Source organism: Ornithorhynchus anatinus, chromosome 15, assembly GCF_004115215.2.
Source record: "Ornithorhynchus anatinus isolate Pmale09 chromosome 15, mOrnAna1.pri.v4, whole genome shotgun sequence".
Taxonomy (NCBI): domain Eukaryota; kingdom Metazoa; phylum Chordata; class Mammalia; order Monotremata; family Ornithorhynchidae; genus Ornithorhynchus; species Ornithorhynchus anatinus.
This window is the reverse complement of record NC_041742.1, coordinates 868,645-1,000,319: the sequence shown is the minus strand read 5'-3', so window position 1 is coordinate 1,000,319 and position 131,675 is coordinate 868,645. Positions and strand designations below refer to the sequence as shown.

The window sequence follows — 131,675 nt, the reverse complement described above, 5'->3', positions numbered from 1 at the left end:
GCACTGGATCCACACTGCAGTTCCGTCCTCCCCCATTTCTCCTGCCCTTCCCTCCGCCCCCCCAGCCTGCATGGGCATGGTCTCTCAGCCATCGGGCACCCGCCCACCCCCTGCTCCTGGCAGAGGGGGGTGGGGAAATCGCTCATTTATTTATTGAGCGCCTGCTGAGAAACAGAGCACTTGACAGATTGCTTGAAAGAGTACATTAGAATGGGTAGACACAATCCCTGCCCTCAAGGATTATACCGACTAGTGGATTGAAGACACATCTCCTCCAAGAGGCCTTCCCTGACTAAGGCCTCTTTTCCTTTCTTCCACTCCCTTCCTTGTCCCCCGTCTCCCTCCCTTTATTCATTCATTCAGTCACATTTATTGAACCCTTACTGTGGGCAGAGCACTGTACTAAGCCCTCGGGAGAGTACGACAGAACCGTCAACAGATACATTCCCTGCCCAGTGAGCTCACAGTCTAGAGGAGCTTGTTTGTTTTATGGTACTTGTTAAGCGCTTTCTATGTGTCAAACACTGTTCTAAGCACTGGGGTAGGAACAAGTCAATTAGGTCAGACACAGCCCCTGACCCTCAGGGGGCTTGATACAAATTCTAAGCGCTCAGTACAGTGCCCTGCCCATTGAATGAATGAATAGTGTTTATTCAGTGCTTTACAGATGATTCCCGCCACCCCCTTTCCCCCCGCAGCCCCACAACACTTTGTCCATATCTGTAATTTTTTTATTTATGTTAATGTCTGCCTCCCCCTCTCGACTGTAAGTCCACTGTGGGCAGGGAATGTGTCCACCGACTCTATTCTGTCATGCTCTCCCAACCGCGTGGTACGGTGCTCTGCACACAGTAAGAGCTAAATAAATATGACTGAATGATTGATTGGATCACAAGGATGAAGCCTTGGTTCCATGCCCCAGGCCAAATGCCCCAGGGTTCTGGTGCTTGACCATATCTGAAGGCCCCGAGTCACCTCCCAGGACAGGGAAGCGTCACGGCCAGGTGAAAAGAACGTGGGTCTGGGAGTGAGAGGGCCTGGGTGTGAATCCCAGCTCCGTCACTGACTCCGCTGTGTGACTTTGGGTAGGTCACTTCACTTCTCTGTGCCTCGGGGACCTCATCTGTCAAATAGGGCTTAAGACTGTTAGCCCCATGTGGATCGGGGATTGTGCCTGACCCCATCATCTTGTATCTACCCCAGCCCTTCGTACAGTGCCCGGCACACAGTAAGGGCTTACCAGATGCCTTAAAAAATAAAAAGTGGGGAAGCTTGGGGCGGGGAAGCTGGCATCGGTGAGGCAGGGGGACTGCCGGGTGCCTTTGAGCTTTCAGGGATCCTGGGGGATAGTTGGGTTTGCTGCGGCTGTTAAAAACTTTGCCCCCCTTGGGAGAGGGGCGGGGGAGGCAGGGATGGGGCTGGGGGCTGAGCATAGTGCAGTCAGCCCCCACCCCCCGCCTCCAGGTCCAGTTCAGTGGAGCTGCGGGAAAACAGGCAGCCCACGGGGGGTTGAGGGAAGGGGTGAGGGATGGGAAAAGAGCTTCCGAAGACCTGCGGGACCACAGCCCCCCCGCATCTCCTACACCCTGGGGCGGAGGAGGAGCGAGTCCTGCCTCCGGCAGGGGCAGGGGGTGCCCAGCAGGAGTCAGGAGGCTCTGCCTGTCCGGCCCCTGACGGCGGAAGCGTTCTCGGGGTGGGGGCCCAGAGCAGGGGCCGGGAGCCTGGCTGGCACCAGGCCCGGGCGCAACAAAGGGGCCAGGCTGGGGGTCTTAGTCACAGAGACGCTGTGCCATCTGGAGCACACGGGGAGGTGGAACAGGGAGCCGGTAGCTGCGAGGGAAAGGCAAGGCAACCATCAGGCGGGAGAGCCGGGTCCCGCCCCCTGCCCCTGCTTCTGCATGGAGACTGGGTGACCCCATCCAGGATCCTCACCTCTCTGGTCCTCGGGTTCCCGAAGGCCCAGGAAATGTGGGGAATAGCTCTCTTGGTCGGCAGGCCGACCGGGAGGGCTGGAGGTTCGGCACAAGGGAGGAGGCAGAAACCGCAACGTTGACCCGAGGCTCAGAGCTGGGAGAGGGGCTGGGAGCCTAACCGTGCTTGCCAAATATACAGTCGATCAGTGGTATTGATTGTGCGCCTGGTGTGCGGAGCACTACACACTGGGGTCGATAGGGTGGGTAGACACAATCCCTACCTTCGAGGAGCTTCCGGTCTAAACGTTAAGATAAATTACAATTAAATGAAGATAAATTAAAGTATAGTGGATAGAGCCCGGGCCTGAGAGTCAGAAGGTCATGGGTTCCAATCCCAGCTCTGCCGCTTGTCTGCTCTGTGACCTTCGGCAAGTCGCTTGACTTTTCTGGGCCTCGGTTCCCCTCATCAGTAAAATGGGGATTAAGGCCGTGAGCCGCACGTGGGACGGGGACTGCGTCCAACCCGATTTGCTTTAATCCATCCCGGTGCTTAATACATTGCCTGGAAGATGGCGCTTAACAAATGCCATAAATATTATTATTGTTAGGAGGAAGCAGTGGCTGCACTAAATAATAATAATGTTGGTATTTGTTAAGCGTTTACTATGTGCAGAGCACTGTTCTAAGCGCTGGGGTAGACACAGGGGAACCAGGTCGTCCCACGTGGGGCGCACAGTCTTCATCCCCATTTTCCAGATGAGGTAACTGAGGCCCAGAGAAGTGAAGTGACTCGCCCACAGTCACCCAGCTGACAAGTGGCAGAGCCGGGATTCGAACCCATGACCCCTGACTCCCAAGCCCGTGCTCTTTCCACTGAGCCACGCTGCTTCTCTAAAGAAGCGGAAGTTGCTTCACTAAAGCTATGGCCAGAAGTGCTACAGGGGAAGAGGACATGAGTACACAGGTGCTTAGGAGACAGAGGTGCTGGAATGGCAGTAGGAGGACAATTTAGGGTCGGGGGTGATGAGATTAATCAGGGAAGGCTTCCTGAAGGCATTGTGATTTCAGGAGGGTTTTGAGGAAGCAGTCTGCAGGAGGTGAAGGGGGAGGGGATTTCAAATATGAGCCCCCCCACCCCCGGCAAATTTCTCTGAGGAATCAGTCCCTCATATTTATTGGGTGCTCACTGTGTGCAGGGCTCACTATATCGGAGTTGGTAGACGCATTCCCCACCCACATCAAGTTTACAGTCCTAGAGGGGGAGGCGGACATTGATGTAAATAAATAAATCATGGGTATGCACAGAAGTGCTGTGAGAGAGGTGACTCACGTGTGCAAATCCAAATTCCTGTCCCCAAATCCCCAGCACCTAGTACAGAGCACTGCTCCAAGTGGGTGCTTATTAAATATTATTACTACTAATATTGCTAATGCTAGTCCTATTTGGCGGCAACGGTATTTATTAAGCAACTACTGAGTACAACAGAGGCTGGGTTCTGCAGCCAGCAGAGGGTGAAGTTAGGGGCTCAGTTAGTCTCTCTCTTGCTGGCCGTGTGCTGCCCTGCCCTGCCCTGTCCAGCTCTGCTCGCTCTGCTCTTCCCTACCCTGCCCTCCCTGTCCAACTTGCTCTGCCCCTCTCTGTCCACTCTGCCCTGCCCTCCTCTGCCCCCTCTGCCCGCCCTGCCCTGCTCCCTCTGTCTGCCCAACCCTGCCCTGCCCGGAGGCTGCAGTGCACCGGTGCCCACCAACCGCCCTTGAAGCTGGTTCTCCGATAACAGCCCCCTGCGTCTGTCATGGCCTTGAGTCCAGAGAAACTCTTTCCTCGCGTCCCTCCCCCCCGTCCCTAGGCGGCGGGCTCGGAGAGGTGTGTGCATGTGCTTCGCGGTCGCCGCCTGGTAGTGCCTGCTGCCCTGCCCACCTCTAGGTGGGCACCCAGCTAACGCTTGATAAATCCAGAGAACTGGGTGACAGTCCCCCTCTTGATGTCTGTAGGAACCTGGATGGGGAAGGTAGGGGAGCCCCCGGGCGTCTAGGAGTTGTGGAGGGACCAGGCCCGGGGCCCTCGGGTCTCCTGGGCACTGGGAGGGAAGGGCGAGCAGCAGCGCGGTGGGATTTGGGGGAGACGGAACGGGGGAGTTCTCCCCCGCCACAGAAGACGATATTGGAGTGGGCGGTGGCAGCAGGAACCGCTAGCCAAATAGCCCTTGCCCCCAGCTCGTGCTCTGACCCCCGGGGAGGACTGGTGTGCCTGGGGTGCCCGGCAAAGGGCGGCCATCTGGGGACGCTCTGGGGGAGGGGTCAGCTCCCTCACTCTCGGCCGGCCCCCGGGGGTCAAGCTCTTTCCATTTCCCCTTTCAGATTTTCCGCCGGGCAGACAAGGACGGTGAGTATACCCAAGACCCCCGCCCCTCCCGCCGCGGGGACCGGTTTCTCCCTTTCCCGGGTGGGCGCCCCAATCCCCAGCCCACCCCTGCCCCCTCAAAGCCGCAGCCGAGTGGGATGGCCGGGCTGGGCACCCACAGGCCAGAGCTGGGTCCTGGGCGGGGGCTGCGGCTCTCCTCACTCAGTCAGTCCTATTGACTGAGCCCTTACTGGATGCAGAGCGCCGCCTTAAGCGCTGGGGAGAGTACACTATAACGTACACATTCCCTGCCCACGACGAGCTTACAGTCTAGAGGGGGAAGCAGACATTCACATAAAGAAATAAACTGCGGATATATACATAAGCGCTGTGGGGCTGGGAGCGGGGGATGAAGAAAGGGAGCAAGTCAGGGCGATGCAGAAGGGAGTGGGAGAAGAGAACAGGAGGGCTTAGGGAAGGTCTCTTGCAGGAAATGTGCCTCGCATACTGGACTGTATTCTCCCCTAAACGCTTAGTGTAATTCTCTGCGCAAAGTAAGCGCTCGATAAGTAACGCCCATCGATGGATTCCACCCAGTAGCTTCTGCCCAGCAGCCGGCCACCCCCGGATGGGGTCCTCCCCAAAAGAAAGCCCTGCCCCCCTTCCCCCGGGCCCTCTCCCCATCCCCCTCACCCCGCAGATGATGGGAAGCTGTCCTTCGCCGAGTTCCAGAACTATTTCGCGGATGGGATTCTCAGCTCCGAGGAGCTGCGGGAGCTGTTCAGCGGAGTCGGCCAGCAGAGCCCAGAGTAAGGAGGGGGTGGCCGGGACCGGCGGGGAGGAGAGGGGTCAGGCGAGGGCCTCAGGGCTAACAGAAACACCCCCTAGCCCTGCGGGTCCCCACCGTGGAAGCCTGCGGGGGTCCTCGGGGCCCTTTACATCTAACTGGGCTCCTTAATGGCTACCGACCTGGCAGCTGAACTCTGTCACTGCGCCTCACCGGCCGCCGCGCGCGCCCCAGGGGAGCTGCGGGGAGGGAGGGAAAGGCCCTGGCGAGATGGACAACACCCTGCCCTTCTCTCAGTCTGCTAGCAGGGTAGTGTCAAATCATCTCCCTCCTCCCCAGCGTGGGGCTGATGAGGTTCGTTAATGCTCAAGAACAGAGGCACAGCTGGGGAAGTGTGAGCAGGGAGCTTCCTGGGGGCCACAGATTCGCCTCTCTCTCCCTTCCCGGACCCTGCGAAGCCATGGGGCCATAATGTTCAGGCTCCTCTCATCCCTCCCTCTCTCCCCCGCCACCTCCGCCACTGCCTGTTCAGTGATCTCGGATGGGTCACTTAAGCTCTCTAGGCCTCAGCTTGCTCATCTGTAAAAAGGGGATAGGACTCTGCTGGGGCTCCTTCCTTCCCGGGGATGTTGCGAAAGTAAACCGTGCAAGCGCTTAGTACAGTGCCGTGCACACAGTAAGCGCTCGATAAATACCATTGATTGATGGATCAAAGTGAGATCGGCCACGTGGGCTCTCTGGGGGAAATGGAAATGCCGGACGGATTCCAGGGTCAGAAACCCCCGATGGTGGTTGTCTGGGCCCCTCGTTTTGCGCCAGTGGTGGCTGATGGAGGCGAAGGCGCTTGCGGCTAAAGACCCGGAGAGAGAGAAGCCCGTGGGGGTGGAGACGCTTGGAGGGAAGGAGGGAAACCGCCACTCGGCAGGCTCCCTGCTAGTTCCGCAGCCGTGGTTTTCCGGGTGCAGTCCAGCCCTCCCCGCAGCTCCCCTAATGGTCTCTTCCCCTCCCTTTCTCCTCCCCAGCAGTCTGGAAACAGAGAAGCTCTGTGGTAAGTTGCTGCCCAGATTGGGATTTGAACCCGGCTCTCCAGGAGGGTCGTGGCGGGAGGTGGGAGCTCCGGGCCCCAGCAGGCCCTCAGCGCCTCGCCGTCGCCCCGGCTTTGGAGACGGGGAGAGGCCTGGGCTCTGCCCTCGGACCCCGCCTGAGCCTGACTCCTCCATAAGCCAACCCCGAGAGGGGGCTCGACTGTCAGGGGAGAGATGGACCCGGGGGTCTCACTTGGGGCCTGGTCCCAGCAGAAGAACAGCTCTTGGGGCAGATTCTCAGGGCGGGAACTGCGGGGATGGGGGCTGGCCGGCAGCCGAGGAGGCCTGGGTTGCCGGGTCCCAGCCCTCCGTGCCAGTTTGGGTGTCCGCCTGGGGGTCTCTCCAGCTCTGGGGGCATCGGTCGATCGCATTGCAGCTGATGACGTGGGGACTGTGGGGGTGGACGTGGGCCTCGGTCCGGTGGGAGGGATCTAGGCCAGGGCTGGGACGGCTGGGGGAGGTGGACAGAGGGGTGCAGCTGCCTCCTCCCCGCTCTCTCCTCTGCAGATTATTTCTCTCGGCACCTGGGGGAGTTCAGATCCGTCCTCTCGGCCCTGGAGGCGTTGAACACGGCGGTCCTCACCGCCATGGACGCCACCAAACTGGTAAGGAGAGCGGGGCTGGGAGTCCCTGCTGGCTGGGGGGCACACTCCAACCCCTCCTCGAACACTGGGACCCTCCACCTCAAGTAGAAACTCCCAGCCGCCTACCCTGGTCTTCCAGGCTCCCGCCCCGCTCTCTCCGTTTGACTTAGTCACTTGCTTTTCCCTTCTCCCTAAGCGACCCCCGACTTGTCTCTTGCCGTAGACTACCCCGGCTTCAACTCCTCGTGCCCACCCTTCTGCCTACTTGAGCCTCCCTCCCCTGGGCCCCGGACACCCCTCGTCCGGCAGGCCGCTACCGGAGACTCCTAAAGCCTCTCCTCCCCACGGACACCCTTGATTCCCATCTCCCCGGTCACGTCCTGTCTTCGTCCACCAGTAACACTCACGTGGATATCATTTATTCATTTCTGCTAATACTCTTTGCACCCCCGACCCCATTCTCCTGTAAAATGGGGTTTGCGTGGAAGAAAACCTGGGCTGAAATACTCATCTAATCATTCAGTGGTATTATTATGTGCAGAACATTGTGATAAGCCCTTGGAAGAGTCCAACAGAATTGGCAGACATGTTCCCGCCCACAAAGGGCTGTCTAGAGGTCAAGTCAAACATTATTATAAAGAAATATTTATATTATAATGATGTAGTGGTAAATGCTTGACCCATACCACTCTACTGAGCCTTGAGGTTGATACAAGATCATCGTGTCGGATACAGCCCCTGTCCCAGGAAGGGCTTGTAATCTAATTGGGAGGGAGAAAAGGGCTTGAATCTCTATCTTAAAGGTGGGGAAAGTGACGCAGAGAAGTGAGGTGACTTGCCCAGAGTCACGCAGTAGACAAGTGGTAGAGCTAAGATTAGAAGACGGCTTCGCTGACTCCCCCGGTCTGTGCTCTTTTAGGCCTCTCCGCAGTGCTTTGTGTGCAGGAAGTGCCTGGCTGGCTCTTCACTGAGAAGCAGCCTGGCTTAGTGGGTAGATCAAGGGCCTGGAAATCACAGGGCCCTGGGTTCTAATTCTGACTCCGCCACTTGTCCGCAGTGTGACCTTGGCCAAGTCACTTCGCTTTAGAGAAGCAGCTTGGCTCAGTGGAAAGAGCCCGGGCTTGGGAGTCGGGGGTCATGGGTTCGAATCCCGGCTCCGCCGCTTGTCAGCTGGGTGACCTTGGGCAAGTCACTTCGCTTCCCTGTGCCTCAGTTCCTTCATCTGTAAAATGAGGATGAAGACTGAGGCCTACGTGGGACAACCTGATTACCTTGTATCTATCCCAACTTGGCACATAGTAAGCGCTTTAACAAATACCAACATTATTATTCTCCGTGCCTCAGTTGCCTCGTCTGGAAATTGGGGATTAAGACTGGGAGCCCTGTGTCGTACAGGGAGACTGTGTCCAATCCAGCCGCCTTGTAGCAACCCCAGCCCTTAGTAAAGTGGCTGGAACTCGTAAGCACGTAACAAATAGCCACAGTTGTTATTACCTGAGGGGGACGATGCCTTGCTCAGTCAGGTGGGTGGTGCTGTGCTGACCGCCCTCCCTCAGGGCCGGGCAGTGTTGAGTTACGGGGCAGAGCGTGGGACTGTGGCGTTCTCTGAGGTCCCATCAGGTTGAGAGGTCTGGACGCCCCCAAGGACATCCCGCTTGGCTCCTCACCAAGCTCTGCCAGGGCAGCGTGATCCCAAGCAGCCTGGGCTTGGGGCTGAACCCGCTTGCCGCCATCAGAGCGGAACTCGTCCCAACATCTCTTCCTCTGTGGGCCTAGTTACAACAGGGACAGTTAGGGGCCTCTTCCCATTGGAAACCCCAGAGGATGCTGAGAAAAGTAGTTCATTCATTCAGTCATATTTATTGAGCGCTTACTATGTGCAGAACACTATACTAAGCGCTTGGAACGTACAGTTGGGCAAAGATAGAGACGATCCCTGCCCAACAACGGGCTCACAGTCTAAACGGGGGAGACAGACAACACAACAAAACAGGTAGTCTGGCGTCAATATCATCAAGATGAATAGCGTCATAGATATATACACATCATTAACTAAATAGAGTAATAAATAATATATACAAATATGCACAAGTGCTGTGGGGAGCGGAAGAGGAGCAGAGGGAATGGGAGGGCTCAGTCTGGGAAGGCCTCCTGGAGGAGGTGAGCTGTCAGAAGGGATTTGAAGAGGGGAAGAGAATTAGTTTGGGAGATGCGAGCTGTGGGGGAGGGCATTCCAGGTCAGCAGTAGGACGGGGGCCAGGGGTCGACAGCGGGACAGTGGGCGGGAATGGGGGACCGTGAAGAGGTGAGCGGCGGAGGAGCGGAGTGTGCGGGCTGGGATGGAGGAGGAGAGAAGGGAGGAGAGGTAGGAGGGGACGAGGTGATGGAGAGCTTTGAAGCCAAGAGTGAGGAGTTTTTGTTTTATGTAAAGGTTGATAGGCAACCACCGGAGGTTTTCGAGGAGAGGTGTGACAAGCCCAGAGCGTTTCTGTAGAAAGATAATCCGAGCAGCAGAGTGAAGAATAGACTGGAGCGAGGAGAGACAGGAGGATGGGAGATCAGAGGGGAGGCTGACGCAATAATCCAGTGGGCTTGGAAGGCAGATCGATTAATTTGCCTGTAGGAAAGGGACGCAGTGGCTCTGGAGTTAGCAGAGGGTGGAGGAAGGTCTCCCTGAAACATAATAATAATAAGAGTAGTAAGCATTTACCATGCGCCAAGCAATGTACTAAGCGTTGGAGTGTATGCTAGCAAATTGGGTTGGATACAGTCCCTGTCCCAAGTGGGGCTCACAGTCTCGAGCCCCATTTTACAGTTGAAGTAACTGAGGAACAGAAAAGCAAAGTGACTTCTAAAAGCTGTGAATGTCGAATCTCTTTGGGTTGTGTTGCCCGTGGAGCCACGGGGTCCGTGTTGGGGCTCAGACTTTATGTAGTGAAGACCCTCAGTTCCCTCTGAGGGTACAGTGAAACTCCGCATGCGGGAGATCCACCCTGTCCTTCCGGTTAATCGCAGGGGACCCGTCCCTCCCGTCTGATCCATCAGTCGTATTTACCGAGCACTTACTTTGTGCAAAGCACCGTACTAAGGGCTGGGGGCTCGGTCCGGGGGGAGAAGACGATATAACGGAGTTGGTAGACGTGTTCCTTTCCCACAAGAAGTCAGTCACTGAGATTCCACTTGCAGGGGACCTCTGCCTCAACCTTCGGGTCAATCAGTGAAACGCCACGTGGGGGGAGACCGACCCTTCCCTCCCTCTCTCCCAGCCAATCAGCCCAGCGCCATTTGCAGGAGATCCTGCCTTCTTGCCCAGTCACTGACACTCCAGTGTGCCCAGCCCTCCACGGGGTCGAGGAGGAGGTGGCTCGGGGCCGTGTCTGTCACGCGTGGCGAGGTAGGCGGACGGAGGACAGCAGGGCCCGGCTTTGGCCTTCCTGGCCCGCGCTCCCTGGCCGGAGGAGCGAAGGGTGACAGCAGCCTCTTGTCCACCCCCCGGAGGGCCGGGGTGCCGCTGATCTCGTCGGTGGCAGGGTAGGTCGCGGTGTCTCTCACGAGCACGGGCCGGTCCGCGGAAGTTGAACTGACTCCACGTCTCTGGCCCTACTTCCTCCTCCCTTGTCTAGGGGTTTTTTCCTTCTTCTTCTTTTCCATCCAGTGGATTTCTCCCTCTCTGGCCCAGCGTTCTCCACGGAGTCACCGGGCAATCTTGGGGAAGACTTAACAGTGATGACTGTGGCATCCGTTAAGCGCCTACTACGTGCCAGGCACCGTACTAAGCCCCGGGATGGATACGAGCGAATGGGGTCGGCCACGGTCCCGGCCCTACGTGGGGCTCGCGGTCTCAATCCCCGTTTTACGGATGGGGTAACTGAGACCCGGAGAGGCGAAGTGATTTGTCCAAGGTCACCCGGCGAACGAGTGGTGGGGCCAGGATTTAAATCCACGTTTAGAAGCCACGACTGGTTTGTGGCCTCCTGCCGGGCAGCTGCCTCGCCCCTTCCCACCCAGCCCTGCCCTCCTCCGCCCCTCCAGGAGTACGAGTGGGCTCCCAAGGTGAACCAGTTCGTGACCCGGTTCTTGCTGCGGGAGACGGCGAGCCAGCTTCAGTCCTTGCACCTGTCTCTGGAGTGCGCCTCCGATTGCGTGGAGAGCCAGGCTGGCCGCGGGAGGTAGGGGGAGCGCGGGGCTGGGGGCGGGTCGCCACAGCCCCCACGGGGGGGGTTAGGGGATGGGAGGGATGGGAAGGGGAGGGACCCGGCTGTTCCCCTGCAGGACGGACGTGGGGACACCGGTGGCCCCGAGCAGCCCGAGGCCCGGCAGGAGGAGTGGGCGCCGAGCCCAGAAGACCGCCCGCCCGGACCCCACGGCCCCTTCTTCCGAGACCTCGCTGGCAGGTGTCGGGGGAGTTGGGGACACCTGGGTCCCTTCCCCGGGTTTCTCCTGAGGGAGGGAGGGCGGGAACAGGGTAGATCCCTTGGACGCCGGGGAAGACCACTGGGTCGCCACCCAACCGGGCCGTTCCGGCGCCTCTGCCTCATCCCTTTCCTTGGCGAGGGGCAGCGTAGAGGGGTCGCAGCGAGGAGCGCTCGCTCCCGGAACCCAGGGATCGACAACCTCCTCGCTGCCTCTCTCTGGGCTGCAGTGGCCTCGGTGGACGGCGGATGCCAGTGGACATCTCAGATCCTCCGTCTGCAGCGGCTGATCGACCAGCTGGAGTGGAAGGTGGGGCCGCGGGCTCGTGGGCCACCGGCGGGAAGGGATGAGGGATCCGTCCTTATTTTAATATAGTATTATTAAGCGCTCAGCGTGTGCCAGGCACTGTACCGGGTTCTAGGGTAGATGCAAGTTAACCAAGTCGGACACAGCCCACGTTCTCCACGGGGTTCGGTCGTAATCCCGTTTTATAGATGAGGGAACCGAGACACTGAAAAGTGAAGTGACTTGCCTAAGGACACGCACCAGGAAAATGGAGGAACCGGGATTAGAACTCAGGTCCTTCCGATTCTCGGGTCCGCTCTTCTCTTTAAAGGGAATGTCGGTAGGACCCCAAAGCCACACGCGCCGGTACCGTTATTATGGTGGTGGTGATGGTGGGGATCAGGGGGAGGGTGATGAAAAACCACCACGATGGAGCACCGTGATGATGACTTTTTGTTGGGCCCCGTGCTGGTGTGCTTGGGGACTGACAATTCTGGCACTTTTTCTGTCCAATTGGGGGTTCACAGTCTGAGTGATGGAGGCCACACTCCCAGAAACAGGATGCCTTGAAAAAAAACTTCAAGAGAAATTAAGAAATTAATCCCACTTAAGAACATTAAACCAAGCAACTCAAACGGAGCTGGTGGGTCAGGTCATTGTGTCCGGATCCCGTCCGAGACACTGTCCTCGATTCTGAACGGCTGGAACCTGAAGTTTTGAAGGCTGTCACAGATGCTGCTCCCGGGCACTGAGTGTGTGTGTCTGAGAGGTCGTGGGTTCTAATTCCGGCCCCACCTCTTGTCCGCTGTGTGACCCTGGGCAAGTCACCTGACTTCTCCGGGCCTCAGTTACCTCATCTGTCAAATGGGGCTGCCCCATAGCCCCCAGAGCTCAAGGAGGGTTCGACTTCACCCACAAAGGCTGCAGTTCGCTCTAAGATACTTGGCGGTCAGTAGCCCGGACATCTCTCTGCACGCGAGGCACCCAACGCAGTACACTGAACAGAGGAAGTACCCGGTACAGCCCTTGCACCCAGAACCTTAGGCTAGGCACCTAATACAGTACTTTGCGTACAGTAGAAGCTCAGCAGATATTGTTGATGATGATGGCATCAGGCCGGGAGTGGGGAGAGCCAACTGGGTGAGGTTGGAGGAGAAGAGCTAAACCTCTAGACTGTAAGCTCGTTCTTGGGGGAGGGAATGTGTCTGTTTATTGTTGTACTGTATTTTCGCAAGTGCTCGGTACAGTCCTCTGCCCGCAGTAAGTGCTCAATAAATTTGAACGGATGAATGACCGAATAAGAAACTGGGGCCCAGCTCGAGGACCGGCTTGTGTTTTCGAGGGTTGGAAATAAGCTTCATCTGTGGCCGAATGGAACCCCCTTGCATAACTGGCCATTGTTTTGGCTTTCGATTCCAGAGCCGGAGGTTGGAGCTGCCGAAAGGGGAAGCTGTTTGCAAAGAGGCAAATCTGGTAAATTGTTTCCCAACCCCATCCTTTCCCTGAGGTCTCTGGGGAAGAGGAAGAGCCGAGTGAGATGGAGAAGGCTCCACCCCCAACCCGCCTCCGTCATCCCGCCTCTGCCACTTGTCGGCTGTGTGACTGTGGGCAAGTCACTTCATTTCTCTGTGCCTCGGTTACCTCATCTGTAAAATGGGGATTAACTGTGAGCCTCACCTGGGACAACCTGATGACCCCGTATCTCTCCCAGCGCTTAGAACGGTGCTTGGCACATAGTAAGCGCTTAACAAACGCCAACATTATTATTCCCCGGTGGCCGGCAGGCTCGTCTATACCCAAGGGCCTAGTCTAGGGCAGCGAGAGGCTCCAGTGACCCAGAGCCTGGGTCCACGTGAGGACAGGGATGTTCTTCCCCTGGGCAAACCGGCCACCGTCCGGGCCCCCGCACCTTCTCGCGGAAGCCCGGCCGTGGCCGTCAGAGGACCCGCCCGGGGTTGGTAAGGGCCGATGCTTTAGGGTCCTGTCGGGTCAGCGAGCGAGGACTCCAAATCCCTCTAGTACAGAATGGCAATGGGTGGGGGGCCGGGGGCACCGCTTCAGGCGATTCTCAGCCCATCTCATGGAAACCCACCTTTGCTGACTGGTTTCTCCAGACTGGGGCCCGGGCAGCGGGCGCAGGGGGTGCCGGGGTCCTGAGGGGTTGGGCAGCACCACCTCGGCCCTGGACATCCTTCTCTTGGAGCCCACGCCGGACTGGGCCCACGAGTCAGCGTCTCTTTGCCTCTCTCCCAAGCTCATCCTGGTCGTCCAGAGGAGGATCTCGGTGGCCCCAGCGGGTTTGAAGCAGTTTCATCAGGCCCTGCGTTGCTACACCGACGTCACCGCGGCCCAGAGCCGCTGCCTGCGGTGAGTCCCCCGGCTGGGCCCGGCCGGAGCGTGGCTGGAGGCGTGGCGACCTCCGCTCGGAGGCAGGGTTGGGCAGGTTGCGGGTGGGAGGGGGGAGCGACCGGTCGCCCGGCTTGTACCTCGATGGCAGTCTGTGATGGTCCAGTCGGTCCGGGCCAGACATGGCACTGGCTGCCTTTCTGTCCAGTCGGCTTATTTCCAGAGCCCAGCTTTCTACCAACCTGGCTCCCACCACGGGGTCCCGTGGCTCAGAAGTGGCGTGCGTGTTCACAGGGATCCAGGAGGGGACACGATGGATCAGGAGTGAGAGGGCTGAGACCCTCCTCCTCCTCCTCCTCCTCCTCCTCCTCCTCCTCCTCCTCCAAGCTCCTGGCCTGGACCCACAAGCCCTTTGTTTTTCTCCCTCCAGAGTGTCAACCCAGAGGCTGGCGGATGAGTCCAGCTTCCTCCTCTACGAGTTCTGGCAGGACGCATCCTCCTGGAGCAGGTGGGGCCTTGGCCTTGGCGCTCCCAGGGCAGGGGAGCCGGGGGTAAGGGCGGGTCGGGGGCTTGGGCACAGAGGCCGCTTCCTGGGTCTGCCTGCTGGGAGGAGGCGACTTTCCTTCTCCGCGGATGCTCCGGCCCCGCACTCCTCGAGATGAGGCCCGTCCCCCCACCTCCCTGTCACCCGTTCATCCAGTCACTCGCGGACCAGCTGCAGCAAGGCGTTCCAGAGGGTCCTCGTTGACCTCCTGCGGACTCCGGAGATCCTGACCACCATGCTCTTCCCAGGTGGGTCGGTTCAGGCTTAAGAGAAGCAGCGTGGCATAGCGGATGGAGCACGGGACTAGGAGTCAGAAGGCCATGGGTTCTAACCCCGGCTCCTCCACTCATCTGCCTGACCTCTCTGTGCCTCAGTTACCTCATCTGTAAAATGAGGATCGAGACTGTGAGCTCCCTGTGGGACGGGGACCGTGTCCAACCCAATTTACTTGTATCCACCCCAGCGCTTAATTCAGTGCCTGGCACACTGTAAGCGCGTAATAAATACCTCAATTATTATTATTATTAAGACACCAGCTCTCTGTCTCCGGGCTCCCTGACTCGTGCCCCACTTCCAACTCTCTGCCCGCCCCATCCGCACTCCTTTCTCTCCATCGGCCCGAGTTGCCCTGGACACCCCACTTGTGCTGCTTCCCCTCCTCTTTATACAACCTTCGGCTTCCCCTTCGGGGATTCCATCGGGACCCAGCCCACCCAGGACGGCTCTCCCTCTCTTTACCGTGCCTTCTCGCCTCCTCGCTAGCTGTCATTCCACCTCCCTACCTGCCCTTCCACCGGTCTCCTGTAGCTCCCAGCCCCGGTGGGTGATACTTGATCCGACCAGAGTGGGAAAAGCTTCCGAGCGGGGCCCAGCCAGCGGGCAGGGAATGTGAGAAGATCCTGGAGGTTGGGGGGGGTGGGTGGCAGGGAGCAAGGTGCCAGGGACAACGGGCGTTGGAGCCGGCGCAAGTCTCGAGGCCCGCCATCCCCGTCCTCTCCTCTGTTTCAGCCTCCTGGTGGATCATGAACAACTGAAGCTTCCTACAAGTAGGCCTGCCGCCCGGGGGAGGACAGGTCTCTCCCTCCGGACCCCGCGACCCCTACTGCCCTGTCCCTGCCACCAAGGCCACCCCCCTCTCCCCGGCCCAGGTCACGCCTGCCCTTCTCGGAGCCTGCGGAAGAGGAATAAGAGCTGGGGTCCAGGGTGGGGAGGGGGCCGGGGAGGAGGTGGTCAGGGTTCCTTCCGTGTCACCTGTGTGGTTTTTATTACCCGTTCTTAGTGCCAGCCTTCTTTCCCTCCTCCTCTTCGTCCCTCTCGCCTTTCCCTCCCTCCTCTTCCCCCACTCATCCCTCCCCACCCATACCAGAGGGAATCAAACCGACTGGCTCTGGGAGTAGTCGGTCGTGGCCAACCACCCAAATCCCTTCCCACGTGTGATCGCGGCGAAGGAGCCGTTGACGTAACGCACAGCCTTTACTCCTCTTCTGCATTTCCGAGTCCCTGCGTTACCTGCTGTATGCGGAACACTGTATTAAGCGTTTGGGAACGTGCAATAAAGTTAGTAGGCAAAATCCCTGCCCTCAAGGAGTTTGCAGTCTGGGGGTTGGTGTGGGGGAGTGGCTGGCCGCCGACCCTGAAAGTCCCTCCGAGTCAGGGAGTTGAAAGAGACTGCAGAAGATTCGGGGAGACGTCGGGGGATCGTCTGTCGCGATTTTAGCCTCAACGCTATCGATCTCGGCGTGCTGGGGTCTGTCGAGGCTCAGAGCTGGGGTGGAGAGCTCAGAGCGTCCTTGCAGTGGAAAGATTCTGGATGAGTCCCCGGGGGTGGGGGGGGTGGAATGGGGCTTGCATTCCTCCCCGGTTCTGGTATAGCTGAAAGACTATTTGTAGTGGGGGAGGAAGTGTTTGCTACAGGAAGAACCTTTGTTCCCGGGGTCTCTGAGAAGCAGGAACAGGGGCCGAGGACCGGGACGTTTGCAATTGTTCTGTGGGGGGGGCAAGAGCCCAGACGTGTACTGGGCCAAAGGGTGAGGGCGTGACACCCTCCCTCCCCCCCGCCACGTGTGTTCTCTGATGGGGGAGGGGCCGGAGGGGAGGTCGCTGGACCCTGGCACCCCCCAGTCCATCCCCCACTCCCCTCCCTTTGGCCCACCACGCGTCCAGGGGAGGGAGGGGAAGGAAAGGGCAGCCTCCGGTCCACCGGAGGCTGCAGGAGGAACTAGGCCAGTTCCATCTTGACCTCATCTTCCGGACCCTCCGGCTGCGCCAGAGTGGTCTCCGTCAGGGCCGGGTTGCTGGGGGGGAGGCGTGGGAGGTGGAGCAAACTATGCGGTTTGCCGGGGGCCTCGGCAAGAGCGCGACTTTCCGCCCGCTCCGCCTCCCCAGCAGCGGAGGAGGGCACGGAGGCCGGAGCTCTCCGCAGATTGAACTGGATTGAGGTCGGGAGAGGAGAGGCTGAGCAGATAGAGCCAAGTCGCCGTGTAATTGAATGCCCAGATAATCTATCTAGAGATAGATAATTATAAAAACGTTGTAGATAAAATATCATTCGATTGTAAAGATATCTATAATGCACCTGGATAAGAGCGCTGAGATTCCCACAGCCGGTTCGGCCAACCTTCAGCCTCCTGTCGAGGTTCGCTCTGTTGTGGGATTTCCCGTTGGGAGTCCACGTTAATTTCTCCCAGATGGGAGTCACGTGGACTTCCTTCCACGTCCATCACAGCTATTCCACCACTGCCGTTTTCCTCTGTAAGTATTTACCGAGTCTTTACTCTATGCTGAGCCCTGAAGTGGGCACCTACGGTGTGAAGAGCGCTGAGCTGGGGAACAAGGAAAAAAAGGTAGAGAGTGTCGCCCCTGCCCTCCCACACTCTAGCGGACGAGATAGTCCAGACGGCCCATCCCCTCGGGCCAGCTTTTCCACGAGCCCCCCCCGCCCACTCGAAGCTGCTCACTGCAGGCCCTCTGCTCTCGCAGACCCCCTTAGGAATTTACTCCGCTTGCGCCGCGTCCTGGTCCAGCCCCTTTGCATCCCTCGGGTCCAGCTCCCGGGCCCAGCCCCTAGGTGACCCGTTTCCTGGTCTCTGAGGGACGTCGTGTCTGTGGATCTCCCCCGAGGTCCAGAAGCAGCGTGAGGGCAGGGACAGTGTCCGCACTGACCGCCGGTAGCGTCCCTGCCCCTTCCCGCTCCTCGCAGAGGCTGCACGAGGGCGAAGCGGCGCCGGGACCCGAGCCAGAGACACGTCCCCTACCCTTCCTCAGGCTCCCCCTCCCCTCTGGGCCCGGAGGAAGGGTCGCTGCCGGGTGGAGGGCTTCCCCAGCCAGCCCCCCGACCCCCACTACGGACGGCCGGGACACCGGACCGACGCTCCTCAGTCTAGCTCTGCTCGCGAGCGTCATGGGGAGCACCGGGACAGTGAGGCTCCTCTTTTGGACCTCCATCCTTTTCCCAGGTGAGCCGGGAATCGCTACCGGGAGACCCCCCCCCCCCCCTTCCAGCCTTCCACCCCTTACTCTTTCCACTTCCCTGACTTCCCCAACCCCCAATCACGACACCACCTCTACCCTCTCTTGCCCCTATAACCCCCATCCCTGTCGCCCCCGGGCCTAGGACTCCCTCCACCCCCGGGATGTTCGGAGACCCTCAAGGGGGAGACTGGTGACCTGGCAAAGTTTCTCTAGGGGAGGGGAGGGAGAGGAGAGAGAGGAGGAGGACAGCGAAGGAAGATTTCCTTCCCCATTCCTGGCTGCCTGAAGACCCCGAGGCGTTAACGGGAAGTCCAGATTCATTCATTCATTCAATCTTATTTATTGAGCGCTTACTGCCTGCAGAGCACTGTACTATGTGCTTGGAAATACAATTCAGCAATCCCTACCCACACCGGGCTCACGGTATGGGGGGCGGGGGGAAGACAGACATCAAAACAAGTAAACAGGCATCAATATAAATCAACAGAGTAATATATACATATATACCTAAGTGCTGGGGGGTGGAGAGAGGAGAAGAAGAGCCAAGGGAGAGGGAGCAGAGGAAAAGGGGGATGAGGAAAAGGGGAGGAGGTGCGCCTTCAGTGGGGTTTCGAAAGGGGGGAGAGTGATGATTTGGGAGAGATCCTATACCTCTGCTTCCTTTTTCCACCCCTGGTCCCGGGGCCGACCTCTCTTCTTCCCCCTTCCCCCACTTGCCCTTGGTCCCCCCACTGCGGGAGACTCGCATCTCGGGTCTCGCAACTTTCCTGTGCGCCCCCCGGCCCCCTCCCTGGGGGGGGGGGTCTCACCCCCAACCCATCCCAAGAGCCCTCGATCCCCTCTCCAGTCCCCCGACCCCATCAGAAACCTGTGAAATTCCGGAGGGGATGCGCTTCCCGGGCGAAAGGGAGGGGGAGGCCAGCGGAGATGGACTGCGACCCCCAACTCTGGCAGAGGTTAGGCGAGGAGGCTCGATGGGCAATGTGGGTCCCCGCTGACCTCCTCCCCCACCGGGACTGTTGCAGGCGTCCAGGCCTTGTCCGGCCCCGAGGAGGCCGAGGGTCCGGAAGGGGGGTCCCTGACCCTGCGCTGCGTGTACAAAGACGGGATGCAGAGCGCCCCTAAATACTGGTGCCGGGCGGGCGGGCTCTTCCTGACCCGCTGCTCCCAGTCGGTGAAGACCTCGGGGTCGGAGGTGGAGGCGACCAACGGCCCGATGTCCATCAGAGACAGCCACCGAGACCGCGCCTTCACCGTCACCATGAAGGAGCTCACCACGCAGGACGCCGGCCATTATCTCTGCGGGGTGGAAAGGTTTGGATTCGATGACACGCTGCGTGTAACCGTGACAGTTTCTTCAGGTGAGGCTGGGGGCCGGGAGCCGGGACGGGACCCCCCCCCGGGAGCCTGTCTCGACCTTCCCCTTTCGGGGAGAGTCGTGATCTCCGGCGAGACCCGGAGAGATTCCCTGGGCTCCGCCAGGCGGATCGGATGAGGACAGGCCGCTCCCTCCTCCGCCAGAATTGTGCCCTGCGGTCCCCCTGCGCCAGGCCGCACGCGTTCCGATTGTTGGCCTGAAAATACACACCCAGAGGGGGTTCAGGGCGCTGGAATGAGTGCCTACCGTGGGCGTTTGGGAACATAAAATACAAGTAGACGACACGGTGTTACGCCCCCCTGAAATTTAAAGAGGGTTAGGCGGGGGACTGAGAGGCAGGGAAACTACCAGGCTCAATAATAATAACAATAATGTCGGTATTTGTTAAGCGCCTACTCTGTGCCGAGCGCCGTTCTAAGCGCCGGGGTTATCAGGTTGTCCCGCGTGAGTCTCACAGTCTTAATCCCCATTTTCCAGTTGAGGTAACTGAGGCACCGAGAAGTTAAGTGACTCGCCCAAAGTCACACAGCTGACAGGTGGCGGAGCCGGGATTAGAACCCGTGACCTCTGACTCCTCAAGCAGTGCTCTTTCCACTGGGCCACGCTGCTTCTCAATCAATCAGTCGCCTTGAATGAGCGCTTCCTGGGTACAGAACACCGTACCGAGCTTGGGAAAGTACAATACAACAGTCAACGGTGGCATTCCCTGCCCACAACGAACTCACAGTCTAATAATAATAATAATGTCGGTCTTTGTTAAGCGCTTACTATGTGCAGAGCACTGTTCTAAGCCCTGGGGGAGATACAGGGTCATCAGGTTGTCCCACGTGAAGGTCACAGTCATAATTCCCATTTTCCAGAGGAGGTAACTGAGGCACAGAGAATTAAGTGACTTGCTCACAGTCACGCAGCTAAGTGGCAGAGCAGGAATTCGAACCCATGACCTCTGACTCCCAAGCCCAGGCGCTTTCCACTGAGACACGCTGCTTCTCTAGTCTAGCGTGGTGGTAACGGACATCAATACAAGTAAAGATAAGTACAGATGGGAGAGGGGAAGAGCAAAGGGATAAATAAAATTACAAATATGAACAGAAGTGCTTTGGGGTTGGGAGGGGGAAGAGCAAAAGGAGGAGAAGGGCAGAAGGGAGGGGGAGATGAGGTAAAGTGGGGATTAGTCTGGGAAGGCCTCTTGGAGGAGACGTGCCTTGGATGAGGCTTCGAAGCAGGGGAGAGTGATTGTCGGATTAGAGGGGGGAGGGCCTTCCAGGACAGAGGCGGGACGTGGTTTAGGGGGTCGGTGGCGAGGCAGGCGACATCGAGGCACGGTGAGAATTCAGTATTCATAGAGCGCCTACTGTGTGCAGAGCACTGTTCCAAATGTTTGACTCAAGGTGACCCAAACAAGCCAGGAGATTCCTGAGCAACTTGGCCCGCTAGAGAAGCAGGGGAACTAAGCTGAAATGGACTCTTCGCTCCCTAGCCTTTCCCCCCTCCCAACCCGGAGACCCCGCTCCCAGCCAGGGCAGGACGCATCACGCCACGCCCGCCCACAGAGGGACCAAAACCGAGTTCACCGCGCCCACCCGAGACCACCCAACTGCACACTCTACCGCGTCCCGGGGGGTCACTTCAAAGGAAGAACCCCGAGTTCCTCTCGGATCCAGCGACCCCGAACCCAGGTGCCTACCAGACCTCCTTCCCCTTTCCTTCCCCTTTCCTCCTTCCCCTCCCCTTCCCCTTTTTGGGACGCCCCCCCCCCCCCTTGCCCTTATGCCCACCCTCCCTCCCTGGTACCCCCACCCCTCACCTTATTTCTTAACTCCTCTCCCGAGCAGCCTTGCCATCTCCCCTCTCCCCTGCAATAATAATAACAAATATGGCATTTGTTAAACGCTTAACTGTGTGCCAGTCACTGTCCTAAGCGCTGGGGTGGAGGCAAGCAGATCGGGTTGGACACAGTCCCTGTCCCACGGGGGGCTCAGAGTCTCCAGCCCCATTTCACAGAGGAGGTAACTGAGGCCCAGAGAAGTGAAGTGACTTGCCCAAAGTCACCCAGCTGGCGGAGGTGGGATTCGAACCCATGACCTCTGACTCCCAAGCCCTGGCTCTTTCCACTGAGCCACGCTGCTTCTCATATCCACCCTCACCTTTATTTATTTCCCCTCTCCCTTCCCGGGGGTCGGAGCAGTCGCCCCCCGACTCTGCATCCTCTCCTTGGGCGGACACCATCCCGGACGCCGAAATTGACCAATTCCGGCCGAGGCCTGACTCTGGCCGTTCGCCCCGTGACACCGGTGCTGATCAGCGGGTCCCTCCGGGTGGATTCTCTCTCTGCTCCCAGGTCTCAGGGCCCAACCCTCCGAATCCTGGCCCCCTGCTTCGTGGGGCTTTTTCTGCTGGCGGGTGTGGCGGTGACTGTGCTGGTCACCCTCGCCCAGAACCGGAAGAAAGGTGAGACTGAGACGACTCTGTGGGGCCTGCGGGCCGGGGACCGGGGCGGGGGTCTTGGGGGCCGAGACTGGGGACAAGGCCTAGGGGCTGATGGGGGCGATGCTTTCTCCGGTACTATTACTGGACTGAAAAAACAAAAACAAAAGTGCAATGGATTCCATTTTCCTTTACCACCGCGGAAGGGAAGGCAGGCCTTTTTTTCCACGACTGATGACCCAAGGAGTCAGGGACGGGGTTGGGGCCCCAAATCCTCTCACGATCTAAACCCACTCGTCACGCCTTGTGGGCGGACGATGGGGGTTGAGAGATTCTGTATCGGAAAACGCCCCCCACCCTCATTCCCTTCACTTCTCAGACCACCCCCCTTCCTGTTTTAGATTCCCACCCGGCATCCCATGGGCCTCCCTCTTCCTTTTGGGCTCCTCCCTCCTTTCGGGGCGCCTCGGAGATCCCCACCCGCCTCTTGCCAGTCTCCTTGCCGAATCCGGGCTCTGACTGCCTCCTTTCTTGCTTTCTCTCAGCCAGCCTAGGAGCGAAGGCCGCCGAGCCTTCAGGTAACCCGTGGAGTCGCTTCACGCATTCCGTAAGTGCGACGCCCCAGAGCTTTCCTGCGCGGGGAGGTTTCTGGGGTGCTCTGGCGGGGGGGGGGGGCGGGTTGGGTGGCTCCGCTTCTCTGGGCCTCATTTTCCGCACTAAGATGGAGCGGCGCTCCCCTCCTGTAGCACCTCACATCCCTCCCGGACACTGAGGTGAAGATGGGCGGGGGTTCTGAGCTCCCTGGGAGAAAGGAACCTGCCAAATCCGAAACCCTGGGGTGGGGTGGGTCTGAGAGGGGCGCCCCCCGGGACTCTCCGTGCCACTTGGTTCAGGGAGAAAGATCAGGGAACCAAGGCACACAATAATAATAGTAATTAATAATACTAATAGTGGTATTTGTTAAGCGCTTACTACGTACCCATCACCGTTCTAAGCGCTGGGGTAGATACAAGGTAATCAGGTTGTCCCAGGTGGGGCTCACAGTCTTCATCCCCATTTTTGCAGATGAGGTGACTGAGGCCCAGAGAAGTGAAGTGGCTCGCCCACATGATTAGCGAACCCCCGCCTCAGGCGGGGTCAGAGGGTGGCATCCGGCAGACCCAGAACCGAGGACTTTTGAGGGGGTTGGGAGCCGTGGGGAGGGGGCTTCGAGGCCCAGGGTTCAGGGTGGTGGTCTGCTCTCGGCCTCGGGTCCCAGCGTGGGAAAGGGCGACCTTTCAGGGGCACACACACCCCAGGGCCGTCTGGAGATCTCCGGAGGCGGGACGAGGCGGGAGAGTGGAGCCTCTAGGGACTTTCCTCCTCCGACCGTTTCCCTCCTCTCCCTTCCCCCTCCAATCTCTCCCATTCCCTTCCTTTTCCCTCCTGTCCTGATGCCAGAAGAGGAAAAAGGGTGCGGCCCCGCGACAGCTGGCGGGCGGCTCGGAGGCGCTAGGAAGCAGCTGATGTTCTCTCAGGAAGTACCCGAGGCCGAAGAGCTCGTCCAGATTGGGGGAGAGGTCGGGTCGACCCCAGCCAAGGGAGACCGTCTCCCGGCGGGCCGGCCGGCCACCAGCCCACCCAGCCAGGGAAACCCAGGGCCGGAGACCGCACTCTGGCCCCCTCCTCTCTCCCTCTACCCTTTAGGAGGAGGAGGAAGCAGGGTCGAAGGGAAGGAGAAAGAGGAGGGAGGGGAAGGAGAAGACGAGGACCGCCTGCCCGGGGCAGAACCGTGAACTAGGCATGTAGGATCAGTGATCTGCGGGCACTGGCGAGGCTGATCGTTGCCCCGAGGGCACCTGTGGACTACCTAGCCTACCCTCCGGGTGCCTGTGGGCCGTCTGGACTGTCCAGTGCCCTCTGGGCACCTGTGGACTGGCTAGACTGACCAGTCCCCTGCTGGAGCCTGTGGCCGTCTGGACTGGTTAGTGCCCCGTGGCTACCTGTGGGCTGGCCGGGGCAGCAAAGTCACTGGCAACCTGCCACTCCCAGGATGAGTGTTGCAGGCTGGAATACAGCATAAGGGACTCCTCCGAAGGGGCCAGTGAGAGGTGGGGGGTGGGAGAGCTGTACCCTCCCGTGGCGCCCCCTCCCCTGGGCGCCTGTCTCCAGGCCGTCAGCCACCGGCCCCGCCAACCGTTGCCCTCCCCGTCTGCCGCTCTGAACGTCCCACTCTCTTCCAGACCCCGCCGGGCGGCGTGGGGGCCGAGCTCACCGTGACCAGCCACTCCGAGGTCCCCGGACCGGTCAGTACCGTGGCCGGTGCCGAGAGCCCCGGTATCTGCTACACCGAGATCCGGCACTGGAGCCGGACGGACAGCCTGCCAGACCCCACGGCCGCCGGAGTGTCCGGCTCCTCCACCCTGCCGTAACTCCCTCCTTGGCTTCCTCTCTCATTCGCACGGCCTCCAGCCTCCCCGGCCTGGGAGTCCGACGGCACCGGGCCTAAGCCGCCCCTCCCCTCAAGCGGTTTTCGATAGGCCCCGGGGGACACCGGCCTCCCCTTCTTGCCCCTGCCAGGTCGCCCAGCGGCCCCTGCTGCCCCAGAGATAGCACCCAGAGGCAGGACTGAGCCCTCGCTCGGTCCCCCGGCCCCGTTCCCTAACGTCCCACCCCCTCACCCCCTTCCCGTTCCAGTTTTCCTCCTCCCACTCCCCAACACGGCTCCGTCCCCCCATCCCCCGGCCCGTTTCCCCTTCCCTCACAGACAGCCAAATACACTGCTTGCTGCTTGGACTGGCTGACCGACTCTTTTCTGCTCTTCTGGGGTGTGATGGGGTTGTTCTCCCCTTCCCCAAGGTACCGGGGCCCAGGAGGCCGGCACCAGGCAGCTCTTGGGGTACCCTTAGGCCGCCCCCTCCCTTGATCTCTCCACTTCCACCCCCGAGACAGAGCAGAATCATGGGCCCAGCCCCGGGGGGTCACTCCAACCCAGAAAGGGAGTTTGTCCTCTGGACCGTGAAGGGGTTGGGTAATGGGAGTCAGAAGTCCTTCCGTCTCAATCTGGATACGGTCCTGCCACCCCCATCTGTGGGGCAGGGAGGAGAGGGAAGAGAGTGAGAGGACCCGCTGCCTCCCTCATTTTGTCTTGGACCGAAGTCCGAGTCGAGGCCGTTTCACCCCTGCCAGCTCAACTTGAGCCTCCAGAGGTGCTGACCCATAAAGAAGGTCCGGTCTCCCCCAGCTCTCCAACGGGCTCGGGAGCAGCTTCCTTACGAGAAGCCTGCTGCACCTTGGTTGGGTTTGGGCTTGAATCCTTATCCAGATGGATTCTGCAATTTGGAAGAAGAGGAGGAGCGGCAGCAGGGTCTAGTGGAAAGAGCTCGGACCTGGGAGCCAGCGAACCTGGGTTCTATTCCCAGCTCCACCCCTTGTCTGCTGCGTGACCTTAGGCAAATCACTTAACTTCTCTGTGCCTCAGTTACCTCATCTGTAAAATGGGGATTAAGACTGTGAGCCCCAACTGGGACAGGGACTGTATGCAACCTGATGTGCCCCAGCGTTTAGACAGTGCCCGACACAATAAGCACCTCATAAGTACCATTAAAAAAAAAAAAGAATGGGGATGGAGGAGGATGGCAAGTTGTGGAGTTTGGCTTTTTGGCTTCTCTCCTCCTAATTCAGCGACTTGAACAGAACATTCTACTGGTGCGGAACACTGTTCTGGGCACCTAGGGTGTGTAAATCACTGCACTGGAGGCCTGCTGTTTGCAGAACACTGTGCTGGGCTCCCGCTGTCCTGAACGCTTGGGAACATTTAGCGGAAGTAACAGAAACAGTCTTTTGGCCTTGAGCGATCTCTAAACTCCCGTCTTGTGGTTCCTTGGCTTTTATCCACCTTATCGCTCTCTCCCCGGCCCCTCCACCCCACTCTGCTTCCTCCTTCTCAAGGGGAATGGTAGACAAACGTTTTTGTTCTTATGACATCTCTTAGGCTGCCTTCAGACAGACAGGCCACTCTGCTTTGCGGCTGGCTCTGTGCTAGGCAGCTGACTTACGGTCGGTCAGTCGGTCGTATTTATTGAGCGCTCTGTGCAGAGCACCTTATTGAGCGCTTGGGGGGGGGGTACAATATAATTTAACAGACACGTTCCCTGCCTATAAGGAGCTTAAGGTCTGGAGGGGGAGATAGACATTCATATAAATAAGTGAATTACAAATATGCACCTAAGTGCTGTGGGGCTGGGAGGGGGAATGAGAAAAGGGAGCAAGCCAGGACAATGCAGAAGACAGTTGAAGAAAAGGAAAAGAGGACCCCTTGGAGGAGATGTACCTTCAAAAAAGCTTTGAAAGTGGGGAGAGTCATTATCTGATGTGAGGAGGGATGGAGTTCCAGGCCAGAGGCGGGATGTGGGAGAGAGATCAGCAGCGAGATAGATGAGATCGAAGGATAGCGAGGTTAGCGTTAATTTAGATATCAGGCTGACTCTGTCCATTTCACGTTTATCCTTGCATGCTTTAACGCCGCCCTCTCTTCTGCCCGGCAAAATTATTTCTCCCTTCTTACCGACACCCATGCCCATCACCCCACGCCAGTTGTTCTAAATGTTTAACTTCCTCCTCAAACCCGCTGTCTCCCCTGTCTCCCCCATCCCTTGCCTCCTGTGACCTAGCCACCTACTTTATTAAGAAAATTGACACTATCAGCAGTGATGTCCCTAAAAGCTCTCCTGCCCCATCCCAGTTTCTCCCCCCCGCCCCCGGCTTCTTCAACTCTCCCATCTTTCCCAGAAATTTTTCTAGAGTTCTCCTTCCTTCTCTTAAAATCCTCCCTCTACACCTGGGCATCCAACCCCATTCTTTTGCAACTTATCAAAGCACTTGCCCCCTCCCTTCTTCCCTCCCTAACTGCCATCTTCCACTGTTTGCTCTCCAGTGGCTTTTCCCCACTGCTTTCCAACATGCCCTATCTCCCCTATCCTAAATAAACCCTCCCTAGACCACACAGCTCCCTCAAGTTGTCACCCCATCTCCCTCCTACCATTCCTCTTCAAACTCTTCCAGCGAATTGTCTACACCCCCTGTCTCAAATTCCTGACCTCCGGTTCCTTCCTTGACCCCTCCAATCTGGCTTCGGTCCCTTGCACGCCACAGAAACTGACCTCTCATAGGTCACCAGTGATCTTCTTGCTCAATCCGAAGGCCTCATACTCCACCCAAATCCTCCTCAATGTCGACCACCCCCTTCCCCTGGAAACATTACCCAACCTTGGCTTCGCCCACACTGTCCGCTCCTGGTTCTCCTCCTCTAACAGTGCTTTGCACGTAGTAAGCGCTAAACAAATACCATAATTATTACTATCCCTCTGGCTGCTCATTCTCAGTCTCTTTGATGGCATCGTCCTCCACCTCCCCATCCCTAACTGTGGGGACCCTTCAAGGTTCAGTTGTGAGTCTCCTTCTATTCTCCATCCACACCCACTTCCCTGGAGAACTCATCGGCTCCCGTGGCCCCGCACACAGTAAAGCGCTCAATAAATACGATTGAATGAGTGGCTAAAACTATCCCCTCTATGTGCAAGATCCCGAAATTTCTATCTCCAGCCCCGATCAGTCTCCCTCTCGGCAGTCTCGCGTTTCCTTCTGCCTCCAAGACATCTCTACTTGGATGTCCTCCCGGCACCTCGAACCTCCGACGCTAACCTTCTCGTTCTATCTCCACTTGGGCTATCGAGCCGCCGATCTCTCACCCACGTCCTGCCTCTGGCCTGGAAGGCCCTCCCTCCTTATAACTGACAGACAATTACTCTCCCCCACTTCAAAGCCTTATTGAAGACACATCTCCTCCAAGAGGCCTTCCCTGACTGAGCCCTCCTAGCCTTTTCTCCCACTCTCTTCTGAGTCGCCCTGACTTGCTCCCTTTCTTCATCTCCCACTCCCAACCCCACAGCACTTATGCGCTTATCTGTAAATGTATTTATTCATTCCTTTATTCATTCATTTATTCATTCATAGTAATGTGCGTGGCGCAGTGGAAAGAGCATGGGCTTTGGAGTCAGGGCTCATGAGTTCGAATCCCAGCTCGGCCACCTGTCGGCTGTGTGACTGTGGGCGAGTCACTTCACTTCTCTGGGCCTCAGTTCCCTCATCTGCAAAATGGGGATTAAGACTGTGAGCCCCACGTGGGACAACCTGATTCCCCTGTGTTTACCCCAGCGCTTAGAACAGTGCTCGGCACATAGTAAGCGCTTAACAAATACCAACATTATTATTATTATTATTAACAAATACCAACATTATTATTATTATTAATGTCTGTCTCCCCCTCAAGACTGTAAGCTCGTTGTAGGCGGGGAATGCATCTGTTCACTGTTATATTGTTCTCTCCTAAGTGTTTAGTACAGTGCTTTGAACACAGTAAGCGCCCAGAAATACGATTGAATGAATGACCGAATAATCCCCATTTTACAAATAAGGTAACGGAGGTCTACAGGAGTGAAATCAGTCAGTCAAATGTACTTAATCTGTGTTTATCGTGTGTAGAACAACTTTACCAAGCGCTTGGGAGAGTACGACGGAACAATATAACGGACCTATTCCCTGGCCACGACGAGCTCACAGACTAGAGGGAAGTGAAAAGATTTGCCCAAGGTCACTCAGCAGACACGTGGCGGAGCCAGGATTGGAACCCAGGTCCTCTGCCTTCCAGGCCCCCGCTCCTTCCACTCTAATAATAAATAACGATGATGATGATGATGAGGGTATTTAAGCGCTTACTCTGTGCCAAACACCCTTCTAAGCGGTGGGGTAACTCCAGGGTCATCAGGTGGTCCCACGTGAGGCTCCCAGTCTTCAACCCCATTCTCCAGATGAGGTCACTGAGGCCCAGAGAAGCGACGTGCCTCGCCCACAGTCACCCCAGCTGCCAAGTGGCTTAGGGAAGCAGCGTGGCTCAGTGGACAGAGCCCGGGCTTGGGAGTCAGAGGTCATGAGTTCGAATCCCGCCCCTGCCACTTGTCAGCTTCTCTGGGCCTCAGTGACCTCATCTGGAAAATGGGGATTAACCGTGAGCCCCCCCCCCCCATGGGACAACCTGATGACCCCGTATCTCCCCCAGCGCTTAGAACAGTGCTCGGCACATAGGAAGCGCTTAACAAATACCAACATGATTAGAGCCGGGATCCGAACCCCTGACCTCTGCCTCCCAAGCCCGGCCTCCTTCGACTGAATGGTATCGGTTAAGCGCTTCCTGTGGGCAGAGCACTGTTCTGAGCGCTGGGGGGAGATTCATTCAGTCAATCGTATTTATTGAGCGCTTCCCATGTGCAGAGCACTGGACTGAGCGCTTGGAACGAACCAGTCGGCACCAGAGACCGTCCCAGGTGGTCCCACGTGAGGCTCCAGGGGAATCCCCATTTTCCCGATGAGGGAACTGAGGCCCCGAGGCAAGTGGAGGGGGCGGGATTCGAACCCGCGGCCCGCGCCTCCCCCGGCCCGCGCTCTTGCCGCTGAGCCACGCCGGGCTTGACGGGGGTTCCCGCCCTCGGGGGCCGGCTCGGCTTCTCATTGGTTCCCGCTCCGAAGGGGGCGTGGCCTGGTCGGGGCCACGCGCCTTCCCTGTGCGTGCGCCCCCCCCCCCCCCCCCTCCGCCGGCGCGCCCCCGCGCCGCGCGCCGCCGGGACCGGCCGGGCGGCGAAGATGGTGGCGAGCGCGCGGGTGCAGAAGCTGGTCCGGCGCTACAAGCTGGCCATCGCCACGGCCCTGGCCATCCTCCTCCTGCAGGGCCTGGTGGTCTGGAGCTTCAGCAGCCTGGAGGACGACGAGGAGGAGGAGCCGGGGGAGGTGAAGCCCGGGGGCGCGCGCGCGGGGGGCGCGCCCGGGAGAAGGGGGTCGCGGCGGGGGGCGCGGAGGGGCCGGGGGCCGAGGGCCGGCCTGGCCTTAGGGAGCGAGCCCGGGGGGGCCCGGACCCTCTTGCCCGGGCCCGAGCGGGAGGGGGCGGGGGGGAGGCAGGACCAGTGTCCGGACCCCCGGCCGAGGGTCCAGGAAGGATGCTGGGGGGGCTTGAATTGCAAGAGGGAGAGGCGAGGAAGGGGGCAGCCGGGCAGACCCGGGAAGGTCAGGGAAGGCAGCGGGTTACAGGTGGGAAGCCTCGCTGCAGAGGGGTGGGGGGCGGGTAAAAGAGGACCCAGGGGCAGGGGGACCCGCGGCTTGTGGAAGTTTGGGGGCAAGCCCGGCCGCCCCCGGGGGACGGCGCACCCAGGGTGGGAGATGCCCGCACGCCTGGCACGGCCTCCCTCCCGTCCTTCCCCCTCCCGGGAAGGCCGGCGGGGCAGGCCCGCTCGCTCGAGGGCGAGCGTCCACTTCTCTAGGAGGGCCATTCCGGCCGGTCCCCCGCCACGGTGATGGGGGGGGGGCGGTGGGAGGAGGCAGCTCCCGGGAGAGGGAGTGGACTCCCGACCGGGAGATGGGGGACCGATGGGAGGCCACCGGACAGAGGGGCCACGCCCGGTGGGGGAGAGCCGGTCTCCGCCCCCCGCGACTGGCGAAGGACGAAGGCCGGGTTGCCCCTCCATTCCCTCCGTAGGTTGAGGGACCGGGGCGGGACTAGAGGGCGGGGGCCGAGGACCTTCTGGTCCCCGACCTCCCTTCTCCGACCGGGCCAAACCCGGTCCTTCGGACCCCAGCCCGGGCCGCGTGCCGAGGCCCGCGGGCGCGAGGGCGTGGCGCCTGCCGTACGGGTGCCGGAGGGTCACCGAAGCTTGCGCCCCGTCCATCGGAGGCCTCCGGCTTTCCGTCCGTTCCGAGCGGCCGGGCCGGTCGTCTCCGAGGGTGTTGGCTCCTCGGTCTCTTAGGCCGGGGCGTCCCGTACCCTCCCATCCCGGCCCTCCGAGGAGGGGGCTAAGGTCCGAAAGCGGGAGGGCCGGGGTTTTCGAAGAGGCCGAGCCAGGGGCCGGTAGCCGTCGGGGGGGCCCAGGCCGGGGCGGGGATTGGGCCACGGGCCTGGCCGAGGCTCCCTCCCTTGGCTCCGAGGGCCGCGCCGGGAGGCCGACTGGGCTAGCGGGAATGAGGGGCGAAGGCGGAGACGCGGGACTCCTGGGCAGGGGGTGAGCGGCCCCGTCCCGGTGGTCTCGGGGGAGGATCGGACCGGCGCCCGCCTTCCTTTGCAGAAGGGGCGCCAGTGGAAGCCGCGTCTGCCGGACCCCGGCCCGGGCCCCAAGGACCCGGACAGCTCGGCCGGGCGCGGCGGCGGGGCGGGCCGCAAGCACGGCCGCTGGCGGGGCCGGACCGAACGCCCCGGCGTCCACGCGGCCAGGCCGGCCAGGCCGGTGACCGGCCAGCGCCGGGTCGGGCGGCGGCCCCCCGCGCCCGCGGCGGAGCCGTCCGCCCGCCGGAACCCCGGCGCCGGGGCCGCGCAGCCGGCCGGCGGCTTCCAGCACGGGGACACGGGGAGCGTGGAGGGGGCCCCGCTGCCCACCGAGAGCGGCTTCGCCCCCAAGTGCGAGATCGTGGGCAAAGACGCCCTCTCGGCCCTGGCCCGGGCCAGCACCAAGCGCTGCCGGCAGGAGATCGCCAATGTGGTGTGTCTGCACCAGGCGGGGGGCCTCATGCCCCGGGCCGTGCCCCGACACTGTCAGCTCTCCGGTGAGTGTGCGGGCGGGATCCCTGCCGCCTGGCGCTTCCGCCAGAGGCAGCGGCTGCTGGCCCGTGGGGTTGGTGGCGGGTGGGTGGGCCTAGGTGGGGCGGGGAAGGGACCCCCTCCCCCCCCCAGGTCAGGGCTTGGCGGGGGAAGGGTTCGAGATGCCGGCAGCGAGAGGGGTTTCCCCCGGCCGTGTCGCGCCCCTGCCCCGGCCTGGGGGGGAAGTGAACCGCGGAGGGCACACGTGGATCTGGATTAGGTTTCCGGGTTCCGCCCGGGAGGCCGGGGAGCGGATGAGACTCGGAGACTGTCGGTTTGGGGGATTCGGGCTGTAGTCCTGGGCGTCTGGGTTACCGGGTAAATTCTCAGCCCCAAGGTAGCCCTGCTCGTCCCCTCTGGTGTCGTCCCTCGGGGCATACGGGTCCCCCGTACGCGGCGGCAAACGTTGTCGCGTGCCCGCGCACACACCTTCACACCCACGCGTTGGACTTGAGGTCCCTCGGGGCGGATCGGCCGCCTCTCTGCGACCCGGGGCCACTATCTGGCTGAGAGCCGTCCTCTGCCCGCAGGGAAGACGGGCCCGGTCGTCCAGTGGGACGAGAGCCGGGCCCAGGGGCCGCCGTCTCCCAAGGGGCCACCGGTGCGCATCGCCTACATGCTGGTGGTGCACGGTCGGGCCGTGCGCCAGCTCAAACGCCTCCTCAAGGCCGTCTACCACCGGCAGCACTATTTCTACATCCACGTGGACCAGGTGCCTCGGGTGGGCAAGGGTGGGGGCAGTACTGGCGGGGGCAAGGGTGGGGAGGGGGAGGAGAGATGGACCGCTTGCGTCGTCGTCTTCAGCCGGCCGTGTAGGAGCCCCCCGCTGCGTGCTAGGCGCTGCCCTGCCCGTTTGGGAGAGCCCACCGTTAGCGAGCCACGCGGACCCTGCCCTTAAAGAATTTAAGCTTTGCACGTAGTAAGCGCTTAACAAACACCATCATTATTATTAAGGCGCATTAATTTAGGCAGTATGGGGGAAAAAATTCAGGGCTGATATTTAGACGGGGTCCCTGCCCCCCCCCCCCCAAACCCCCTCACAGTTTAAGAATAAGGAGGTGGCGATGGAAAGATGAAACAATTGGAAATAAATAAGCAAACACAACCCGGAGGGTGAGGTCAGTGGGAAATAGAGCCAGAGCCAAGGGCCCCGTGGCTTCGGGAGTGGTTTCAGGTGCCTCGGGTCTCAGGCCGAGCTGTTGGGAGTCCCCCGGTCTCGGCCGCGGCCACAGCCACCCCAACGATTTACGGTCCGGCGGGGACACCCGGGGCCGACCTCCCGACGGCCCAAGCCGGGGCGGCCGGGAGTGCCGGGGGGTCGGGGCGGGGGGGTGGCCGATAGGTAAATGCCGGGGGGGGCGTGGGACCGGGGCCCGGGGCGTCGGGGGCGGCGCCGCCGGGGGGGGGTGTAGTTGGACACGGCCCCCTGCGTCCCTGTCCCCCTGCAGCGCTCCGACTACCTGCACCGGGAGGTGGTGGAGCTGGCCCAGGCCTACCCCAACGTGCGGGTGACCCCCTGGCGCATGGTCACCATCTGGGGTGGGGCCAGCCTCCTGAAGATGTACCTGCGCAGCATGAGAGACCTGCTGGAGGCCCCTGGCTGGGCCTGGGACTATTACATCAACCTCAGCGCTACCGACTACCCCACCAGGTGTGGGGCCTCGGTGGGGAGCAGACCGCTCTGAGCTCCGGGGGACCGTCCCCACCCCCCGATTCCCACGGCCGTCTCTCCTTCCCCAGGACCAATGATGAGCTGGTGACATTCCTGACCGGGCACCGAGACAAGAACTTCCTCAAGTCACACGGTCGGGACAACAGCAGGTGAAGCGGGCCGCGTGAGGATGCGAAAGCCCTCCCTCCCTCTCCCCACCGGACCCCCTCCCCAGGGGAGACGGGCTCGTCGGCACCCCGTCCGCCGTCGTTCCCCCCGCCCGCCGTCGCTCTCTCCGAACAGCAGCCGGGGGGGGTGGGGGGGGAGGGCGTCGAATCCGGCGGCGTCCGGGGCGGGGGGCGGCCCCGGCCCCCCGGCCGGGCGGACCCCCCGCCCCCGGTCCGAGCCCCGCTCCCGCGCCCCTCAGGTTCATCAAGAAACAGGGCCTGGACCGGCTGTTCCACGAATGTGACTCTCACATGTGGCGGCTGGGGGAGCGGCAGATCCCCGAAGGCATCGTGGTGGACGGGGGCTCCGACTGGTTCTCCCTGACGCGCAGCTTCGTGGAGTACGTGGTCTACACCCGCGACCCCCTCGTGGCCCAGCTACGCCAGTTCTACACCTACACCCTCCTCCCGGCGGAGGTGGGGCCCCCCGGGGGGGGGGGGGGCGGGACGGGGACGGGAGAGGGTCGGGGGGCAGGGGAGGACGGAGCTGGGGGCGGTCCGGGCTCAGTGGCTCACTCTTCCTCCCTCTTGCACGCTCCTCCCGCCCCAGTCCTTCTTCCACACGGTCCTGGAGAACAGCCACGCCTGCGACACGCTGGTGGACAACAACCTGCGTGTGACCAACTGGAACCGCAAGCTGGGCTGCAAGTGCCAGTACAAGCACATCGTGGACTGGTGCGGCTGCTCCCCCAACGACTTCAAGCCGCAGGATTTCCTGCGGCTGCAGGTGAGCGGCCCCCTCCCTCCGTCCCTTCGGCCCCTTGCTCCCCCCCCCGGCCCCCGCCGGCTCCGCCCACGGCGGATGCCCGGTACGGTGCTCTGCGCGCTTAGCGGATGCCCCCCCGGAGCACCCATTTCGGTCCCCTCCCCACGGTACCCGCCTGGTGCGGTGCTCAGCCCTCAACAGGCATCCGGTACGGTGCCCTGGACGCAGTGGACACCGGGCACTGTGCCCGCCGAGAGAGCCCGGTACAGTGCTCTGCACACCTTAGGCACCCAGTACGGGGCTCTGCACACAGAAGGCACCTAGTACGGTGCTCTGCTCTCTCCGTGCTCTGGATCCATCCCTTGCCTCCAGCAACTGTCCAGACCCACCTTCTTTGCCCGGAAGTTCGAGTCTACGGTGAACCAGGAGGTGCTGGAGATTCTGGACTCTCACCTGTACGGCAGTTACCCCCCCGGCACGCCGGCCCTCAAGGCGTACTGGGAGAACGTCTATGACCGGGCGGAGGGGCTGGGGGGCCTCAGCGATGTCGCCCTCACTGCCTATACTTCCTTCGTCCGCCTCGGCCTGCGCCACCTCGGCGGCCCCGGCCCCCAGCCTGCCGATCGACTCTGCAGGTGGGACTCCGGCCCTCCCCTCCCGGCCCGGTGATCTCTTTGCCCCCGCTCGTCCCTCTTTTGGCTCTTCCTCGCTCTTCCCCCTCGCTTCCCTTGCCCTGACCTCTCCCCAGTCCCCCGCCCCGTCTTGACGGCCTCTCGTCTCCCCCGACTCCCCCAGGTTTGAGCCTCGGGACTTGCCGTCCAGAGTGCACCTGTATTTCTATGACGACCGTTTCCAGGGTTACCTGGTGACCCAGGAGGTGCGACACCCCGGGTCGGGACGGGCCGAATCCCTGGAGATGTGGCTGATGCCCCAGGGAGCCCTGAAGCTAACGGGGCACGGCGGCCAGGCCAACCGGCTGCAGGGCTTGGAGGTGGGTGGAGCGGGCGAGGTCCCTCGCCGGGCACAGCCGGCGCCAGCTCGGTCCAGCGGCCGGGGGGCGATCCACCTGGTCCGGGGGGAATCGACGGCCGCGGGGGCCACGTCCCTCCGGCTCTGGCTATCGCCCCGGGTCAGTTCTGGGCGGCGGGGGCGGATCCCGGGAGAGGACTCCCCTCCGCGGGAGAGGACGCCGAGCCATCACATAGAGGCGGCCCCGGTTTCTCTTGGGGTCTCTGATCGGCCTTTTGCGTCCTCTCTCTCCCCGCCCCGCGAGACCTCAGGCCTTGCGAGTTCGAGGAACGTTCACGTGGTTCGGGGATGGGGGGGGGCGTCCCAGGATGTGTGCTGGGGGTCAGGGTGGATGTTCGCAAGTCCCCGTGGCGTCGCGGGTGGGAGGGCCCGGCGGGGTCACCGCCCACCTCTGCCGACACCTCCCTCCCGGCAGGTGGGCACCGAGTGGGACCCCAAGGAGCGGATATTCCGGAACTTCGGGGGGCTTCTGGGACCCCTGGACGAGCCGACGGCCATGCAGCACTGGGCCCGGGGCCCCAACCTGACCGTCACGCTGGTCTGGATCGACCCGGCCTACGTCGTCGCCACCTCCTACGACATCACGGTGGACGCGGAGGCCGAGTTCACGCAGTACAAGCCGCCCCTGCGCCGGCCCCTGCGGCCCGGGACCTGGACCGTCCGCCTGCTGCAGTTCTGGGTGCCCCTGGGCGAGACGCGGTTCCTGGTGCTGCCTCTCACTTTCAACCACAGACTACCTCTCAGGAAAGGTAACCGGGCCCGCTCTCGCCCCACCCGCCCCCGGCCGTCACGGACCCGAGCGGGCTCCGGGTCTTTTGCCCGTTCCTTGGCTTCTCCGGTTCCGGGGGGCTGCCGTCAGCCCCCGGCCCCTTCATGGAAACGGTCGTGGCTCAAGGCCCACCCCGAAACCCGACTCGCGGGGACGGGATGGGAGACGACCAAGATCTCCGTCGCCGGGGGTGGAGTGGGGCTCCCTCCCCGACTTCTGGGGGAGAAGGGGCTGCGATGGAGGTGCAGTTGGAGAGACTCCCCCAGCCTGAGCTCAGGCAGGAGTCTGGCGGGGGCGAGCCTTGGGGGGCGGGCGCCGGGGAGGGGAGGGATCCCCAGCCGGCGTGGGAACTGACGGAAGACCCTCCCCGCCAGATGACGGGAGCTGGTTGCACGCCGGCCCCCCTAACGGCGAGTACATGGAGCAGAGCTTCCAGGGCCTGAACGGCGTCCTGAACCTGCCCCGGCCCGGCCCGGCGGAGGAAGCGGCCCGGCGGCGGGCGGAGCTGGCCGGTCCCGCTCTGGAGGACTGGACGGACAGCAGCCTGGGCGGCTTCTGGTCGGTGGCCGGCGTCTGCGGCCCGGACGTCTCCGGCTGCCCCGCCCTGGAGCCCTGCAGCCGGACCCGCTGGAGCTCCCTGTCCCCCGACCCCAAGTCCGAACTGGGTCCGGTCAAAGCCGACGGCCGGCTCAGGTAGCGGGGGGCGGGGCCCGGAGCCCCGAGGCGTAGCACCTTACGGACGGATGGCGCGGGGACGGACGGGCGACGGGGGCTTCCCGCCTCCGGAGCCGATTAGGCTCCGCCGCGTTGTGGCGGGCCGAAGCCTGGGCTCGCGAGTGGGCGGCGGGAGGCCGCAGCTCTTCGGGGCTGAAGGCCGACTCCCCGGGCCCCGGCGGGCGCCGGGGCTGGGCCTGCAGAGTCGGCCACTCTCCCTTGGAGTCGGGCTCACCGGGGACCGCGCTGGGGCTCCGGCCCCCGCCCCCCCCCCCCCCCCCGGGAACCGCCACCGCCGGACCCCCCCCCCCCCCCACCAGTCGTCCCTGGGTTGGGGTTTTCGAATTTTAAACCAGAGGATGGGGAGGTTAGAGAAGAAGGGCGAGATCCAGGCGGAGCAGCCCACGGGAACCCTGGGCCCGGCCCGGGAGTTGGGGCAGGAGGTGCAGAACGGACAGTGGAATCTGGGGGACCGCGGGCTCCGGTCGCGACCCCTGCCCCCGGAGCCGTCCCGGCTGCTCGAGAAGGGAGGGCTTGGGGAGGTGCCCAGGGGCTCCTCGCGTCCCCCTCCCACGACACCACCCCCTCATCAGAGTAGGGGACGGGAGCCAGGATGGGATCGCGCCCCTCCTCCGCGGCCATCTCATCCCCACACGGCCCTTCGGGATCGGGTGAGTGCCCTTGAGGATCTCTGGGGGGGCGGGGGCCGGGGGGGCTCGGCCCCAAGAGCCCCCTCAGCCCCATCAGTGGTCCGGGGCGGTAGGCGAAAATGCGGGTGCCGTCCTCGGGCCGACGCCCGGGACGTGCCGGTCCCTGGGAGGCGGAGCGGGGGGGGCAGGGGCCCGAGCCCCCCAGATGGCCCGTTCGTCATTAAAAGGGGCCACGACAGCGGCGAGAGACCGGGACACGACCCCCGTGCGCTGGAACGGGGGGTTTAGTTCAATAAGCAACCGCAGAAATATATCTATATCTCTAGAGCCGAGAATCCGTGTCCTCCCTGATGTCAGCGGCCGGGAGGGCCGGGAGGGCAGAGTCCTCGGTTTCCCGTCCCCAGCCCCACCCCTACGTCCCCGTCCCGCCGGGGCCGTTGAAACCGCCCCGCTCGGTCGGAGGCGGCGGAAGCCGATGAGCGCCTGTATCGCTCTCTCCTCCCTCGGGCCCCTGCTCCTCGCGGACCCCGGCCCGAGCCGAGACCCCGGGGCCGGGCCGGAGGGCGTCGGGCCCACGGGGCTGACGGGCCCCTGGGCTTCCTCGCCCTCCCCCTCCCTCGAGGGGGGCACCCCGGCCGCCGGACTCCGCCTCCTCCGCTCCCGCTGGACTTGGGACCCGGAGCCAGGGCTCCGTGCCCGGCGTAGGGCCGGGGGCCGGGAGGAGTGAAACCCCTGGCGGGCGGGGACCGCGGAAGGCGACCCCGAGGTCCCTCTCCGGGCCCCCGACGTGACGGGGGTGACCGCGGCGGGGGGGGGGCGGCGCAGGCTTTTGCGGCGGCCGCACCGGGCGGTGCGATTATCCCGTTGGAAAAAGAAGTATAGGCGGCGGGAGCTCGGGCCCGCGGCTTTTGTATTGGCACCGCGTGCTCCGTCTCCCTGGCGACGGCGGGCCCCGCGCTCCGTGGGGGGAGCCGGCCACCGGTCCAGTAGGGGCCGGGACGCCGGCCGGTGGGCGGGGAGGGACCGTGGACGCCGTGGGGGGTGGAGGAGGGGGAAGCCGGGGGCAAAGATCCAGTCCCGCGAAGGCTGCCGAGCCGCCACCTCGGCCGGGTCCGGCGAGGCCCGGGCGGGCAGAGGAGGCCCTCGGGCGGAGGTTCCGTCCGCGGGGGGCCGCGCGCCGCGGGATCCGCGGCGCTTCCCTCGGGGGGTCGGGGCCGTGGCCGGCGGAGGGTCCGAGAGCGTCGAACCCGGCTTCTGCGGCCCCCCCCCGGGTCTCCTCCGAGGCGACGCCTCGAGGGCGGCGGGAGGAGGGGGCCCCGGGTAGCCCCGCGCCCGGCCACCGAAGCCCAGGGTGGCCGGGGCCACCTGCCGTGGTGGACGCTGTGGCCTCCGGGCTGGGAACGGCACCTGCGGGCCCGGCCCCGCCCCCTCTTCCACCCAGCGTGCTGGCGAGTGCGAGGAACGGCCCATGCCCCCTCCCAGCTATCCCCCCTCCGAGGCCAGCCCCGGGGCCTTCGTGGACGGCAGCATCCTGGCCGTCGTCATCGCCTCGGGTGAGTGTCCGCCTCTCTCTTCGGCGGGCCGCTCGGCGCGGCTGCGGGGATCGTCGTCCCGGGACCCCGGGTCGCCTCCCTTCCCCGCCCGCTCCGAGGTTCTGGGTCTCTGCTGCCTTTTCCCCGGGGCGGGGGGGGGGAGGCTGATGGGGCGACAGGTTGGGGGTGGTTTGTCGGGGCGGACAAGTCAGACGCGGCTGTTGCGTTCAGGGTCCGGTAAGGGGGTGCCCGTCACCTTGGCTCCCCGCGCTGACCCCCAGGCCTCTCCTTCCTTATTTTCCCTTCCCTTTCCCCCCGCTGCCTACCAGACCGTGTCCACGGGCGGAACTCTGGGCCCAGCTCTGGCCTGGAAATCGGATGGCCACATCGCGGCCCGCTGCCGGATGGGGCCGGTCTGGGCCAGACAGACTCGGGGCAGCGGCCGGGGGGGAGAGAGGAGGGAGGGAGGCGGGTCCGGCCAAGGCCGTCGTCCGGGGATCCCAGTTGCAAGCGGATCTGGAGCCGGAGGGTGTTGCCGGAGGAAGGGGAGAGGGGCAACCCCGGCGAAGTAGCTTGGCTCAGGTCGGGACCGCGGTCCTGGGGGCCCGAGCGGGTCCTGGGGGCCCGAGCGGGTCCTCGGGGCCCGAGCGGGTCCTCGGGGCCCGAGCGGGCCCTCGGGGCTGCTGACTGTTCCTTGCTCTCCGTTAGTTTCCTCATTTGTGTTCATTGTGGCCATCCTGCTGCTCCTTCTGCTCCTGTACCAGCGCGACCCCCAGTGCTGCCAACTCCTACGCTCCTGCCGCTTCTTCCAGAACCCCAGCCAGTATGTGAGTACCGTCTACCCCACCCACCTCACCGAGCCCAGCGGGCTGGAAGGGAGATGGGGCCGAGCAGGAGGAGTGTAGGAATGATGGCGGGGAGGGGACCGCCCCAGCTGGAGACGTTCCTTGCCCCTAGCTAGATTTTAAGCTTGCTGTGGGCGGGGAACTGGTCTGCTAACTCTGTCCCTTCATTCGATAGTATTTATTGCGCGCTTCCTAGGTGCAGAGCACTGTACTAAGCGCTTGGAATGGACAAGTCGGCAACAGAGACAATCCCTGCCCGATGACGGGCCCTGTCGCACTCACCCAGTCGCTTAGTACACTTCTCTGCACGTGATGATAATGTTGGTATTTGGTAAGTGCTTACTACGGGCCAAGCACGTAGTAAGCGCTCAGTAAATACCGCTGATGATGATGCCTATTGTGGAGTTCCCCTGGCTCAAAGTGGGAGGGAGAGCCTGGGGAGAGTTTGCCTTCGGCCCATTTCCTCCCTGCTCCCTACCTCAGCTGTCAGGGACACTAGGAGTCCCGACCTGTAGTCCCTGAACGCCCCTTACGTGATGGTACTTACTGAGTGCCTATTGAGTGTGAAGTACTGTGCTACTCAGTTGGGAGAGCACAGTAGGAGCTTGAGAAGCAGCGTGGCTCAGTGGAAAGAGCACGGGCTTTGGCGTCAGAGGTCACGGGTTCGAATCCCCGCTCGGCCACTTGTCAGCTGTGTGACTTGGGGCGAGTCACTTCACTTCTCGGTGCCTCAGTTACCTCATCTGTAAAATGGGCATGAAGATTGTGAGCCCCACGTGGGACAACCCGATTCCCCTGTGTCTACCCCAGCGCTTAGAACGGCGCTCGGCACATAGTGAGCGCTTAACAAATACCAACATTATTATTATTATAATCAAGCAGAGGAGACAGATACAAAAAATCTTTAAGAGAGGAGGAAAAGAAAGAGTGGGTATCTATGTAAATTACTACTTAAGTAGCAGATCGGCTAAGTCATATATATAGAAATGCCTCGGTTGGGAGTACACGATTTATGTCGACGGCGAAGAGGTTCCTGAGGTGGTATTGTGGGAGGGATGTGGGGGAAGACGAAGGATTAATCGGGGAAGGCCTCCCGGAGGATACGTGCCTTAAGAAAGCTTTGAACGTGGAGAGAGCGGTGGTCCGGCGAATGCGAAGGGGGACCCAAGCGGAAGGGAGCGAGGCCCAGTGCGTAATAATAATAATGATAACGTTGGTATCTGTTAAGCGCTCACTATGTGCCCCACACTGTTCTAAGCGCTGGGGTAGACACGGGGGAATCAGGTTGCCCCACGTGGGGCTCACGGTCTTAATCCCCATTTTCCAGATGAGGTCACCGAGGCACCGAGCAGTTAAGTGACTCGCCCAAAGTCACACAGCTGACGGGCGGCCGAGCGGGGATTCGAACCCGTGACCTCCGACTCCAAAGCCCGTGCTCTTTCCACTGAGCCACGCTGCTTCTCTTAGGTTAACTCGAAGTCCGCTCCAGGGCTCCTCTATCACCACATCCTCCGCTTCCCGGATCTCGCTACTTGTCTCCGGGGTTGTCCGCCTGGCCCAGCTCCGCCCCAGAAGTTTCCGCCTCCCTCCAGGCAGGAGCGGGGAGACCAGCTGGGGGAGCCCAGAGCTGGGCCGGGGGACGGGAGCGAGCCCCACTGGGGAAATCAGCCTCCGTCACGGGGGGGGGATTTGAGGGAGAAGTCGAACGGCCAGTGCCCCAAGCCACCCCAGACATTCAACCTGCAACTAGCCCAGTCCCAACCCCCTCCTGGCCTGGGGTAAAGGATCTGGCAGTGAGTGGGGAGGGGGAGGAGGGTGCACGGTTGGGGCTCTTGCTGTTGGAAGGGGCCGTAGTCGAGTCGGGGGTCAGATCTGGGTGCGCCGGGAGGTCCCCATCTGGGGACTTCTCCAGCTGGGGACAATTGCAGACTCACCCGTTTGGGCCCCCGGGCTAACCGGGAAGGAAGCCACCCCCACGCTCCGGGCGCCCAGATGGGCGGGAGCGGCCTGGACCCTTGGGGTCCCAAGTCCAGACTGTAGCTTAGGGAGGGCTCTGGTTTCTGTTGTCGGGGCAGGGACCTCCGAAGGATCAGAGCCCAGACTTCTGGAGTTCCGCAGCTCAGCCGCGGCCCCCTCCTCTACCCCTTATTCCCTTCCCCTCGGCGGGGGGCTTCTTTTCAACCACAGGACTGGCCGGGGAAGGACGGGGGTCAGGGTGCAATCCGTCGGGTGAGGATGGGAGTTGAGACTGGACTCTGACCTGTGGAAACCAGTCAACTGTCCACCGACCGTGCTCTCACCCTGGGTATTGTCCCTCTCCCCACAGGACTGTCCCCCTCCCTACCTCAGCCACCGCCAGAGTCTGGGGGGGTCTCACGCCGGGGCCCAGCCTGCGGACAGAACCGCAGAGACCTCCAGAACGCAGGCGAGTGCGCCGGGTCGGGGCCCCGGGTGAAGGGGTGGCAGAATAAGGGTCCCGGGGGCAGGAGGGGAGGGAGGACAGAGGGTCCCGAGCCGCCGGGGGAAAGAGTCGGGGGAGCCCAGGCAGGGCAGGTTCCCTCAGGTGACCGGGAGGCCGTTGGTCTCGGGGTCGTCGGCAGGGCAGCGAGCCGTTCTGCGTGGGGCCGCCTCACGGCTACCAGCTCCGCCCGTGGCAGCCCCCTCGCCTGCCCAGCTACGAGAGCATTCGCAAGAAGGACCGCCAGCGGCACGTCCACCAACTGATTGCCCGGCGCTTCGGGCTGTGGGCCCGCGGAGAGGTGACACCTCCTACCCCTCTGCTCCCCGCACCCGGGGCCCTCTCCTCCCCAGATCGGTCCCTCAGCCCCGGGTCTCACTCCGGATGGATCCGGGCCAGGCGGGTCCCCTCCCTCCTGCCCCTCGCGTGCCGTACGCACACGACGTACCCCCCCCCCCCACGTTTCCTGCTCTGTTCAGTGAGGGCAGAGGACCCTTCCCTGCGCCCCTGTGAGAAGGCACATGGGGCCACCCCATGCCCGCAGGGAGCGGGAGGCCCAGAGGGGCAAAAACTCCGACCCAAACTCTTCGAGGCTGGGGGAAGCGGAGGGAGCGGGGCGGGTGGCCGAGGGTCTCGGTGCCGCTGGGGACGAATCCTCACCCGGCTCTCTCTCGCCTCTAGATGCCCCCCACCTACGAAGAGTCCCTGAGAGCCGAAGTCGGGGGCCAGGGTGCGGTCGCCTTCGCGGGGCCCAGGAACACGGCGGTGTAGGGGCCCCGGCCTCCGTCTCGCCCGGCTCTTCCCCGCGGGGTGGGACGTCGGGCATCGCAAGACCGGCTCCCGCCGCCTGCTCGCCGCTGTCGCCGCCCTCCGCCTCAAGCCCACGCCGTTCCTGGGAGCTGGCCCGTTGCCTCTGCTCCCCCAGCCCCGAGGGGAAACGCTAGGTCAGCCAGCAACGGGGCAGGAATAATAATAATGGTACCCGTTGAGCACTCGGGACGTGCCAAGCACCGTATCGTACTAACGGCTGGGGCAGATGTGAGCTCGGACGCGGTCCTCGTCCCGCAGGGGGTTTACAGTCCAGGCGGGGAAGCCGGGCCGCGGGAGCCGAGACCCGCTTAGAGCTCCAAGGTGGAGCGGGCCTTAGGGAGCTCTAGCCCCGAGCCGACTATGGGGTGGAGATGACCCGGGCCCCAGCCCCATCACCAGCCCCAGGACCGCCGAGGAGAGGCCGGGGGTTGGGGGCCCGTCTGCGGGACCCCACGGCTCCGGCTTCCGAAGCGGCTTCGCACATAAACCGCGATGAGGAGACGTTGCGGCCTTGCTTGTCGTCTGTCCGGGTAGGCCCCGGCCCGCCTCTCTGGGTGCAGAGGGAGCCAAGGGTCGGCCACCTCGGCGGCAGTCGCACCCCCTCCTCCCACCCCGACATCTTAAGCCCACCGTCCCTGGCCGTGGCCGGCGTGGGTCCCGTCCCTAGGGTGCGGCGGACCGGGGGAGCGGGAGTCACGCGGACGGCTGCCCCCACCCCCGGGGACCGGGTCTTGGACTCGGCAGGCAGATCTCCCTTCCTGTCCTCCCTCCAAGGGAGCCGGGGGGGCCCTGGGGCCCCTCCTCCCCTGCCCCCTCGCCCAGGTGCCTCTGCTCCCCTCCGGGAGCGAGGCAGGGGTGCGGAGACCATCCCCTCCTTCCATCGCTGACTCGTGCCACTGCGCGGAACCTCCTTTATTCCGGCTTCGCCGCACGCGCTCAGCCCGCCGGCCCCCGCCGGCCCGTCCAAGGGTCCAACCGTGGGTACTCGTGCCCGGCCCACGGCGTCAGAGCATGGCCACCAGCTTGAAGGCGCCCACTGGTTGGGCGGGGACAACGTGGACGAAGGTCTTGTAGAGCACGGCGCCCTGGGGGAGCCGGCGGATGACGTCCCCGGCCTCGGCGTTGCCGGGGGGGGGCACGTACACTTCTTTGGTGTAGCGCACGGTCCCTTCCTCCAGCGCAAAGAGGCACTTGTTCTTGCCCAGCCCCACCTGGAATCCACAAGACACACACAGGTCAGCCGGGGGCGTCCCCGGAGCCCCGAGTATTCACCGGGTACTCCAGTCCCGGTGCCCCAAGGACAGAGGCAGGGGTGGAAGGGGCGAGCCCGGGGCCTCGGCCAGGGTTCCGGCCTTTTCCCGCCTCGAGCTCCCTGGGGTCCGAGTGGGGACGGAGGGGAGGACGCCCCGGCGAGCGGTGGTCTGAGCGGGCTGGGCCCGTCCTTTCTCGTGGCCCCGGTGGCGGGGCAGGCGGACACACCCAGGAGGGACTCGCAAGACCGAGGGTCCCCGGAGCCGCCGGGCAGAGAGGCGTGGGGCCACCCCTCCCGCCGGGCCGGGCGGCTGAGACTCACGTGGGCTCCTGGGTGCCAGCGAAAAGTGCGCTGAGTTGCGATGATGTTGCCCACGTGGACGTACTGACCTGAAACGGGAGGGAGAGGGTGGTCTGGGCCCAGTGGACGGGAAGCCTCAGCCCGAACCCCCCGGGACCCCTCCGTTTCCCTCCCGTTCGACTCCGATCCCGTTCACGGCCTCCTGTTTCCCCCCAAGCCTCCGAACGTTCCCAGGCCTCGCCGGTGTCCGGAGCGAAGGGCACAGCCGATCACCTCTTCGACGCACAGACCCCTTCTGGTTCGAGGCCCGGGTCCCCCCTCGTCCCCCGGGCGGGCAGAGTCCCCGGGAGCACGGGGTGAGACGCACCGTCCAACTTTTTGACGCCGTAGTGTTTGCCCGGAGCTTTCCCTCCACGGTTCTTGGAACTTCCACCCGTCTTCTTGGACGCAAATCTCACGGCCGAGGCCGGGGCCGGGGGCGGGACGAGCCCTGCGGGGCGACGGAGACGGGGGACGGGACGTCAGAAGCGCGGGAAGTCGACCCAGGGAGGCCGGCCCCCCGTCCCGCCAGGTTGGCTCTCGGGAGAAAGCAGGAGAGGGAGCTGGGGGGCGGACGGCAGGGCTGAGATCCCAAGGAAAGAAGCGTGTCGGGTCCCAGGACCCCGTCCCGGGGCAGGGGCTTGTGACGCATCCAGTGCAGCCGGACGGCATCACCAAGCGCAGCACCGGGCCGGAAGGATACGGGCCCAGCCCCCTCCTCCCCGCCTCCCCAGACGAGCCCAGGGCCAAGGCGCCGTCCAGAGAGGATCGACCCAGGCATTTCGCTCCACGAGTTAAGGCCACGTCTCCTCTTTCTCCTCCGCGGTCTTCCGGGCCTCAAAACACCAGCCACCCTCCAGACGCATCCCGGAGAGGGCAGAGTTGGCTGCAGCTCATGGGGCCGGGGCAGGGGCCGCTCGGGGTCCATCGCTCGGCCTCCCACAGCATCTGCGCAGGCCCCACGGCCCTGGGGGGCATCTACCCGCTCCCGACACATCGCAATCTCAAAATCCTCTGAGGGTCCCCGCCGGAGCCTGGCCCTACTCGGGGAGGCGGGTGAAGAGCGCGGGCCGGGGACTCGAAAGGACCCCGGCTCCGCCGCGTGTCTGCCGTGTGACCTCGGTCAAGTCGCTTCCCTTCCTCTCTCCCTCTCAGTTTTCTCATCTGTAAAGTGGGGATTGAGATGTGATCCCCAGGTGGGACACGTGCCCACCTTGATTTGCTTGTGTCGACCCCAAGCAAACTTGGCACACTGTGCCTGGCACACGGTAAGAGCCTAACAAATACCGTCACCAAGCAATAATTAGAGAAGCAGCGGGGCTTAGTGGAATGAGCCCGGGCTTGGGAGTCAGAGGTCATGGGTTCGAATTCCCACTCTGCCACTTGTCATCTGTGGGAACCCGAGGTTGTGGGCTTCCCGTCAACGGGCAGGGACCGTCTCCATCTGTGGCCCATTTGTCCATCCCAAGCGCTTAGTACAGTGCTCTGCCCGTAGTAAGCGCTCAGTGAATACTACTGAATGAATAATCCCGGCTCCGCCACTCGTCAGCCGGGTGACTTTGGGCAAGTCACTTCACTTTTCTGGGCCTCAGCTCCCTCATCTGTCAAATGGGGATGAAGACTGGGAGCCCCGTGCGGGACTACCTATCACCTTGTAATAATAATGTTGGTATTTATTTGGCGCTTGCTCTGTGCCAAGCACTGTTCTAGGCGCTGGGGTAGATAGAAGATACTGAGGTTGTGCCACGTGGGGCTCAGTCTTCATCCCCATTTTAGAGACGAGGGAACTGAGGCCCAGAGAAGTGACTTGCCCGAGGTCCCACGGCTGACAGCGGCAGAGCGGGGTTTCGAACCCACGACCTGTGACTTCCCAGCCTGGGTTCTTTCCACCAAGCCACGCCGGTCTCCCCCAGCTCTCGGGAGAGTGCTTGGCACATACTAAAGCGCTTAAGAAGCAGCATGGCTCAGTGGAAAGGGCACGGCCTTTGGAGTCAGAGGTCATGGGTTCGAATCCCAGCTCTGCCACTCGTCAGCTGTGGGACGGTGGGCAAGTCACTTCACTTCTCTGGGCCTCAGTGACCTCATCTGGAAAAATGGGGATGAAGACTGGGAGCCTCACGTGGGACAACCTGATTCCCTTGTGTCCACCCCGGCGCTTAGAACAGTGCTCTGCACATAGGAAGCGCTTAACCAATACCGACATTATTATTGCTACTTCACTTCTCTGGGCCTCAGTGACCTCCTCTGGGAAATGGGGATGAAGACTGGGAGCCTCACGTGGGACAACCTGATTCCCTTGTGTCCACCCCGGCGCTTAGAACAGTGCTCTGCACATAGGAAGCGCTTAACCAATACCGACATTATTATTGCTACTTCACTTCTCTGGGCCTCAGTGACCTCCTCTGGGAAATGGGGATGAAGCCCGTGAGCCTCACGTGGAACAACCTGATGGCCCTGGATCTCCCCCAGCGCTTAGAACAGCGCTCCGCACAGAGTGAGCGCTTAACAGATACCAACGTTATTATTAAGTCACTTCTCTGGGCCTCAGTGACCTCATCTGTCAAATGGGGATGAAGCCCGGGAGCCTCACGTGGGACCACCTGAGGACCCTGGATCTCCCCCAGCGCTTAGAACAGCGCTCTGCACATAGTGAGCGCCTAACAAATACCAACATTAGGAAGAAACTATTATTATTATTAAGAAGAGAGAGCGAATGCAACTCTCCAGGCCCGCGGGGGGGGGGGGGGGAGGGGAAGTCATTCATTCATTCGACCGTATTGACTGAGCCCCTCCTCTGTGCAGAGCCCTGAGCTAAGCGCTGGGAACGGCCGAAAGAGGGACCCTCCCGCCCGCCCCCCCCCCCCCCCAACCAGGGCCTGCTTCCCGGCATCCTCCCGCCCTCCCTCGGTTGGGCTTCCGGTTCCGGTCCCGATCCGCCTTCCTCGCGGGAGGCTTTACCCGCCAGCCGGGCCGCCCTCGCGCCGAGCAGCCCCAACGCCGCCATGGCCGCCCCCGGGTTGGGAGCGGAGGTCGGGCCGCCCACTTCCGGGGACCCGGGGGCGGGACTTCCGGTACTTTCGGGGGGGTCTTCCGGTGTTTCGGGGCGGGGACTTCCGGTACCCGGGGTACTTCCGGTGCTCCGGGGGCGGGACTTCCTGTTCTCGGGGGCACTTCCGGCTCGACGGGGGCGGCACTTCCGGCGCCCGCGCCCCCTCCCAACCAAGGTGGGTCCTGCTAGGGGGTGTCCTCCTCACCCCTCCCCCACCACTATTTACTGAGCGCTTACTCTGTGCGGTGCACTGTGCTAAGCGCTTGCAACGTCCAATTCGGCACCAGATGGACAATCCCTGCCCATTTGACGGGCTCGCAGTCTAATTATTATTAATAATAATGATGATGATGATGATGATGGCGGCATGTGTTGAGCGCTTACTCTGTGCCAAGCGCTGTGTCACCGTTGGGGGAGGGGATACAAGGTCAGCAGGTGGCCCCACTTGAGGCTGAAGCAGTGGCAAGAGCTCAGCTTGGGAGTCCGAGGTCATGGGTTCGAATCCCGGCTCTGCCACGTGTCAGCTGGGTGACCTTGGGCAAGTCACTTCACTTCTCTGGGCCTCAGTGACCTCATCTGCCAAATGGGGATGCAGACTTTGAGCCCCACGGGGGACCACCGGTTGACCCCGCATCTCCCCCAGCGCTTAGGACAGTGCTCTGCACATAATAAGCGCTTAACAAATACCAACATGATTATTCACATCGTGGCTCAGGGGCAAGAGCCCAGGCTGGGGAGTCACAGGTCACGGGTTCTAATCCCTTGTCTGCTGGGTGACTTTGGCTTCGCTTCTCCGGGCCTCGGTGACCTCACCTGGGAAATGGGGATGAAGACGGTGAGCCCCACGGGGGGCAACCTGTGTACCTTGTCTCTCCCCAGCGCTTAGAACAGTGCTCGGCACATAGTGAGCGCTTCACAAATACCAGATACCAATACTGTGTGCCAGGCACGGTACTCAGAGATGGGGTAGAGCCCGTTGTGGGGCAGGGATGGGCTCTATCCGTTGCCGAACTGTACGTTCCAAGGGCTTAGTACAGTGCTCCGCACGCGGTAGGCGCTCGGTAAATACGACTGAATGAAAATCGAGAAGGAGCGTGGCTCAGTGGAAAGAGCCCCGGGCTTGGGAGTCGGAGGTCATGGGTTCTAATCCCGGCTCCGCTGCTTGCCAGCTGGGTGACTTTGGGCAGGTCGCTTAACTGCTCTGTGCCTCAGTTCCCTCATCTGTAAAATGGGGATGAAGACCGTGAGCCTCACGTGGGACACTCGGATGACCCCGTCTCCACCCCAGCGCTTAGAGCAGTGCTGTGCACGTAGTAAGCGCTTAACAGATGCCAACATTATTATTATAACAGTGCTTGGCACGTAGTAAGTGCTTAAAAAATACCATTATTATTATTAGAGTTATTATTCTTTTCTGTGTCTCAGTTACCTCAACTATAAAGTGGGGATTAAGACTGTGAGCCCCAAGTGGGACAACCTGATTATGTTTTATCTACCCCAGCGCTGAGAAGAGTGCTTGGCACATAGTAAGCGCTTAAGAAATACTGTTATTATTATTATTAATCCCCATTTTTCAGCTGAAGCACAGCGAAGTCACACAGCAGAACCGGCAGTAGAACTTAGGTCCTTCGGACTCCCAGGCCTGCGCCCTCTCCACGGTGCCACGCTGCTCGACCCGGCGAGGCCGAAACCGTTCACGGCGCTTAGAGGCGAGTAGGACTCTTGACCTCCACCTCCTCACGCCGGTCGCGTTCCCTCCGCAGCAAACGATGGCGAGGCGACTTGGGTCCAGGGGGTCGAGGAAGGCTCCCCCCGCCTCCGGAGCGAGCGACTCGGAGGAGGAGCTGCCCACGTTTACCTTTCTCAGGCAACCGCCGCCGCCTCGGGAAAAGAGCTCGGGGCTCCGGGGCGATGAAGTGAAGAAGGTGGTGGCGGTCAGCAGCTCCGACTCGGACGACCCTCCTCCCCCGTTCAGGCCGAAAGCCGGCGCGGCTGGGCCGGCGGCTCCTCGGGACCCAGCGGGAGCCGCCCTCTCCGAAGAGCCGGTCTTAGTCCTCGGTAGCGGGAGCGAAGAGGAGGAGGTGGAGGAGGAATCGATCCCTCTGGCCGAGAGACTCGAGGGCAGAGGAGAGCCCGGGGCGGGCTCCGCGTGCCCGTCTCCGCCCAAGAGGGCCAAGCGCCGTCCGGACGGGGCAGGAAGGGCCAGGCTGAAGCGGCAGGAGGAAGCCGAGGAGCGGGAGCGGAGGAAGGCCCTGGCTCGGGCTCTCAAGGCCCAGCGGCCGGAGGAGTGTCTGAAACACATCGCTGTGCTGCTAGATCCAGGTACCGCTCCCCTGCCCGCCTGGGCCCCCGACTCGGCCGCGGCCCCGACGGCGCTCTCATCCGTTCTTCCTTAGCTCTTTTGCAGCTCGAGGGAGGCGGGCGGATCCTCAGCGCTTTGCAGGCCACGGAATGTGCCTGTGAGATCGAGGCCCAGACCATCCCCTGCAGCATGGCCTGGAAGAGGAGAGCGGCGCTGGGCCAGGTGAGCCCTCCGAGGCGTTGCTAGGTGCCGGTCCCCCACCCGCCCTCGCCCACCGGGACCCTTCCTGCCCCCTCCTTGCATCCGAAGGGCTCCCACACCCCCCCCCCCCCGGTGTGGGAAAGGAGACTTCCTCGTTGGGTTCCCCGAATGTCCCTGATGCTTTTTTTTACCGTTCCCTTTTCTCTTGGTGAGTGACCTGGGGCCGGACTTTCCACAGCCACCGAGATGCTTCTGTTAAAGCTCCTCTTAATCCCCCTCCTCCCCGCTTCCTCTCACCCTCTACTCACTCCGTTCCTTCTGTGACCCGCATCTTTCCAGGACTCTTTGGCCCGAGCTGTGCTGGGAGGAGCGTAAGCACTGCCTCCCTGTATGATCCGCCCCCTCTCCACACACCCAAGCTTCATACCGTTAGGGAGCGTGTCCTGACGAACGCCACGTGGGCACAACGCGACACCCTCTCCACACCCCTGTGGGACAGGCCTAGGGCTATTCTGCCCCTTCTCCCATCCGCCTCGATGGGACCGTTTGTTTCCTTTCATTCATTCAGTAGTATTTATTGAGTGCTTACTATGTGCAGAGCACTGTGCTAAGGGCTTGGAATGTACAAATTTCTTCATTTATTAGGGTGAAAGGTGGGGCTCCCCGGGCTGCCTAACGGCATCCGAGCAGCGTCCAGGCCGAGCCCCCGACCGCTCCACGTCACGGATGCCGGGTGCCTGGGAGAGCTGGGGGTTGGGGTTTCCCTTTGGAGCACCGAGGGAGTCGGACGGGTAAAGTGGAATTGCCCAGGTCTTCCCGGGGCAGGGAGAGGCATCCGTTTGTCTCGTGGCAGGTCGCAGAGGGCGGCTGGACCGAGGAGCCCGGTGTCCTGGTCGTCCTGCCGGCCGAAGAATTCGTGTCCTTGGTCCACGGCCCGGAGCAGGTGTGCTGGCTGGGGAGAGGGTTCTCGGGACCGAACTGCAAGGGTGAACCGTGGCCCCCCGGGGAAGGGGAGAGATAGGTCGGGGGCTTTAGCGGAGGGGTCTGCGCACGGCAAGCGCTCGATAAGTACATTGATCGATCGGGCTGCCTGAGGAGAGGGTTCTGGGGTGAACAGGTTAACGGTGGTTTCCTCTCCCTGCTGCAGGGGGGCCACAGAGAAGGGAAGGGCTCGCTCCGGAGCTTCGTGGCCGACGCCACGGCGAGGATCCCGGGAAAAACCCTGTCGCTGGCGGTCGTGGGCGTGGAGAAGCTCTGCAGGTTTGGCTTTTTGTCCCGGGGGCGTCCCGGGCCGGATGGCTGCCTGGAGGCGGTGTCTCAAGGCAGCAGGGTGGCTGCAGGCGTTATCCGGGGCCCCTCCCCGTCACTCTTCTCCACCCTGAGCTCCCCTCCCTTCCCGTCACAGACGACCCGGCCCTCGGAGCCGCGCCCCGGCCCAGGCGAGGCGGAGGCCGCGAGTGGCCCGGGAAGACCCGTCTGGCCCTTCCCTGTCCCGCGTGGCCGTGGAAGAGGTGAGGAGGGGCAGCCTCCGGCCACGCCTCGCGAGGGAGGAGGGGAGCGAGGCGGGGAGGGGCAGCTGCTCCATCCGAGGCCGGGAGCAGCCCCGGCTTCCCCCCGGCCTGGCCAGCGGCTGGCAGGGCCACCTCACCCGTGCCGTTGGGTCTCACAGGCCTTGGTGGAGCTGCAGCTCGAGGCGCACGCCCCGGTCCAGGTCCGCCTCCTCGAGAGCTGGCAGGAGCTGGCCGACTACGCCTGCATGTTCACCAAGGCCGTGGCCGAAGCCCCCTACAAGTGAGTGCCGTGCGGCCGTTCCGTCCCCGGCCCCTTGCCCAACGACACGTCTTGCCGCATCCCCCCCACCCGTCGCTCCCTCGGTTATCCCGCGGCCCCGTCCGGGCCGTCGGGCTCGGTGACCGTGTGGGACCGAGCAGGGAGGAACCCCTGCGTCCAGGCCCCGGGGGCTCACGGCTCCGCCGTCTTTCCGTCCGGCTCCAGACACCTGAGGGACCGCACGGGTTTCTCCTTCTACCCGGAGGGCACCTGGGCCGGAGGCGTCAAGGTGGAGCGGGCCGGCACCGGGCTGGGCCAGGTCTGGAAGCGGCAGCTGCGGCAGTTCAACCGGGTCAGCCTGGACGTGGCCTCGGCCATTGCCGCCGCCTACCCCTCCCCCCCGGCTCCTGCTCCGGGTAAGCGCGGGACCCCGCGGGACCGGCCGGCTCTGGGCTCGGGCCGGGGGGCTTGGGGGGCTGATGGGGTTCTTCTCTCCCCTCCCCCCAGGCTTACGGCAACTGCGGCTCCCCCCGGGAACGCCAGCGGCTGCTGGCTGACATCCAGGTGCGCCGAGGGGTGGGGGTCACGGCCACGGCGCGCCGCCTGGGCCCCGAGTTATCCCGGCGCGTCTACCTCCAGATGACCTCCCTGAACCCTGACCTCCCTCTGGACGGTCTGGAGTGACGGGCCGGCCGAGGAAGCGGGGACAGAATGCACAGAGTCAAGGATCTACTCACCGGTTTACTACAAGTCATTTAATAAGAGTCCGCGGACGGCGGGGGCGAGGTGGACCGTTGCGGCCCGGGGCCCGGGAAGGTCTCTGTAAACTCCCACCCGTCAGAGTGGGCCCGGCTTCCCGTGATAAAACTTGGATCTCGCTGCTTGGTGTGCCGCCCGTGCTACCAGCCAGGTGAGGGTCCGAACCTCCGGGCTGCGGGGGGCGGGGGCTTGCTCCGGGGCAGCCGACGGGGAAGCTTCCGGCCCTCTGGCTTGAGGGGGGACCCCCCGGCTCTGCAGCCGGAGTGGGGAACCCCTCTCCGGAGACGACGTTGGAGAGCAGCACGACTAGCCCCCCACCCCGCTACTCCGTGCCATCTCAGTGGTCCCACGGCATCCCGCTCTTAGTGTGTTTCCTACAGCCCGGCTCAAGATGGAAGGGGGATGTGGGGAGCCGGGCGCTCAGGGCGGCCAGGGCCTCGGCAGCAGACGCTCCGGCCCGGGAAGGAGAGTTGCGGGGCAGGAACACGGCTGAGGCCGGCAGCCGGGCCCTCTTGGTTGGCAGCTGCGTCTCCTGGGGCCCGTCTTGACTCGAGCCGTTGGGGACCTTCCTCCTACCCCCTCCACCACCCATCACGCCGGTCACTGAGGGCAAAGAATCTCACGTGTAAACCAGCAGAGTGGGGGCGGCTCCCCGCTCATCCGAAATCTACCTAGCCTTTATCCCGCGGGCCCCCGCCCGGCTCACCACCCCTCTCGGGACTAGGGTCGGCCCCTTGAGCCGGCCGGGACCCGGCAGGCTGCCGCCGTGAGGGTCTCGGGGGGGTGGGGGAGCCGTCCCCAGAGCCGATGGCCAGGAGTCCCGGCCCCCCCGAGGCCGGTGGCCCGCGCCGGGGACCTAGTCACTGCTGCGAGCCGCCGGGCTGCAGGACCCGCTGCAGGACGCCGTGGCTGCGCAGGCCGTGGAGGGCATCCTCAAAGACGGCGCTCACGCTGACGCAGAGGGGTTGACGCTGAAGGTCCGTCCCCCGGCACAGGGCCAGCGCCGCGGCGGCGCCCAGCAGCACCAGCAGCAGGACCTTCAGGAGGGCCCAGGGCCAGGACGGCCGCGGGGGAGGAGGCCGGGGTGGGCGCGGGGTGGGCGCGGGCTCTAGAAAAGACGGGGGCGGTTGGGTTGAGTCCCCGGGTCCAGACCCGAGCCGCCCATCCCTGGCCGCGTGGGCACCGCCATCCCCGAGCCGCTCCCCAATTCCCGCCCACGGCACGGACTCTAAGCAACACCCGGCCGCCGCCGACCCGGACCCTTCCCCCGCACTCACTTGGTCGGGGCTCGCTGGGCTCCTTCTTGACTTTCTTCTCGGGCTCCCGCTTGGTGGCTTTCATGGCGTCATACTCCCGCCTCCGCCGCTCCTTCTCTTCCACCTTCTCCTTCTTGCGCCGCTCCCGCTCCTGAGCCTCCCGAGCTCGCTGCCGGGCCTCCCGCTTCTTCTCGTTCTCTGGAGAGCGGCACGGGCCCCCGTCTGCCCTCTCCCCTCTAGACTCTCCCTGCGCCCACTCCCGAGCCACCCGCCGCGACTGCTGGGGGCGGGGCGGCCCCGGGAATGGACAAAACGTGGAATCCACCCTCCCCGGCAAGTCGGCCCCGCCGCGGTGCCCACCCCCGGCTTGACGGACGCGGCGGGGCAAGAGTCCGTAGCCGCGGGGGCCCGCGGAGACAGCGGATCCCACCTCGCTCCGCTTGCAGCCGGCGCTGCTTCTCCTGGTCCTGGTCGGCCTGTACCGCCTTCATGTGCTGCAGCACCTGCCGGGGGCAAGGAAGAGGCGGCTCGGGGAGCGAACGGGGCGGAAGCCGGTTCGGACTGGACGCCTCCCGGTCTCGTCAGAGACCCGGGCCGAGCGAGGCTGGGAGGCCGTGGTCCCACTCGCCCCGGCGACGTCCCAGGATGAGGCGGGGGCCGGCCCCTACCCGGACGGCGCTCTGCTTGCACTGCTTCTCGTCCAAGCAGTCCCCAGCCACTTTAGCCAGCACGGGATCCAGGGGGTTGTCCTTCAGGTCCAGCCACTTGAGGCTCTGCAGAGGAGACGAACGGAGAGCCTGAGCCTCTAAGGCCGCACCCCAAATTCACACCGCTCTCTCCCGGGGTGGACCGGCTGGTAGGCGGCACCCTCTCGATGCCGGCGGCCTCGGGTGAGCCCAGGGGACCCGCCAACCCTCCACCCGAGGAGGACCCTCCACCCGAGGAGGACCCTCCAGGAGCAGTTACCTTGAGCTGAGCAAAGCTGACGGGGAGCGTGACCAGCTTGTTGCTGAGGAGGTCCAGGTGCTGGAGGTTGACCAGGCGGCCGAAGTCCAAAGGCAGCTGCTGGAGCTTGTTCTTACTTAAGTCCAGCTTCACCAGGTGCGTCAGGCCACAGAACTCCGACTGCCCGCGGAGAGGAGAGAACCGCGGCACCTCAGACCACCTCTGCCCAGAGCTCCTGGAACCACGGCCGCCTCGGGGACTCGGACTCCGGGCGGCCTGGCGGCCCTCCCCGGGGATGTCGGAGCATCTCGTGAGCTCCTCTGGTGAGCCGGGAAAGGGGCAGACTCCCCACCGCGGACGCCTCCTCGGCGCGAGGCAGGGCCCAGGCGAGGGATCCCCCCTCTCGATCAGGCTAGTGGCCTCCGTGCGCCCCGGTGGCCAAGGGGGTGGGAGAAGAGAGCCCACGCAGCGCCCGCCCGGCACTCACCCTGCGGACTCCATTTGAGTTAGATGGCCCGGGACCTAATCGCCTTGGGGGGGGGGGCTCTTACCGGCAAGGAAGTGAGCTTGTTGCAGGACAGGTCCAAGATGGTAGCCTTCGGGAGGGCGGCCTGAAGGGGAGCAGAAAGGACTTAGACTCGCGCGTGTGCCGGTTCCGGCTAATCCAGCGGTGAGGTGACCGAAGGAAGGAAGGCCACGGGTCAGGCGTGGGGACGGGGGTAGGGAGCGGCCGCCCAAACCGCCGGTTAGGCCAGATGCGGAGAGAGGCGCAGGGTCGGAAAGTGGGGCTTGGAGATTTCAGGAAGACTTTGAGGTAAGAGAGTCCGGATTTGCGAGGATGCAGCCCACGCCCTGTCCCCCGACTCGGGGAGTCGTGCTCTCCAGAGCCATATCAGGTCCCGGGCGGGGGCGGGTCCCTCTGCCTGCTCTACCTCTGGCTCCACAGCTGGGGATTCATTCAACAGTATTTATTGAGCGCTTACTGATAATAATAATGTTGATATTGGTTAAGCACTTACTATGGGCAGAGCCCCGTTTTAAGTACTGGGGGAGATCCAGGGGTCATCAGGTTGTCCCACGTGAGGCTCACAGTCTTCATCCCCATTTTTACAGATGAGGGAACCGAGGCACAGGGAAGGTAAGTGACTTGCCCACAGTCACACAGCTAAGTGGCAGAGCCGGAACACTGTACTAAGCGCTCGGAATGGCCAACCGGGCAACACATTGAGACCCTCTGTGCCCAACGACGGGCTCGCAGTCTAAAAAGGGATGCCCGGCGCCCCTTCCCTGGCCCCGTTTCCACCCCCATCAGGAGGGCCCGGGGGCTTGGAGAAGCAGCGTGGCTCAGTGGAAAGAGCCCGGGCTTGGGAGTCAGAGGTCATGGGTTCGAATCCCCACTGTGCCCCTTAGCTGCGTGACCGTGGGCAAGTCACTTAACATCTCGGTGCCTCGGTGACCTCATCTGTCAAATGGGGATGAAGACTGGGAGCCTCACGTGGGCCGACCTGATGACCCCGCATCTCCCCCAGCGCTTAGAACAGCGCTCCGCACATAGCGCTTAACCAATACCAAGGTGACGATTCTTCTGGGCTGCCCTGGGTTTGGCAGGGAAGGTGACACGGCGCTCTTGCAGGCGCCCGGCGGAGCGTTGTGCAGAGAGTCCGCACTCCCTAAAGCCCCCCGAACGGCTGGGGGAATAAAGGAGACGTCCGGCGGGGGGACGTTCCAGCTCCGGCCACCGATCGGGAGGGTGGGGGAGGCTCCCCGGCCGCCCCCGAGGTTGCAGGGGCAAAGGAGGCATCACTGACCAGCTCCTTGACGGGCACCTCGTTGAGGTCGGCGAGGCTCAGGTCCAGCTCGTTGCCATCCATCTTGTCCCGCAGGCGGGCCCCGCTCTTGGCCATGTCTCGGGAAGGTCCTGGGAGCGTGCGGGTGCAGCTGGAGGGCCGGAGGGTAGAGTCCGCCCCGTGCAACGCGGGAAAAACAGGCCTCTGTTGGCACAGCGCCGCCCGCTCGGCACAACGCGATTTCTCGCTCCGCTCTCCGCCCCCCCCCCAGCGGCCACGTCTCCCTCCGCGCCCACCGAGTCCGCGCCGGGCAGAGCGCCGCCCCCCCCCAGGGCAGCGAGTCCGCGCCGGGCAGAGCGCCGCCCCCGGGAGGACCGCCAGTCCGCGCCGCCCGCCACCGCGCCCCCTAGGGGCCCGGAGGACCCGCGGCGCCCTCGCAATTTTTTTTTTGGAAGAAGAATAATGCTGCTATTGGTTAATAATAATAACCAGTTAAGCGCTTCCTATGTGCCGAGCACTGTTCTAAGCGCTGGAGGAGATACAGGGTGATGAGGTTGTCCCACGTGAGGCTCACGGTCTTAATCCCCTTTTTCCAGATGAGGTCACTGAGGCCCAGAGAAGCGAAGTGACTCGCCCACAGTCACCCAGTGGCAGAGCTGGGATTCGAACTCATGACCTCTGACTCCCAAGCCCGTGTTCTTTCCACTGAGCCACGGTGCTTCTCTAATGTGTAGAACACTGTTCTTAGCGCTGGGGGAGACACGGGGTCATCGGGTTGTCCCACTTGAGGCTCACAGTCTTCATCCCCATTTTAATAATAATAATGATGGTTTTTGTTAAGCGCTTGCTATGTGCAGAGCACTGGTCTAAGCGCTGGAGGAGACACAGGGTCATCGGGTTGTCCCATTTGAGGCTCACGGTCTTCATCCCCATTTTAATAATAATAATATTAGTGATGGTTTTTGTTAAGCGCTTACTATGTGCCAAGCACTCCTTTAAGCGCTGGGGGAGACACAGGGTCATCAGGTTGTCCCACTTGAGGCTCACAGTCTTCATCCCCATTTTAATAATAATAATAATGATGGTTTTTGATAAGCGCTTGCTATGTGCAGAGCACTGTTCTAAGCGCTGGAGGAGACACAGGGTCATCGGGTTGTCCCACTTGAGGCTCACAGTCTTCATCCCCATTTTAATAATAGTAATAAGAATAATGATGGCATTTGTTAAGCGCTTACTATGTACCAAGCACTGTTCTAAGCGCTGGGGGAGACACAGGGTCATCAGGTTGTCCCACTTGAGGCTCACAGTCTTCTTCCCCATTTTAATAATAGTAGTGATAATAATGGTGGTTTTTGTTAAGCGCTTACTATGTGCCGAGCACTGTTCTAAGCGCTGGGGGAGACACGGGCTCATCAGGTTGTCCCACTTGAGGCTCACAGTCTTCGTCCCCATTTTAATAATAATAATAACAATGATGATGGTTTTTAAGCGCTATGTGCAGAGCACCATTTGAAGCACTGGGGGAGACACAGGGTCATCAGGTTGTCCCACTTGAGGCTCACAGTCTTCATCCCCATTTTACAGATGAGGGAACTGAGGCCCAGAGAAGTGAAGAGACTTGCGCATAGTCACCCAGCTGACAAATGGCGGAGCTGGGATTTGAATCCACGACCTCTGACTCCCAAGCCCGGGCTCTTTCCACTGAGCCACGCTGCTTTTTTCTTTCCTGCCCCGCTGAGGCCAGTCAGTCATTCCACCGAGTTTATTAATAATAATAATAATGTTGGTATTTCTTAAGCCCTCCCACCCTCTGCTCTTCACCCTTCCCCTCCGCACTTTGTATCTATTATTTATTACCCTATTGATTTTGTTAATGAGGTGTATCTCTCCATGATTCTATTTATCTTGATGATGTTGTCCTGTCTTGCTCTTCTCTCCGTCTCCCCCGTGTAGACTGCGAGCCCGTCATTGGGCCGGGATGGTCTCTTTGTTCAACGCTCCCTCCCTCTGCTCTTCCCCCTTCCCCTCAGCACTGTGCTTATTTGTATCTATTATTTATTACCCTACTTATTTTGTTAATGACGTGTATCTCTCCAGGACATTATTTATCTTGATTCATTCATTCATTCAATTGTACTTACTGAGCGCTTACTATGTGACAGGCTTACAGTCTAAACGGGAGAGACAGACAGCAAACCAAAACAAATACAAGACAACATCATCAAGATGAATAGAATCAAGGAGATGGAGACCTTATTAACAAAATAAATAGGGTAATAAATAATGTGTACAAATGAGCACAGTGCTGAGGGGAAGCGGGAAGAGCAGAGGGAAGGGGGGGCTCAGTCTGGGAAGGCCTCCAGGAGGAAGTGAGCTCTCAGTAGGGCTTTGAAGAGGGGAAGAGAGTTAGTTTGGCAGATGTGAGAAGGGAAGGCATTTCTTGGTTTTGTTCCGTTTTGCTTTGCTATCTCCCCTGTTTAATAATAACAATGTTGGTATTTAAGCGCTTACCATGTGCACAGCGCTGTTCTAAGCGCTGGGGTAGATACAGGGTAATGAGGTTGTCCCACGTGAGGCTCACAGTTAATCCCCATTTTCCAGATGAGGTCACTGAGGCACAGAGAAGTGAAGTGACTTGCCCACCGTCACACAGCTGACAAGTGGCCGAGCCGGAATTCGAACCCATGACCTCTGACTCCCAAGCCCGGGCTTTTTCCACTGAGCCACACTAGACTGTGAGCCCGTCGTTGGGCAGGGATTGTCTTTATCTGTTGCCCCATTGTCCATTCCGAGTGCTTAGTACGGTGCTCTGCACATAGTACGCGCTCAATAAATACTATTGAATGAATGAATGAATACTATGTGCAGAGCACCGTTTTAAGCGCTGGGGTAGATACAAGGTAGTCAGGTTGTCCCACGTAGGGCTCACAGTCTTGACCCCCATTTTCCAGATGAGGTAACTGAGGCACAGAGAAGTTAAGTGACTTGCCCGCTTATTATGTGCAGAGCACTGTACTGAGCGCTTGGAATGTACAGTTGGGCAACAGATAGAGACCATAGCTTACCAACAGCGGGCTCACAGCCTAAACGGGGGAGACGGGAAGCAAAATAAATAAAACAAGTAGTCTGTCGTGGCCACCGCATCTTGGCCCAAGGACGGGGAGGCTACCGTGGCTCAGTGGAAAGAGCACGGGCTTTGGAGTCAGGGCTCATGAGTTCGAATCCCAGCTCTGCCACTTGTCGGCTGTGTGACTGTGGGCAAGTCACTTAACTTCTCTGTGCCTCAGTTCCCTCATCTGTAAAATGGGGATGAAGACTGTGAGCCCCACGTGGGACAACCTGATTCCCCTGTGTCTACCCCAGCGCTTAGAACAGTGCTCGGCACATAGTAAGCGCTTAACAAATACCAACATTATTATTATTATTATTATTACCCGAGCCTGGCAGGGTTCCCCGCAGCTTGGGCAAACCTTTCCGTGATGGGCGGAGTCGAGGGAGAGACGCTCCCAATCTCAAATTTGGCAGAAGCAGCATGGCCTAGTGGCAAGAGCCCGGGCTTGCGAGGCAGAGGTCATGGGTTCTAATCCCGGCTCTGCCACTTGTCAGCTGTGTGACCTTAGACAAGTCACTTAACTTTCCTGGGCCTCAGTTACCTCATCTGGAAAACGGCAATGATGATGGCATTTGTTAAGGGCTTACTACGTGCAAAGCACTGTTCTAAGCCCTGGGGGGGGTGATACAAGGTGATCAGGTTGTCCCACGTGGGGCTCACAGTCTTAATCCCCCTTTTACAGATGAGGGAACTGAGGCACAGAAAAGTGAAGTGACTTGCCCCAAGTCACACAGCTGACAAGTGGCGGAGCTGGGATCAGAACCCACGACCTCTGACGCCCAAGCCCATGCTCTTTGCACTGAGCCACGCTGGAGATGAAGACCGTGAGCCCCACGTGGGACAACCTGATTACCTTGCAATTACCCCAGCGCTCAGTACAGTGCTCGGCACATAGTAAACGCTTAACAAACACCATCATCATCCTGTTTCCGATTCGTGCCGGAGGTTCCGCTTGCTCCCGTGGCTGGGGACCGGGCTGGACTGGCCCGGGGGACCGATCGGAAGAGCCGTCTTCTTCCCCCCGCCCGTCGCCATCCTCCTTGGCTTTCTACCCCCACAGTGGTGTTCTCGGTTCGTCTCTTTCAGTTTCAGGGCAAGGAAGCTCGGTCGTTTGGTTCAGTCTATTCCGACGTGGAAATGGTTGCAAGTCTTTTTTTTTTTTTTTCTTTTCCCTCCTTCCTGGCAGGAGCCAGAGGACACCTGGACAGGGGACTCCTTCTCCTCTAGCCCAGACCCCCAACCCCACGGACACTAAACAGGCCGGAGGGCAGGGCTGCGGCAGGACCCCCCTGCCTCGACGAGACCGCAGGAGCCTCTTGGGGCTTAGGCCGCGGGTCGGGCGGCAGGTCTTGACCAGCCGTGGCCTCTTGGACCAGGCAGCCGGAATGTCAGAGAGATACCAGACCAGGTCCTCCTACCCCACCCCAGGGGGGTCTGGACCTCTTGTCCCGGGGTCTCCCTGGAAAACTTTAAGCAGACCACCACGGTCACGGGGACCCAACCAAATGTCCCCCATCTTTGGCCTGGGGAAGTCCCCGCAGGGCGGCCTACGTGGGCCTATTCTGGGCCTGGGATCAGGATTCCTCCTCTTTCCCGGGACATCTGTTCTCAGTCCCCCTCCCGATCCACACAGGCAGTCATACCTCGCTCCTCACTCAGCTTTTTAATAATAATAATGATAATGTTGGTATTTGTTAAGCACTTACTATGTGCAGAGCACTGTTCTAATCGCTGGGGGAGATACAGGGTCATAGGGTTGTCCCACGTGAGGCTCACAGTCTTCATCCCCATTTGACGGATGAGGGAACTGAGGCCCAGAGAAGTGAAGTGACTTGCCCACAGTCAGCTGACGAGTGGCAGAGCCTCCCACCTGGATTGGGTCTGGCTCCCAGCCCCACCACGGATATCCTGCCACGTAGTCCTCGGGAGAAGGAGTTAATGCCCCCGACCCCCTCCCAATCACCTTCTCCCCATCTCTTGCCTCGTCCCCTCCTCCCTCACGGCTTCCTTCCTCCCCAACCTCTTTCCCTCCTTCATTCTTCCCATTGCTTTCTCTCCCTCTTCTTCCTTTTTTTCTCTCCCCCTCTTCTTCCAAAGGCCCATCAATCTCTGCAGGAAGGGTCGTTGGTGAGGAGGGTTCCAGGGCTGGGAGTTATTGGACTTGGACTCGGAGTCAAACCAGGACCCCGGGGACTAGGACCCAGGAAAACTGAAGGCCACTCCCTTAGGGCCTGAGAGAAAAACCTTGGGCTCCCCGCCAGGGCTCTGGAGTGGCTCAACTGGGGCCGGAGTAACTGCTGGGTAAACACTGTTGACCGACTGGAACGGTGAAAGCGGCTAGAAGCCTCAGCTCGCTAGCTTGACCCTGATCAGCCCCGTAGTCTCCCCCGGCTGACGGTGCCCAAGCTAGGCTCAGGGGTAGATGGGGGCTGGGGTGGTCAAATAATAATAATAATATAATAATACTCTGTGTTAAACACGTACCATTTGGCAAGCACCATGCTAATATTTGGGGTAGATACGGGATAATCAGGTCAGAGGCTCACTAAGTAGGCGGGAGAGTTAAGTATTGAATTCCCGTTTTACAGAAGAGGAAACTGAGGGACGGAGAAGCTAAGTGACTTGCCCAGGGACGCACAGCGGACAAGCGGTGAAGCTGGGATTCGAACCCGGGTCCTCTGACTCCCAGGCCCGTGCCCTTTCCACTAGGACACACTGCTTCCATATGCTTGTTGCTTGTTGCAGACACCTCCAGCGCGGGGCAGCTACAGCCAGAGGCATCAACGTCCCATTCAGAGACGGGGCTTGGGATTCGGGGGCTCCGACGGGACCCCTCAGGAGTGAAGAGAGCAGGGAAACGGTTGAGGGATGGAAGGTCTTTCGTGTTCATTCATTGTCGTATTTATTGAGCGCTTCCCGTGTGCAGAGCGCTGCACTAAGCCCTTGGAAAGTACACTTCAGCAACAGATAGAGACAATCCCCCCCCCAACAACGGGTTCACAGTCTAGAAAGGGGAGACAGACAACAAATCAAAACGAGTAGCCAGGCGTGTCTGTCCCTAGTTGGCTCAGAGGCAAGTCACCACTCTCCTCTGACCTTCCTGCACCTCTCCTGTCAGGCCCCTTAGGTTGCTGAGGCTCCATCTCCGCCGGACAGAAGTCAAGCAGAAGTCGGGCGGGGGGTGGGGGGTGTCCACCCTGGCCAAGTCAGGTATCCAGCAGATTTCTGGGCAAATTAGCTCGGAGTGCCCTTTGTCCCTACGTAAATTATTTTCCAACACGTCCCCCACACCCGGGTTTCTCATTCACCGCTCTGCCCGGCAGAATCTGTGGCGTGTTACAAGTTCTGATCCCTGACCTCCCAGCTGAACTCAGTATGCCGGTTTGGTTTGTCCAGGTCCCGCCCCCAGTTGCCTGAGGTTTGACACATCCACGGGGAAAGTGGGAGCCTTGGGCAGTCTGCCCTTTGGGGACCGCTCGCTTCTCAGGCGGGAGAGGTGCTTCTGTCCCGCTTCCCCCCACCTCACCTGGCCCCGCATCCTGGGTCCTGCCGGACACAGGCCTCAGGCCATGGAGGGTGGCGGAGCAAGATATCCAGCTGGAGCCGCTTTTCCCGTCCTCTCAAATGAAACCGCTCCGGGGCACCCCGTCTCCCTTTCAGCACGGTCCGGAGCGAAGAGCGAAGGGTGAAGGCTTAGAGGTTCAGCGTCCCTTCCCCTTATGTACTACCTCTCTGCCCCCCCCCCCCATTCTTCCTTCCCCCACTTTCAATTCATTCCATCGTATTTAGGGAGTGCTTACTATGTGCAGGGCGCCGTACTAAGCGCTTAGAAAGTACAATTCAGCAATAGAGACGATCCCTACCACACCGAGCTCACAGGCTAGAAGGGGGGAGACAGACATCAAGTTAGAGTAGTTCTAGATATATGCACGTAACAAGTAAACAGGCAATAATATAAATAAAAAGAATTCTTTCTACGTACATATATACCCACGTGCTGCGGGGCGGGGAGGCGTAGAGCGGAGGGAGCGAGTCGGGGCGACGGGGAGGCGAAGGGAGCTGAGGACAAGGGGGGCTTAGTCTGGGAAGGCCTCTTGGCGGAGGAGAGCCTTCGGCAGGGCTTTGAAGGGGGGAAGTGGATCTGAGGAGGGAGGGCATCCCAGGCCCGAGGTAGGCCGTGGGCCAGGGGTCGACGGCGGGACGGGCCAGGACGAGGCCCAGCGAGAAGGTTAGCGGCCCCGGAAGAGCGGAGCGTGTGGTTGAGGTGGAGAGGGAGAGGAGGGATGTGAGGTAGGAGGGGTCGAGGTGACGGAGACCCTTAAAGCCAACGGTGAGGCGCTTTCGCTCGATACGGAGGTTGACAGGCGACCGGTGGAGATTTTTGAGGAGGGGGGGGCCCAGAACGTCTGTGGAGAAAGATAATCGGGGCAGCAAAGTACGGCCCGGAGCGGGGAGAGACGGTGACCTCTGAGCCCACCCCTTCCAGCAACCCCTCCGGTCTCTGCCCTCCCCCTACCCACCCACCCGGCCCAGGGCCGGACCGGGGCCTGGGGCCGGACGCGCGGAGGAGGGACGGGAACGGTGGGGCGAGCGGGAGAAGGGGAGCCGAGGGCGGGAAAACCACCGACGGAGCCCGCGGGCCAAGGCGAGAGGAGAGGCACGTGAAGTCCCCGTGGGCGGGAGTCCAACGGAAGGACCCCGAACGGGGACGGAGGGGGTGGAGGGGAGAAAGGTTAACTCTGTACATTTTCCCCTCTCTCCATCCTCCGCCCCGGTCCTTTCTCTCCCACAGGCTCCATCCCCTGCGCCCCCAGCCTCGAGGCTCCGAGATGCTGCCCTTTGCCCGCCCGGGCCTCGTCGATCTCTCCACCCCCCGGGACCGGTCCTGGCCGGAGCCGGGGTGGGGAGGGGTCTCCCGGGGAGGCGATGAAAGGGAGAGGGACCGGACCCGATGCGGATTCTTTCGAAAGGTTAGCGTCCCCTGCCACAGCACCCCCCGAACCCTCCCCCCATAGAGGGCAACTCGAGGTGGGGAGGGGGGAGAGGCGAGGGGCGGGGCGGAGGGCCCCTATAGGCGGAGGCCGCAGCCCCCGCCCCCTATAGGTCCCTCCCCTATAGGCCCCGCCCCACCGTCCCCACTGCCACCGTTCAAGTCCCCTCCGGGACCGCGTTCTGGACGCCGAGAGGATCGCAACCCATGGCGGCCTCGGCGGGGGCTCTGCTCCGATGGCTCGGGCGGCCGCCCGCGGGGACCCTGGGGGCCCGGGGCCGCCGACCCCTCAGGTACCGGGGGCTGCGGGGCGGGGCGGGGGGCCGCGGAGGGGGGCCGGCACCGCTAACCGCCCCGCCTCATCCCCCGCCCTCGGGGACCGGCGCCCCCCACCCACCCCCGGGGACCCCGGGCGGGCCCGGCGCACATCCTTCCAACTTGGCCCCGTCCTAGGGTCAGAACGAAAACCGGGCCGTCGTCCGTCCGGAAGAGGACCCGGGGAAGGGGGACTTGTTGATCTCCCGTCCCGTTCCCACTTCCATCTACCCCCCGGCCGGCCAGAGGCGGGCCAGAGGCGGGCCAGAGGCGTCCGGAGCTGGACCCGGGGACTGGTCGCACCTGCCTCCCGGGTCCCCTCCTCCCCACAGGCCCCGGCTTCTCTCTCCCGCCCTCTCCCCCTCCCCCGGCCCTCAGTCCTTCGTGGCCACCCGAGCCTGCACCCGCGAAGGACTCTCAGGACAGTTCTCGCTGGTCCCTCGGGCTGCCGTCTCCCGTGGAGGAGAGAGGGATCTGGTGTGGGGCCCGCAGGGGCGTCTGCACACGGTGTGGGGCCTGGAGGGGCGTCTACACTTCCCGGTGTGGGGCCTGTAGAGGCGTCTGCGCTCCCTGATGTGGGGCCGGCAGGGCGTGCGAACTTCTTCAGGTGGGGATGGCAGAGGCATCTAAACCTCTTCAGGTGGGGTCGGCAGGGGCTTCTGAATTCCCCCGTCTAGAGTCAGCAGGGGCGTCTACGCTACTTAGAGCGGGGCCGGCAGGGGCATCTTCCCTCTGGAGTCGGCGAGGACATCCACGCTCCCTGGTGTGGGGCCACCAGGGGCGTCTACACTGACTTGGCGCGGTGTCGGTAGGGACCTAGTCGCTTTGGAGCCAGCGGGAGTGTCTACACTCCCTGGTTTGGGGGAGGCGGAGGTGGCTACACTTGGGAGCCCGCAGGAGCGTCTTCACTCCCTCCTCCCCTCTCGCCAAACTCCGACCTCCGTCGCAGCCGCCCTGCGGCGTCAGATGGGCCGGGCTGGGACGGGAGCGCGGGGTGGGTGAGCCGGAAAGGTAACGCTCGATGGGTAGTGCCAGGCTGCTATTGCCAGGTGGGCAGGGAAGGCCGGTCAGTGCAGGCTCCCCTTCTCTCCTACTCTCTCCTCTGTCTCCTCCCCCTTCCGTCCTGCTCTTTCCTCTCCCCCTCCTCGCCTTTTTTGAAGTGGTTTTTGTTCACGTCCCGCACCCTCCGTTCTACCTCGTCCCGTTCTGTTCTCTCCTCTGTCCCCTCCCCTTCTGTCTTGCTTTCTCCTTCAGGTCCCGCATGAGAATCTCACTTGTGAGTTTCCCTCCCTGTCCCAAAAGTTAAACTTTCTCCTGAGGCTTCCCGATCCGGGGAGGCAGGGCCAGCCCAGTCCTCTGACTTCCTTGAAGAAGGGAAGATGGAATTTCCCTCCCTGTCCCAAAAGTTAAACTTTCTCCTGAGGCTTCCCGATCCGGGGAGGCAGGGCCAGCCCGGGCCTCTGACTTCCTTGAAGAAGGGAAGATGGAATTTGCCTCCTCGCCCACTGCTCCCCTCCTTCCCTTTCTCCCCCCCTTCCCTTCTGCTTCTCCCCTCTCCCAGCCGCCCCCGCCCCCGTTCCCGAAGATCGGGAGAGGAGTTGTCTCTGAAGGGAGAGTTTAGGGACTCTGACCTAGGGTCTCCGCGCCCCCTGCACCTCCTTCCAGCCAGGGCAAGGGCAGTAGGCTGACGACCCAGTGCCTCCTCCTCACCTCTGTTCCTCTTCCCAGTCTTCTTTTCCCTTGCTTGTCTGGCTGCTCCTGCCTCCCCGTGGCTCCATCTCTCCCCCGACGCCCCCGCCACCCACCTTGCCAATTCCTGGGGTCTGAGGGGAACTGAGCGGAAAGTGCCAGCCGACATCTCCCTTTTGTCTTCTGTTTGCTCGCCCTACCCTGCCCCTCCCAGTCCTCCCGTCTGGGAACAGCCTTGTGAAAGTCCTAGAGGACGGCTGCCGAGACGAAAGACCCGAGGGTCGGTCACCAGATAGACCCAGTGAGCCAGCCCTGCTGCTGGTCCTCGAGATGAGCCAGGGGCAAGATTCGTCCCCCGTCCTTTGGAGACCCCAAAGAGAAGGGTCCTGGGGTTACCCACAGCCCCCGGGAGCTAGACCGGCCTCCCAGCCCTGCGGCTAGGCGACGTTCCCGTGCCCCCTCCCTTCCTCCTTCGATCCTTCTCTCCTTCCTCCTTCCCTCTCCTGGGCCACTTCCAAAACACCTCTCGCTTCTCCCCTACCTCTCTCTCACCCCCTGGCACAAGTTTGAACTGGTTCCATGTCCCCGTTTCTCAGCCACCTACACGCCGGGGCTGAATTTGGGTGGCACGGGGGATAAAACATCAGGAGCTGGGCAGAACAGTCGGTCAGCGAGCGCTTAGACACTCAGGGTATCTGCGGGGCATTGGTACCCTGCACACAGTAAGCGCTCGATAAATACGATCGATTGACCTCCTGTTGGCAGCACACTGTACCGGTGCCTCCTGCAGACCGTAAGCCCCTTGCGGGTAGGATTCACGCCTCCCTGCTCTACTGTATTGCACTTTCCCAAATGCTTAGTACGGTGCTCTGCACACAGTAAGCATTCAGTAAATACCACTGATTTATCCTGTGGACAGAGCACACTTTTGGATTGAGCGGTGTTCGGGGCCCCTCTTGTCTGTGGAGAGCCAAGTAGAGTTCTGGTCGTGCGCTGAACTGGACTGAGCTGTGCCGGTCTGGGGGTCAGCTGTGGTGCAGAGAGCATGGGAGTGGACCCTAAAATCGGACATCCTGATGCCCACCCTGGTCCGGAGTCCAGAGGTCCAGAAGTCCCGGGCAACGCCGTTCCAATCTCACTGGCGCATCGGAGGGGCGGGAGTTTGGATGGAAGATTTACAGAAGCTTGGGGAGTGGAGAAAGACGGTGAAGAACCATCCTCCCACCCCTCTGTTTTCTGTGGCCGAAGAGCCCGGAGGTTGGCGGGGGAGGGGACCCAGGAGGTCTCAGGGTGGCCAGCGGCTCAAGAGGCTTAGGGACCAACGCGTCTTCTCCCGATCAGGACGTGCCCCTCCCTCAGCCACGCCGCTGCAGATCCCGAGGCCCGCCTGGCCCCACCTCCAGGGGGTCTCAGCTATGTCCAGGGAAACGTCACCTCCCAGCTCCTCACCAAGACGGTCGGCCAGTGCCTGGACGATACCGCCCAGAGATTCCCAGACCGAGAGGCCTTGGTGGTTATGCACGAGGGCATCAGGAAGACGTTCATGCAGCTCAAGCAGGAGGTAGGCTCGACCTCTGATCCTGAATGACCCTGTGCCCCCACTTCAGCCTCTGACCCCAGAGCCCTCCCCTAAAACTCCGTTCCTCCTCTGCGCTGCAGGTCGATCAGGCAGCCGCGGGGCTCCTGGAGTTGGGACTCGGCAAGGGAGACCGACTGGGCGTATGGGGTCCCAACTCCTATGACTGGATCCTCATGCAGCTGGCTACCGCTCAGGCTGGCATCGTGCTGGTGAGGAGAAGGCAGGGCCTTGGGAAGAACCCCAGGGATGGGGCACTGGGCGCTGGGGGTCGGGGAGGGGGGGTGGGTTCTGGGAGGAGGCAGGGCCGGAGCAGGAATTCTGGGCCGGGGGCCCTGGCCTCTGTGGGCCCGGATAGAGGGGTGGCCTTGCCCAGTTCCAGCTGAGCCAGGGGTGATCCCTCTGTGCCTGTGACCCCCCCGTGATCCCAACCTGCCCGGGTGTCCAGGACTCCTCCATGGCCTTGTCCCGTCTTGTGTCCCAGCTTCACCCCCGACCCCTCCCCACCTGCTTGGGTGTCCGTGATACCCCCACCAATCCTTCCTGGTGTCTGGGACTCACCCTGGACCGCCGCCCCCCTCCACAACACACAGCCCATCCGGATGTCCGTGACACCCCTGCCTTGCCCGAGTTTCTGTGCCCCAACTCCCACGGTCCCATCCTGCTAGCTTTCCGTGACTCCGGTGACCCTCCCTTCCTGGCCGGGTGTCTGACCCCCGTGTATTTCCCCATCCTGCCAGGTGTCGGTGAATCCAGGGTACCAGGCCGAGGAGCTGGAGTTTGTGCTCAAGAAGGTGCGGCTCAGGGGGCGGGTGGGCGGGGGAAACAAGACCCACACCCCAGAGAGGGGACAGGACTCAATTCTGGGGTCTGTATAGTCTCAGCTGCTCTGGGTCACTCAGCTTCCCCTCACCATCTCTGTCCGTCTCCCGGGCTCAGCCGTTGCCTAGGGGAAGGGGAAGGAGGTGCAGCATTGGCCTGGAGGGAATTGGGGGTCCAGAAGAGTTGGGGTGTCCAGGTGATGGGTAGGGCTTAGGCCATCGCCGTGGACATGGGGAAACTGCCCGTCCCGACCCACGCAAGGGCGCTATCATCGGAGATGGGGGGGGTGCTCCTCCCACAGGTGGGCTGCAAGGCCCTGGTGTTCCCCAGCTGCTTCAAAACACAGCGTTACTTTGAGATCCTGCAGCAGGTCTGCCCGGAGCTTCAAGGGGCGAGCCCAGGAGCTTTGAAGAGCCAGAGGTAAGGAACCCCCCCCCCCATTCTGGCCTTCTGTTCCAGGCCAGCTGCCCACACCCCACTCCGCAGAGCTGTCTGGGGCCAGCATTTAGTGCCCGCCCTGCGCCGGCCCCCATCCGCAAAGAAAGTTTGCCTCCCCGGCCTGACCCACAACTCTGCTGTGGGTGCCCGCAGGCTGGGCCAGTCAGACAGTGGGTATGCAGGGTTCTCCGGTGGGTGTCCCCGGACCCCGCTCCCCAACCTCCCTGGGGCTCCCCTTCTGCGCCCGGTTGCTTGTGTCCCCCTAGGAGCGGAGCTGCGGGCCTTGTCCCGGGCCGTCTCCTGGACTGCCCTCTGCGGCGTCTCCCAGGCCGCCCCCTGGCACCTGGGGTCTCGCAGGCATTTCCCGTCCTTTCCTCCATCCCAGGCTCCCAGCGCTGACGACCGTCATCACCCTAGACTCCCCGCAGCCCGGGGCCCTGCAGATGCACGAGGTCCTGCAGGCCGGAGCCAGCAGCCCCCTGACCCGGCTCAGAGAAGTCCAGTCCTCACTGTCCTGTCAGGATCCCATCAACATCCAGTTCACTTCGGTATGAGGGCATCTGGTTCTGCCCCGCTGGGCTCTGTTGTCCCCCGGATCGGGCTCCCTGGGGACTCTGTGAGGGCCTTGATGGGGGAGGGGAGAGGTTTGGGAGAAGGCACGAAAACCGGCTCCTCTCCTGGCCCAGAGCCAGTACCTGGATATAATAATAATGATGGGATTTGTTCAGGGCTTACGCTGTGCCAAGCGTTATTCTAAGCGCTGGGGTAGATGGAAGGTAATTAGGTTGTCCCACGTGGGGCTCCCGGTCTCGATCCCCATTTCCCAGATGAGGTCACTGGGGCCCAGAGAAGCGAAGGGACTTGCCCAAAGTCAAACAGCTGACAAGTGGCGGAGCCGGGATTAGAAACCACGACTGCCGACTCCCAAGTCCGCGCTCTTTCCACTGAGCCACGCTGCCGCTCCGTAGCTCAGCCGCTCAGATGTGACGAGGGGTGCCAGGCTGAGCTGCGTCGGGCGGGGGGGGGGACACAAGGGAGGAGGAAGGTGCCGGGCTGGGCTGTGGGGGAGGATGGGGGGAGGAGGGTGTGCCGGGCTGGCCGTGGGGCGGTGGCCGGGAACCGGGGTTTCCGGGCTGGGATGGTTCCCTGTGTTCTCAGGGAACAACTGGCAGCCCCAAAGGGGCCACCCTGTCCCACCACAACATCGTCAATAACGCCAACAACTTCGGTAGACGTCTGAAGCTGCACGAGGGGGTGAGTCGCGGAAAGAACCGGGGCGGGGGGGCAGCCGGCGGGCCCTGGGCGGAAGGGGAGAATCGGAGGGGAAGGCCGACCCTCGCCGACCCCCGGGCCCCCAGGGTTCCTGGCCAGCCCTCACCTCCAGTCTCTGTGTCCGGCCCCCAGGAGCCTCGGATAGTCCTGCCCAGCCCCTTGTACCATTGCCTGGGCTCGGTCGGGGGAACGATGGTGTCCATCGTGCTCGGCACCACGCTGATCCTGGCCTCTCCAAGCTTCCAGGGCAAGAAGACGCTCGAGGCCATCACCCGGGAGAGGTGGGCACCTGTTGGGCGCCCCGCCCTACCCCACCCCTGCCTAGTGTTCGCGGTGCCCCCCTCCCCAGACCAAGGTCCGGAGGGGAGGGGGCACCGGGCACGGGCACCCGGCCGTCTCGCCCCGGCCCTTCCCTTAGGGTCCGTACCGCTGGGTGGGGAGGGGGTGGCGGGGAGGAGAGGGACGGGGTGGGTAGACCTTCTATCTCCTCCCCGCTTGTGACCGGGAGACCCTCCCCACCGCCCCCCGCGATGCCCCGACAGGGCCACGTATATCTACGGGACTCCAACCATGTACGTGGACATGCTGAACCAGCCTGACTTCTCCTCCTTCGACCTCTCCACCCTGCGAGGCGGTGAGCAGGGGCGGGGTTCCCCCGGGTGGGGTGGTTTGACCCGGTCCGTTGGTCCCCGATGCCACGCGGAAGCCTCCCTCGCTGCCACGCTCAAGCGGAAGCTGCCGTGAAGGGGCCCACTCCGGGGCCCCTCGCCGGCTTCGCGCTCGGGCCTGGGCCGTACCGACGCCGGCCTTTGGGGTTCGGGAGGACAGTGGGGGGGCACAGGTGGTGTCATTTTTGAGTGGGGACCCGCACGGGTCCGCCCGTGCTCGCTCCCTCTGGGGCCTTTGGGAGCAGCCGAAAGGGTGGGATCTAGTCTCCCGTCGGAGCCGTATCCCCTCCGCGCCGGGGGGGTTCCGGGCCAGGCCGGACCCGAGGCTGACGGATGAGCCTCCCGACTTGCCCGGGCTCCCTGAGTCTCCATCCCTCGTCCTCCTCCTCGGAGGAGGAGGGATGGAGAGGGGGAAGGAGGGGATAGGGCGCTCACGGCCCCCTTTCCGATCCAGGGGTGATCGCGGGGTCCCCGGCCCCGCCGGAGCTCATCAAGGCCATCGTCGGCAAGATGAACGTGAGCGAGATAGTGGTGAGTCTGGGGGTGTAGGGGAGGGGACCCCGAGCTGCCGGAAAGCCTCCCTCCCGGCCGAAGCGGGTTGGGGAGGCGGGGGTTGTCAGGTGGGGGCCTCTCGCCCTGCAGAACGTGGGGACCGAGCGGGATCCCCGACTCCGAGAGGGGAGGGAGGGACCGCGACGGGCGGCGGCCGGCGGCGGAAGCAACCCACGGGGACGGAGGAGGAGGAGTAAAATAGCGATTCTGTATAAACCCCCCACATACGTACACGGCCGGACCGCCTGCCCGGCCACCGCCGGACGGCCGTGGGCGGGGGCCCGCAGGGGGCCCAGCTGGCCAGCGAAGCCCAGCCCCGGCGACGGGGGCGGTTGGGAGAGAGAGCGAGGCCCTCTCCCTAATTCGGGGAGAGGGCGGGAGTGGGGCCGGAGCCGCCGGACCCCGGGGGCCTCCTGTCCCCGCCGGGCCGGGCCGGCTCGGACGCCGACTCCGGCTGGCAGCGTCGGGGCCCCAAACGGAGGGTCTCCCCCGGGGCGGGGCGGAGAGGCCGGACAGAGCGAAGACCCCCCGCCCCCACGCACCCCCCGTCCCGCAACCCCTCCCCGGTTGGGGGAGGCCGGGGACTGCCGGCGGAGATGCGCGGGCATCCCCCTCGTGCGTGGGGCGCTCCGAGGAGCTGCCCGGGGCGGGGGCTCCTGGCGGGAAACAGCTGCGTGCGCGTGGGGGCGCCGGAGGCTCGGGGGGCGGCCGGGGGCGGATCAGTAGTGTCTCCGGCGGAGGCGAGGGCCGGTCACCTGGACCGGGTAGAGCCGGGCCTGCCGGAGGAAGAGGATAAGGGTCGGCGCGCTTGGGGAGGGGGGAAAGCTGGACGGAGGAAGGGAGGCCTGCCCGGAGGAGGAGCCCAGAGAGGCGTCACCCCGGAGCGATCGTTGCGGCCGTCTGAGACCGGCCGGGGCCCCGTCCCCGGGTGGAGGGTGAGGATGGAGAGCCACCCCCCCGCCCCCGGCCCCCTCACCTGTTTAATGGCGACCGCCGGCCTTCCTGGACCGCTTGGAAGGGGACCTGCAGCCGCGCAGGGCCGCGGTGTCGCGGATGTTCTGGCCTCGCACCTTGGCCGGAGAGGCGCAGGTGGCTCCGGGGCGCGAAGCCTTGGCCTCCAGCCACCTGCGGGCAGAGGGGAGGCGCGGGGTCGGGGTGGGGGGGGGGCGGTTGTACCGGTGCGGGGCCCGCTTGGGCATCCGGCCGGAGGCGGAGGCTCCGTCCTCCTTTGCTTCCCCGGGGGGGTGGCCGGAGGGCACCGGGACCCTCTCCGCCCCTTCCTCCCCGCGCCCAGGCGTGGTCCCTGGCCGGGGGCGGGGGGCGGAGGGGAGTCCCGAGCCTTACTTTCGGAGCCCCCGCAGCCGGCAGGTGCATTTCCAGGGGTTGTCGTGGAGGGTCAGCGTCTCCAGGTGGTCGAAGGGGAAGCTGGCCGGGAGCTCGCTCAACCGGTTGTGGTCCAGATGCGCGTGTTTCAGCGCGGTCACCCCCAGGAAGGCGCCGTCCGAAATCTGAGACGTGGGAACCACGGTGGATCCTCTCCCCCTCCGCCCTTCCTCCCCCAACCCCCGTCCCTCCTCCCCTCTCCACACCCCCGTCCCCCCTCATCTCTCCCCCCCCCCACTTTCACTTCCTCCTCCCCTGCCGCCCCAAGCGTCACTGGGGACAGAGGCGAGAGGGAGGGGTGGCGGAGGTCTAGTGAGGATGCGTTTCGCGTGGCCCGGTGGAAAGAGCAACGGGCCCGGGAGGCGCGGGATGCGGGTTCCGATTCCGGCTCCGCCACTCGTCCGCCGTGTCTCCTCGGGCGAGCCGCTTACCCTCTCTGTGCCTCAGTTACCTCGTCTGTAAAACGGGGATTAAGGCTGCGAGACCCACGTGGGACCACCGGATCACTCCGCATCTAGCCCAGCGCTTAGAACGGCGCTCGGCGCTCAGTAAGCGCTTAACCAATACCGCCGTTATTGTTACTCCGGCCCAGTCGGGGTGCCGCACGGGGGGCGAGGGGCGAGGTGACGGGTGGGCAGTGCCACGCGATGGGTGGTGTCTGTCCCGGGACCGGGGATGTCAGGCGGTCTAGCTCGGCCCCTAGGCCCGCCCAGGCCCCCGGAGATTCGGGGTGCCGGGAGGGCCGACGGAGACTGCCGGCCGTCCGGGACGAGGGCCGGGGCAGGGTCTCTTAGGGCTGGGAGGCTGCGGGGCCTCAGATAGGGAAACCGAGTCCTCCCCTATGGCCTTTCCCGTCGTCCGCCCGCTCCTCCCGCCGCCCCCCGCCCCCCAGGGCTCCCCGCCTCGCCTTTCACCCTCTTCCTCCCCTGCGAGGGTAGGGGCTGGAGAACTGGAGGGAAGACGGGGTCCCCGAGGGGGCCTAGAGTTCCCCGGGGCCCCCGTCGGGTCCACCCCTCCGTGGCTTCCGGCTCTCCCGGTTGGCCCGGGGTGGCCGTCCGTGGTCCCGGCCGGGAAGGGCTTGGCCCCGGTAACCCGTCGGACCCCGCGGCCGGGATCCGGGACGTTTCTCCCGGGGTCGGGGTGGGGCGCGGAGGTGGGCGAGGGAAGATTCTGGGGTCGGAGTTACTCCCCCTCCCCTCGGGTCCTTGCTAATCCAGGCCCGGCCCAGGCGCCGCCCGGGCTCTCGGCTGGCCCCGAGCCAAGCCCACGGGCATCGCCGAGGGTCCGGAGCCCCTGGCATCGCGACCGTCCTCCCCGGGTAGGGGTCGCGGGGGCCGGCAGGGGATGGGACCCGGATTGTGGGTGGGGGCGGTAGGGGAGGTCCGAGGCGGCCCGCGAGGTGGGCCCGGCCCTTGGGCAAGTGCCGATCTGCTCTCTCCCGCCCCCCGTCCCGCCCGTCCCCTCCCCTCCTCCGCTGCCGGCGGCCTCAGCCCCAGACCTCCGCCTTGCCCCGGGAGGGGGACCTCGCCCGTCCATCCCGGGCCCGGGGGCAGGCGGGATCCACACCCCGCTCGCCCTCAGCCCCGGGGGCAGAGCGGATTGCCGCCGTCAGGGAGCCCCTCTCACCGGGGTCCTGACTCGGGGCCGGGGGGGCTCCCGGCTCAGAGGCCTTCCCCGACCCTCACGCCAGGCCGCCTCGGGGCGGGGCTTTTTTCCCGTCGCATCATCTCCGTCCGTCCCCGACCCCCCCCTCCCACCCCCCGCCTCTCTCCTCCCCCCAGCCGGTTGGGAACAGGGACTCTTTGTGGGCCTGGCTGGGCCGCGGCCCCGCGGAGCCTCCGTCAATAAACAAGCCTCTCTTTATGGAGGGAGGTGTCACCGGAGGAAAGGAAAAGAACCCGGGGAGGGAGGGAGGGAGGGCGGGGGCGACCAGGTCCGCGTCGCCGGCCCGAGTGACCGGGGGCCGGCGGGGAAGGGATCCGGGGGGGTCCCCTCGAACGGTCACCCGAGGCGGAGGGGGGCAGGGGAGAGGGAAGGGCCCCCCCCACCTTGTCCAGGTTCGTGCGGTCCAGCGAGAGGGTCTCCAGGTAGCGGCCGAAGGTGTGGAAGGCTCGGTCCGGGATGACCCGCAGCGGGTTGCGCGACAGCTTCAGCTCCTCCACCACGCGCAGCCGGGCCAGCGCGGCGGCCGGGTAGGAGACCAGCCGGTTCCCGTCCAGGTGCAGGATGGCCAGGTTCTCCACGTCGGCCAGGGCGGCGGGCCGGACGGTCCCCAGGGCGTTGTCGCTCAGGTAGAGCCAGCGCAGGTCCTTGGCGCCGTGGAAGGCCCCGGCCCGGAGGTCCCGCAGCTCGTTGGCGCCCAGCTGCAGGACGAACAGGTTGCCCAGGGGCGCCAGCAGCCCCCGCGGCAGCTCGCTCACCCGGTTGTGGTCCAGGTAGAGGTAGGTGAGCTCGCTCAGGTCGTCGAAGGCCCCGGCGCGCAGCACGCCGATGGCGTTGTGCGACAGGTACAGGTAGACGAGGGCCCTGAGGCCCCGGAAGGCGCCGGCCGCCACCTCCCGCACGCCGCAGTGTTGCAGGTGCAGGGACACGAGGCCCTTGGCCTCCCGGAGCCCCCCGGCCGGCAGCACCGGGAAATGGTTGCGCTGCGCGTTCAGCAGCCGCGTCTTCTCCGACACCTTGGGCAGGCGGCGCAGGCCCGCGCCGTCGCAGATGACGTGCTGCAGGTCCCCGCCGTGGCAGTGGCAGGCCGGGGGGCAGGCGGGCAGGACGGGCGGGAGGCCGGCCAGCAGGGCCAGGCCCAGCAGGAGGCCCGGGGGGGCCATGGCCGGGACGCGCGAGGACTGGCCGCCTGGGCACGGGCCGCTCCTGCCTTCGCGGGCCTCCCGCCTTTATAGGCCGGGGCCGCGGCGGGAGCCCCGACCGCAGACGGCGGGCCGAGCCAGCTCCCTACGTGGACCGGCTTAACCCCCTCGGGCCCGGGGTCCGGTCCGGCCAGCTGGGCGCGGGGGGACGGGGGGGGGGACGGGGGGGGACGGGGCCCGGACCCTGGACCGCCCTCCCCGCCCCCCGGCCGCCTCGGAGACGAGCCGGCGGGGCGGGGAGCCAGGGACGGCCCGCACGGCCCGGCCGCCGGACGGGCCCGGCCTCGGCCTCGCCTCTTCTTAATGGGGCCCTTGTGCGGCTCGGGCTGAGCGTGAGAGCCGCTCCGGGCTCGGGGGCGACGCACACGCCCAGACACACGCGGCCCCGGCCGAGCGCACACGCGCGCCAGCGCGCACCTTCCCGCACCTACGGGCGCCCGCGGTCGATCGGGCACACCCACACGCAAACACGCACCTTCCCGCACATCATGCACCCACGGGCGATCGGACAAACCCCCACCCGCACCCAGACGCGCACCCTCCCACACTCATCACTTCGAATCCCAGCTCTGCCGCCTGTCAGCCGTGTGGCTGTGGGCGAGTCACTTCACTTCTCTGGGCCTCAGTTCCCTCATCTGGAAAATGGGGATGAAGACGGTGAGCCCCAGGTGGGACAACCTGATTCCCCTGGGTCTACCCCAGCGCTTAGAACGGTGCTCTGCACATAGTCAGCGCTTAACAAAGGTCAACATTATTATTATCGTATAGGCATCCGTGGTCGCTTGAACAACCCTTCCACACACACACACGCGCAACCGTCACGCATCTTCCCACACATCTACGCGCCCACAGTGGCTCGCACACACCCGCAGCCAAACGCGCGCCTTCCCGCACGTCTACGCGCCCACAGTGGCTCGTACCCACCCACCTCCACCCACGTCAATCCTCCCTGAATGTGCGGAAACCGGGTCCGATCCTCCCTACCGCAACCGGGCGGAGGCAGGCGGATCCTCCGAGCGTTACAGCGGAGCCCCCGCCCGTTATCTCCCCGGGTATCGGCTCGGTGCCCGACCGCCCACCGGACGGGGATGGAAGAGGACATCTCCGTCTCCTTCTCCCGGCCCTCCTCGGCCGGGGCTAGCGGGGTCAACTCTCCGGACCCTGGACGGGAGCCTCCCCTCCCCCCCCCCCCCCCCGACCCCCTCGGACGCACGCCACCCAACGCCCCGCGTCGTGCCGTAGATAGAGCACGGGCCCGGGAGTCGGAAGGTCACGGGTTCCGATTCGGCTCCTCCACGGGTCTGCCGTGTGACCTTAGGCGAGTCACTTCTCTGGACCTCGGTTCCCTCATCCGTCAGATGGGGATGGGGACCGTGAGCCCCAGGTGGGACAGGGACTGTGTCCGACCCCATCTGCTTGTTTCCACCCCGGCGCTTAGGACAGTGCCGGATCCAGTGAGGCCTTAACGGATGTCGTTATCGTTAGTGTTATCAGTAGTAGCGATTCCTCCGGGGTGCGCTCCGCTCCGTCGCCGTGGCGTCTGGACAGTCGGGGGAAGGGGGAGGGGATCGGGGGCCGGGTGGGGGACACGGGAGAGGCGACCGCGACTCCGGCCGCTGGACGGGCCCCAGGAGGGAGAGGGAGAGAAAGCGTCCTCCGGCGACCTGGGCGGCCCCGGCCGTGTCCGCCCCGTGCCAGAACCGCCCTCCGTCGGACAAGGAGCCCGGTGTCTTCCCTGCCCCGCTCGGGTGGGGACCGGAGGGGACCCAGGAGTCCCGCGGGCCGGGCCTCGGGCCCTAGGTGTGTGTGTCTGGGGCGGGGGGGAATCCGATGCCCCCTTCTCCCCCGCCCCACATCCCCAGCGCCGGCCCTGCGGCCTCGGGGTAAACACGGCGCTCGGAACATGCCCATCCGCCCGCTGTTTGTGCCGGCTGGGCCCTCCTGTTGATATTTTCGCTTTCCGGCCTCGGTGGCGGTTTGGGGAGTGCCGGGGGAGGGGAGGTCGGCTTGCTAGGGCACAGAATCTGGTTGGTTTTTTTTTCTCTTATTCTAGGGGTTCAGTCCCTCTTACTGTCCAATAGAAGCAGATTAATATTAGAAGCCCCCCCCCACCCCGCCACACACACACACACACTCCCCCACCGTCGTCCCCCCCCGGTTCTAATCCAGGCCCCGCCCCTTGTCAGCTGTGTGGCTTTGGGCGAGTCACTCAACTTCTCTGGGCCTCAGTGACCTCATCTGTAAATTGGGGGTGAAGACTGTGAGCCCCACGTGGGACCAGCTGATTCCCTTGTATCTACCCCGGCGCTTAGAACAGTGCTTGGCACGTAGGAATAGCTTAACAAATACTATTATTGTGTTTGGGAGGGGGTGGGGATGGGGTGGGTAGGAGGAACGGGGTGCCGGGAGTAGAGCGAGGGAGGGAACCGGAGGAGAACTGGTCCAGTGCCGGGGTCTCTCCGGTTTCACCTTTCCCCGTCCCATTGATCCGATCCCTACCGATGCTTCCTGACTCCCCCCCCAACCCCATCCCCGACAATCCGTGACTCTCCTGTCCTGTGCAGGTCGGTTATGGCACCACGGAGAACAGCCCAGTCACCTTCATGGGTTTCCCCCAAGATAGCTTGCAGCAGAAGACCGAGTCTGTGGGTAGGATCCTGCCGCACACTGAGGTGAGACACCCCCCCCCGCCCCCGCCACCACCACCACCGACCCCAACCGGGTCCTCCACCTGAGAGGAGACCCCTGGCCCCTTCACAGTGAAGTGTCAGCCCCCCAGGCCTCAGCCCACCCAGAGGCTTTCCGGAGAGTGAAACGGGTTTCGGGATCAGACCCGAGACCCTGGACCCTGAGCCCTAGATGGCATCACTTGCCGAGTTGTCTTTTTCCACCTTGGAAAGCTCCCAGACTGCTCCCCCCACGACGTGCTCCTCTCCGCCCCGCTCCGGTGCCCCTCTCCGGTTCTCTTCTCCAGCTCCTTCTCAGTTCCTTCCCAGCTTCCTCCTATCTTGCTCTTTCTTCGTGCCCCCTTCAAGTCCCCCACTCTCATCCCACCCCCTCCCCAAAAGTACATCTGCCCATCCCTGCCCCACCCAGGATGCCCAACTTCATGCCACTCCATCGGGCCTTCAGAGGGCAAATTTGTCCTGCTTAGCCAGACCCATGGCTTCCTTTGCCATCGCACAACAAAGTGAGGTTGGACAAGGTAGACTGGGGTGGAGGAGGGGTGGGGGAGGGAGGCCTAGAGCTTGGGGCCAGGAGCTGGGTAGGGGCTCCAAGATGCTCCTGCAAAATCACCCCTACTCTGGCGACAGGCCCTCTCAGAGCAAAGCTGGGAAAGGCCGGTGTGTGGTCAGATGGGCTAGAATGGTGGGGCCGTGCTCCTGAAGAACTTGGGGTCGTGGGAAGACTGCGCTGTTGTATCCATCGACTCAGTGGGCGAGAATGGTCTGGGGCGGTGAGTCCTTCTGAAGACGTACCCTATGTTCCTACGTTACTCCGGTCCTCGCAGAATTCCGTGCACTCTCGCTACTCGTTGGTATTTTCTGCACGTTGTAGAGCTGCACCACCACAGAGAGACACACAGACTTGTGCGGAGCCGCACGGTTAGTCAGAGGCGGCGGCTGGGAAGCGTAGAGTAGCGTCTCACCTCTCCTGACATCCCGTGCCTGCGCGCGGCCGAATCTTCCCGTCCCACGTCTCCTCGTGCCAACTTGGGGATCTTGTTCTGTCAGAGCAGACTCATGTTGGGGGAGGAACATTCCTTAGCTTTTTCCATCGTGTCCTCTTCACGCGGAGTGATGGAAATGTGTTATGTTCCAAGTACCCCTAACTTGACTCCTGGACACCCAGCTTCCTCTCTCTCTTTTTTTTTAATGGTATTTGTGAAGCACTTACTGTGTTCCAGGCGCTGCGCTAAGTGCTCGGGTAGATACAAGGTAATCTGGTTACATAGTCCAGTGTCCCACACGGGGCTCACAGTCTTCATCCCCATTTTACAGATGAGGGAACTGAGGCCCAGAGAAGTGAAGTGACTTGCCTAAGATCACCCAGGTGACAAGTAGCGGAGCCAGGATTAGAACCCAGGTCCTACTGACTCCCAGGCTCGTGCTCTATCCACTAACCCACGCTGCTGCTTTTGGAATCTTTGCCCAGATGAGGAGCGTAAGACCGGGATCTCTTTCCTCCGTCCCTCTCGGGAATCTGCCCATCTCTCCCTGTGTCGCTCTCACGGTCATCTCTCCTCTCATCTCTGACCCTGTGTCATCTCTGCATGTCTCTCTATGTCTCTGACACTGACGTCTCTCCCTCTTCGCGTCTCCGTCTCCCTTTCCTGCCTTTTTCTCTATCCCCGTAACCTTCCAGCCGTTTTTCTCGCAGGAGGCCTCTCCCACTTTACCCCTATGCAGGAAACCACTCGCGGGTTTTGCAGAGAGTCTTTTTCAGATCCTGGCTCTGCTCGTCTGTAAGGCAGAAAACCTTCTTTCACTTGCGGCCTGGGTGACGGATGTGGACGCGGAATGGCTGATGATAAAAGCCACGTGAATGTTGCCTTAGGCTTGCTCCAGCGCCTGCCACGGTTTAAACCTCCTGGCAGGGCACCGACCTCTCCGCTTTTTGCTCATGGCATCTGTGGTCGTACAGCCTCGAGTTGACGTTGGCCTCTCCTGCCTGTGTCTGCTCGATTTCCTTTTCTGCCTCCTGTTCCTTCAGAGAAGATTTTTTCAACCTTTTGAGCAAAACCTCTCCATTCGTGAAGCAGAGCAGGCCTGGGAGTTCTAGGCCAGACAGTCCCACTTCTAACTGGGACCGGTTAGCAGAATCTCATCAAACTGGAGCGTAAAAAGCACTTGGGCAAAGAGTCTCCAGGGGAAAAGATAGGGTTATATCTGTAGAGAAGAAAGGGCAGCCTTGTGTCCATGGAGGGGACGGTCAATCGATCAATAGTCTTTACTGAGCTCCCATTGGGTGCAGACCCTGTCCTGAGCACGTGGGAGAGTACAATAGAATTAATAGATACGACCCCCGCCCCCGAATAACTTACAATCAACCGGGGGGACAGCCTAAAATAATTTACAAATGGAAGAAGTGGAGGGTGGATGAGTAGGTCAGTGAGTGGTCAAGTAAAAAGAGAGGTACAGAACTGCTCCGGTTGACTGCGTGCACGTAAGTGCGAGGTGGTGCAAAGCGTCGGGGGGAAAAAGAATCAAGGGGGAGGAGAAATTAATGACGGAAGGCCTCATGGAGAAATGGCCATTTCCGAAGGGCTCTGACCATAAGCAGAGGGGGATATAGTCTGGCAGAGGGAGCTCCAGACGGAAGAGAGACCACGAGCACCGGGTCAGAAGCAGGAGCGACAAAAAAGAGGCGCAAGGAGTAGGTTGGCTTGAGATGAGCTGGGGTACGGTAGGAGAAGGGTGTAGGTAAGTCCGAGGGGAGAGAGCTGACTGAGCGCTTTAAAGCCGCGGTCAGGAGTTTCTGCTTGATGCCGAGAACCATTGGAGGCTTGAGTGGGGGTGGGGGGTGGGAGATGGGACAGCATATTGAGAAGCAGCGTGACTCAGTGGAAAGAGCCCCGGCTTGGGAGTCCGAGGTCATGGGTTCGAATCCCCGCCCCGTCGCTTGCCAGCTGTGTGACTTTGGGCAAGTCACTTAACTTCTCTGTGCCTGAGTTAACTCGTCCGTCAAATGGGGATTAAAAACTGTGAGCCCCACGTGGGACGACCTGTTCTCCTTGTATCCCCCCAGCTCTTAGAACGGTGCTTCACACATAGTAAGCGCTTAACAAATACTATCACTATTATTATTATTATTAGAGGTGTCCCTCTCCCGCGGATGTGGGTGGTCCTGGCGTGACGCTAACCGCCCGCGTCGGCGAGGGCAGTTCTGCTGGGGCTTTAGCACCATCACCGGCCCCTAATCAGTGACCTGGGAGACTAATACAGAGCTTCCTGGAGGCCCCCCTCCCCTTCACCGCCCCCGCCCCACTCTCTTCTCTGCAGGCTTTTGCTCCAGGGGCAGGGAACTCGAGCCATGGACTGCTGCTAACATCTGCCTGCCCCTCTCCCGCTCCCTGGGGTCCCCTCTCCACGGGCTCCCTTCCCTCTCGGAGGGAGGAGATGCCCTGGGCGTCCGCGACCCCCATTCGGGGTCGCGCGGTGCTTCTGGTTGCCCCCCCCCGCCCCACCCCGGGAGAGTCGTGTCGAAACCACAAGGTGGCGTTGTACCATCAGCAGTGACACTGCGGGGCTCAACGCCACCGTAATAATAATAATAATAATAATAATGTTGGTATTTGTTAAGCGCTTACTCTGTGCAGAGCCCTGTTCTAAGCGCTGGGGGAGTTAGAGGGTCATCAGGTTGTCCCACGTGAGGCTCGCAGTCTTCATCCCCATTTTCCAGAGGAGGGAACTGAGGCCCAGAGAAGGGAAGTGACTCGCCCACAGTCACCCAGCTGACGAGTGGCGGAGCAGGGATTCGAACCCATGACCTTTGACTCCCAAGCCCGGGCTCTCTCCGCTGAGCCACGCCGCTTCTCTATGATGTTGGCATTTGGTAAGCGCTTACTATGTGCAGAGCCCCGTTCTAAGCGCTGGGGGAGATGCGGGGTCGTCGGGTTGTCCCACTGTGAGGCTCACGGTCTTCATCCCCATTTTCCAGATGAGGCCCAGGGAAGTGAAGTGACTCGCCCACAGTCACACAGCTGACGAGTGGCAGAGTGGGGATTTCGAACCCATGACCTAGAACTCCCAAGCCCGTGCTCTTTCCGCTGAGCCACGCTGCTTCACCGGCCCCACCCACTTCCCATTCCTCCCATCTCCCCGCCCTCCCTACTCAAAACTCCCCCCTTTCCAACTCCCTTCTCCCTCCTCTCTCCTCCTCGGCCCCCACCTCTTCCTTTCCTCTGAAGACCTGAACTGGCCGCTCCTCCCCTTCTCACCCACCCGCCTTCACCAGGACCGGGCAGTGGCGGGAGGGATCTCCCCTCCTGATGGGGAGGATACTTAGACCTGCCCCCTGCCAACCCCTAGGAAAGAGCCCAACCACAGGGGTCCAAACCTCCTCCACAACCCCGGCGTGGGAGCTTCTCCGGGCCCCACCTCTTTCCCTGGGACCACCCCAACTTCCCAGGACCACTCCTTCAGGCCTGCCCCTCCCCCCAACCACCCAGGACAACCCCCCTCAGGCTTCCCTTCACCCCCCGGCGAGGTCGGGGGTCTCCCATCCCCACCCATCCTCTCCGACACCACCCTGCCCCAGGCTCGGGTGGTGGACTCAGAGACGGACGAGGTGCTGCCGCTGGGCACGCCCGGAGAGCTGCAAACCCGGGGTTACTGCGTCATGCTCGGCTACTGGGGGGACCCCCAGAAAACCCACGAGGCGATCAGTGAGGACGGGTGGTACCGGACCGGGTGAGTGGGGGCCCGGCCCGTGGGTGGAGGGTGGGAGGACGAGGGAAGCGCTGAGTTGGGGTGGCGAGGCGGGGAGACCGGCTTCTCTGGGAGCCTGGGAGAAAGGCGGGGGGGGGTGGCGCCGGGCTGATCCGGGGGGCACCTCTGAGCGGGGCGAGGGCGTTGACAGGGATATGGCCATCTTGGACGAGCACGGATTCTGCAAGATCGTGGGCCGCTACAAGGACATGATCATCCGTGGAGGCGAGAACATCTACCCTGCCGAGCTGGAAGACTTCCTGCACCGTCACCCTCAGGTGCAGGAGGCTCAGGTGAGCCCTCGGGGTTGCGAGGGAGCAGGGTGAGGCCCGGAGGCGGGACCGGAATGGGACCGAGGAGAGGGTTGGGGGGGCAGGCCGGGGGCTGACCGAGGGTGGGTCGGGGCCGGGATGGCGTGGGCTGTCCTCATTCCCCCACAGGTGGTCGGGGTGAAGGACCAGCGGATGGGAGAGGAAATCTGTGCCTGCCTCCGCTTGAAAGAAGGGCAGCGGAGCACAGCCGAGGAGATTAAAGCTTTCTGCAAAGGGAAGGTAGGGTCCCCGGCTCCTTCCCGACAGTGGAATGGCTGCATTCACCACCTCCCCTTCCCACCTCCCTCTTTTTCTTTTGACCCCTCTATCCCTACGAGCTCGACCGCCCACAGCCAGCTCTGCTCATCCACGGGTTGCTGGGCTTCCGCTTTCTGCAGTGGGTGAGGGTGGGGAGGGGTGGAGCACCAGACCAGGGATCCGGGGGTGAAAAGGAGGCCCGGAGCAGGGCTGAGGCAAAGGCACCCTGGCTGCGGGTGGGTATACTTTGGGCCGTGGGTCGGCCTCTCCCCTCCGATCCCGACCCCCAGCCGCTGGGCTCTGGGCTCTGATCTACAGATTTCCCACTTCAAGATCCCCCGCTACATTGTGTTTGTGGAAAACTTCCCCCTCACTGTCTCCGGGAAGGTGAGAAGTAAAGGAGGGAGGGCATGGGGACACGTGTTGCAGGAGAAGGGAGGGAGGAAATAGGGTGCAGGGTTGACGTCCGGATCTGGGGTTAGGGACTCCAAGCAGCTCGGGTTCCTCCTCTGGCCGTGGAACCCCCACCCAGGGGCTCCCCAAGGCATAAAAGGCCCCGAATCAGGAGAGGAACTGGGGGAGGGTTGAAGGGAGTAGGATCCAGCCGGGTAGGATTCCGGCCCACTCCTGCAGCCTCTAATCTGCCTGTCTTTCTCTCCTCCGACTTCAATTCCTCCTCATCCCGGTCCCCTTCCCTCCCTCGCCACCTCCCCCTTCAGATCCAAAAGTTCAAGCTACGAGAGCAGATGGAGCAACTCCTGAAGCTGTGAAGCCGGTGAGGGGGAAGGAAAAGGCTACTCCAGAGGTGGTCCTTGGCCCTCAGCTCCTCCCTCCTCCTCCCAGGACCCCAGGGAAGCCCCTCTGCCCCCTCAGAAATGGGATCTTTATCATCGTATAAACTGTCTTGCAGCTTGCTGAAAGTCCCCTTCCCCAGGGCTGCGTTTCCTTGGTTACCTGGCTCTGGCCCTGGGCACAAGGTGGTTTGGGTCTGATGGATTCAGAGCGGGTGTGGGAGTCGAGCTCGGCAGAGGCCTAGCTGTAGGACCTCCCGCTTGTCCCCATCCTCCTTCCTCTCCCTCCCCTGAGGAAGAACATAATAATAATAATAATAATGATAGTATCTGTTAAGCGCTTACTATGTGTCGAGCGCCGTTCTACGCGCTGGACTAGATACAAGCTAATCAGGTTGGACACAGTCCCTGTCCCATATGCGGGGGGGGCGGGGGGGCTCACGGTCTTAATCCCCATTTTACAGATGAGGGAACTGAGGTGCAGAGAAGTTAAGTGACTTGACCAGGGTCACGCAGCAGACAAGTGGCGAAGCACAGTGGAACATGCATCACTTAGCTCCTGTTGCAGGATTTACTGTCATTTTGGGAAGGGCTTCGGGGAGGAAATGCACTGATGAGGGTAGGCCTCTGGTTTTACAGGAGGTCCCTGGCTTCTCCCGGCCTGGCCCCGAATGTCTCTGTCTCACTGTCCGAAACAGCGGCCTGGGGCCGGCTCTGGGATCACCTTTAGAGTCCAAGGGCTGAAGGAGGGAGGGAGGGAAGGGGAAGCTTTCTTGAAGACTGGAGAAAATGGTGTGTGAGTGGGAGAAGGGAGGATGGATGGATTCCGGCTGAAGGGGACATGGAAGGGGTCAGAATCCTGTTCCTTTCCAGCCTGGTGGGTCGGGGGTGTGGTGCTGTGGCCTGCCCACCCGGATGGGAGGAGACAGGCAGGGTCCTCCAAGGGGTCTCCCACAGGCCCTGGGTCAGACCCCTGAGGCTCTGACCACAAAAGCAGAGGAGAGAACAGGAATCTGAGGCCCGGAAGAAACCAAGAAGAGGGGTAGCCAGAGTCTTGTTATTTTTCTTAATGGTATTTGTAAAGTGCTTACTGTGTGCCAGGCACTGTTCTAAGCACTGAAGTAGATACAAGCTAATCAAGTTGGACGCAGCCCCCGTCCCTCATGGGGCTCATAGTCTTAACCCCCGTCTTACAGATGAAGTTACTGAGGCACGGAGAAGGTAAGCGACTTGCCCAAGATCACACAGCAGACACATGGCAGAGGTAGGATTAGAATCCAAGCTCCGGATTCCCAAGCTCGTGCCCTATCCACTAGGCCGCACCGCTTCCCCTGTCTTGGGTCAGCACAGGCCCTGGAGGGGCGGGGAAGAGGGTGGGATCCCCTAGGAAACCACCTCAGCCCCCTGGGGGTCCTGGAGGGGAGATGGAGGCAAAGAGGTCTCCCCCAGCTTTTTGCCCTCTCGCCCCATCGCAACAGGGGCAGTTGAGAAGGGGAGTGGCTGGGGTCCATTTTGTCCATCTTCCTAGAGCACAGAAAGTGGAAGCAGAGGGGTCAGTAGGTCCTCCGGTCAGCCGCTCCCCACTCCTCCCAGTCGAACTTCTGCCCAGTCTCCTGGGAACCAGAGAGGGGTCTGTTCCCCAGCCCCTAGGGGATGGGGTGGAGAGACTGGAGGACGAAAGGACCCGGCGCCGGGCGACGGATGTGCCCGGCATGCCCACTGCCCAGTCTAGCTCGGCCCCAACAGGTTTGGCCTGCGGCCGGGAGTCCACTCCCTTACCTTCAGCTCTCGTCAGGCAGCGGGAAAGGGCAGTGGAGCTGACCTTACGACCATGTGTGAAACCCAGCGCTCTCCGGGCCTGGGCTTCCTGGCCCAAGATAAATGCTGCCCCTCCCTCCCGCGGTCACCGGAGGGGTCATTCATTCATTCATTCAGTCGTATTTACTGAGCGCTTACTATGTGCAGAGCGCTGGACTAAGCGCTTGGATTGTACAATCCTAGCTAAAGGTTTTTCTTTAGCGTGAACTCTGGGTCACCATAGCCTTCTGCACCCTCACTCCTCTCTTTCCTGGGAAGATGTTGGCTCTGATATCTGGTGGGCTTCCCCTCTGACTAGCCGCTGAGGCTTCTACGGCGACTGTGGGTCGGGGGGAGGTCCCCCGGCTTGCTTCCCTCCCGGAGAAGGGGTGGCCTGGGAGATTCCCTCCCCACCCCGGATGAAGGTGGATCCTAAAATCCGGGACAAGTCCCAGGCAAAATGTGCTAGGCCGGACCCTCGGAGCGGAGGTTGAGAACCCTTGGATGGAGTCTACACACATCTGCCCGGTTGGCCTCAGGTTGTGGAGGGGTGGTCTGCTCTCCTTCCCCTCTCCATTCCAGCAAGAGCAAGGATGATGCAGTTTAGGCCACGTAACAGTGTCACAGAGAAGCAGGGTGGCCTAATGGGCAGAGCACTGGCCTGGGAGTCAGAAGGACCTGGGTTCTAGTCCTGATTCCACCGCTCGTCTGCTGTGTGACCTTGGGCAAGTCGCTTAACTTCACTGGGCCTCAGTGCCCTCATCTGTAAAATGGAGATTAAGACTGTGAGCCCCGCGTGGGACAGGGATTGCCTCCAACCCGATTTGCTTGGATCCACCCCAGTGTGTTTAGTACGCTGCCTGGCACGTAGCAAGCGCTTAACCAGTACCACAATTATTATTATTATTTCAGAAATCCACAAAATTTCGTGTTGCTGAGGAGTCCCTTCACCCCTCACCCCCTTTGCTCCAGGGTCCTTTTATCCCCCTCCCAGGGTCCCGTGAACACAGGCACGAGACTATTTGGCAGCAGAACCTGAGATGGGAGAAGGCCGGGCGCTGGAAATAGAAATGGCGGACCTAAAGGCGCCACGTGTCGAATCGGTCCCGGACTGGAGCTGGCAGATAGGGCACCGTATTGTATTCTACTTTCCCAAGCGCTTAGTACAGAGCTCTGCACACAGTAAGCACTCAATAAATATGACTGGTTGATTGAGCGAGGATTGATTGATTGACGCCGGACCGTCCTCTCCCCGCACCCGAACGCCATGCCTGGTTCTGGCGGTTGCGCTTTAGGAAGGGCAGAAAGGAAGAAGGGATGAAGGGTGGAGCAACTTGCCGGCGCAAAGGATGAGGATTCTTCAGCGTGGATAGTCACTAGCTGGAGGAGGTCAGGATTGAAGTCCGCAAGAGCACAAAGTGTGGGCAAAAGGGGGAACGTGGAATTATTATTATTATGAAGTGCAGTCGCGTCGTTTCCGATTCGTGGCGACTCCACGGATATACTTTCTCCAGGACGTCCAGTCCACTGCCATAATCCGCAACGTTTCTAACGTTTCTTCCGGTATCGTTGTTAAGGTCTCTGTCCATCCAGCTGCTGGTCTGCCTCTTCCTCGTTTTCCCTGAACCTTTCCTAGCGTAAGTGTCTTCTCCAGAGATTTAGTCCTCCTGATTATGGGTCCCAGATATGCTAATCTAAGTCGAGTCATTTGGCCTTCCAAAGACCACTTTTGCTGAATTTGTTCCAAGATCTATTTGTTTGTATTTCGGGCAGTCCATGGTATTCGTGATCCATGGTAGCGGAAGCAGCGTGGCTCAGTGGAAAGAGCAGGGTCTTAGGAGTCAGAGGTCACGGGTTCTAATCCCGGCTCCGCCACCTGTCAGCTGGGTGACTTTGGTCAAGTCACTTCACTTCTCCGTGCCTCAGTGACCTCATCTGGAAACTGGGGATGAAGACTGGGAACCTCACGTGGGACAACCTGATGACCCTGGATCTCCCCCAGCGCTTAGAACAGTGCTCGGCACATAGGAAGCGCTTAACCAACACCAACATCATTATTACATTTCGCAAAAGCCTTCTCCAACACCACGTTTCCAAAGAACCGATGCCGTTTCTCTGCTGTTGTGTTTTTTTTTCACCGTCCAGCTTTCAGATCCAAACACTGTCGCTGGAAACGCCGTAGGATTGACGACGCCTATTGCAAATTACATGGAATTGCTGTCGTCCAAATCGCAAGGCATCAGGAGGGGGATGCGGGGGCACGGTTCGGGAACAAAGGGGAGGACACGTGGCTCGGTGGAAAGAGCCCGGGCTTGGGAGTCAGAGGTCATGGGTTCGAATCCCGGCTCGGCCACTTGCGACTGTGGGCAAGTCACTTCTCTGGGCCTCGGTTACCTCATCTGTAAAACGGGGATTAACTGTGAGCCTCACGTGGGACAACCTGTACCCACCCCAGCGCTTAGAACGGTGCTCGGCACATAGTAAGCGCTTAACAAATACCAACATTATTATGATGATCATTCTCTCCTCCCCGGAGGGGGAGAGGATGTGAAATCCGCTCGCAGGAGAGTCCAAAAAGGTTTGGGTAAAGCGCTGGGAAAGCTCCCTCCCCTTTCCCTTGTCCGGGGGGCGGGACCAGGATGGGGAGGAGCTCCGGGGGGCGGAAGGAGTGGGGAGGGTCGCCCTCCGGTCAGCTCGGTGCGGGCCTGGCACGCTTCGGGGTCCGGGCCCCTTGCTGGGCGAGGGGGGCACAGCGCTTCGCAGAGGGGGTTGGCCATGCCACCCGCACGGAGCCCCCCGCCGGCCAGGCTTCCAACCGGGCCGACGCCAGCGCCACCCTCTACCTGCACGTGAGTGGGGGTCCGGCCCCGCCTGCCCCCAAGTCGGGGTGCTGGGTGCAAATCCCGCAGGCACCGGGCCGGACTTCCAGGGGCCGGGGGGCGGAGGGGAACTGCCCTTAGAGAAGCAGCGTGGCTTAGTGGGAAGATCACGGGCTTGGGAGTCCGAGGTCGTGGGTTCTGATCCCCCCTCCGCCCCTGGTCTGCTGGGTGACTGTGGGCGAGTCACTTCACTTCTCTGGGCCTCCGTTTCCTCGTCTGGATTGAGAAGGGGAGCCCCACGTGGGACAGTAGCATTCCCTTGCGGCCAGTCCGGCTTTTAGAGCAGTGCTTGGCACCCAGAGAAGCGGCGTGGCTCAGTGGCAAGAGCCCGGCCTTGGGACTCAGGGGTCGTGGGTTCTAATCCCCGCACCGCCGCTTGTCTGCCGGGTGACCTTGGGCAAGTTACTTCGCCACTCTGTGCCTCACTTACCTCATCCGTAAAAATGGGGATTCAAAAATGCGAGCCCCGCGTGGGACAATCTGATCACCCAGTATCTCCCCCGGCGCTTAGAACAGTGCTCTGCACATAGTAAGCGCTTAACAAATACCATAATTATTATTATTATAGTGAGAGCATAAGAACAGATACCATCATTATTACTGTATCTACCCCAGCGCTTAGAATAGGGCTTGGCACATGGTAAGAGCTTAACCAATACTATTGTTATTATTATTATCTGCCATGTGTGGACCTGTCTGTGGCAGGGGTAAAATCCCCGTCTCTGACGTCTCCCCGGGGTGTTTGGGAAGGAGAGATCTCTGGGCGGGATGGGAAGGGCTGGGGGGGCCCGGGCCGGCCCTCGTTGGAGGTTGGTGGGCAGGGATGGTCTCTCTCTGTTGCCGAATTGTTCATTCTAAGCGCTTAGTACATTGCTCTGCACACAGTAAGCGCTCAATAAATACGAATGAATGAATGAATGAATGAATGAATGAATGAATGAAAGGGGTCCTGACACTTAATACAGTGCTCTGCACACAGTAAGGATTCAATCGATAGGATTGAATGAATGACACTTCCCGACCTCGGGACCCGCTCCCTCCCGCAGTGGCCGTTCTGCGAGAAGCGCTGCAGTTACTGCAACTTCAACAAGTACATCCCTCGGGGCGTGGATGAGGCGGCCATGAGGGCCTGCCTGGTCAGGGAGGCCCAGACCCTACTCCGACTCAGCCAGGTCAAGAGGTACGCGGGGACACACGGAGGCTGGGCCGGTTGGCGGGGGGACGGACTTCCCCCGAGGGAGCTGGATCGGGGGTGGAGGGCAGAAGTTGAGCAGGCGGGCCGGGTAACAGTGGGGGAGAGGGTGGGGCGAAGGGGCGACCCCCATCCCACACGGGAGGTTGTCAGGAGGGTGGGGGGAGACCCCCGGGGACCAGCGCCGGCTCGGTGAGGGGCCGAGCCGTCTGTTACGCGCCTGCGGGAACTCGGGATCGGGGCCCGGGAGGTCTATTCTACCGTCCTGACGGCCGGGCACACCCCAAGGTCCGGGGAGGCCCATCTGCCCATTGAGGTGGCCCGGCCCCGGCCCACGTGTCCCGCCCTGTCTCCCGACCGGCAGGGTCACCTCGGTGTTCTTCGGAGGGGGCACCCCCAGCCTGGCCAGTCCACGCACCGTGTCCGCGGTCCTGGAAGCGGTGTCCCGGGCCGCCCACGTGCCGGCCGACGCGGAGGTCACCCTGGAGGCGAACCCCACCTCCGCCGCGGCCTCGCGACTGGAGGCCTTCCGGGCCTCGGGGGTGAACCGCCTCTCTGTTGGCATCCAGGTCAGTCCCTGCCCTTCTCTCCTCTCCCGTCTTCTCTTCCTGGCCCTGAGCTCTGCTGCCCGCGGGCCGGCCTTGCCCCAGCCACTCCCCGCCCTCTCCGTCCTCTCCCCCCGACCCTGCCCTCCTTCCTGCTGCTTCTCCCCACCCGCTGCCTCCCCCCTCCCCTCACCCCGCCTCTCCCCGGCCTCCCGCTACTTCTCCCTTGCCGGTCAGTCGCTGGACGACGCCGAGCTGCGCCTCCTGGGGAGGACCCACACGGCCGCTGAAGCCCTGCAGACCCTGGAGGAGGCCCGGAGGCTGTTCCCCGGCCGCACGTCGCTGGACTTGATGTTCGGGCTCCCGGAACAGTCGGTGGCGGCCTGGCGGCGGCAGCTGACGCACCTGCTCCAGTGCTGTGACGACCACCTCTCCCTCTACCAGCTCTCCCTGGAGCGGGGCACTGCCCTCTTCCGCCGGGCGCAGCGGGGTGTCCTGCCGGCCCCGGCCCCCGAGGTCAGCGCGGAGATGTACCGGGCGGGCCGGGAGGCCCTCCGGGAGGCGAACTTCCGCCAGTACGAGGTCTCCAATTTTGCCAGGAATGTGAGTCGGGCAGGGAGCAGATGCGGGAATCTGACGGGGAGACCTGGAGAGCTGGGCAGGTGGCGGCGGGCGGGGCAGAGACTAAAGAAGAGCTATCGCCCCAGAAAGAACAGGTGTGTGGTGAGGTGGGGGTGGCTCAGCTGCCAGGCTCTTTCTTTTCTTTTCCTTTTTTTTGATGGTATTTATTAAGTGCTTTCCATGTGCCGGGCACTGTTCTAAGGGCTGGGGTAGATGCAAACTAATCAATTGGGATCCAGTCCATGTCCCACATGGGGCTCACAGTCTTAATCCCCGTTTTACAGATGAGATAATTGAGGCACAGAGAAGGGACTTGCCCAAGGTCATAGCAGACAAGTGGAGGAGCTGGGATTAGAACCCAGGTCCTTCTGACTCCCAGTTCCATGCACTATCCACTAGGTCATGGCTGTGACAGCTCAGAAGCCCAGAGCTGCCTGGAACTTCAGTGACCCCCTCTCTCACCACCCCCGACCCCCTCGGGCCCTCTAAACGACCCTGTCTACTTCCCTAGGCTCCCCTCAAGAGCTACTTCCTCCTCTGGCTGGTCCTCGGCTCCTCGTGTTTTCGTCAGCATTTATTGAGCACCTGCTGTAAAGCGGAGGGCTGTACTGGGCACTTCCTGAATGCAGAGCACTGCACTGGGTGCAGTAACAGTAGGAGGCATGGTTGCTGCCCCTGAGAAGTTTATAATCTGATGGAGGAGACAGGTAGACCCAGACGGCCGGCATGGCAACAAAGGAAAAGGTTCAGTTGGTGGTAATAAAAACGAACAAATAATGCATAAATAAATGAATGAACGCTAAATAAATCAGACAAGCGCTCAGGGTGGCTAATGGGCTGACCCGATCATGGAGGAGATGGCTTTTGAAGGGGCTCTCTCCCTCCTTCTTTGCTTCTCTTCTTCCTTCCCACCGTCCTTCTCTCCATACCTCCCTCTTCGACTCCCTCCCTTCCTCCCTCACAGGGCGCTCTGAGTAGTCACAACTGGGCCTACTGGCAGGGCGGTCAGTACATCGGAGTCGGTCCGGGTGAGTCTTCCGGCCAGGGGTTCAGAACTGGGGGGCGGGGGAGAGACTGGCGGGGCCGGAGGGTGGTTTGGTGTTACCCAGTTGCTCCGTCCTAGGGGCCCACGGCCGGTTTGTGCCTCAGGGGGCGGGACGGGACCGCAGAGAGGCTCGGATCCAGACCCTGGAGCCTGACAACTGGATGAGGGAGGTGCTGGCCTTTGGTCATGGCACTCGGAAACGTGTGCCCCTCGGCGAGTTGGAGCTGTGAGTGTCCGCTCACCCCCGACCCGGGAGCCAGGGCAGGGGTGGCGTGAGGTCCTTCAGGTGGGGTGACTGGGCTTCCAGCTCAGGATCCAGCCTAGGCTTCTGTGGGGCAATTTATCGGGGTCTCTCTTTCAGGTTGGAAGAAGTTTTGGTTCTGGGTCTGCGCACGGATGTGGGAGTCACTCACCAGGTAAGGATGAGTTTTGGGCAGGGGGTGTCAACCCCTTCGGGGGTCCTTGGCTGTCCTGGGTCAGATCCAAGCCCTTGTCCACCTTGGCCTAGGGGCCAGTGTCATGGGTGGGAGATGGACATCAGGATCGGTGGGAGCCCCGCAGCCTATGTCACCTGATCCCGTCCTCCTAGAGGCCCGGCCGCAGTTGAGCCTCTACCGTCTGCCGCCTCCTCCAGCTCTGATCCCTGAGCCGGGACCGGGTTTTGCCTGGAGCCCTGGACCCGGGTACGGCTGGACCTGGAGGAGGCCAGAGCTGGGGTGGCAATTACAGAGGGTGTCGCGTGACTCCTAAGGGGTTCCCCGGATCTGCGGGAGGACGCGTGTGTGCCCTCAGCCCGAATGGACATGTCAGCCGTGGGCTGGGCCGAAACGGCACCTCATGCAGCGAGTACCGGAGCACCCGTCTCACCCGGGACCTCTGTGATGGGGATCCGAATCCCACTTTGGGGTACACTTGAGGGCTCTAGGCGTCCTGCCATTTGATCACGACTAACCCTGTTAATAACACTTGGCCACCTCCTGCAGAATTTAAATGTAGGATGGTGAAGCCTCCTCCCTCCCTCCCCTCCCTCCCTCTTTTCCTCCTCCCTCCCTCCCAGGACTGTGCCAGATTACTCTGGTTGACATGGTTTTCTTGCATTGTTAGTTTTGTTTCCCACAGTCATTGTTCTATATGTCTTTTTTCCACCAGCAAGACTGGGGGCACCTTCTCATTGTTCCTGTGGGAAACTAGATTTTGTTTAACTTCATGGTACTAATTAAGAGCACAAAGCGGGCAGCATCATTCCAATGAGATTGGCTGGTGGTATTCAGGCTTAGGGGAATGGAGCGAGCCAACAGTACTCAGGGCTCAGCCTGCCCGGTCCTCCCTCGTAGAGCTAAGTCTGCTCTGTTCCCCCGATTCTAGACTCAGCTTCCCAATGTAGCCGGGCATTGTGCCACAGCAGGGCGAACAACATTCTACACCCAACCCATGCAACAATAAACCCTGCCGTGATTGTGGGTGGCTCTGACCCTTGACTCAAGCTGGCTTCCTCTTCCCCTCCCTAGCACTGGCGGCGCTTTGATCCCCACTTAACCCTATGGGATGCTTTCGGAGCTTGCGAAGAAGTGAAACAGATGCAGGCCCAGGGCCTGCTGATCCTGGACGGAAGGTGTGGGGGTCGGGGATGTTGGGAGGGTCAGGATGGTGGTGGAGGTTGGGGGTTTGGAGGGGGGAATCTTGGGGAGCTTCATTGGAGGCCCGGTGGACATTGGGTCTGGGGGCACTGGTGGGTGGATGGTCTTCATGTTATGCCTTTGTTTCCTCCCCAGAGGGTTGAGGTGTTCCTGGGAAGGCCTGGCCGTGCTGGATTCTCTGCTGCTGCCTCTCCTCAATCAGCTCCAGCGATCCTGGGGCCAGGGCCCAGACCACCCCAGTGTGGGGCTCAGGAGTGAGGCATAGCCAAGAGAGGCTTCAAGATGGTGCTTGGGAGACCAGAAGGTGGCTGGGGCTGCGGAACGGGTCAAGTGGGGAATAACCAAGAGAGGCCAGGCTTTGGAACTCACCCGACACGTGAGCGAACAGTGGAAATGGACTCGTCAGTCCCCTCCCTGAGAAGAGCTTCTGTATTGAGGATGAAGGGCCCCATTTCCAATGTTCAAAGCCCAACACGAGGTCCTTTTACTGGGAAAGGGACCGTTTCCCCTGCTTCCAGTCCAGTCTCTTGACTGTTTTCAGGACTTTGCTTCTCTGCTCTAGTGATTGAATCAGGTTTGTAAAAATTCCAGTGTTTAGCTGCGCTAGATGTCCGGAGATCCCTGCTTAATATTAATAAATAATTTAAAAAAGATGGTATTGGTTAAGCGCTCACTATGTGCCAGGCACTATACTAAGCGCTGAGGTGGATACAAGCAAATCAAGTTGGACGCGGTCCTTGTCCTGTGTGGGCCTCACAGTCTCAAACCCCATTTTACAGACGAGGTAACTGAGGCACAGATAAGTGAAGCGACTTGCCCAGGGTCACGTAGCAGACAAGTAGCAGAGCCGGGATTAGAAACCATGACCTTCTGACTCCCGGACCCGTATTCTATCTACTGTGCCATGCTGCTCCCCCGGTAGGTAGCTTCATAGAGTGTGAAGGTGCTTCACAGTTGTGAGCCCCTCAAAGGACGAGATCTATGTCTAATTCCCACCCGTATACCCTATGTCTACCCCGGCGCTTAGAACAGTGCTCTGCACATAGTAAGCGCTTAACAAATACCAACATTATTATTTCCCAGTGCTGAGTACATTAGCTCTGCACACAAATACTATTACTACTATTAGTAATGAGGATGATGGCATTTATAAGTCCTTATTCTCTGTTGGGTACTGGGTTGGGTTCAGGATGATCGGAGAGGACGTGGTCCTTGTACCCCTCGGCCTTCACAGTCCAAGGAGGGAACGTGTCAGGTAACCAGGTTTCAGATTTGCTACATCTCCAGTCCTTCCCATCAAGGTCCCCGTCGGCCTGGAGCTTTCTGAAATTCAGTTCCCTCTGCGGAACTGTTTATGCCTCCGCTCCTCAGGAGCAGGGCGGTGGTGAGAGTGAGAGCAGATGCTGAAGACTCACCTCCCCCAGGTCTAAGGCTTGTGCTTTGGGGGCAGATCCAGCCGGGAGCGAGGCAGAGGTCCTTGGGGTTGTTTGGAAGGCCCAAGTGGGCATGGCTGGCCAAACTTGTGCCAACACAGGCCCATGCAGCTGTGTGTTGAGTGCTGTCAGGATGCCACAAGACATGGGCACTGTCTCTTTTCTGTCCCCGGGCCCCGCCGTTGGGCTGGCGGCTGGAGCTGGTCTGCAATTCTGCGGGGACAGCTGGGGGCCTGCCACTCCGGGCCCAAGTCCAGGCTTCGGAGCGGCCCAGCTGAACCAGTTTGAGTATTGGCACCATCAGAAAATGCCAGTGAAAATCTAAACCTCTTTGGCTGCTAGGGAAGAGTGGGAACAAATAGAATCCACCAGCGGATTTGCCTTGTGGGGGGCAGGTTCCTTTTTCCATTCCGCCTGTACCGAGAGATTCATCCGTGAGAAGAGTGGTGGATTCTATATCCTGCTCAGCCCGGGGTTTCTCCTGCTTCTCGGCACTCGGTTTAATGAGTTGGGTGCCCCCCAAGCGTCGAGTCACCCCTCTCCACTTTCCTGGGTGCCATCATCCAAACTCATCCCCGCTCCCCCTTTCCCCACCTCGGGTCTTATGTACCTATTGTTATGTCCAATCCCTGCCTTCTGGGATCCTGGCCAGAACCAAGGGATATTGGTCTCCCCAGCTCACCTGAGTGCAAGGGGGTGTTTGCTTACTGGGCTGCGTATTAACCCTGGGGGCTCCGGGGCCTCTTGGCGGGTGGTCTCGGGGGCCTGGGCAGGCCCGGGGCTTGGGAGGGTGGGAATAAGGCTGGTGGAGCCACATGTGTTTTGTTGAAAGGGGGCTGTTTGGCGTCTGGAAAGTGTAACGCCTCTGCCATCCGCTGTCCCTGGCTGCTTTTGGGGGTAAATAAAGACGTTGAGCAATAATTTATGTCTGTGTCCTTAGGACACCCCAGCTGCCGCCTCTGACCGTTCAGAGGGAGTGGCCTGCTGTGTGCCGGCTGGAGATCGGTTCCATGTGGACTTGCTGGCGGCCGCCAGCGGCTTAAGCCGCAGGAGGCGGGCGGTCCTCGGAGGTCCGTTATTCCCCCCCCCGCTCCCCACGCCCCAGGCGGGAGCTGGAGGGTGACAATATTGGAAGGAGTATAGTAGCCCCTGCGTGGGCGGGCTTGGGGCTGAGGGATCGGTGGCCTGGGGCGGCACTCCGGATCGTGCCTCTGATGGGTCTGGAATATTCCCGGAATGACGAACCGGATGAACCCGATGACAGGTGGCATGTGGAGCACAGGGTTTTGATGGTGAGGGTCCTGCCCGGGATCCGGGCCTTGCGAGGGTTGGTGCAGTGGGGTCGGCTGCATCCCGGGGGCTCTCTGGGTAATGGGGGTGAGCGGTTGGTACTCGCCAGGTGGCGGCCCGAGTGTCTACAGGGGTCTCTGCCCTCCGTCCTGACACCCTCTGATGGCCCATGGCTCGGTCAGTAATAATAATAATATTAACGTTGGTATTTGTTAAGCGTCTACTATGTGCCAAACACTGTTCTTAGCACTGGGGTAGATACAAGGTGATCAGGTAGTCCCACGTAATAATAATAATAATAATGTTGGTATTTGTTAAGCGCTTACTATGTGCCGAGCACTGTTCTAAGCGCCGGGGTAGATACGGGATAATCAGGTTGTCCCACGTGAGGCTCACAGTCTTAATCCCCATTTTACAGATGAGGGAACTGAGGCACCGTGAAGTGAAGTGGCTTGCCCAAAGTCACACATGTGACAGGTGGCGGAGCCGGGATTAAAGACTATGACCTTTGACTCCTAAGCCCGTGATCTTTCACCTGAGCCAAGCTGAGTCTTCATCCCCACTTTATAGATGAGGTCACTGAGGCCCAGTGAAGTGACTCTCCCAAGGTCACACAGCTGATAAGCAGCGGAGCTGGGATTAGAACCCATGACCACTGACTCCCAAGCCCGGGCTCTTTCCACTGAGTCACGCTGCTTCTCTACCAGCGTGGAGGTGGGTGTTGAGTGAGCTCGAGGATGATGTCACACAGAGTCACCTCCCGGGCCCTGCTGAGAGTTGTGATGTCATAGGTCGCCCGCCGGGCAGTAGTTCAGCCGGTGATAATAGTAATAATGTTGGTATTTGTTAAGCGCTTACTATGTGCCGAGCACTGTTCTAAGCGCTGGGGGAGATACAGGGTAATCAGTTGTCCCACATGAGGCTCACAATCAATTCCCCATTTTACAGATGAGGTAACTGAGGCCCAGAGAAGTGAAGTGACTTGCCCACAGTCACACAGCTGACAAGTGACAGAGCCGGGATTCGAACCCATGACCTCTGACTCCCAAGCCCGGGCTCAGGTGATGACATGCCCACAGGTCATTCACAATAGTAATAATGATGATGGTATTTGTTAAGCGCTTATTATGTGCAAAGCACTGTTCTAAGCGCTCGGGGGATACAAGTTGATCAGGTTGTCCCATGTGGGGCTCACAGTCTTCATCCCCATTTTACAGATGAGGTAACTGAGGCACAGAGAAGTTAAGTGACTTACCCAAAGTCGCACAGCTGACAAGCTGCGGAGCCGGGATTAAAACCCATGACCTCTGACTCCCAACCCCGGGCTCTTTCCACCGAACCACGCTGCTTCTCAGTGGTATTTGTTAAGCGCTTACTATGTGCCAAGCACTGTTCTAAGCGCCGGGGGAGATACCAGGTGATCAGAGTGTCCCAAAGAGGGCTCACAGATTTCATCCCCGTTTGACAGATGAGGGAACTGAGACCCAAAGAAGTGAAGTGGCTCGCCCAGAGTCACACAGCTGACAAGCGGCGGAGCAGGGATTAGAACCCGTGACCACTGACTCCCAAGCCGGGGCTCTTCCGCCGCCTATCAGCTGTGTGACTCTGGGCGAGCCACTTCACTTCTTGGTGCCTCAGTTCCCTCATCTGTCAAATGGGGATGAAGACTGTGAGCCTCATGTGGGACAACCTGATTATCCCGTATCTACCCCAGTGCTTAGAACAGTGCTCGGCGCGTAGTAAGCGCTTAACAAATACCAACATTACTATTATTATTATTTCCACTGAGCTACGCTGCTTCTCTACCAGGTGGAGGTGGGTGTCGAGGAGCTCGAGGATGATGTCACACGAAGTCACCTCCCGGGCCCTGCCGAGAGCTGTGATGTCCTAGGCCGCCGGTGACCCCAGGTCATTCGTTTGTTCATTTAACCGTCTTTATTGAGCACTTTCTGGGCGCAGAGCACTGTACGAAGCGCTTGGAATGGACAGTTGGACCCGCCGGCTCTGGAGAGGAGGGGGAGGAGTGAGCGCGCCTCAACGGTCGCTTGGAAACTCTCCGGTGGACGAGCGCCAGCCGGCCGGTTGCCACGGTGACGGCGTGGTGGGGGCGGAGGAGCGGCCACGGCCTGGGCCCGGACCCGAGCCTGAGCCTGGGCCCGGGGAGAGGCCTGGCAGCTGCGGGGACAGGGGCGGCTTCCGCAGCACCATGAAGCTCAGCAAAAGGGACTCCCGAACCAAAACCCCCCCGGGTAAGCACGGCCCGTAGCCCTGAGGAGCATCCCTGAGGACCGTCCCTGAGGAGAGCCCCTGAACAATAATAATAATAATAATGTTGGTATTTGTTCAGCGCTTACTAGGTGGTGTTTGTTATTCATTCAGTTGTATTTATTCAACGCTTACTCTGTGCAGAGCGCTGGGCTAAGCGCTCGGAATGGACAGTTGGGCAACGGATAGAGACCATCCCTGCCCAATGACAAGCTCACGGTCTAAAGAGGGGAGACAGACAGCAGAGCAGAACAGAACAAAAACAAGACAACATCATCAAGATAAATGGAATCAAGGAGATATAATAATGTTGGTATTTGTTAAGTGCTTACTATGTGCAAAACACTGTTCTAAGCTCTGGGGGGGGGATACAAGGTGATCAGGTAGTCCCGCATGGGGCTCACAGTCTTCATTCCCGTTTTACAGATGAGGGAGCTGAGGCCCAGAGAATAATAATAATAGTAATAATGTTGGTATTTGTTAATCGCCTACTATGTGCCAAGCACTCTTCTAAGCGCTGGGGTAGATACAAGGTCATCGGGTTGTCCCATGTGGAGTTCACAGTCTTAATCCCCATTTTACAGATGAGGTCACCGAGGCCCAGAGAAGTTAAGTGACGCGCCCAAAGTCACACAGCTGACGAGTGGCAGAGCCGGGATTAGAACCCACGACCTCTGACTTCCAAGCGCGTGCTCTCTCCACTAGGCCACGCTGCTTCTCACGTGGCGATGATAAAATGATAAATCTGATCAATGATGATAAAATCTGTCATTTTATTCATTTATATTGATGCCCGTTTACTTGTACTGATGTCCGTCTCCCCCCCCCGTTTCGACTGTGAACTTGTTGTGGGCAGGGATCGTCTCTATTACTGAATTGTACTTTCCCTAGTGCTTAGTACAGTGCTCTGCATACAAGTTAAGCGCTCAATCAATACGATTGAATGAATGAGTATCCGGGGGATGGGAGCCTCTAGGAGGACCTGGGGGACAAAGGGTAGTTCCGTGGGGATAAGGGAGTCCCCAAAAGGCCCTAGAGAAGGGGTGTCCCGAGAGGACCCGGGGGGGTGGTAGAACACCTGAGGGGACTCCAAGGTGATCCACGGTGCAGGGAACCTCTGAGGAAACTCAAATTTGGGGGCAAGGCACGGCAAGTCATGGGAGCTCAAGATGTTGGGGAAGGGCGGGGGGCATGGACCCTGGAGTGCAGGCTCCGAGGTGTCTTGCCTGGGCCCGCGTTCAGAATCTAGGGGAACCCCCCACAAACCTGCCCCCATGGAATTGATGGTCTCTGGCCATTTGGGGCTTTCCAGGGGATGGGGTTTGGAGGAAGGATGAGAGGCAGAGACGTGCAGGATCTGGGAGATGTGCACGTGAATATGTGTGTACATGTGGGTAAGATATATATTTCCGGGTGAGACGGGAATGCCCCGTTTCCCACCAAGGACAAGGCCGGGAGAGAACCATTCCCTGTAGCTCTTTGCTGCTCTACCTTCCAGCCACCCTCCATTTTACAGTGAGATGTGGGGGATCAGCCCACAGGCCCAAATTTTGGGGAACGCTGTCTCACCTCACTCCTCGTTCATTCCTACCCCATCATGGCATTGGCCCTTCTGCGGGGCCACAGTGCCCTTGGCCCGTCTGTGACCAAGCAGGAGGCCAAGGTCACCTGACCTAGCTCTGTGCTCTCTATCTGGGGGCAGTGATTTTAGCGTTTGCCTGTCTACTTTCTAAGGCTACTTTTTCTTCTTTGCCATTCCTAAGTCCAATTATCTAGTAAATGGGCTCTCGGCTTCTGGATCTAAAACCAGGCACAAGATCCTGGAGACCCTGTGAGACCCTTCCAAATTTAAGTTTTGGGAAATTGAACTGAGAATAAATTAGGGCAGATTTATGTTTTCATACAGGGAGAATGCGGGTTACTTAAATGGCGTCCGAGTCACGAGCGCTTTTCTTGAAGTGCCGAGAATAGGGTTCTTTTAAAGATCTAATAATAATAATTGTGGTATTTGTTGAGTGCTTACTCTGTGTCAAGCGCCGTTCTTAGCACTGGGGCAATCAGGTTGGACACAGTCCCCGTCCCTCGTGGGGCTCACGGTCTTCATCCCCGTTTTACAGACGCGGTAACTGAGGCGTAGAGAAGTAAAGTGACTTACCCAGCGTCACACAGCAGACGCGCGGCAGAGCTGGGATCAGAACCCGCGTCCTCTGACTCCCAGGCCCACGCTCTTTCCACTACCAACGGCTTAACGGAGATGTTCTTTGCGGCGCTCATTGTTTTTTCGCAGGCGATCAGTTCTGCTTCTGTTTGGTTTTTCAGGGATGGCACGTCTACGAATGGTCCCCCCCGTACTTGGGGGTTAGAGAATGCCTCCAACCTCGTGTGGGATTAGCTACTAACAGGCCCCCTCGTAAGGGAGACTGCTTCTCAGATCCATTAATTCCGAGGCCTAGATCAAAGCTGCCGGCTTGGCTGGTTCGCTACCGCATCATTAATTAGAAAGCAGCAGAAAGGTTCTCTGGGCAGGGAGGTGATACTGGCCTGTGGAGAGAACACAGACAAAGCCAGAGAAAGCACAGGCGAGTTGAAGGAGCTAAATGATGTCAGAAAGATAGCGTCGCACCCAATCTCTCTTGGCCAGTGGCTTCTTTGAGTGGAAGAAAGACATCGGCAGGGAGAATAAAATGAAACTTTGAAGAATTTGTTTTCTGTACTCCACCCCCTGCCTTCCCGGGCGGGTCGCCTGGGTGTCGACTTTGTCCGCCCGAGCCGTACCGGCTCCCCAGGGGGTGGGACCGGATCTCCCTTGATGATCCTGTCTGGTGTCCGCAAAGCTCTCAGCGGCAGGCAAGAGCACGGCGTGTTCCCTTGTGTTTCAGAGAGGAAGCGGACCAAGGTGTCTGAGCTGCCCACACCACCCATCCCGGAAGTCCCCGAGCCCATCAGCAACGTCCTGCAAGGAGATGAAATCGAGGCGCTGGCCATTAAAGAGGAGGACTTGAAAAAGGTGGGAGAAAAACCGGGCAGCGTGCCCCTTGGCTGGGCCTTGCCCCCCAGCCCTCCGTAGGCAGGGCTGGCACTGTTCTTCCGTGCCTAGTTCATTCTAACCAGAATAGTTTTTCTTTGACTTTCCAAAGGCGGCGCTCGGAGGGCGTACGCTCAGCGGCATCTTTCAAATTTAGAGGATGATTCTTTAAACATTTTTGTGATTTATGCATTGGTTCCTTCTCCCAGTAGTCTAGTGAAGAGATAAAGAGGCAGACGTTAGCTCCGTTTTCCAGGTGAGGAAACAATTGCTTGAAATCATGCAGGGACTCAGGGGTTTTAAGAACCGTTTTCAGGCGACGGGACCTCCGTTTCCCTGATCCCCATCCTCTCTGATGAGCTCTCGCCGCTGTCATTACCGTCGCCACTGCAGCTGTTTTCCTGGGTGGGCAGGGGGCACCAGGCTTTCCACCTGCATATTTTCCAAGGCTTTCGCTTAGCCTTGCTCTCCTTCCCTCTTTGAGCTTCCCTGAACCCCAGCCTCGGATGGCGCATTGCCTGGGAGGGTCGGAAGGACAGATTGAGGCAGTGCCCTCTCTGGACTCAGGGGGTTCCAGAGGGGATCCTACAGGAGGGGGATCCGGCCGGAGGAGCGGAGTCCTGTCAGTTTGGGCCTAAGCCGGCGTTTTATTGCGTTTCCCCAGCTGCGCACTCCACGCCCTTGTGCAGGGGAGGAGAAAGCTCCTGTCGTTCGCCAAGTTCTCATCCGGAAACCCCGGCCCCAAGAGGCTGGAAGGAAGACCCACTACTTAGTGGCTTATCCTACTGCTTTGGATGCCTCCACCAAGCCTCCCGATTATTCTGGCAAGTTCCAGCCTGACCTCCCCTTCCCGGTTCCTCATTCTGGAGCGTCGGCCTCGAGTCCGACGTCAGCAAGCCCGCTGGGGTCCGTATCCCTCAGCTGTCCCGGCGGTCGGTCCGGGGGCGTTGGGGGCCAGCTCTCCTTTCTTTCAGAGCCGGAAGCTTCCAGTTTGAGCAGCGGCAGCAGACAGATCCAGCCCCACAGCATTTTGGGAAGTCTCCAGGACTTCAAGAGAATAGCACTGGCTAGAGGAAACACAAAGGTGCGTCGTGCCAGTTGTCACCCAACGGGACCAATGCCGCTCTTTGATAAGCTGCTGCGAAGGGCATCAAGTCAGGCTCGACTCCAGGCACAACTGACCTGCGGCCAGCTTGAGAAATGCATCTTCCCATCGTTCATTCATTGGGTCGTATCTATCGAGCGCTTACTACGTGCAGAGCGCTGTATTGCGCGCTTGGAACGTACAGTTGGGCGACAGATGGAGACAATCAGCCTCTGAATCCTTTAGGACAGGGACCCTCGGGAGGGAAGGAGGGAAGGCAGCAGCGGGGAGTCACCCTGGAGGGAACGGAGCGGGGCCTCCATGTTTCTCGGACCTCCAGAAACCGGCCAGAGCCCCACTCAGGGCTCAGCAGCCGATGGGAGAGTCAGTGTCTGGCAGTCCCTGGCCAAGTGCCTTGCGGTCATCCTTGAAGTGAGCTCAGCTAGCAGCCCAGCCCCTCCCTCTGTTATGTTTCCCAGCTGGCAGAAATGATCTCTGAGCCCCCGTCACTGGACGGCCTAATCCTGATCCCGGAGAAGATGAGCTCGAAAGGGGGGAAGAAGGCCGAGCTCCGGCCGCTCCCAACTCAGCACAGGGCTCTGCAGAACTGGCAGCGCAACATGGCCCTGAGGAGGAAGCAGCAGGACACCCTGTGTAGTACGTAAAATAGGAGGGGTTTCAGGCTCGAGCCACGATCTACCTCGGGGCCTCATTGCCCCCATCCTCTTGGGCTTCCCTCTCAATCCCCTGAGCTCTCCCAAAATCCCACCGCCCCACCACTTCCCTCCCAATTTCCTGAGCCCGGGTTTAACCAGGTCGGTAATCTCCGTCTCTGAGACCCGGCAGCTCTGGTGAGTTTGGCAGGAGTTCTCAGGGTGATGTCAGCTTCAGGTTGCCGGTTTTCTGTCTTGCCTGGCTGTGAGGGGTGAGGGGAGCTAGAGGCTGAGGTGGAGGGTGGGTGACTCCATTTTGTTAATCTCCAGAGCGCTTGGGAAAACCGGCCAGTGAGCTGTTGCTGACCGTATCGGAGGATCACAGACGAGTCCAGGAAGAACGTGACTTGATTGACCGCTGCCTTCCTGCGCTGCATCCAGGAAAGGTGAGAAGCCCTTTCCGAAGCTTTCGCTCCCCATTCTCAGGTTGTCCAGCTGCTGGGCTGGGGCATCTTTAGCCACAGATGTGACTGGTAGCCCACGACCATCTCTGCCCCAAGATGACCTCTCAGCCTTTGGGGACCACCCCTTGGCTCAACTCTGCAAGGATGTAGCTAGTGGGGACTGGAGCAGTCAGCGGGGGGATACACCTGTGCATCACCTTCATCCGGAGGATCAAGGGCCACCTACTGCTTCCAGCCTGGTGTGTAAGGCGAAGTCTCAGGACAGTGGAATATGAGAGGGGCGCCATCTCTGACCGTAGGGCTCTAGGCCACCACTAGCAGCACTCCAGACCGGAAACTCTGGGGTTTGGGGAAAAACAAAGCCCACGTTGAGGTGGAGGCGTGTCCTGCTGAAAAAAGGCCAGTCCTTTCATTCAATAGTATTTATTGAGCGCTTACTATGTGCAGAGCACTATACTAAGCGCTTGGGATGAACAAGTCGGCGACAGATAGAGACAGTCCCTGCCGTTTGACGGGCTTACAGTCTAATCGACGGGCTTACAGTCTAATCCTGTAATACAGTTCTGTAATCCTGTTTCTTTCCAGGGATGCTGAACCAGCCAAACAGGGGCACTCTCTGATTTCTGGCCTCCCAACTCTGGGACAGATTGCAGAGGAAGGTGTAAATATCTGTCTTCTTTGCCAGGGCTACCGCGTGGGCAGCGAATTCTGGAACCAGCCTGAGTATATTGGCGATGAACTTACAGGCTTGGTGATTACGCAGACTCAGAAGGAGCGGGGTTACCCAGAGCCGATCACCCATGTGGGGAAACCCCTGCGCATCCAGGCAGAGGCAGGTGAGAGAGACAGTCCCGAGGCAGTCAGCAGTAAGTGTCAGTTCGCACGAGGTGTCAGAGACCATCCGACAGCCACCCGGAAGGTTTTAAACCACTGGTGAGGGGAAGGTCGTGGAGTCAGTTGACCCAGGCTGTGTCATGCATTCAGGGTCTTGGGAATCTTAGCCCCAAGACTGTCCTCCTGCTGGACTCTGAGGCTGCTTTCTTCCTCATGGCCGGTGCAAGCACTGGTGTTGAACCCGGTGCTCGGTATGAAGTGATCTGGGGAGAAATGGAGGCTTTGAAGGAGAGGCTGGCAGGGGGGTAGGTAGAACAGGGTCCATTTCGCAAGCCCTGAAGGCATGGCTCGCTGGTCTCCAGGATCGCAGAATCTGCGTGAACCTTGGTTCCGCTACTCGTGGGATAAGAGTCTCTTCTTGACCTACCGCCGCCAGGAGCTGCGACAAATCCTAGCAGAGCTCGATTTTCACCAGCCGGTAAGGCCCCAGAGCCCCTTGAGCCCTGGCCCTTCTCAGCACTGAGAAATGGATTTGTCAAGGCTCTTGAGATAAGCTCATGTTTCCCTTCCTTTTTGTGAGTTAAGGACATCGATGGCCTCGAAGTGATTGGCAGAGGGCAACCTTTCTCATCAGTTTCCACACAGTGCTTCTCAGAGGGTGAGAAAGACAAGGAAGACACTTATGGAGAAGTGCGCTCGTAAGTGGTTTGAGGGGATTGGGTGGGTGTGGGGAAGAGGTTCCCAGCCCAGACTTCCCCTGCTGCATTCAGTCTCATTCCAGTCTTGCCAGCTGGCTCATCTTCCCTCCCAGCCCCTGCACTGAGCCCATTCAGGACTCCTGCTTTGCGCCCCGTGGTACTTTTCTGGCCATTCCGGGCCAGGTAGGAAACCGTTCCTATTTTCATCATCCACCCTATTGATGACCGTGAGTGGTCAACTCTACCGAGGGGACTTGGATATAGGATAAGCTTTCCATCGTTGGACCCTGAGAACCTCCCTCCAGAAACACTGGCTCGTGATGGGATCCGGCAGAGATGGGTTAGATTCTATTGGAACCAGGATGGGACTGGCCCCTTCCCTGGTCCCCATTTCCTAGAGGAGGAATTGGGACATCGTAGCAATCGTAGAAAGAACACGAATGATTGGTTTGCCTTTGCCTTCCAGAGACCCCGTGGAGCTCCACGAGGATGTGACTTCTGTACCCGTGATTGGACCTTCCTTAAGGTTCTGTGGAAAGCCGGCTCGCTGGGTCAGCGGCACCGGGGGCAAGGTGACTTGGGGGTCCCTTGAAGAGGCGGTGGGCTGAGAGATGAGGCCACTGGCCTGGTCCCGGTGTGGTGAGTCAGAAAGTCCTTCCTTAGAACCCGATTCGTCTCCGCTGCATTCCTCTCGTCCCCTTGTCTTGTCCCGGGCGGCAGTTGAGCCTGCTCGCAGCCAGTTTCCAGCGCAAGGATCCACCCCCCACACTCAATTCCCCGGAGGGCTGTCCTAGCAGCAACTCCCCCAGGACTGCCGGGCCGACTGAGGGCAGAGGAGGGCAGTCTGGTGGCAAGACTTTTCCCTTCGCCCCTGCAAGGGTCAGATTGGCATTGCTTCCCGGATCACCTTCGAGGCCCTGGCTGGCGAGAAAGTGACCTCTTCCCTGACGGTGAGTAACGATGGCACTGCGGCTGTGTGGTACGACTGGCTGCGGCTGTCCCACCCCAACAGATTCGAGAACCTCAGAGAGAGCGACCAGCAGCGGTTTTATTTCAACACCAGGGCCGGTAAGTCAGGCAGAGCTGTGGGCTTCTTCTGGGCCAAACCCGTGGGAAAAACCGAGGTCTGGTTATCACCGGGCCTTGTGAAGGCAGGGGAGGAGGAACAGGCAGTATCGCCTAGTGGAAGGAGCGCGGGGCTGGAGTCAGGAGACCCGAGTTCTAGTCCCACGTCTGCTACCGGCATGCTGGAGGACCTTGGGCCAGTCACCTTCTCAGGGGGGTCAATTAACTCATCAGTGACGATGGGAGGTATTGATCACTCCCTCCCTATAAGACTGTGAGCCCCTTGAAGGGCAGAGACTATTTCTAATCTGATTTTTTTGTATTTCCTTACCCCAGTACAGCCACAGTGCTAGGCAAGTACTTCATGAACGTGATTATTAGTGGTAGATGCTGTAATAGGAGAAGTGGTATTTACTGAGCGTCCTTTGTACTTTGGGAAAGGTCAAAGGAAGCAAGAAGACACAGTCCCTGCCCACAGGGAGCTTCCACTCTAATGGGGGAAAGAGACTGTTTTCTTTCCCCAAGTCCATTATTAGTCTCTGCTGAAAGATAATGTGGTCTCCAAGCTCGGCAGGGTGGCAGCAGGGTGCCTGGAAGGAAGATGGATGGAAATCCAAGCGGTTAGGCAAAGATTGGGGGTTGAGGAGCACTGGCTTTGGCGAAGGAACTGATTCTGGGCCCAGTGACTCCACTCTGCCCATCTCTCCCTTTCAGGGGTTATTCTGCCCGGAGAAACCAAGGACTTCCTTTTCCTCTTCAAGTCTCCGAATGCTGGCATTTTCCAGGAGTCATGGGAGTTTAGGACCCACCCCACTCTGTTGGGAGGAGCCGTGCTGCAGGTCACTCTCTGGGGGATCGCTTTATACCAGGACCTTATGTTTGACGCTCGAGAAATACTGGAGGTGAGGGGCACGGGACCGGGCTCTGGAGTGTGGCCCTGGGAGCGCGATGGCCGGGAGCAGGCTGCTGGGAGCGTGATCCCTGGGGGTGAGATGGCCAGGAGAATGGAGGCCGGGATTGGAGCTCTAGGAACAGGACAAGACCGTGATGGCTAGGAGCGTGGCAACTGCCCTATTGTTCTTCCTGGCATCTGCCTCTCCCCGGCCCAGGGACAAGCTTGGTTGTTCCAAAATGAGCCATCACCACTCCTGTTTGGCCAAAAGCTCCAATTGCCCTGCCCTGGGATAGTGGAGGGTGGGGATGGAATTGCCGGGGGGAAGAGAATGGATGGATAGTGGGGGCGGGACAGGTGCCTGGGAGGATGGCAATGTGGACCTGCTCCACCTGGACCTGAAAAAGGAATTGGACCGAATTTAAAGGAAACTGGATGGGAGGCAGGAAATGTTTGAATAAAAACGGAGAAGGCCCCTGACGGAGCTAGAAGGAGGTGATGTTTCTCGTTAGGCAGCCGATGCTCCCGCTAATGGCAGGGCACTGACGTGGGTGGATGCCGGCTGAGGTTTGTGGGCTGAAAAACTCGTGTGAGCCACAAGCCTCTCTCAGCCTTGCCACACAGCTCTCGGCCACCCGTCGGCCCAACCCGGGGGCTCTGAGATTCGGGACCGCCTAGGAGTGAGGCCTCGGCACTTTTTGGGTTACCGGGTGGCTTTTGGCCGGGTGGGCCAGGGTGCCGGCAGACTGTGCCGACTGCGCTGGCGCTTGTTGGCCCACCCCAGAACAGGCTGGCCACCCAGGAGGCGACCGTCATTGTGCAAGAGATGCTGAATGAACTGCTGAGGGGCATCCGGTCCCCTGAGCGAGCCCCGTCCCCAGTGGATGCCTATCTCACTGAGGAAGATGTGTTCTGCTACAAGAACCCTCAGGTATTAGGGCCAACCAGGCGTTCTCCGCCGGGGTTCGGGCGGTGAGGGGGGCTGTCTGGGGAGCAGGGTGCCGGGAGGAGTCGAAAGGGGGGAGGGCCCAGGTTCTGGGCAGCTTTGGTTGTTACTCCAACACCCAGGGCCTCTTCTCTGTATGCGCTTCCTTCCGCTCCTGCTGCCAGTTGCACTATCAGTACCAAGTGGTGAGAGGCCTCCATGAACTCTGGAACCAGTACATGGCACCGCCGCCCAAGGAGGAGGAAGTGGTGGTGGAAGAGGAGCCCCCAGGTCAGGCAAGCTCTAAGGAAGAAGAGCTCTCCTTACGAAAGAGCTCATTCGGAGAAATCGTCCCCCAGAAGAGCCCGGAGGAAGAGATCGGGCAGCGGCAGAGAAGCTCGGTGGACGTTGTCCGCCTGCAGAGGAGCTCCGTGGGCTTCTCTGACTGGCAGAGGAGCTCCATGGGTGACGTCCACTGGCAGAGGAGCTCCATGGGTGACGTCCACTGGCAGAGGAGCTCCTTGGGCGAGGCCCACTGGCAGAGAAACTCGGACAGTATTGTCCACTGCCAAAGGAGTTCCTTCATCGAGGAGGAGACCGTGGTGACTAAGACCTTCTCAGAGGGAGAGATCCCTAAAAGCACAGGAGAGGAAGAGGAGCCGACCCATCTTGAGTGGAATCTGTGCTTTGAGGATTTCAAGCAGGTGCCAGGCTTCTGCGAAGTTGGGGGTGGAGAGGGCAGCCACTGCTAATAATAATAATGATCATTATGGTATTTGTTAAGTGCTTACTATGTGCCAAGCACTGGTTGAGGCACTGAGGTAGATACAGTTCATCAGGGTGGACTCAGGCCCTGTCCCACATGGGGCTCGGGCTCTTAATCCCCACTTTACAGATGAGGTAACTGAAGCCCAGAGAAGTCAAGCGACTTGCCCGAGATCACACAGCAGCCACGTGGCAGAGTCAGGATTATTAGAACCCAGGTCCTTCTGACTCCCAGGCCACGCTCTCTCCGCTAAGCCATAGTGCCCGAGCCTCCCCCTGCACGGAGACCCCGAGTGTCCTAATTCCCTCCCCCCGACCACGTCCCCATCTGCACGAGTGGTGGGACCTTGGGCCCCGCTCCCCGGGCACCTGCCGGGGAACGAACCTATGGTCAGAAATCAATCTCGCTGGAGTAGGTCAGCCTTCCGATTGGTTCGGGGAATCCTATACGGCGGGGGTCAGCCCACTGCTCTTGGCCACAGACTGCAGAGGGAGGCCGCCAGGCCGTGCTGGGGCTCCTGGCTGGTTACGTAGCTCAGGGAGTGAGGAATCCTGCATCCTACCCCCTACTTCTCCAGGAGCTTCCCCCATTCCGTTCCAAGCTTTGCAGGTAGCCGCCTCAGCGAGGGGCAGTTGAGTCACCCTGGCCTGCCGGACCCCCCACAAGCTGTTCTGCCGGCTTGTTCCTCGACCCGACCCGTCGACACTCCCGCCGGGGGCGTCGGCACTCATGGGGTTCTGTGTACATCAGGCGATAATGGGACTGTCGGCCGAGGATCAGCGCGAGGATGCCCTGAGGAGGCTCAACGAGGGAGCACTAGAGCTGTGCTTGGAGCAGAAGCCGGCACAGTCGGACCTCCTGCACCAGATGTGGTATGGCCCCGACCTGCCCAGAGGAGACAGAGAGAGCCCTGTCCTGTCCCCCCAAACCCCACTCGGGCCCAAGACTCCCTGGGTCTCTCTCTTGCTGCAGGATATGACAGTACTTGTTTCAGGAAGGGGCCTGCTGGGCTGCCCCTTCGTGTCCACCCCCCCCAAGTTCCCTCCCCACTGCTCAGCGAGGCCTCTGTCACCTGCTGCGGCCCTGCTGACCCCTGTGGAAGAGCCCCTTCGGTAAGCCCTGGAACCTTTTCCCCTTCAGCTTTTTTGAGCAGCAGAGAAGTGAAAAGGTAGGGGAACTAGAGGGCCCAAAGCAGAAAGTCCCCACGGCAGGGGACAGATGGGGCCAGTGGGCCAGGCTCCAGACTCAGGGGATGGAAGGAGTCAAGATTACCTACTGCACACTCCGGCCCACACTCAATAAGGCTGTGGTGTTTCCCTGCAGTCTCCAGCTTTGGCGGGAGGTGATAGACGATCTGGTGAGCCAGGCCCTCTGGCTGAGGTCACTGCTGGGCATGCCGGAGGACACTTTCAAGGCAGAGTTGGCAGTGCCAGAGGAACCAGGTCAGATGCCTTCCAAACATCTACCTCTCGCCTGGCCTTTCCTCTCCCACCCTCCCAGCTTTTCCTAAGAGGTTTCCCCGTCAGCTGCTTTTGGCTGGCGGAGCTGTCTGCACCGATATGGCCAACCCTCTCACTTTAGGCCTCGGCTACTTTCCGGGACCAGGACCTCCCTGCTCCTGCACACCGTGGCCTCCATGTTTGACTCCTGCTTCCTGACTCTTCCTCGAGTCAGTCCATCTTGCCCAAGGGGGCAAGAGCAGTCAGTGCTGGTCCTAACATGTCACCTCCCTGCTTTAGAGAAAATCCCAAAGCTGCTCACGGCCCCAGTTCTCTCTCCTGGCCCCTTCCCTGTTTGATCTTCCTCTTTCCCTCTCCACAGTTGCTGATATAACCCGCCACAGCCTCGTTTGCTTACTGTGTCCCCCCAATAAGTGCTTTCCACCCTGACTTTGGCTTATGCTCCACCCCAACCTGGCATGCTCTCCCACCTCTTCTTCACCAAACCTCCCATCATTCTTCAGAATTTGGCCAAGGACCCTAGCCCACGTCTTCCATGAATCCTTCGTAGCAATACGTACATGCGTATAGGTACATCTGTCCTTGAACTTCATTCTGCTTATCTCCTATTTGCTGTACATCCTGTCTGTAATGTAGGGTTTTTTTCCCACTTCTGTGTTTGAGTTCATCCTCTGACTCCTATTAGACTAAAAGCTCCTTAAGGTCAGGGACCATACTTTCCTTTGACTTCTGTTGTTTTTCACAGATCCTAGTACAGTTTTCGGCACCCAGTCGCCCCTCAGTAAGTACTAAGGAATTAACGAATAAACAAGTGAATGAATGCTGAGTTCATGCAAAACTCTACCGTACTCCAAGTGCAAATGTGATATCATCAAAATGGGATGGCAAAGGGAGATTACGGGCTCCTTAGATGGAGATGTTGGGAACAGGTTTCTGAATCAGCAGCTTTGGGTTTCCTTCCTCCCCAGGGTCATATTTGAGATATTGTGTGTGTGTTTGTGTGTGTGTGCGTGTGTGTGTGATGGGGCTGGGCTCTTTCCTTTGTGACCGATCCCCTTTGAACCCAAGGTTAGCCGTACCATCCTGATGTAGAAAGTGGCTTCTCTCTCTTGAGCACACAATGCAGGTTCAGAGACATTTCTTAGCAGATGAGTGGACAAACTCAGCTGCGTTGGAGAGAAGATCCCCCGCTGAGATCTGGGTCAGATCTGGTCCAGAACTGGTCCAGAACTGACCCTCTACTTTTCAACACGAGCCAGTCCGGAGTTGGTCCAGAACTGCTCCTCCGTTCTCCAGCGAAGCAGCCCTGGGGGCTTGGGGTCACTGGGTTGCTTTCTCCTCTAGTTGACTCAAAGGCAGCAGGCAAAAGTGGCAAAGAGGAGCGGAAAGCCGGGGCTCAGGAGAAGAGAACCCCCACTGGCAAGGACAAAGAGGACAGAAGGGGAGCAGCGAAACCAGGGAAAGAGGTATGCGTTGGGGTGAGAGCAGGGCTGAGGAGATCTCAGCTGTATAGGGTGTAAGAGGGGTGTCAGATATCACTGCTGTGGGGCGAAGCGGGGATGGGGGTGCTGAAGCCCCTGACTTGGATGACTCTACTCAACAGACCATCCACGTTGAGTCCCGTTCTTTCTCGGGGGCCTGGGAGCCCCTCCCCATCTTTCCGAGCAGGAGCGGGCAAACAGCAAGAAGCTTAAAGCAAAGGAAGAAAAAAGGTCTAACAGATCCCCAAGCCGGGATTTAAAGGAGAAGTTGCCTGTGGAGGAAAGGGTCACAACGGAGCACGCGAGCTCCCACCTGGAGCCGGTGGACCCTCTGGTACAAAAGAAATACCAACAGAGGCTTTACGTGGAGGTAAAGCTGGAAGGTGGGGTGGGCTTCCTACTGCCACCAAGGGTTTTTCCGTTCTCCTTCTCTCCTTCTGCTTGTCCCCCCTCCCTCCCTCTGCCCAGGGCCTTCCCATCCTGCTGCTGGACTTGTCTTCTCCCGGCGAGCCAGGCAAATTGTCTTCTGGCAAGAGGTTTGGAAAGAAAATCTAGGGTGGGCAGGCTAAGGTCAGGGAGTGGTCTAGCTTGAGAGAGGCTTAGCTTGAGAGGGGACATCTCAGCCAAGAAAATCCTCAGCGAGCGCTGGCACCATTTCTGAGGGTTGGGCCACACTGGAGTGAGTTAGGGGAGAGGGTGGCCGAGCCGTCTCCCCTCCCGTTGGTCTGGAGTGAGTCGGGGTGGTCCTGCTGGGGGTCGGGGTTTGCAGAAGTATCTTCCAATTCGACTCTTCTGAGGCATTTAGGGAACCCCTCCTCCTCTGGTTGGAAAAGGGGTCTTTTCCCCTTTGTATCCACAGAATGGGGTGGTGGGAATGAGAGGCCAAGTAGTCCAGGCTGCTGCCCAGCCTCTTATCCTCTCCATGCTTCCCTTTCCCCTCCCAAGTCTCCGCCCGCCTGGGCTGAGGTCCAGAGGGATCAGGGAGTAGTGAGCGTTTCGTCTTCGCGGAACAATTCTTTGGAAGTTCTAGGTGGTCTGGGCTGCAGCCCTCCCCCACGAGCGCAGTGGAGTGTCTCTGGCTGGCAGCAGCCCTGCTGATTCCCCTCATACCCAGGCCGTATCAGTTGTCCGCCTTTGATGTGGCCACTTTCTCTTCCCGTCTCAGGTCTACGGGCTGGTGGAGTCCCTGGTGAATGACATGGTGCTCCTGGCTGAAGAGCTCAGGGGGAAAGGGGCCCGGCAGCAGGAGCTGCTGCCGCCCTCTCTCTGCCTGCCCGTCTGCCTGCCCTCTGACTCTGAGTAGACAATTTTAAAGAAATAAACTTGAGGCTTCTACTGTGCCTTCTGCACCTCTCTCCCTCTTTTTCTCCCCTCCCTTCCCCTCCCCCTTTCCTTCCCCCTTTTCCCACCCCCACTTCCCATTCCCCCATTCCCTCCTTCCTTTCTTCCCCCTTTCCCTCCCATTCCCTTCCCCCTCGCTCCCTTTCCCTTCCCCCTCGCTCCCTTTCCCTCCTCCCTCCCTCTGTCCTCCCCCTTTCCCTCCCCCCTTTCCTACCCCCATTTCCCACTCACCCCTTCCTTTCTTCCCCCTTTCCCTCCCATTCCCTTCCCTCTCGCTCCCTTTTCCTCCCCCTCCTCCCTCCCTCTATCCTCCCCCTTTCCCTCCCCCACTTTCCCACCTCCCTCATCTTCCCCCATCTCTCCCCGTTATCTTTCTATCCCACCTCCTTTTTCCTTTTTCTCTGCAGTCAGGTTGCTGGTGGGATCCTCCCATCTTCCACAACCCTCTCTGAGCTTATGAGGTTCATCAGCTAGTCCCTCCTCCGAGCTCCTCCATGCATAAACAGGGGGAAGAAGAGGCCTCTGGGGGAATGATGTCAGGGATGACAAGCAGAAAAACTCGTTTATAGAAAGATTGCTGGGTGGGTGAGAGACTGAAAAGGGTGACTCGAGAAAGAGTCACTCAGTACTCTCTTACCTGGCCCAGCCTTCCCAGCCCTATATAATTGAGGCCAGGACTGTGGGACTTCCTGTTCTCATTTTGTGATCAAGAATGCTCAGTCTCCCAGGACAGCACTGTGCTCCCAAAGTACTCAGTACGGCCCTCTACATTCAGTAGGCTGGATTGTCTGACAGTCCAGTGCTCTGCATGCAGTTGAACCTAAGCCCGGCACTCTGCATATGTAGATTAGAATCGTCCTGCCGGGCACCCAGGAGAGTGCCCGATGCACAGTAGTCAGTTACCAAATAGTGATGAAGATGAAGGAGCAATGCCCACGGCTGCAGAAATTGCATCTTCAGTGGGTGGAGGAGGAGTCTGAGCCTGAACAAGAGTTTGAGCCCGAACAACTCGATGCTAGTGTCCTCGACTCCCTCCCTCTCCACTCTGTTATAGAGTCTGTGACTTGTAGACCAGTACACACGGACTAATAAGGCTGCCAGGGTCTCAGGGCTCTCAACTCAGTCTCGATTTCCCCAAACAGCAAGGCGACAGGCAACTCTACGTCTTCCTCCTGGCCCCATTACCCTGGTCTTTTGAAAGTGCTGCCCCATTCTCCTCCACCTCCCTGCTTCAGCTCTGTCCGGCCCTGTGGGCCGGGCCAAGTCATCTTCCTGCTTTGGGTCTCAGTCCTGGTCTGTAAAAGGAGGAGGAGAAAGAGAGCCCGTGCTCCTCTCTCTTCATCTCTCCCTCCTTCCCTCCCTCCCTCCTTCCCTCCCTCCCTCCTTCCCTCTTTCATGCAACTACTGTGGGATGAAATGATGTCTGGGGAAAGCCTTGAGTTCATGGGAAGAAAGTTGCCATGTAATTTCTAAGCGTGATTATTATCGACATTATTATAATATTGCTGGCATCACTGTTAATAATAATAAACAGCAGTTTTCAGGGCCTCCTCAAGGTGTGAGAACAGCAGTCCTAGGTTGGGGGTGGGTCCTTTGGGTAGGACTTGGAGGCTTCGCAATCATGAAGGGGGAGGTCCAAGGCAGGAATCGCTCTTCTCAGGCCACCGGCCCCGGAGATTCCCTGAATGCGACTGGCCCTCCCCGAGCCCTGGGTTCCTCTCCTCATCTAGTTCTGGCTTTCTAGCCCTATGTTTGCCTGGAGGTTTCTTCTTTCAGCCTTTTTGAAAGGTTATGACAAGGTGTCAAGCAACCCCCCCAACCCCACACCCTCCCCACAGTTTTACAGCAGGAAAACTGAAGTTGGGAAAGGGTGGGAGGCCCTGTCCCACACCAGGTAACCATTTTGGAATAAAATCCAGCAGACTTGACCCCCAGATCTGGATCCTTTCCCTCTCTCTGCCTGACTGCCTCCACCCTGGCTCTTCCCCTTGGAGCTGGGACTGAGCTCAGGGTGGACTCACTAAGAGCAGTCAGAAAGAAACCACGATGAGGCTGAGAGTCAAAGGCTCAAACTTGCACCACTTGGCTTCCAAATTAAGCAACTCCTGCCATTCGAACCAGGCACCAGGCCCCAGCCTGCCTCAATTGCCAGCTAGTGAGTGTCTTTAGGAATGGCCTCTGGCCTCCTTTAAGAAAGGAAGTGGAGTATTCCAACCTTCTCCCAGATAGCCAGAGAATCCAAGACCAAGAGACAGGAGACCCCAGCCAAAAGGTACAGAGCTGGAATACTGTACTATTACCAGCATCCTCCCCCCATAACAATTACTTGGTTTCCTGCCCCAAGAATCAAGTGGCATGCAGAGTGGGGATGAGTAGGTAATTAACACACTGCCCACCCACCCCCAGGATTCTTGAAGTGAAGGGGAAGAAGAGGATACGCTCACTGTTGCGGGTGGGAAGTGGGAGAAGGTAGGAGGCAGGTGAGGCAGATTGGCAGGCAGGGAGGGAATAGCTTGGCCTAGTGGGAAGAGCACAGGATTGAGAGTCAGAGGACCTGGTTCTTATCCCTGTTATGTCACTTGCCTGCTATGTGGCCTTGGGTAAGACACATCTTCTCCGTGCCTCAGTTTTCTCATTTGTAAAATGTTCCCCCCTCACGTGGCTTGGTGAATAGAGCACAGCCTTGGAAGTCAGAAGGATCTGCACTCTAATCCCAGCTCTGACACTTGTCTGCTCTGTGACCTTGGGCACATCACTTAACTTCTCTGGGCCTCAGTTCCCTCATCTATAAAATGGAAATTAAGAACCTGAGCCATGTGGGACATGGACTGTGTCCAACCCGATTAGCTTGTATCTGCCCCAGCGCTTAGCACAGAGAAGCAGCGTAGCTGAGTGGAAAGAGCCCGGGCTTGGGAGTCGGAAGTCGTGGGTTCTATTCCCGACTCCGCCATTTGTCAGCTGTGTGACTTGGGGCAAGTCACTTAATAATAATGTTGGTATTTGTTAAGCGCTTACTATGTGCAGAGCACTGTTCTAAGCGCTGGGGTAAACACAGGGGAATCAGGTTGTCCCACGTGGGGCTCACAGTCTTAATCCCCATTTTACAGATGAGGGAACTGAGGCACAGAGAAGTTAAGTGACTTGCCCACAGTCACACAGCTGACAAGTGGCAGAGCTGGGATTCGAACTCATGAGCCCTGACTCCAAAGCCCGTGCTCTTTCCACTGCGCCACGCTGCTTCTGAGGCACTTAACTTCTCTGTGCCTCAGTTACCTCATCTGGAAAATGGGGATTAAAACTGTGAGCCCCAGGTGGGACAACCTGATTACCTTGTCTCTACCCAGTGCTTAAAACAGTTCTTGGCACATAGTAAGCGCTTAACAAATACCATTATTATTATTATTACCTGGCACATAATAAGCACTTAGCAAACACCGCGTAGACAGTGAGCCCCATGTGGGACAAGGACTAAGCCTCCCCTGATCCTCTTGTATCTACCCCAGTTCTTAGTACAGTGCTTGACACAGAGTAAGCGCCATAATTATTGTAGTTATCACTGTTATGAGAGAGGGAGGCAGAGAAGGAGGCAGTCTGCGCTGCTGTTGGGACAGCAGGCAACAGAAATCAAAGGTTTTCGACAGCCGTGGGGCAGGAACGGGTTAACGAGCCCGGCCGATTCCTCCTGTGTCCTATTACCGAACTGCCGTCGCCGCTGCCAAGGCAGACCTGCCCAGCCAGCTGAGCAACTTTCCCCACCGGTGCGGTGCGGCGCGGCGGTGCGGGTGCCCGAGGCCCGGGCCTGCCGCCCACCCAATCTCGGGGCTCCCGGGAGCCGGTTCCTTCTCCTCTCCCGCCCCCCACCAAGATGCCGACTCCAGGAGGGTCCGCGCCGGAGGGATCGAGGAAGCCGTAACGCGGCCGGGCTTGGGCCTGGAGCGGAGCCTCACGCTGCGGGCCCAGTGGAGAGAGGTAAGATGTGTCTCCTCCCACAGGGGCACGGGGGGTCAGGGTGGGGATCCCCCAGACGAGCTCTCCCTCCCTCCCCAAGCGGGAAGGTGAGAGGCCGGGGGGCGAGGATGGGCAGGAGGGAAGGACAGGAGGTCAGAGCATCTCTGACCAGGTAGCAGAGGCAGCTCCTTCCCTCCGGCACGGAAGGACGGCCGCTTGGGGCCCGGGCCAAGGGTGGCCTGGTCGGAAGGCTCTGCGGTGGCTGGTCCTAGAGCGGGGGTTCTCGTGCCCTTTCCCCCTGTGAGGCGTAGGTACCGGTTGAGAGCCGGGCGCCTCTGCCCCCTTCTCTGCTCCCTGCCTCCATGGCTTCCCACCCAAAAAATTGCCCCTAGGGTAAGGCTGGCTGCCAACTCGCCCCTTCTCTCCTCTCTCTCCCTCCCTTTCTCTCCCTCTCTCTGTCTCAGCATGGAGGAAACAGGCTCCAACTTCATTAGACCCTATCCAGTGGTCTCTACTGGTCAAACTGGGGGTTTCCTGGCAAAGGGGAAGGAGGCCCTGTCCCGGGACAGGGAGGGGGATATTTAGCAGAGAGTGGGGGCTCAGGTGGGGTCTGGCTGGATGTTCTAGGGAAACACGAGCGCAGGACCGCACTGGAGCTGACTGGCTTCTCCCGGCCCCTCCTGACCTTGGCGGCTCAGGGAGAGGGAGCGGGTCTGGACTATGCCTCTCAGGGGCATCCAGAGGTCTTGGGTCCCCACGCCTGGTGTTCGCCCACTGCCTCCCTCAGTTCCCAGGCCTTTGTGGGGGCCACTGTGAGGAATGCTCCTTTTGCCCCCTGCTCCCCCACAGTTCCCCATCTTTCTCCCCCTTGGGCCTCCAGCCTCGCTCACTTTCCTCGATTCTCTTCCATTCTGGACTTTGCACTGCCCTGTCCAGTTCTCTGTTCCTTTTCCTTCCCCTTCCTCTCTTTCCTACTCCCACCCCACTTTCCCATCTCCTCTCTCTACCCCCAAGAAGGCCAAGCCCCAGCTTCCCTGTGCCCTTCTCCCCGCCTGACAGCTCGGGCTCAAGGTCACTGCAGTAATTCCATACCAAGCTGTCTGGTGCGGCCGCCGCTGCCTTATCCGTTGCCCGGTTTCTGTTTCCCTCCCCTTTATTCCCGGGGATATTGTGTTCGATAAAAAAACTCTTTGCTTTTAACACCACTGGCACTACTCCCGCATGGCTCCCTTCCTCCCTCCCTCAACTCTCTCTCTCTATCACCTCTCTTCCTTTCTCTCTCCTTCCTGCTCATTTTTCTCTCCACATGTCTGTCTCTCTCTCTTCCTCTCCCTCTCTCTCTCTTCTTTTTATTTTTTCCTAGAGTTGCTTTGAGGAGCTCTCCGATCTACTTTTACCTCTTGCGTGGGGGCACAAGGCCAAGGGAGGGGTGGGCGAGTCCCCACTCTTCACCCCCATCTGCTGATCGGTAACTTTAGATTGCTGGGAAAGATGGAGACTACCCTCATGGCTGGCACTGCCCCCTGCCATTGACTGTGCCCAACCTCTCCCGTGGTCTGCCTGCCACAGGGTCTGGCTGCCATAGCCTTAGAGGCTTAGGGAGAGGAAGGGCAGAGCATAGTGGCCGCCCAGCCTGGGATCAAATCCCTAGTGTGGCAAGGGGCGGCCTGGTGGTATGGACCAATGGCTTGGGCCGGTGGTGGAGGGGAGACTGAAGGGGAAAATGAGGGGGAAGGGTGTCCCCAATTGGGGTTGGGCTGCTCCCAGATCTGTGTTTATGGCACCCAACTGGTTTTGCTGGTTTGAATGCAAGGTGCTGGGGGTTGCGTGTGTTCGGGGGCGGGCTGGGTGTGAAATTCTCTCCCATCCGGATTCCGCCATCCGCCCGCCCGGCCGTCCGGTTGGGAGTCCCAGGCAGGTCGCCTCTGAGTCACCTTCGAGGGAAGGAGGAAAAGGAGTCGAGGGATCCACCCATCCCAGAGCCTCCGATCCGGCCACCGGTCCGCAGACAGCTCCTTCTGGGCTGTCTGGAGCCCCCTCCCCTGGGCCCGGGCCCCGAGGGCACTCAGACTGCCTCTCCTACAAACCCTCTGGCAACTGGAGCTTGGGGACGAGAGGTTCATCCTGCCCCCTGCCCCCCGACCCCTGCCCTGCCCTGCCTGCCTATCCAGCTTCCTCCATCTTCTCTGCCCTAACTTCTGAGGAGAAGGAGGCAGCAACTGGTGACAGGTTGGCAGCAGCTGGTGACAGGCTGGCGGCGGTGTGGAGCACGAGGGGTCGTGGTGGTGGGAAAGAGGTTGCGGGGAGCGAAAAGAACTGGCCGGGCTGCCATCGGCTGTGCCCTCCTGGAATTTTAGACCTCCCATTTGTTGGTGGGGGGAGGGAGAAGAAATCTGAGGATTAGGGGGAGTTGAGGCCAGGGTTGGTCAGCCTGATGGCTAGCATGGCCGATTGAGGATGCTTTCTGCCCCCCTGGGGCACAGACCACCCACCTTGAGGCAGCCCCAGGCCTGGTGCTATGGGAGGGTGGTGGGCTGGACCCCAACTGGCTGGTCGGGGTCATCAGAGGGTGGGAATCAAGCCTTGGATCCACTCTCTCCCGCAGACCCGCCTGGAGGGCGGGGTGGTCCGGGCCCTGCCCTCATAAAGCTGGGCCCCTCTGCTTCTTCCAGAGCCCAGCCCGGGTCCCCTTTCACCCTCAGCCCGGGACTCCTGAAACCGACGGATTTTCATCTCTCTCGGGGGTCATGACGACCACCTCGGCGCTGCGGCGCCAGGTGAAGAATCTTGTGCACAATTACTCGGAGGCGGAGATCAAGGTGCGGGAGGCCACCAGCAATGACCCCTGGGGTCCACCCAGCTCTCTCATGTCCGAAATTGCCGATTTGACTTTTAACACGGTGGCCTTCGCCGAGGTCATGGGCATGATCTGGCGCCGGCTGAACGACAGCGGAAAGAACTGGCGGCACGTGTACAAGGCCCTGACGCTGCTGGACTACCTCCTCAAGACGGGCTCGGACAAGGTGGCCCACCAGTGCCGCGAGAACCTGTTCACCATCCAGACGCTCAAGGACTTCCAGTACGTGGACCGTGACGGCAAAGACCAGGGCGTCAATGTGCGCGAGAAGGTCAGGCAGGTGGTGGGGCTCCTCAAGGACGAGGAGCGGCTGAAGCGAGAGCGGACCCACGCCCTCAAGACCAAGGAGCGCCTGGCCCTGGAGGGAGCCGCCATCGGCAGCGCTCAGCTGGGCACTGGCCGCCGGCCCTCCCGTTACGGGGATGAGTTCGGCAGGGTCCGGGGGTCCCCGTCCTCCTACAACTGTGAGTTGGGGGTCTCGGGACGGAGGGAGGTGGGAAGGGGCTCAGGGGAGGGGGAGACTGGGGGGACTTGAGGGGGGTTACCGAGACCTTTTACTCTCCTCATCTGTCCAGTTCAGTCCAGTGAGAGGGCATGGTCTGAAGCTACTGAGTTGAGACCCGAATGGAGGGAGCAGGCCCTCGCTGCATAGAGACCTCCCCCATCATACGCACAAACGAACTGAAGGGACTTTGGTCTCCCTTTCATTTCTCTGGCTGAGAGGGGAATCCCCTTCAGCCCCTGCCCTCTCCCATCTCCCATGGTACCACAAGCCCCCCCGCACCCTGCAACTATTTCATCCCTTCACCCTATCACGTTCCAGCCACATCCTCGTCCCCGCGCTTGACCTCTGACCTGGAGCAAGCCAGACCGCAGACTACCGGAGAGGAGGAGCTGCAGCTGCAGTTGGCCCTGGCCATGAGCAGGGAGGAGGCCGAGAAGGTACCGGGGTCGGTCGTGAGGGTGGGGCCGGTGTCCAGGCGGGGCGGAGCCTCTACTCCAAAAGAGATAACTGAGTTTCCTCGGGGGCTCTCTGGCAGCGTCTGCAGCTGGTTGCTGGTCAGACTGAGCTGGACCATCTGGGCACTGGCACAGAGGCCACCTGCCCGAACTTCAGGCAGGGGCTGCTGATCATCAGGGACCCGACCTAAGTCAGTGTCATGGGTCTTGAATCCCCAACTGCACCTTGGGCTCCCCTGTCACCCGGGAGCTCAGACCACTGGTCCTTTGGTCTTGCCTGAGAGGGAAAGACACCCCGAACCCCTAGAGCAGCCCCGGAAGGCTGAGGCTGGACTACCTCCCTGCTTCCAGGCTCTCGGGCAACTGGAGAGTCAGACGCTCTGTCAGCTGTCCTTGGGCTGCCCCGCAGCTTCCTGAGGGCCGTCTCCATGTTGGCTCCTGTTAGAAATCCTCTCCTCCTCCTGAAGGCCAGGCAGAGTGCCGGGGAGCCCGGAAAGGCTTCGCGACCAGCGGAAACCCTCGAGGAGGAGGGGATAAAGTGAATCTCATAACCATTAGACCATGGGCACTTGTGGCTTGGGGGTGGAATCTCCCAGCCTTCTCACCCTCACTCCACCTGCTCGTCCCCTCATCCTGCCCCCGAGGCCCTCCCCTACCCAGAGAAGTGCTGTCTGCTGGAGATTCTCTGCGACAGGAGAAACTGGGCCTCTGAGTCCTCACCACTGCTCCACATCAGCTCCGTGGGAGCTGCTGGACCCACCAGCCCAAGGATCCCTCTCCTCTAAAACCCGAGCATCATCTCCTCAGCCCGGGTGGCAGCGTGTCCCTGATGCTGTCATTCCCGGTTTCCAGACCACCCTAGTGCCCTATGGCTCTATCTCCCTGCCCCCCCTCACCCTCCCACCCCAACCTAGGGCCCTTGCCCTGTTCCTTCTCTCCTGCAGACCAGGCTGGAGTGAGTCAGGCAGAAAATAGCGAGGCATTTCCCCAGGCTAGGCCTGCCCAGCCCCTCCTCTGCCCCCAGCAAGCAACTGAGTGGAGGCCCGGGGCTGCCTCGGAGAGCCAGGGGTTGGAGGGTTCGTAGGGCGAAATACCCCTCGGCTGCCTTAGAGAGCTTGCTGGGGGACTGGAAATACCCCTGAGCTAGAATCCCCACCAGACCTAGGCCGGGGCCCGGGAGCCCCTCCATCACCCACTTTTCCTCCACCGGGAGCAGCCGGCCCCTCCAGCCTCCAGCAGGGATGAGGATTTGCAGCTGCAGCTGGCACTGCGCCTGAGCCAGCGGGAGCACGAGAAGGTACCGGAGCACCGAAGCAGAGCGTGGGCTCGGGCTGGGACGCTGGCTTCAGCTGCTGCTCCTGGAGGTGCCCACGGGTCTTCTGTCTGCTTACCTTGGGGTCTCCGCTGGCTCCTCTCATTGCTGGAGCGGGCCCCCCGCTTCTCGTCCCGACTGCGGGCCCTGGCGGGGGCTGACTCCCCAGTCCGCCCCGGCGGGGACTTGGTTTAACCCCCTCCCCGCCTCCTGAGGTGGCTCTGACTTCGAGCCTGGCTTCCTTCCCCTCACAACCCTCACCTTCCCTTCCTGCCCCCTTGGATGCAGGAAGTGAGGGCCTGGCAAGATGAGGACTCCCCTTTCCCAAATGGTGCCGGCCGGGGACGCCGGGACCAGGAGGAGGAGGAGGAGGAGGAAGAGCTGAAGATCAACCAGGTGAGCGAAGGTGGGCGTCCGGAAGCCGGGGGCCAGGGAAAGGGACTGGGGGCAGCTGAAAACCATGAGAACGACTTTGATCCCACCACCCGGCGGGGAATCTCCTCATCCGCCATCTCCCAAGTTGGCATGCTAACCCTCTTCTTGCCCCCTGCAGTCCTCCGTCTTGGACCTGGTGGACATCTTTGGTCCAGCGCCAGCCCCGCCCTCCACACACACCTCGGCTGACCCCTGGGACATCCCAGGTATGTCCCTCGGCATTCCCAGCCCAGGCTTCATCTCACTGGGACTACTGCGTGACCTGATGGATAGAATCTGGGCCTGGGAGCCAGAAGGACCTGGGTTCTAGTCCTGGCTCTGCCACTTATCTGCTGTGTGATGCTAGGCAAGTCACTTCACTTGTGTGGGCCTCAGTTACCTCATCTGTTAAATGGGAATTAAGACTCTGAACCCCATGAGGGACAGGGACTCTGTCCAACCTGATTTTCTCATATCCACCCTGGCCCTTAATACAGTTTCTGGCACATAGTAAGAGCTTAACAAATACCATGATTATTAATCTTATTCTCCAGCTCCACCCCCACCCCGCTCTGCTGCTGGGGGGAGTCCTTTCTACCGGGATCCCTGGATTGGGGGACTCTGTGACCCTGGGCCCTTGTAACCTCTCGCCACTAGCTCTGTGGGAGTTAAAGGGCAACGCCGTCCCGAGGGTGCCCCTGCTCCATGATCCAGGCACTTCTATCCCTCCTCCTTCGAGATCCGGGCACCTTGACCGCCCCCCTCTTCCGAGACCCTGGCGCCACACCCGTGCTCCTGTCATTCCAGGTTTCAAGGCCACCGTGGAGCCCAGTGGCTCTTCCTGGGGCCCAACAACTGATCCCTGGGCTCCAGCTTCGGCCAGGGACCCCCCGAACCACACGGCCCTGTCCGGCAGCCAGACCTCAGGGGAGCCTTGGGGCCTGGCCCCTGCCCTCTCCTCCTCGGAGCCCTGGAGCCGTCCCTGCGTCCCGTCCTCAGACCTCTGCTCTGCAGACCCTTGGGCCAAAGCCTCCCCTCTGCACAAGCCCTCAGGTACAAGAGCTGATGTCTGGGGTCCCGCGGTGGACACCTCCTCCCCACCTGGTAAGTTACGGGCACTGCCCCCCTTCAGACAGTCCTCTTCTGGGGTCTCTCCCTAGGCGAGGTGTGTGTGTGTGTAGGGGGTGAGGGCTGGGGCAGGAGATGGAGGTCTGGGAGCTGCCGCCCAGTTCAGCCCCAACCTGCCCAGAGTTGGGGAGGAAGGGAGGTGGAGGCGAGGAAGGGAGGTGGAGGAGAAGAAGGGGGAAGAGGAAGAGGAGGAGGAGAACAAAGGGCAAAGCTCACCCCAATCAATTAATCAATCAATCCATCCTACTTATTGAGCGCTTACTGTGTGCAGAGCACTTAGGAGAGTACAATTTAGCAGAGTTGGAAGACATATGTTCCCTATCCACAGTGAGCTTCCACTCTAGAGGGGGAGACAGACATTAAAATATAAATAAATTTTGGATAGGTACCTAAGTGCTGTGGGGCGGAGGGAGGGATGAATAAAGGATGCAAATCTAAGTACAAGGGTGACACAGAAGAGAGTGGAATAAGAGGAAATGAGGGTCACTGTAGAGAGCATCACCTTCCTTTCAGTCTCACAAGCCTGTAACCTCGACGTTATCCTCAACCCAACTCTCTCATTCAACCCACATATTCGACCTTCACGACATCCTAAATCCTGTTGGTTCAACCTTCACAACATTGCTAAAATCCACCTTTTTCTCTCCTTCAAAACTGCTACACATTGATCCAAGCACTTATCCTACCCCATCTTGATTACTCTATCAGTCTCCTTGCTGACCTCCCTGCCTCCCGTCTCGCTTTACTCCCTTCCACACTTCACTCTGCTGCCCCAATCATCTTTCTACAAAAACGGTATAGAAATGTTTCCTCACTCCTCAAAAACCTTCAGGGGTTATCCCTCCACCTCCGCATCAAACAGAATCTCCGTACCGTTGGCTTTAAAGCACTCAGTCACCTCTCCCGCCCGACCTTACCTCACGGTTCTATTAAAACTCAGCCACACAGTTCACTACTCTAATGCCAATCTACTCACTGCACCTCGATCTTGTCTGTCTTACTGCTAACCTCTCGCCCACACCCTGCCTCTGGTCTGGAACACCCTCCCTCTTCATCTCCACCCTCAGAGCCCCCTATTGAAGACACATCTCCTCCAAGAGGCCTTCCCTGACTAAGCCCTCGTTTCCTTCTCTCCTCCTCTCATTTCTGCCTCACCCTGACTTGCTGCTTTTATTCACCACCCATCACCCCCTCCAGCCCCACAGCACTTAGGTACATATCTGTAATTTATTTATATTAATCTCTGTCTCCCGCTCTAGACTGTAAGCTTGTTGTAGGCAGGGAACTTGTCTCGTATACTGTTGCGTTGTATTCTCCCAAAGAGTTAGTGTAATGCCCTGAACACAGTAAATACGATTGACTGATTGATGTCTCACGGACAATTAACTCTCCCGTCTTCAAAACCTTATCGAAGGCACAACTCCTCCAAGAGGGCTCCCCTGATTAATCCCTCATTTCCCCTTCTCCACTCCCTTCTGAGTTGACCTTGCCACCTGCATTTGCTCCCTTTTATTCATCTCTCCCTCAGCCCCACAACACTTATGTATAAATGAGTAATTTATTTATATTGATGTCTGTCTCCGCCTCAAGACTGTAAGCTAGTTATGGACAAGGAACGTGCCTACCGACTCTGTTATAGTGTTACACTGTACTCTCCCAAGCGCTCAGTACACCCAGTAAGCTCTCGCAATAAATACGATCGATCGATTGATTGAAGGTCTAGTTGGGGACGAATTCTAGAAAGAACTGTGCTTTTAATAAGGCTTTCAAGGTGGGAAAAGTGATCATCTGTCAAAAGCGAAGAGAGAGGGTCAGGGTGTTCCAGGGCAGAGGCAGGACGTGGGTGAGAGGTCGGTGCTGGGAGAAACGAGATGGAGGTAGAGTGAGTAGATTGGCATTAGAGGAGCAAAGTGTGCAGGCTGGATCATAGTAGGAAATCAGGAAGATAAGGTAGGAGGGGGCAAGGTGATAGAGTGCTTTAAAGCCTATGATAGAGTTTCTCTCTAATGAGGTGAATTTTCTTTATGGTATTTGTCTAGTGCTTACTATATCCCAGACACTGTATTAAATGCTGGGGTAGATACAAGTTAATCAAGTTGAACACAAACCATGTCCCACATGGGGCTCACAGTCTTATACCCCATTTTATAGATGAAGTAACTGAGACCCAGAGACGGGAAGTGACTGGCCCAGGGTCAGACACCAGATACGTAGTGGTGCTGGGATTAGAAACCAGGTCCTTCTGACTTCCAGGCCCTGGGCCTTATCCACTAGACCCTGCTGCTTCTCGGCCCCTTCTCCGGTGGCTGGGCAACCGCCGGGCGTTCATGAGCAGTGGGGAAGTATGGACCGAATGGTTTTGTGGAAACAAGATCCAGGCAGCCGAGGGGAGAGACGGGAGGCAGGGAGTTGAGCAAGGAGGCTGATGGAAACATGTCTATCAACTCTGTTATACTGTACTCACTCAAATGCTTAGTACAGTGCTCACAGTAAGTGCTCAATAAATATGACTGATTCAGTCATCAAGGCGGGATAGGCGAAGTGCTTGGATTAACATGGTAGCAATTTGGATGGAGTGGAAAGGGTGGGGAAAATCCCAGTTCTGGTAAACTGTCCTGCGGGCTTGGGAGAGGAATAGGAGGGGTCATTCGTTTTTCCACTTCCTCTCTTCCTGTCTTTCCTCTTCCCCACTTCAACCGCACCTCCCCTTCCTTCCCTGACTCCCCCATCTCCCACCCGCCTACCTGCTCCCATCGCCCCTTTCCTCTCTTAACCCCCTGGCCCGGTCTCTCCGCCCCCCTCGCCTCCCTTCTCTCCCACCCCTCAGGTGGCTCTGACTTCGACTTATTCACCAAACTCCCAGACCCGACGGAGCCCGGGGAGAGGCCGGAAAGTGCGGGGCGGCCTAATAGTCCTGGGGGTAAGCTTGAGCGCCATGTACCGAGGGGTCCGCCCCGCGGAGCCGACACCCCGGCCACCGGCCAACAGCCGGAGTCCTTGGGCAGCTCCTTCTGGAGGGAGGCCCGGGGCTGGGCACGCTGGAGCCTGTACCTCGACCCTGGGCCCCCTGCTGACCCCGAAGCTCCCCCGGCGGAGGAGCTGAATGTGCCCCCGACCCGACTCGCTCCCCTTCCTCCTACCCCCCGCTACCGGGTGGGTTGGAAGGACTAGAAATCAGACTGAGTTAACCCATCCAGGTCTTCACCTCCCGGTTCGGATGCTAATTCCAGTCCGAAGCCACGGGATTTGGTCGGGAAAGTGTCATTCGTTTTTCATTTAGTCAATTGTATCTATTATTATTATTAATAATAATAATGATGGTATTTGTTAAATGCTTACTATTTGCCAAGCACTGCTCTAAGTGCTGGGGTAGTTACGAGGTCACCAGGTTGTCCCACGTGGGGCTCACAGTCTTAATAATAATAATGACATTTGTTAAGCGCTTACTATGTGCAAAGCACTGTTCTAAGCGCTGGGGTAGTACAAGGTAATTAGGGTGTCCCACGTAGGGCTCACAGACTTCATCCCCATTGTACAGATGAGGTAACTGAGGCACAGAGAAGTTAAGTGGCTTACCCAAGGTCACACAGCAGACAAGTGGCCGAGCCGGGATTAGAACCCACGTCCTCTGACTCCCAAGCCCGTGATCTTTCCACTAAGCCACACTGCTTCTTGAGCGCTTACTATGTACAGAGCACTGTACTAAGTGCTCAGAAAGTATAATACAGCAACAAAGAGAGACGATCCCTGCCCACAGAGGTCTTACAGTCTACCCACCCGCCCCTCACAACGGTGGTGACAGGCTAATCCGGCCCCGGAAACGGACCCGCCGGGACCCGAGGATCGGGTGGCAGAAGCCCCGGGGCCAGAGGGAGAGGGACAGCGAGCCGAGGGGAGCGACGGGATCTGAACCCCGGCACCTGCCCCGCCCAGCCTGTGACTCCCCTTCTCCCCCACCCCCTCCGGCCCTCTCCTCGCCTCAGACCCGGACCTGTTCGGGGACCTCGTGCCGGGTCCCAAGCAGAATGGCCGGGAGGAGCCCGGGCCCTTCGACGTCACGGGTCTGGCCAGCGCCCTGGCCCAGCCGGGCAGCGGCCCCCGATCGGGCCGGACTCCGGAGTCTTTCCTGGGCTCCTCGGCTTCCTCCCTGGTCAACCTGGACTCGCTGGTGGTGGCTCTGCAAGCCCCGAAGGCCCGAAACCCGTTTCTGCCAGGTAAGGGGGCCGCCGGGCTCCAGGGCCCCAGGCCGCCAGGTCCCCGTCTCCCCCGGGTGCCCCTGCCGCGAGGCCTGGGTCCCCCATCTCTGCGCCCCTGGGTCCCAGCCCTCTCCATCCGGTCGCGCCCCCGCCCCCCTTTCTACCGCTCGTCCGGTCGCGGGCCCGGGGCCTCGCCCTCCGTCAACGCTCCTCTTCCTTCCCCAACAGGCCCCACCACGCCGGCTCCCACCAACCCTTTCAGCCTGGGCGAGCCGGGCAGGCCCACCCTGAACCAACTGCGGACGGGGTCCCCCGGCCCCAGCCTGGCCCCCGGGGACCCCGCCGGCTCCATGACCTACAGCGCCTCGCTCCCTCTCCCGCTCAGCAGCGTCCCTCTCCAGGGCGCCCTCCCGGCTTCCACGGGCGTCTTCCCTTCTCTGGTCCAGGCCTTGCCCCAGCCCCTGCTCCCCGCCGCCGGACCCGGGGCCCCACCTCCCCCGGCGCCCCAGACAGGCCCGAACCCTTTCCTCTGAGAGCCCCTCTCCCCACGGGGTCGCCCACCCCTCCGGCTTGAGGGCATCTTGTCTGTCGCCCTTCACCACCTTCTCCGCGCTGCCGCTGGCCCTCCCCCGGGCAGCGGGCCCTCTACCGGGGCAGCCACTGCCCTCCGGGCCCACCGTGGGGTTCGGGGAAGGAAGGGGACTCCTGCCCGCGGGCCGAATCCCGGCTAGCTCAACCGCAGGCGAGGGAGCGGCGGCCGCGGCCTGGCGCCGGGAGCCGCCCGGGCAGCCCAGCTCGGGCTCCCTCCGGGCCAGAGGAGAGCCAAGGCCGCGCCACCCGCAAGGAGAAGGTTCGAACCCCGTGGCCCCCCGCCCCGGGGCTCAGCCTGCTCCAGCTCACTGGACACCGCGCCCGCCCCCTCCTCCGCAGGGGTCGGGCGTCCTCTCGGGGCCACCGGAGGCCCCCCGGCTGCCTGGGAGCTGACCGGAATCCCTCCTGGCTGCAACCTCTAGGCCCTCGGTCGCCCGGCTGGGTACCGCGGGTGAGGCCTCCCGCTGGGGAAGGCGGTTCCGGCGGCGGGGGCGCCCACAGAGGACCCCGAAGACGAAACTGACCGATGGGTCTATAATAAACAGTGCTCCGCGAGGACAGCAGCCGTGCCTTTCTTATCGGACGGCCCGGGCCCCCACCCGAGGGGGCAGGGCGGATGCCCACTGCCACGTTAACGCCTCAGCGCTTTGACACGAAGAGCCCACGGGCCAGGCCGACTCGCATTCGTCCACCGTGAAATCGATTCGGCGTTTACTGTGTGCCTAGCACTGGGCTCGGCGCCGGGGTAGCTGCTGTGTTCTGGACGCCGACTGTGGGCCCGGCGCCGTACTAGACACCTACCGAGGGCGGAGCACCGTACGAGGAGCTTGGAGGCATACATTAAGAGTTAGAGAGACAGAGGAGATCACCTACTAATAGGGCAGACAAGCAGACACGAGGTGTCTTGAGAGAAGTAGCGTGGCTTAGTGGCAAGAGCCCGGGCTTGGGAGTCAGAGGTCATGGGTTCTAATCCCGCCTCCTCCACTTGTCAGCCGTGTGACCTTGGGCCAGTCACTTCGCTTCTCCGGGCCTCAGTGACCTCATCTGTGAAAACGAGGCTGAAAAAATGTGAGCCCCACGTGGGACAGTCTGATGACCCTGTACCTGCTCCAGCGCTTAGAGCAGGGCTCAGCACATAGTAGGCGCTTAACAGATACCATAGTTAGTACTATTATTATTATTATTCCTAGTGTGGGAACAGGAGGGAAAACGAGGACAGTCAGTGGGGAGCGAGGCACAGATAGGTGAAGGGGAATGGGAGGTTAGACTGGAAAATTATTTAGTGAGCGCTGGCCTGACGCCCGGGCCCCCCAAAGCCCCCCAGTGCACCCCACTTCTCCCGACTGCACTCCCAGTTGTTGCCACCGGAGGGCGCTCGGAGACTGGCGATGAAGCCACTTTCAAGTTTGGGGGCCGCGTCTACACCAGCGGCTCTGCCCCAGTGTCTAGAGAAATAATGATAATGACGTTGGTATTTGTTAAGCGCTTACTCTTTGCAGAGCACTGTTCTAAGCTCTGGGGGAGATACAGGGTCATCAGGTTGTCCCACGTGAGGCTCACAGTCTTCATCCCCGTTTGACAGATGAGGGAACTGAGGCACAGAGAAGTGAAGTGATTTGCCCACAGTCACAGAGCTAAGTGGCAGAGCAGGGATTCGAACCCTTGATCCCAAGCCCGGGCTCTTTCCACTGAGACACGCTGCTTCCCCTAAAAAGGTTAGTCTCCCTCCTCCCCACCATCCCCCAGCCCCGATCCCTGTACTCACGGGACGGGGGTCACTCCGTCCCCTCTTCCCGCATGACTGTCTCTGTAGACAGAGGTGCCCTACCGAGGCTTCGAAGTAAATTAGTGGCCGGTGTAGACCGGGTTCCTGGGAGGAGAGATCAGGACATAGCCGACCCTTCAGATGGACGAAGCGGGGAGGGACTGGGGTGCGGCCCCCGGCTGGGGTGCGTCCAGCCATCGACTGTGTCCCCGTCAGGCTCCGCCGAGCCCCTCCGCAAAATAGGGTAGGGGGAAAGCAGGAGACTTGCCCTGCCCAATCCCCTTCTCTTCTCCTCCTTGGCCTCACCCCCAGCACCCATGTTTCCAGGCCATTCCTCCTTTCCCCCTCTCCCACCCAGCCC

The 131,675-nt window shown here is 60.7% G+C and overlaps 11 protein-coding genes across 30 annotated transcripts in view; 8 read left to right on the top strand and 3 right to left on the bottom strand.

Moving 5' to 3' along the window:
- The window catches only part of NECAB3 (N-terminal EF-hand calcium binding protein 3), an 18,895-nt gene extending 3,026 nt beyond the window's left edge, over positions 1–15,869 (top strand). The window contains exons 2-13 of one of the 2 annotated variants that reach the window (XM_039914227.1): positions 4,272–4,296; positions 4,955–5,063; positions 6,067–6,089; positions 6,634–6,731; positions 10,743–10,879; positions 10,983–11,104; positions 11,353–11,432; positions 12,828–12,881; positions 13,663–13,775; positions 14,185–14,262; positions 14,455–14,546; positions 15,307–15,869. In XM_039914227.1, the coding sequence (XP_039770161.1) occupies positions 4,272–4,296; positions 4,955–5,063; positions 6,067–6,089; positions 6,634–6,731; positions 10,743–10,879; positions 10,983–11,104; positions 11,353–11,432; positions 12,828–12,881; positions 13,663–13,775; positions 14,185–14,262; positions 14,455–14,546; positions 15,307–15,332 (957 nt within the window). In that variant the 3' untranslated portion in view covers positions 15,333–15,869. Of the gene's footprint in view, positions 1–4,271; positions 4,297–4,954; positions 5,064–6,063; positions 6,090–6,633; positions 6,732–10,742; positions 10,880–10,982; positions 11,105–11,352; positions 11,433–12,827; positions 12,882–13,662; positions 13,776–14,184; positions 14,263–14,454; positions 14,547–15,306 lie in introns of both variants that reach the window. The other variant, XM_029079978.2, reaches the window with a different exon arrangement.
- A 584-nt stretch (positions 15,870–16,453) lies between these two features.
- LOC100081531 (CMRF35-like molecule 9) lies at positions 16,454–24,354 on the top strand. Of its 9 annotated transcripts, none has more exons than XM_029080143.2 (7): positions 16,456–17,049; positions 17,563–17,753; positions 18,795–19,130; positions 20,628–20,826; positions 21,336–21,598; positions 22,120–22,181; positions 23,797–24,354. In XM_029080143.2, the coding sequence occupies exons 2-7, from the start codon at positions 17,699–17,701 to the stop codon at positions 23,983–23,985; spliced, it is 1,104 nt and encodes a 367-aa protein (XP_028935976.1). In that variant the 5' UTR covers positions 16,456–17,049; positions 17,563–17,698; the 3' UTR covers positions 23,986–24,354. The 9 variants fall into 9 exon arrangements, with proteins under 9 accessions (XP_039770164.1, XP_039770167.1, XP_028935976.1 ...); XM_029080144.2 differs by having other exon boundaries at positions 17,498–17,753; XM_029080142.2 differs by having other exon boundaries at positions 16,456–17,141.
- Positions 24,355–29,222: 4,868 nt separating this feature from the next.
- XYLT2 (xylosyltransferase 2) lies at positions 29,223–36,590 on the top strand. The gene is made up of 11 exons (XM_029080127.2): positions 29,223–29,395; positions 30,721–31,195; positions 31,760–31,941; positions 32,678–32,880; positions 32,970–33,050; positions 33,308–33,524; positions 33,658–33,834; positions 34,186–34,448; positions 34,609–34,804; positions 35,258–35,591; positions 35,986–36,590. Exons 1-11 carry the CDS (start codon positions 29,252–29,254, stop codon positions 36,306–36,308), a joined length of 2,595 nt encoding a protein of 864 aa, XP_028935960.1. The 5' UTR covers positions 29,223–29,251; the 3' UTR covers positions 36,309–36,590.
- Positions 36,591–43,517: 6,927 nt separating this feature from the next.
- On the bottom strand, positions 43,518–47,237 carry MRPL27 (mitochondrial ribosomal protein L27). The gene is made up of 4 exons (XM_029079968.2): positions 47,170–47,237; positions 44,540–44,662; positions 44,194–44,261; positions 43,518–43,831 (listed from the first exon to the last, which is right to left on the bottom strand). The coding sequence occupies exons 1-4, from the start codon at positions 47,213–47,215 to the stop codon at positions 43,625–43,627; spliced, it is 444 nt and encodes a 147-aa protein (XP_028935801.1). The 5' UTR covers positions 47,216–47,237; the 3' UTR covers positions 43,518–43,624.
- A 122-nt stretch (positions 47,238–47,359) lies between these two features.
- Positions 47,360–52,413, top strand: EME1 (essential meiotic structure-specific endonuclease 1). The gene is given in 10 exon segments (XM_029079965.2): positions 47,360–47,435; positions 49,024–49,582; positions 49,657–49,784; positions 50,617–50,706; positions 50,911–51,023; positions 51,169–51,274; positions 51,433–51,554; positions 51,759–51,930; positions 51,932–51,949; positions 52,041–52,413. Coding segments are annotated over 9 exon segments (1,479 nt in total). The 5' UTR covers positions 47,360–47,435; positions 49,024–49,029; the 3' UTR covers positions 52,218–52,413.
- Positions 52,274–56,566, bottom strand: LRRC59 (leucine rich repeat containing 59). Its single transcript, XM_029079967.1, has 7 exons — positions 56,302–56,566; positions 55,045–55,104; positions 54,515–54,673; positions 54,217–54,321; positions 53,979–54,051; positions 53,570–53,746; positions 52,274–53,400 (listed from the first exon to the last, which is right to left on the bottom strand). The coding sequence occupies exons 1-7, from the start codon at positions 56,395–56,397 to the stop codon at positions 53,153–53,155; spliced, it is 918 nt and encodes a 305-aa protein (XP_028935800.1). The 5' UTR covers positions 56,398–56,566; the 3' UTR covers positions 52,274–53,152.
- ACSF2 (acyl-CoA synthetase family member 2) lies at positions 54,671–87,761 on the top strand. 9 transcript variants are annotated; one of them, XM_029079964.1, is made up of 18 exons: positions 54,671–54,816; positions 64,185–64,362; positions 67,728–67,947; positions 68,046–68,174; positions 68,703–68,756; positions 69,086–69,204; positions 69,608–69,770; positions 70,381–70,476; positions 70,627–70,775; positions 71,037–71,128; positions 71,617–71,693; positions 78,526–78,633; positions 83,222–83,373; positions 83,543–83,684; positions 83,832–83,942; positions 84,279–84,347; positions 84,680–84,735; positions 87,543–87,761. In XM_029079964.1, the coding sequence occupies exons 1-17, from the start codon at positions 54,789–54,791 to the stop codon at positions 84,728–84,730; spliced, it is 1,938 nt and encodes a 645-aa protein (XP_028935797.1). In that variant the 5' UTR covers positions 54,671–54,788; the 3' UTR covers positions 84,731–84,735; positions 87,543–87,761. The 9 variants fall into 9 exon arrangements, with proteins under 9 accessions (XP_028935797.1, XP_028935792.1, XP_028935793.1 ...); XM_029079956.2 differs by having other exon boundaries at positions 54,683–54,816; positions 87,521–87,761; XM_029079957.2 differs by having other exon boundaries at positions 54,683–54,816; positions 87,461–87,761.
- Positions 72,292–76,016, bottom strand: CHAD (chondroadherin). Its single transcript, XM_029079966.2, has 4 exons — positions 75,146–76,016; positions 73,059–73,222; positions 72,691–72,839; positions 72,292–72,490 (listed from the first exon to the last, which is right to left on the bottom strand). The coding sequence occupies exons 1-3, from the start codon at positions 75,920–75,922 to the stop codon at positions 72,695–72,697; spliced, it is 1,086 nt and encodes a 361-aa protein (XP_028935799.1). The 5' UTR covers positions 75,923–76,016; the 3' UTR covers positions 72,292–72,490; positions 72,691–72,694.
- A 1,426-nt stretch (positions 87,762–89,187) lies between the features above and the next one.
- On the top strand, positions 89,188–95,120 carry RSAD1 (radical S-adenosyl methionine domain containing 1). Its single transcript, XM_029080154.1, has 10 exons — positions 89,188–89,397; positions 90,474–90,607; positions 90,984–91,188; positions 91,402–91,680; positions 91,764–91,880; positions 92,750–92,813; positions 92,909–93,056; positions 93,192–93,246; positions 94,339–94,442; positions 94,603–95,120. Exons 1-10 carry the CDS (start codon positions 89,188–89,190, stop codon positions 94,730–94,732), a joined length of 1,446 nt encoding a protein of 481 aa, XP_028935987.1. The 3' UTR covers positions 94,733–95,120.
- A 4,123-nt stretch (positions 95,121–99,243) lies between these two features.
- Positions 99,244–114,143, top strand: LOC100081533 (MYCBP associated protein). Of its 2 annotated transcripts, XM_007663225.3 has the most exons (20): positions 99,244–99,439; positions 102,335–102,462; positions 103,145–103,304; positions 103,455–103,564; positions 104,044–104,221; positions 104,548–104,663; positions 105,367–105,517; positions 105,878–105,993; positions 106,101–106,213; positions 106,680–106,785; positions 107,092–107,281; positions 107,993–108,180; positions 108,955–109,101; positions 109,281–109,799; positions 110,612–110,733; positions 111,185–111,303; positions 112,067–112,102; positions 112,666–112,787; positions 112,990–113,172; positions 113,968–114,143. In XM_007663225.3, the coding sequence occupies exons 1-20, from the start codon at positions 99,397–99,399 to the stop codon at positions 114,103–114,105; spliced, it is 2,985 nt and encodes a 994-aa protein (XP_007661415.1). In that variant the 5' UTR covers positions 99,244–99,396; the 3' UTR covers positions 114,106–114,143. The 2 variants fall into 2 exon arrangements, with proteins under 2 accessions (XP_007661415.1, XP_039770142.1); XM_039914208.1 differs by lacking the exon at positions 112,067–112,102.
- A 3,895-nt stretch (positions 114,144–118,038) lies between these two features.
- Positions 118,039–130,109, top strand: EPN3 (epsin 3). 2 transcript variants are annotated; one of them, XM_029079954.1, is made up of 10 exons: positions 118,039–118,112; positions 120,794–121,412; positions 121,772–121,890; positions 123,125–123,205; positions 123,509–123,616; positions 123,774–123,861; positions 124,442–124,738; positions 127,590–127,682; positions 128,746–128,976; positions 129,187–130,109. In XM_029079954.1, the coding sequence occupies exons 2-10, from the start codon at positions 120,839–120,841 to the stop codon at positions 129,489–129,491; spliced, it is 1,896 nt and encodes a 631-aa protein (XP_028935787.1). In that variant the 5' UTR covers positions 118,039–118,112; positions 120,794–120,838; the 3' UTR covers positions 129,492–130,109. The 2 variants fall into 2 exon arrangements, with proteins under 2 accessions (XP_028935787.1, XP_028935788.1); XM_029079955.2 differs by lacking the exons at positions 118,039–118,112; positions 123,125–123,205 and having other exon boundaries at positions 120,283–121,412.
- The last annotated feature ends 1,566 nt before the right edge of the window (positions 130,110–131,675 follow it).

Excerpts from the sequence above, each read along its gene's own strand:
- LOC100081531 (XM_029080143.2), top strand. The coding sequence starts at position 17,699 with ATGGGGAGCACCGGGACAGTGAGGCTCCTCTTTTGGACCTCCATCCTT. Across the intron at positions 17,754-18,794 it reads GACCTCCATCCTTTTCCCAG|GCGTCCAGGCCTTGTCCGGC; the intron begins GTGAGCCGGGAA and ends GGACTGTTGCAG. Across the intron at positions 20,827-21,335 it reads TCCAGCGACCCCGAACCCAG|TCGCCCCCCGACTCTGCATC; the intron begins GTGCCTACCAGA and ends GGGTCGGAGCAG.
- XYLT2 (XM_029080127.2), top strand. The coding sequence starts at position 29,252 with ATGGTGGCGAGCGCGCGGGTGCAGAAGCTGGTCCGGCGCTACAAGCTG. Across the intron at positions 34,449-34,608 it reads CCTGCCGATCGACTCTGCAG|GTTTGAGCCTCGGGACTTGC; the intron begins GTGGGACTCCGG and ends CGACTCCCCCAG. Across the intron at positions 35,592-35,985 it reads CAGACTACCTCTCAGGAAAG|ATGACGGGAGCTGGTTGCAC; the intron begins GTAACCGGGCCC and ends CCTCCCCGCCAG.
- MRPL27 (XM_029079968.2), bottom strand. The coding sequence starts at position 47,215 with ATGGCGGCGTTGGGGCTGCTCGGCGCGAGGGCGGCCCGGCTGGCGG. Across the intron at positions 44,663-47,169 it reads GAGGGCGGCCCGGCTGGCGG|GGCTCGTCCCGCCCCCGGCC; the intron begins GTAAAGCCTCCC and ends GTCGCCCCGCAG. Across the intron at positions 43,832-44,193 it reads GCTGGCACCCAGGAGCCCAC|GTGGGGCTGGGCAAGAACAA; the intron begins GTGAGTCTCAGC and ends TGTGGATTCCAG.
- ACSF2 (XM_029079964.1), top strand. The coding sequence starts at position 54,789 with ATGTCGGAGCATCTCGTGAGCTCCTCTG. Across the intron at positions 83,374-83,542 it reads GACGGGTGGTACCGGACCGG|GGATATGGCCATCTTGGACG; the intron begins GTGAGTGGGGGC and ends GGGCGTTGACAG. Across the intron at positions 84,348-84,679 it reads CCCTCACTGTCTCCGGGAAG|ATCCAAAAGTTCAAGCTACG; the intron begins GTGAGAAGTAAA and ends CTCCCCCTTCAG.
- LRRC59 (XM_029079967.1), bottom strand. The coding sequence starts at position 56,397 with ATGGCCAAGAGCGGGGCCCGCCTGCGGGACAAGATGGATGGCAACGAG. Across the intron at positions 54,674-55,044 it reads ACAAGCTCACTTCCTTGCCG|TCGGAGTTCTGTGGCCTGAC; the intron begins GTAAGAGCCCCC and ends CTCCGCGGGCAG. Across the intron at positions 53,747-53,978 it reads CCGGCTGCAAGCGGAGCGAG|AGAACGAGAAGAAGCGGGAG; the intron begins GTGGGATCCGCT and ends GCCGCTCTCCAG.
- CHAD (XM_029079966.2), bottom strand. The coding sequence starts at position 75,922 with ATGGCCCCCCCGGGCCTCCTGCTGGGCCTGGCCCTGCTGGCCGGCCTC. Across the intron at positions 73,223-75,145 it reads ACCGCACGAACCTGGACAAG|ATTTCGGACGGCGCCTTCCT; the intron begins GTGGGGGGGGCC and ends CCCACGTCTCAG. Across the intron at positions 72,840-73,058 it reads CGGCTGCGGGGGCTCCGAAA|GTGGCTGGAGGCCAAGGCTT; the intron begins GTAAGGCTCGGG and ends CTCTGCCCGCAG.
- RSAD1 (XM_029080154.1), top strand. The coding sequence starts at position 89,188 with ATGGGGAGGAGCTCCGGGGGGCGGAAGGAGTGGGGAGGGTCGCCCTCC. Across the intron at positions 91,189-91,401 it reads GCCTCTCTGTTGGCATCCAG|TCGCTGGACGACGCCGAGCT; the intron begins GTCAGTCCCTGC and ends CTTGCCGGTCAG. Across the intron at positions 91,881-92,749 it reads TATCGCCCCAGAAAGAACAG|GGCGCTCTGAGTAGTCACAA; the intron begins GTGTGTGGTGAG and ends CCTCCCTCACAG.
- LOC100081533 (XM_007663225.3), top strand. The coding sequence starts at position 99,397 with ATGAAGCTCAGCAAAAGGGACTCCCGAACCAAAACCCCCCCGG. Across the intron at positions 104,222-104,547 it reads GCAGCAGGACACCCTGTGTA|AGCGCTTGGGAAAACCGGCC; the intron begins GTACGTAAAATA and ends GTTAATCTCCAG. Across the intron at positions 106,214-106,679 it reads ACTTATGGAGAAGTGCGCTC|AGACCCCGTGGAGCTCCACG; the intron begins GTAAGTGGTTTG and ends TTTGCCTTCCAG.
- EPN3 (XM_029079954.1), top strand. The coding sequence starts at position 120,839 with ATGACGACCACCTCGGCGCTGCGGCGCCAGGTGAAGAATCTTGTGCAC. Across the intron at positions 123,206-123,508 it reads GCCAGCGGGAGCACGAGAAG|GAAGTGAGGGCCTGGCAAGA; the intron begins GTACCGGAGCAC and ends CCTTGGATGCAG. Across the intron at positions 123,862-124,441 it reads TGACCCCTGGGACATCCCAG|GTTTCAAGGCCACCGTGGAG; the intron begins GTATGTCCCTCG and ends CTGTCATTCCAG.